The sequence below is a fragment of the Adiantum capillus-veneris genome, chromosome 16, assembly GCF_014529385.1.
Source record: "Adiantum capillus-veneris isolate H3 chromosome 16, ASM1452938v2, whole genome shotgun sequence".
Classification (NCBI taxonomy): Eukaryota; Viridiplantae; Streptophyta; class Polypodiopsida; order Polypodiales; family Pteridaceae; genus Adiantum; species Adiantum capillus-veneris.
This window is the reverse complement of record NC_140946.1, coordinates 43,737,796-43,862,468: the sequence shown is the minus strand read 5'-3', so window position 1 is coordinate 43,862,468 and position 124,673 is coordinate 43,737,796. Positions and strand designations below refer to the sequence as shown.

The window sequence follows — 124,673 nt, the reverse complement described above, 5'->3', positions numbered from 1 at the left end:
AAGTCCAAGAGCTCCCTCTCCTTCTCCAAGAAAGTAGAGAGGTTGAGAGCCTACACCAACACTCTTAACTATGGAATGCAAATCCAACCAAGAGCTATGCTTCAATGCTTAAGCTTGCCATCTTCATTACTATGCTATTATGTATGCTAGCAAGAAGAGTGATGATAATGAGGAACGAATTCTTTCTCCTATGAAATGTTTATTCTTTCTCTTCCCTACACTCATTCCCTGCTAGCTCTCTCGACCTTCGAAGGTGTTTGAGGTCTTGGGACTGAGGCTTGGGATAGTTAATGCTTTCCACAAAGTTTATATTATGCTCGTGATGCATGAAGCTTTCCATCTTCATTGCATCACCTAGGTCATAAGGAACACAAAGATTGTATTATACCAATTTTCTCTTGATGGAAGAAACTATAATACAAATGCCTATTGGAGGGGGGACCAGCTCCACATAAATCTGGTTCTCAAATGTTGTCATGTTCTCTAAACTCTCTCTCTCTTGCAAAAGTATTGTTCATGCCAAGTTTAGTTAAATGCTATGTTTATGTTGCTACCATCAATTAAGTTCACCTGCTATGCTCTCAAAATAATTTCCCAATAGTACTTTCTCTAATTTCCGCTACTCTCAAAGTTAATAGGCCATTTCCATTACAAAATTAGACAAGTCTAATTCTTCTTGATTCCTAACACTTTTCTTTGTTAAAACATTAGCATCATTTAACAAAAATCATGTACGTAGAAACTGAGCTTTTCATTGACTTATCAAAAGCAGGTGAATTTACAAGTAGTATAGTACGTCCGGACTCACTAGTATCTATATATATATGCTCTTTTTCATGTAGGTGAAATAGATTCTCCTTTCAAGGAACTTCATGTTGGCAGCCATGAAATTGAGCCATGGTGCCCCTAGGATAACATCCTCATGTTGGAGAAGAGAGATGAAAAAGTCTTCTTTGGACAGGAAGCCTCAAGTTCCCAATCAAGGGAGTAACGGAGGCTTGCTGTCCCTTGAAAGCTCCATCGGCACTTACAGTATCTCCCATCTTGAAAAGCTTGATTGCCCAACTTAGTGGCCAACTCCGTTGATATGAAGTTGTGAGTAGAGCCAGGGTTAAACAAGATGAAGGCATCATGCTTCCTTACCTTTCCCCAAGCATAGGAGAGAGGTGATCCGTTGCAATGAGAATCCTCTTTTGGAGCTTCGATGGTTGAAGCTCTAGGAGTCTCATTGCGGGCATTTATTTTGGACAAGAACGATAGCCATGTCCTTGCTCCTCACACTTAAAACATTTGTGGTCCTTACAAAAAGCTTCTAGCTCTCAGGAGAGAGTTTATTTTTACCTTTGTAAACTCCCTTCTCCTTGGACCAATTGTTGTTGTTGTTGTTATTGGAATTGCCTTGGAAAGAATTTTGGGCATTGTTTTTCCCCTTTGCATCACTTTTGTCTTTGCTTTCCATGGGTTTGGCATTCCTTCTAGCCCCTTGTTGGAAATTGATACGTGAAGAAACCATAGTGTGGTGGATTACTTCGGTGATAGAACCATGCTTGACGTACATGACCATTTCTTCAGTTAATCTTGCATAGAATTGTTGCTTTTACTTGGCAAAGCCTATCTTTTGAAAGACAGTAGCCTTGAGATGTAAATCCCAAAACTTGTCCACATATTTGTTGATAGACTCATTGGAGAGCAGCTTCAAACTTCGCCATTCAGTAAGCACTTTGTCCTTTGCATCGCTTGCAAGGAATTGCTTCATGATGGAGACTTGTACAGTTTTCCATGTCTTTGGAGCTTCGTTGTTGCCACAAAGGCTAGCCCACCATTGAGGAGCAGATTCTGGAAGTGCATAGCTACATGGTGTAGCTTGGAGGACTCTGTGAAGCGCTCGTCTCCAAAGGCCACATCAAATTGCTGGATGAAGGCCAATACTTTCTTGGTAGCACCAAAGGTGCCAGCATAGGTGAGAAAAGAGATACTCTTTCCTCCCTCTTTGAATTTCTTGAGCTTTTGGGACCTTTACCATGCAGGGTAAGATTTGCGATGTCCTCTCCTCTTGTATTCTCTAGGAGAATAGCTGTTGCTTTTGTCGAAAGAGGAGGAAGGTGAAGAAGAAAGAGAAGAGAGTGACCTCTTTCTTGCCTTTTTCTTCCTTTGTTTCCTCTCTTCCCTTTTGGAGTGACAAAGAAAAGGACTATGGGTTGACCGTTTCCTCTTGGGAGGAGTTGGCGATCGTTTAGACCGCCGTCTTTGTGGAGCCACATCTTCAGAGGAACTTAGGGATTCACTTCTTTCTTGTTCTTTGGATTCCTTCTCTCTTATGGGAGAGAGTCTTCTTTTGGGAGTCTCGTGAAGAGGCTCCTAAGCTCTCTCTCCTCTTGGAGAGGAAGGGAAATCCCATAAGCACAAAGTTGTCGAGTAACTTCGGCTTGTAAAGCAGGGTTGCCCATAGCTTGCTGCAACCTAGTAACAAGGTAATTAACAAACATGGGGCCATCATCATTAGCATCTTCATGTGAAAAATAAAAGATCAATGTTCATTCTACTCTCTTGGTTATTGTCAACCATGCTAATTAAACTTATGTATAGATTACTTTGTGCTTTGGTACCCTCAAAAACCTTAGTCACTACTCTTCTTTACCTTTGAAACTTAGTTCTCAAGTAGCCACACCCGTGGTTTAGAGTCTGTTGATTGCCAAGACTAGTGGAGAGGGTCTAACATTGCTTGATTGATCATGGTTCCTGTTGAGCTTTCTCATAGCTCAGTAATGTTTAAGCCAAAGGCAAGCCTTGAGAGACTCCATTATTAAGACTATAGTTCCCAATAGTGTACCTTGAACTAAGTCCTTCTCAACCAAGATAATAGATCCCCCACCTCAAGTACAACCCTAGCTTGCCTAAGGTCAAAGGACTTTTAACACTAACCTTTGGAGGTCTTTAATGAATCTAACCCTAAGGTCGTTAAGTTCCATTATCAAGCCTTGCTCTTTGACATACCATCTCTCATTTGGAGCCTTTAACCTTGGCCCCATGTTGAGATAGATCCATAAGCACATGTCTATATTCTAACCCTTGTTCTCGTTTATTCTCCCACATTAAATGATCAATTTAATATGAGAAAATCATTTGGGTTGGTTAGATAATAGATTTTATGACACCACCTTTACCCCAACACGGGTCAATCTAAAGCGCATAATGCATGTCGTCTGGTCCACAAATCCACATAATGTTTACATAGGTGAAAACCATGCTAAACAAACTCACTCTCGTATGAGTGGCTCTTTGGACAACTCCATGTGTCCATAACACCAGTATACCTATGAATGTGCTACATGTAAGGTATGGGAAGCTCAATCCATATCCACATATGCCACACATAGCAAAATTGCACAAAACCATGCGCCAGAAACCTCTCTGGAGGATCCACAGAGTCAACTACATGAGCACAAATCCCTGTGCTGCATATTGCATTGTCAAAAGTGCTACAATAATTCTCCCTGTGAGCTAAAATATAGGGAAATTACACACACCACCTATAGTGTTATCGATATGAAGTCAAACATATAAATCTTATATATCACTGCCTATGATGTCGATGTAGTTGCCTCTGCCTTGATTGGAATGATGTATGTCGATTGGTACTCCACTTGTGATACCGATGCAAAAAAATAATCCCATCTCTAAGAAAGTGGGTGAGGATCAATCCATCCTCATAGATTCATGTACTCTCATCGATGCAAAGAGTTTGTGTTTGAAGTGGATGCACACGCGTATGTGATATATCGTGTGAGAGTAAATTGGAGAATATCTATGTGTGTTGATGCCAATTTGAGAGACATGTTGAAAATACTGAAATCTTGTGTCGATGCCAAATTTGACTCCAAAACTCGTTCCGAGTGGGTTCGACCTCCGACTGCCTGTAGCTCTATCTTCACTCTTTGTGAGTGCCTATGAGATGCCTCTCTTGCTTCGTTCGCTCTTGGATATGTCTACCCTCTGTGTGTGCATAAGCCTACGGCCTCCTTTGGCTATGATTTGCTGAGTTGAAGAGTGCGTGCGAGAGAGGACTTTGGGAGCGAGTATGTGCGGGAGGGGGGCGAGGCTAAAGGCTGAAGGCTGCCTCTCTTTCTTGTTGTGCAATTTGCTCAAGATCTCCTTACGTTGGGTTTCTTCAATGCTATGTGTCCTTGCCTTACATTAGCGCTATTGTGTGGCTTACATGATGTTTTTTTCTCAACTTCCCTTGCCTTGCTTAGTGGTTGCCTCAATTGCCCCTCGGGCTCCTCCTGGTTGTGTACAACAACCTATGGTTGCTCGTGGTAGGTCTCCAAGTGCTCCCTTTGAGATGCCTTAGTACCTTGTGACTGCTCTTTTGCTCCTTGTTGGGATGCTCTAGCCCCACCCTAGGGCTTTCACTCACCTTCTTTGCAACCAGCTGCTTCACGGAAGCCCTCTCAGCTTGTTTTCCCCGGGACTGTCCATGCTAAAGGGGAAGGTGTGTGTGTACACGAGCTTCCATGTCACTGAGTTGTGACATTGTCTCGTCTGTTGCTGCTACATTGGGTTTCTCCATCTCAGTGGTGATCATTATCAATGAGTTGTTTGATGCTCATCTTATGTCACTTCCTATATTACTCCGTGGTTGGCCACTCTATTATCTCCCTCGTGTGCCTTGATTGGTGTCACCTTAGCTTTGATTATCATCATAGGGGTGCTGTACTGGTTGTCAATTTGTTGGCTGGGATTTTTCCTCCTAGATTTGTCGGGATTTTTGCATTTGCCTTAACAAACTTCTTAGATTCTGTTGTTCAGATCTGGGGATTGTTCCAAAGACATTAAAATTTCTCTCCTCCTTCTTCTTCTTCTTCCTCTTCTTCTTTCTTGAGATTGAACTGACGATAAGCATTAGGTTGTAGAAGTGCATTGCCCTCTCTATTGAAAGTCGTTTTAAAGGTTGGAGGCATCTGTATAACAGACTTGGACACTCCAAGCCGAGAATATACCACAACACATGAGAGCAAACTGAAAGAACTAAACTGAACAAACCTAAGAGAGAGACGACACGACACGACAAGCATAGTTTCGTGCCTAGAGAGATTGACCTGAAAGACTGGCACTCCTTTCGATATTTGTTTATTATTATTGCTTCACAAAGTACAATGTTCGAGGGTCCTCGTTTCAACAGTGCTCCAAGTGTATCTGCTTGAGGTTGAGGCCTTGGCACTTCATTTATAGGCCCTTGGCCTTCCAAATGCACTGTGCATAAATGTAGTGTGCATGAAAAGATTCAAGTCTAAAAGCATATGGGTTCCAAAAGCTCACTCTGTAAACCGCTCGTGTAGATGCAACATGTATACCACTAGGACTAGAGCTACGATGACACTCTTGATCCAGGTATCGAGTGACGACCTGCATGGATCCACAATGCACAATGCCAGTGTCAGTCATCGTACGACTGACAACTCCCATTGCAAATGCACCAACCGCATAAGCACGATCAAGTCTCAAGACCAAAAGGTCAGACATGAGAGACCCGAAAGCCGACGAAACATGTACTCTGTGTGCCAACCTATCCCTGTCAGCAACCTCAGTGCCATATGCATCCTGATTAGGAACCACTTGACTATGCATCACCATGTCAGCATCATCTGGCAAAGGCATATCTGCTGAGAATGACTGCAAAATTGAAAAAACAGCGCCAGTGCAATCACACACAGATGTTTGAAGGACATTGTTGCCCTCAAACGTATCAGACACATCATAGAACAATGCATCGACGATCTTCGGCTCAACTGATGACTGACAAAGCTGTGCATCCCCAGAGATACCACTGTCTCTTGTGAACGTCACCACAAGACAAAATGTACAACCTGCTCTCCATATAGCACATCCGCAAAAGAGACACGCCTCATCTCTCGCTCCAAACATGGCTGCAAATACACAGAGACTACATCGCCTCGTGTGTCAGAAATATGAAAGGGTAAACCTGACCACTCCTAGCACCTTTGGCTATCACCAGTGATCCCCTATGCATCTGAAATGACCACTCTCTAAGCAATACACAATGTCCACTACTCTGCAATTGACGCACTGAGATGAGACTCTGGTTGAGTCATGGTACATAACATACATCTCGTAGCATAAGCAATGCACCTCTAGGTAAAGACATGCATACATCTCCAGCACCCTCTATGTCATATGCTGAACCATCAGCAATCTGCACACAACCAAGTCTCCCACTAGAGAAAGAGCAAAACAAATCATGACGTGGAGTCACATGAAAGACTGCATGCTCGTCTGGTAGAAAACGCGTAGACAATGTGCTATCCCAAGACACAAAGTAGTTTGAAGGCAAGTTAGACTCAAAAGTGACATGCCCGTCACATGCATACTCTCTAGCATTTGTCCTCATAGTAGCACCATGCATCTGCCTCTTTCGCTGCCTCATACGCCTGAAGCAACGATGCCTAATATGCCCATTGTGGCCGTAGTGCCAACATGTCAGTCGTGATCGTGAGCGAGACCCGCCTCTAACTTGAAGCGTCTCAATATCCATGCCAAAACTATGGCAAACAAAGTGGGCGGTAACTCGACCTCTACACAATGCTCAAAAGCATGATCAATCGCATCAAAATCGATGCTCACATATGCATAAAACAACTCCACAATCTACAAACTCTGCAAGCATAAACTGGGACAAACTGCTCAACTGAGTGTAAAGCACATAACCATATAAGCAAGTAGAGAGCAAACCAGCTCAAAACACATCCCACAAGAGAAACTGCCTGCAAAAATATGCAAAAACTTGTAACAGCTTGTATTGTAGCCACACAAGAATACAAAAATCCTCACTCCTATGAGAGTGGATACAAGGACACCAAACTATGTCCAAACTGACAAAACCTGTCAAAAGTGAGAGTAAACACTCGATCATTGTCAAAGTGGAAATATATCGACCACTGTACAAGATGGCATAACACTGCAAACTTTTGTGGCAAGAAGTCGGGAAAAAATGAACAGAATTTTCTTTACAAATTAAGTCAAAACTCAACGCAAATCACAAGCCAAAAAACTGCAGATAACTATCAGAGTGGGAGTCAACTCAACCACTAAACCATCAGAGAGCAAACTGCAAATACGCATAAAACATGGCGAGAAATCTTGGGAAAAATTCAACAGAGTCTTCCCTGAAAACTGAGCAAAACCTCAAAAAATCTCACCAAATACGGATGACAATAGACACCGTCTCAGTAAGCAAAATCCACAAATGGTCTACATACAATGTCAAAAGCCTAGCAAACTGGCTCACCCCTCACCCCCGACCGAGTAGTTCTATGGACGTGTACCTGTCCAAAAACACTGCAAACCTACTACTTGCGAGCTATGGCTAGCTCAAACTGTATCCGCATATTGTATACATAGCATGAAACTGCACAAAACTGTACTAAAAAGCTCTCTGAAATGCCCCACACAGTCAAACAATGTGCATAAAACCGCATCCAAATGTGTAACGATCCGAAAGTCACATTCCAAAGCATTACTTGCATACGCAAAAACAAGGTGAATTCTCTTTCAAATAGCCCCACAATGTGCCATACATAGCCAAAGATGCAAACCGCATCACTCTCTACTCTGTAGGAATCAAATGGCAAAACCTCGATATGTCGAGATTGTTGACAGGCTGCTGCAAAAAATTTAGCATTCAAAATTTCAAAATTTTGATATAACCAGCGCGTTTGAAATGTGCCAAAACCCGAGGGGAGACTCTTGAATCACATTTTTCCGAGTCCGAGTGTGAGAGATATACCAAAAACCTCCATTTTCGGTCCAAAAACGCAGCATAGACTTGCTGTTGTTGTACCTGTTATAATTTAGAGAAGAATTTCAAAAAACAAACATCACCATCACATCCGGAATGTGCTAAAACCCCAACTTAAACTTCTGGATCATATCCATCCGACTCCGTGTGACGGAGATATGCAAAAAACACCGTTTCGGGAGCGAAAAACATAAAAAACGAGCTACAACACATCTTGTTCCTGCTCTTTTTCTACAAAATTCAGCAATGGCTTGCTACACAAGCTGAATATACATGCCTAAGCTAAGATCTGACACCATTGAGCCGTATCCACCTCCCCCGAGCTCAAGCCGCCATAGCCGAGCTCCGTCGCTTCCGTCTCGTCGGGCCGTTGCATGCGCATCACCAAAGCTTTGATACCGATTGTGAGTGCGCGAATGCGCGAATGCGGTACGTGTGCGGAGAGTGAGAAGGGGGAGAGAAAGAGAGAGAACACAGGATGTAGGTGGAGCTCCCAAATCTCAATGTATGAGCGCTACGTGAGAATGAGTCAGAGCTCCTTATTCTTTGTATGTGGACGACCGGACACTGGCCGATGGACACGGGCAAAGCACGGTGAGGCACACCGCCTTTACCTAACAGTTCGTGTCAATTGTCAGTGGGACGGACCCAAATCTTAGGCATCTGGTATGGGGCACACATAGAGACGCATTTACCCCAACAAGAGAGATATCCTCTACACATGAGAGATGCCGCGAGAGAGAGAGAGAGAGAGAGAGAGAGAGAGAGAGAGAGAGAGAGAGAGAGAGAGAGAGAGAGAGAGAGAGAGAGAGAGCAAGCAGAGAGTAGAGAGAGAGGTAGAGTCACCTTGTATTTTTAGCTAGCCAGAGATCGGGGAGAGGGAGATTCTACCCTTATAACATGTTTAAGTGGCTCTATTTGCTTGGAAAAATAAATTTCATTACCTCTTTAGATTCCCTTAATGTTCCCCCTCAACGCGCATTCCTCTGTCTTTACACCTTGCCCTCTCTCCCAGCAAGACCTATTGTGCAACCCTCGCCCTCACAATTTCTGTGTTCAACCCTCATCCGCATTCGTTCCATGGCTCTCACAACTTCTACTTGCATAGGTTCTGCATGATAACGAGGGCCTCACAGGTTCTGTTATAGCTTCATGCAACATGTTTGAGCTATAATGGCTACAAATTTGCGTAGAAGGCCTTAGCAAGGCATGTGCAGAGAAACCTTTGCCCTTTTAGGGTGCACGTATAGAGAGACACACTCACAAACACACACACACACACACACATAGAGAGAGAGAGAGAGAGAGAGAGAGAGAGAGAGAGAGAGAGAGAGAGAGAGAGAGAGAGAGAGAGAGAGAGAGCTCTTGCCTCCTGGTTGCAAATGTGTGTGTCTGAGAGAGAGCATCTTCTCCTTTTTTTGCATTAAAAATCAGTTAATGCCCCTTCTGGCTCCTACTGGGCCCTCTTTATATTTATTGAATTTATTTCCAAGATTCTTCTTGAATCCCTTTCTTAACTCTCAAGGGAATTTTAGGAATTTCTCTCTTACCCTTATAAAATGGAGAAAACAGAATCGAACTTACACCAATACACTTACATCAACCTTTCATGGCCTCTCATAACCACTCAAGCACTAGCATTGAGACACTCCCTTTCCCTTCAAGCTTGATATGCAGCCACGCTTGCAACTGCCTGTGTGCTACAAGTCTATGTCCATCTCTGCACCTGCACCCACGAGTCTGCCGCCTTGAGTGTATTTGCATATCCCCTTCTTGTCTGACCATCGCCCTCAGCCTCTACGTCCACCCTTCTCATCTGTGCACTGCCTCTTCCACCTGCTCACTCCTTCATGGTATGCATGCTATGTTGCTAAACACCTGACATTCTCCTTCAAATTTCATGCGTTGCACTCATACCTCACGTGATTTCTTCTAATTCTTGGCGATTAAGAATGATTGCCGGCCCCCTCCCCCACCACCATTGAGTACTGAAATAGTATTGCAATCTAGCAATACAATTAGAGGCTAGCATGCTTGCACTAATCACAATACTAAAGAACACGGGGTCTTTAAGACCTCAGGCGGTGGGGTCGACGGCTGTTGGCCCTCCTGCAGGAATCTTGAGGGAGATGGATCGCCCAACAAAAATGTGCGCCCCCTTCCGGAAGCTCGCGAGGCTGATGACGCGACCACCTCACCATGTGACCTTAGTGGAAAACATAAACTTGATAAATAAACTCCAGCATCCACCCCCCTTGTCTTAGTTTACTTTTCGGATATCAGGCGGGGCTACACATCTGGTGATTCCCGCTTTGTAGTTCCCTAGTGTGGATCCCATGGCCAGCGCTGCAAAACACCCGATAGATATTGTCTTGTGTGACTATGTCGATTGGAAATGCCTTCATCAATGAAAAAGGTGCCCGCCCACAAGCAGGCAACTCACATTTGTCCGCTGGACGTGTGTGACAGGCGCCTTAGGTCCCTATCATATTGGGGCGCCCACCCCCTTCACTTTTGTAGGTGATCGTGGCATTTTGTGTCACATCAGGCACTTAAACAAACTCGAGCCGTGAGTAGCCAAGTGGTTGTATCTTCACACTACGGCTTGGTCACCTGGGCTCAACGCCTACTAGCGTTCTTGGCGCGCTAACTTTTGAAGGTTGGTCGCCATGATCAAAAGTTGGCCGAGCAAGCTAGGCCGCTTCTGTGACAAACAAGTGAAAGGGTCACAACGGCTTTCAAAAACAATAAGAAAGTGATAAAATTGTTAGGTTGAATTAAACTGGTATCAGTGTTTGAGAAAGGATTGCCTCAGCTTAGTCTTGAGCTGATTGAAAATCTAGACTAGCTAACTGCAAACCATGGTAAAGGAAAGAAAAACCGATGAAATATGTGAGAAAATCGTCCAAAAATTTTACAAATCTCAAAATTTTTGCTAGTATTTCTGATTTTCTTCTTTGTGAAGAAGAAACTTGATCAGCAGCCGCTTAATAAAAGAGACTTTCTCGAACGTTAACACTGACTGGAATCAAGCTATAAAATGCAAGAAATGTAAAGCCATGTGAAATGAAAAGTGAAGTAAGAAGAACTAATTAATATATATGTGTATAGAATTTATTAGAATTATGCAAAGTGAAGCTTCACTTTAGCATTCTAAAACAATAGAATGCAAAAAAAAACATGTGTGTGTGTAAAATTTACTAAAATTTATGCAAGGTGAAGTTTCACTTTAGCATTCTAAAACAATAGAATTCAACAAAAGTAAAGACATGTCATAATGTGAAATGAAAGGTAAGTCTCCATCAGGATGTGAAATGAAAGGAGTCTTTCAGGCAGTTCACGTGGAACCATGGCTCGCAACCGGCTGTCGGTTGGCAACCAGCAACTACTCAGTTCCCATGAAAAGCAAAAATTCTAGAAATGCATTGAAAAATGCCGTATTTTTCCTATGGGAAGCTGAAAAATTGAGCAAAGTTTTGTCCTTTTCCATGGTTTCCAACCTGCTCCACCTCCTCCCCTAGGAGCAGCATCGCAACCGGTTTGCAACCAATTGCAAACTTTTTCCTCGCAACACCTAATGGGAACCAAACTGGTTCGCAACTGATTGGCAACCAGTTGCAAACCAGAGCTCCATGTGAACTGCACCTTTCTAACCCAAGAGAACACTAAGGGTTTCTTTTAGAAAGCCAAAAAAGGAATCTTCACCCCATCTCACCATGGCAGCAAAAGGCCTGTCCCACTGTGACATGAGAGTCCTGAGGTTGCAATAGTAAGGAGAGAATGAGTGACACGTGGTCATCTTAGCCTACGCTCCGTCTCCATTCATGCACGAGCAATGGAGGTGAGTCTAGCTGTTTGCAGCACACGTCCCGTCTTCCATTCACATCTCTACACGCGCAAAACTTCGGCCTGCTGTTCCTCCTTAGCGCACTTCTCCCCTTCTTCGAGCTCTTCGTTCTCTCTTCTTGTTCGCTGCCAAGCTGGGAATGCATCGCAGCAGGAAAGCCGGACCTCCATTCTTCGACGCCTCGACCTTGAGCTGGCCTCTGGCAATGAAATGCAAGCCCTATCCTTTTTAGATACTGCTCAGCTCTTCGGGTTCGGCAAGGCTGCACAGGTTCACAATTTCCGACGTCCTCCCTTTTGATCATGAGAGAGAGAGAGAGAGAGAGAGAGAGAGAGAGAGAGAGAGAGAGTTCCACGAATGACCATAGAACGGGCTTATGTGACAAATCCTGTGCAGCGGTTTATGTCCTTTGTGCATCAACAATGTTGGCAATAACAACAGTGAAGCTGGATGTGATGCGTACATGAATGATTGACTAATAGATGGCTATCATGGAATTTTTTTGGGGGAGAGGAGGGGTCCCAAGATCGACTATATCATTAGTTGCTAATCTATTAGTATTATTAACATTAGCACAAGTAGTGATTAACTTCACTGATCAATAGTGAGATTGCCAAATGCAATTATAAGGATGATGAGTGCATAGAGGATCCTATGTGGGCTGCACCCGGTCTAGATTGGACGATGGATGTTAGTGAGTTGTGTCTCCCTGCCAAGTTGTTACTACAACATGCTCAATGTTGCCAAGGGTAAGTGGGTACTACAGCATGCCCAATGTAGCCAAGGGTAGATAGTTACTACAACATGCTCAATGTAGTCGTCATAAGGATGATGAGTGGATAGAGTATCATGTGTGGTCTGCATTGGCCGAAAGATGTTAGCGAGTTGTGTATGCTTGCCACATATCCTTGACCTAAGAGAGTGACTGACGGGCATCACGTGCCTACTGAAAAGAATAGAGATGAAACAGACTTGATTACTTCAATACAAAGAAAAACAGAGAGAGAGAGAGAGAGAGAGAGAGAGAGAGAGAGAGAGAGAGAGAGAGAGAGAGAGAGAGAGAGACCGTGGAACAAACCATTTAGACAATGAATTAGTGATTTACAATGGGGGCAAGGTGCTGCTTATATACTAGCGCTTGGGGCCTTAAGTTCCCCGTTGAGTAAATTGCCCTACCAAAGACTTTGGCAAATAAGTAAAATTGTCACGTGCGCACTGCAATTACGCCATGTGGACAAGCATCTGCTACATCTAGCGTCAGGCGTAGTCTAGCTTAGGACCTAGCTTGGCACTTTGTGAGCCTCTAGCATGACGTGCATGCCTAGTTGCATACCCTCTCCTGTGCAATGTAGTTAGTCGGCAAAAAGGCATACGAACAGGCACTTAAGTCATTTTAGTAGCATTATCTTCCCATGGTCGTGGGGTTGGATAAATGGCTGCTTGACCCAACATGAAAGGCCTATATAAGTGTGAGAGTGCACGTGTGCGGAAGCGTGAGAGAGAAGAGAGAGAGAGAGACAGTAGACATAAACGCAAGAGATGGTGAAGAGAGGGCGATCAGCCCTCCATGACTACCATGAGCAGAAGACCCTTAGTACAATCAGTATATGATCTCTATGAGATGAGAAAGTAGGTACCCCTTTGGCCCCATAAATAGGTGCCCAAGGGGAGGTAGAGCAAGGCCTGATAAAAATCCCCACGACCCAACAGAAAAATGATATATGGAAATATATGTGGACGCGCGGACAAAAGTGGATGGCCGGCCTGGACCAGGTACAACCTAGACTATGGGTGACCAGCTTGGGGACATACTAGCCGTACAAGTATGCCCTAGACCTGTGAAGCTGGTGTAAGTCTAACACCCCCTCTTAGCACCTGATGCTGAACAAACCGCATGAAGCCGAAGATGTGAGGCAAATGATGAAGATGTCTGTTGCGATGTTCATTGAAGGACAATACTCCGGCGAACTCTGCGAGTGTAGCAGCAGTCTGGGGTGTGTCGATTGCCAGGAAATCTCCATGGTAAAGTGCCGTCACAAGCAGTGTAGCAAACTGCTGTACTCCGCCTATACAGTGTGAAGATACTGCATGAAGGTTCCGAACTGAGTTTGAAAACAACTCCTTATCGTAAAAGAAGTGCCAATAGACCTGCAAGTGTCGTGCCCAATAGGATCTGTGATGTCTGTACTCAAACCATTTGGCGAAAGTGGAGAAGCCCAGGAATCGTCATGAGAATGCACGGAAGCCTGTCAATGCATGAACCTGCAACCGAGTGTGGCCAGGTGGCTGAGCTGTGTAAAACTCTAGGAAGGCCAGATGTAGTAATATGCGTCGTACACGTCCTTTGAATCAAGGAAAGTCAGACTAAGCAGTCTGCACTGTGGAAGCTCCCGTAAAGCTGTAACAGTCACCGAGAGACCGCACGGACCACCACCGGATGATGTCCTGTCAGTAGGTAGGGTAATCCAAGATGAGGGGAAAGCCAAACTAAACAGTGAGCTGTGAAGGGCCTCTGAGAAGAGGTATGGTCAGACCAAGCTGTTTGCACCGTAATCATCCTGTAGAAGTAGGGAAGCCAGACTGAGAAATCTGCGCTAAGGAAACTCTGGGAATGAGTGGCCAGACCAAGATGTCTGCGCCGACCTGCCTGTAACTCCTGCCTCCAGTCCTGCGGTGTAAACCAAAGCATAAGCCCGCCAACAATGCCACTAGACCTGGCCAGGTTGGTGTGGCTCTCAAGATGAATGAGCTGGGAGTGGCCTACTGCCCAGGTTGGGGGAGGAGTTTGATGTGAGGTTATCAAGGATGAGTATAAGCAACTCTAAAGGTAGTAATCCAAATGATCAGGAGTGTAGAAGAGCAATTGCACTACCATCCAAGCCAAGCTCCGGGTGACTCCGAATGTATTCGCGTAATGCCCGATCTCCCGTATCTCACGGGTAAACTCTCCAAGAGAGTCCAAAGCACTGAAGTCCCACTCCAGTCTGTAGATCCAAGCAATGAACCTATCCAAGAAGAGATCCAAGATCCTCTCCCGAAGTCTATGTAGATGCTCCTGTGTAAGCAAGTGATCTGACATGTCGAGGTCAAGTGGTAAGTGTTCGTCCACCCAAGATGGTGGTGTCTTCTCTAGGAATGTCGGAATCCCATATGCCATGAGCATGGCCATATCTCGTGTGAACTCGTCTGACGAGTGCATAGGTGTGTCCAAACCACAAGTCACCACCCCTTTGGAGTGTGCAACCGCCGAATGATGGCTGGAGTGAATGGATCTTCCAAGGATCTGATGCCCGTGTATGATCAAGCCGATGTCGAAGCTACCATGTGCTGTAGCAGTCACTGATAGACTGCAAGGACCACCACCGTATGGTGTCCGGACAGGAGGCAACTCCATCCTTTGTGAAAAACGCAAGCCAAGTGTCTGCTGTCCATCCAAAAACGCAACTGCGAGGTGATGAAAACGCTGCTGTCCAGCGAATTTCAGCGTGCTCGTGTGCACCCGGCATAGCCCGGAGCGGTGTAGAGAGGGTGGGGAATCAAAGTAGCCGCCCCAAATGGGTTGAAAACAGAGAAAACAGCAAGCAACACAAAGCTGAAATCTGGTCTGAATGATGAGGATTGTGCCGGCGATGCACCGGATGCAAGGCCGGAGGGTAGAGGCAAGACCAAGGGTGTCCTTCGTGCCACAAACAGTCCCATGCCCAAAAAACGCAGCTCCCCCCAAAAACGCAGCCCCCCCCCCCCCAAAAAAAAAAAAAACTCAGGTGGCTGCCTTGAAAAACACAGATGGAGGAAGTGTTGTTCCGGCAAGGAAAAGGGCTCTAGAGGCCGGTGCTGTAACAAACTGCTGACGTGTCAAAGCCTAAAGAATGGAGTCAACGTACAGATGTGGCCGAGGGGCCTAAACCCTAATGTCTGCCAGAAACCCTAACTGCTGAAACCCTAATGCTGGAAACCCTAACCCTAAAACCTGCAAACCCGAATTCTGAAAACCCTAACCCTAAAACCTGCAAACCCTAATTTCTGCCAAAAACCCTAACCCTAACCCTAAGGCAACAGACAAATTCCGAAAATTGCATTGACATGATGGCATGGCAGGCTGTACGGATTTTCGCGTTTTGCGTTGGTTGATGACATGGCAGGCTGTACGGATTTCCGTAAATTGCGCTGGCAGCTTTTTGGCTTTGCTTTTGAACCAGAAGCTTTTGAGTTTTAAAGGCTTTTTACTATAATTGCTTTTCAAGCCAAGGGCCTTTAAATATGAGGCTAGGGCTCATTCTCTGGCCTGCTTCCTGGAGAAGGTGTAGAGTCTGGAGTACCGGCTTGTACTTTGATGATGCAATATAAAGAAATACCGAAAGGGGCGCCAAGGTTTGGGGCCAATACTCTCTGGGGTGGAATTCCGCCACTCCGTGTCGCGTGTCGTCTCTCTCTCCATTTTAGTTCAGTTGTTATTTGAAGTGCTTAAAGTTGTTCAGTCTGTTCTTTTCTATTGGCACGTGGTGCCCGCCCTGTGACAGTGGTATCAGAGCATTAGGCGTGTGCTTTTCTGAAAGCATACCGGTCCTACAAAAAAAGAGTAGACAAAGCTATTGTTTGAGGGATCTTCGCCCTCCAACCCGGACCTATTAGCCACTCCCACCCTCACTTCATCGCGCATCGGGCGCGCTCCCGTCTTCACCGCAGTGTCTTATAGGGCATAAGCCAATTAAGATCACTTGCAAGAGAAGGATCCAGATTTGTTTCAAGTGACTGTTTTTCTCAGAAGCAGTGCTATGCAGATGTTGATGTCTATAGCTACCAAGCAGCATACTCCAAGTACTTGAGTGGGGTATCCTGAAATGCTTGCCATGGAAACCCTAGCAGATTATTACTTGAAGTTTCTCGACATCTCCTAGTAGATGTCTCTTTATGAGCAGATGAACTTGGAGACTGAGTGCGATTGCTATCTTGGGACTACCATCGCCGCCAAAGAAACACTGTTTGTCCAAGAGCTGATGGACCATGCTGTGCTCGGCTACGACCTTATGGAAGAAACCTAACCCTAATTTTTGGTGCAGGTTTCAGGATGGAAAGTCAATCGACTTTTCGAGCTCGGCTGATGTCGAGATTGCTTTTTAAGTTTGAGTTCTGTTTGATCTTGTTTGGTGATTTTGTTTGAAATTTGTTTGAAATGGATGGTATCTATTTTGAACCTGTCTTGGTGCCGGTTTGAATTGTTTGACTCTGGTTTGATACTGGTTTCAATGATTGGTGATTTTACTCCCGGGTGGAGAAGTGAGAAATGATGTTTGAGAATGCTTGTTCATACTCATGACCCGGACCCTTGTGGTTATTTGCGGGGGGAGTATTGAACGTTTGAAAAGTGCTTTTTTTTTTTTACTCATGGCCCGGACCCTTGTGGTTATTTACGGGGGGAGTATTGTTGTTGTTACTCATGGCCCGGACCTGGACGGTTATGCGGGAGGAGTATTAAGAAGTCTGAGTAGTGGTTACTCTCAGCACCTCCAAACGACGCAGGCTGCGGTCTGGGGGGCGTTTGGCTGTAAAAAGCCTCTATATCTCATGGCTCTGACCTTTTTAGGTTATTTGCGGGAGGAGTGATGAGGGAGTCGTTGAACAGCTCATGGCCCGGACTTGGATGGTTATTTGCGAGGGGAGTGTTCATCGGCGGCTTTATGTTTCTATGTCTTCTAACATACATATGTGAGCATTTGTGTTGCATTGTGATGTGCCAACCACTGAATATTCCTAATTGGATGAGATTGCCTGGGTATGTAATTTTAGTGCATTAAGACACCCGAGGAAGATCAGTACGGTCTGGGTGTGATGGCTAATTTTACTACGTCGGAATATCAAGAGTTCTGATCTGGACGAAAGGAGAAGCTAACTCCTTGATCAAAACAGCCGATAGGAGCAGCTAACTCCTTGATCAAAAGAGCAGAAAGGAGAAGCTAACTTCTTAATAAAAAGAGCAAACTAATTGTCCCTCGGAATGACCCTCGGAAATTTTTGAGCTAACTTGAGTTGTTTTGCAGATATGCTGTAATCGCGGACGATTACTCTCTTTCAAGAAGGGGAGATGTAACAAACTGCTGACGTGTCAAAGCCTAAAGAATGGAGTCAACGTATAGATGTGGCCGAGGGGCCTAAACCCTAATGTCTGCCATAAACCCTAACCCTAAAACCTACAAACCCTAATTCTGAAAACCCTAACTTTAAAACCTGCAAACCTTAATTTCTGCCAAAAACCCTAACCCTAACCCTAAGGCAGCAGACAAATTGCGTTGACATGATGACGTGGTAGGCTGTACGGATTTTCGCGTTTTGCGTTGGCTGATGACGTGGCAGGCTGTACGGATTTTCGTAAATTGCGCTAGCAGCTTTTTGGCTTTGCTTTTGAACCAGAAGCTTTTGAGTTTTAAAGGCTTTTTACTATAATTGCTTTTCAGGCCAAGGGCCTTTAAATATGAGGCTAGGGCTCATTCTTTGGCATGCTTCATGGAGAAGGTGCAGAGTCTGGAGTACCACCTTGTACTTTGATGATGCAATATAAAGAAATACCGAAAGGGGCGCCAAGGTTTGGGGCATGGAATTCCGCCACTCCGTGTCGCATGTCGTCTCTCTCTCCATTTCAGTTCAGTTGTTATTTGAAGTGCTTAAAGTTGTTCAGTCTGTTCTTTTCTATTGGCACGTGGTGCCCGCCCTGTGAGACAGGTGCTGGCAGCCAGCAGTAAAAACACAAGCCATGGTAATGAGATCTTGCAAAAAACGCAACTAGCAGGGTTCCATCGCGAGAAACACTGTCCATATGATGGCGCCACCCCCTCTTGCAGAGATCGTTGGCTGTTTTGCAGAAACGTTGGCTGTTGTGATTGCTTGGGAAGAGGAACCTTATGCTGAAAAGCGCCTTGGAACACGGCAAAGCATGAAGTTGCTGATACCCATGTGAGTGCGTGTGTGCGGAAGCGTGAGAGAGGAGAGAGAGAGAGAGACAGTAGACACAAACACCAGAGATGGTGAAGAGGGGGCGATCAGCTCCCCATGACTACCATGAGCAGAAGACCCTTAGTACAATCAATATATGATCTCTATGAGATGAGATATGTGGAAGTGGGTACCCCCCTGGCCCCATAAATAGGTGCCCAAGGGGAGGTTGGGCAAGGCCTGATGAAAATCCCGACGACCCAACAGAAAAATGATGTATGGAAATATATGTGGGCGCTCGGACAAAAGTGGACGGCCGGCCCCAAACTCGGGCGGCCAGACCAGGTACAACCTAGACTATGGGTGGCCAGCCCGGAGACATACTAGCCGTATAAGTATGCCCTAGACCTGTGAAGCAGCAGAGTGGTGTAAGTCTAACAATAAGTGACCTTGGGGGTCATCTCTTCGACAAGAAGTAGTAACAGTATCTGCAGTATCCGCTGTCACAAACTGCTGACGTGTCGTCACTAAAGAATGGAGCTAACCTTCAGATACTGGCTGAGGGGTCTAAACCCTAAGAAGCAGAAGCAGCAGCAGAAGAAGTGGAAAATTGATGACGTGGCACCTGCTGTACGGAGTTCCGGATTTTACGCTGGCCTGTTGACTTGGCTGAACTGTACGGATTTTCGCGTTTTGCATTGACTGCTGACATGGCAGTTGTACGGATTTCTGCAAATCACGCTGGCAGTTTTTGTAGCTTTTTGGACTAGTTGCTTTTGAGTATAAAGCTTTTCATGTAAACTGCTTTTAATGGCCAAGGGCCTTTAAATATGAGACTAGGGCTCATTCTCTGGTACTCTTCTGGGAGAAGGTGCAAAGCGTGGAGTACAGGCTTGTACTGTGTTGATGCAATATAAAGAAATGCCGAAAGATGTGCCAAGGTTTGGGGCCAATACTCTCTGGAGTGGAATTCCGCCACGTCGTGTCGCGTGCTCTCTCTCTCTCTCTCTCTCTCTCTCTCTCTTTGAGTTCAGTTGTTATTGAAGTGCTAAAAGTCTGTTCAGTCTTTTCTTTTCTATTGGCACGTGGTGCCCGTTTTGTGACTGTGGTATTAGAGCATCAGGCGTGTACTTTTCTGAAAGCATACCGGTCCTAAAAAAGTGGATCCAAGATTTGTTTCGAGCTGTTGTTTTTCTCAAAGGTCACTTGTGTCATGCAATGGTAGAAGTCTACAGCTACCAAGCCGCACACTCCAAGGACTTGGCAAGCTTTCAAGAAAAATTTTGCCCGAAGTTAAATGGTTTCTGACATCTTCCTTCGGAGTGCAACTTCTGGCAGAGGGGGGTATCCTGAAATGCTTGCCATGGAAACCCTAGCAGATTATAACTTGAAATTTCTCGACATCCCTCTATAGGTGTCTCTTTTCCAGCTAAAAACCTTGGAGGTCCAGTGTGATTGCCAGGTCTTAGGACTACCATCACGGCCACGGGAACATTGCTTATCGAGGCTTGTTTCGACTATTCAAGAGTTTGTGGATCATGGTGCCGACCTTATGGAAGGAACCTAACCCTAATTTTTGGTGCAGGTTTCAGGATGGAAAGTCCATCAACTTTTCGAGCTCGACTGATGTCGAGATTGGTTTTTAAGTTTGAATTTTGTCTGAGAATCTGTTTGAGAACTTGTTTGGTGATCTTGTTTGGAATAAATGGTATCTATTTTGAACCTGTCTTTGTGCCGATTTGAAATGTTTGACTTTGGTTTTAATACTGGTTTGAATGATTGGTTATTTTACTCTTGGGTGGAGTAGTGAGAAATGTTGTTTTGGTATTGTTTGAACCTCGGAACAACGCAGACAGGATGTCTTGGGAGCGTTTCGTTGTATGCTAGAAAACCTTCGAACAAACGGAGATAGGATGTCTGGGGAGCGTTTGGTTGTATGCTTGAAAAATATTGTTGTTGTTACTCTCGGCCCAAACCTGGATGGTTATGCGGGAGGAGTATTAAGAAGTCTGAGCAGTGGTTACTCTCAACACCTCCAAATGACGCAGGCTGCGGTTTGGGGGACGTTTGGTTGTAAAAGATCTCTATATCTCCCGTCCCGGACCTTTTTAGGCTATGCGGGAGGAGTGATGAGAGAGTCGTTGAATATCTCCCGGTCCGGACCTTGTTAGGTTATGCGGGAGGAGTGTTCATCGGCGACTTTATGTTTATATGTCTTGTAACATGCATATGTGAGCATTTGTGTTGCATTGTGATGTGCCAACCACTGAATATTCCTAATTGGATGAGACTGTCTGGGTATGTAATTGTAGTGCATCAAGATACTTGTGAGATCAGGTCTGGGTGTGATGGCTAATTTTACTACACCGGAATATCAAGAGTTCTGATTTGGATGAAAAGAAAAAGCCAACTCCTTAACAAAATTAGCAAACTGATTGTCCCTCGAAAATTTTTGAGTGTTTTTGCAGATATGCTCTAATCGCGGACGATTACTTTCTTTCAAGAAGGGGGATGTCACAAACTACTTACGTGTCAAGTCACTAAAGAATGGAGCCAACCTTCAGATCCTGGTCGAGGAGCCTACACCCTAAGAAGCAAAAGCACAAGAAGAAGAAGTGGAGAACTGATGACATGGCACCTACTGTACGGAATTCTGGATTTTAGGCTGGCCTGCTGTTGCTAAATGGTTTCTTATTTTCTCGAGTAATTTCTTTTTATTGAAATTAGGATATTTAAATATGTGCACTTGAACTGAAAGGTTAGGAGCTGTAGATCTACTGGAATTATTGAAAGCCATCAGGAACGGAAAACTCTGATGCGTCATATGATGGGTGACATTATGTCTCGCGAAGGGGTTTTACCGCTAGTTCGATAGGAGAGACCGGGAAACGAATATTCCTAATGCGTCACGTGATGGGGTGACGGGAGCATCGGAAAGGGAATATTTTGTTGGTCTGGCAGGAAACCCGAACTGGAAAGAGGAACATGTGTAAAGACGCAAGCACAAGAATAAAGATGGGTTCTGAGAAGCTTTTCCTACAAAGCGGAATATTTTAACGTGTTTTCCGGGGATAGAAGACGCTTTCCCGCGAGGAATCTATGTTTGCATTCCATCTGTGCATGTGGTTGCATCCAGGGACGCCTGGGAAGTGCTGTAAAAGCATTGTTTTTAACTTATAAGCTTTTATTGAGTTTTTAGGCAGATTTAGACCAATTTTAATATATACCGGCCGTCCACTTAATAAGTGGACAGCCACCTGGAAAATAAAGCAACAAAATCAGCCAGCGTTTTCTCTCTCACTTTTTCTTTCAAATTAGCAAAAAAATAAATAAAAAAAATCAGTCGCGATCTCTACATGGGCAGCTTGCGCTAAGCTATTCCTGTCGTGGCCAGGGAGCTATAAAAGCATCACACACCCTCACTCAGAAAAAGGAGTTGCCAACACCAGCAAGAGAAGACTCTGCCACGAGAAGACGCAAGAGATCGCGAGACGATGAAGCACGGAAGTCGCTTTTCTCGTGCAAGAGCGACAAGCATCTATTGTGGATTCGCCATACAAATTGTTGTCCTGTGTTTGTGTGTGTGTTTGCAGGTACTTCGTCGCGAAGGAGAAGCGGGAAGGCTTCGGCCTACGCTTGGGAACTCCAGGAACGAAACTCGAAAATTGTTTGTGGAGTCTCGACTTCGAGTACCGACGGAAAAGGATTGAGAGCTCGTCTCTCGGATTTCCCTCACGGGAAGGAATGACCATTGAGTCTGGAAATTAGAACGGAGGGGTTTTCTTCGGTTCTTGTGCTTGTAAAAAGATTCTCCCTAATAAAGGGTTCTCTTTAAGGGGGGGACCAACCCATCTTCTAGTCCCAAATACTGTGTCGGACTTCTCCTTCAACTCTGTTTAGATGAAAGATTATTTATTTTCATCTTGTTGATTATTCGTGTGGGCTCTCGTTTGTGACAATGGTATCAGAGCTCGGATTCCTCTCTTTCTCTGCAAAGGAGGACGATTCCGCAAAGGAACGGGAAGAACCATGACAAGCTACGGAAGAAGCGGTGAAGACGAACTTCAGCAAGTACAAGCCTAACTCGCGAAATTGCAACAACTTATTTCGTTGCTGGCTGTCCAAAAGGCTTTCGACAGAATCAAGAAGCCGCAAGGAACGGATGCCGATGGGCGTTAGGAAGATCCTGCTAATGGAAGTAACCCGCAGGGGGATGGTGCGGAAAGAGGTGCCGAAATGCGCAAGGGATCTCCGGATCAGGACAAACGGCCTTCCAAGAGCAAGGGCCAGGAAAAAGAACTTTCTCTGCTTAATGAAAGCAAGGATGTCTCTATCTCTTCTCCATCATACTCTCCTGACTATACTATTACATCTACTTCTCATACAGTATCTAAATCTTCCCCCAAGAAGAAAACTCCTACTACTTTCCTACATACTACTAAAGAGAAGCCCCAGTTCAAGAGGGATAACCGCAGATGTCACTGCAAGATGCGGATTTTCAAATCCGGTGACAAGGATGTGAAGTTTGATATCTACACAGGACGGAGAGAGATCTTCAAGACACTGTCTACACTGTCTTTCATCTGGCAATTTGAAGTTGCTTTTGCCAATGGAAACTTCACTGAAAAATCCAAGTTGCGTCATGTTGGGATGCATCTCAAGGAGGCTGCAAAAGCAACTGGTGGCTAGCCAAAATTCTGGAAGGTACTCAAGCCAGAACCTGAGCTCAATTCAAAGCTGAATTCTATGAACAATTTCTTCCACCTGATTTCGAGAAGGACATTCGAAAGAAATGGGATTGGCTCGCCCAGAAGGAACAAGAGAAAGTCACGGCTTATGTTGACAAGTTTTGGTTGGTTCTTCTGAAAGTTACGCCTTTTATGAAGATTTTCGACGAGGAAAAGATGCGAGACTTTGAAGCAGGTCTTCAACCACCGCTTTGGAAGAGCATGACGGTGTACCCACACGATACCCTTCAGCGGATGATGGAGTCAGCAATCATTGCCGAGGATTTACATTCCATTGGTACCTCCAAACGGATAGAACATAGCACATACAGTGCAAGGCAACGAGTGGTTTATGATGACCATGGCAATCAAGGCAAAAAGTGTCCCCAAAGGATCCGGATCAGCCTAAGAAGCCAGAGCGTACTGGAAAACGACTTAAGTATCTTACGCCGAACCAAGTACAGACCTTCAAAGAACAAGGAAGGTGCTTCTGCTGTGGTGAGAAAGGACATATGGAGCCCGATTGCCTTGTTCGGCAGCAACGGCAGGAACAAGCATCTTTGAAAAAGGAACAATCGAAGAAGGAACCCGCTCCACCGAGCTTGAATTCCATTCCTGATGTGCAAGGGAATACAAAAGTCGAGAAAGGGAAGTGCCAGCTCCTTAAAGGCTAGGGATCCGTGAATAACCAGCGGGTGTTGATCCTCTACGACCTTGGATCGACGGACAACTTCATCTCACTGGAAGCTGCAGAACGCTTGGGCCTTACACCGGCTCAGCTTGCAACTCCGGTCACTTTCGGATCGGCATTCGAGGGGTTGACCACCAAGGACAACTCAATCTTCGGATTGGTGAATACAAGGACCGCGAATGCTTTTTGATGACACCCATCGAGGGATGTGATATCATCTTGGGTATGCCATGGCATTACCATATGCAACTGGTCCTAGATTATGTAGAAAAGACCCTCGCTTTTGAGCATGAGGGCAAGAACATTAAATTTTTTGCTGATGCAGGGGATTCGCTATTCCCTATTGTAAGCCATATCTCCATTAAGAAGGAAATAAAGAAGTGCATTTCTGCTTACTTGATTTTCGCACGTGAAATAGATAAAACTAATGAGGGTTCGCTCTCTAGTTTCGAAATTAAACGTTTTCAATTTCTTGAAAAGTATAAAGATTGTTTCACGGATACTCTACTAAACAAGTTACCTCCGGAACGTCCGGAAGATCATCGCATTGATCTGATTTCGTACCAGGTAGCTCTTACCCAAACCTACCCCCTTATCGGGTTAGTCTTGCTCAGCAAGAGGAAATTTTGAAGCAAGTTAACGAGCTTCTGGAAAAAGGTCTAGTACAACCAAGTACTTTGCCTTACTGCTCTCCAGTTCTACTGGTGCATAAGAAAGACGCCACGCTTCGAATGTGCATAGATTATCGATCTCTAAACAAGATCACTATCAAGAATCGCTTTCCGATACCCCGGATTGATGATATTCTCAATTAGTTGCAGGGAGCAAGCATCTTTAATCGCATTGACATAAAAAGTGAGTATCATCAAATATGCATAGCCCCTGAGGATGTCCATAAGACTGCCTTTCGCACAACTTTTGGACTTATATGAATTTTTGGTAATGCCGTTTGGCTTGACCAATGCTCCTGCCACATTCAATCGTATGATGGCGAATTTTCACCCCACACCGAGCTTTCATAGGAGTGTTCTTTGATGACATACTCGTCTATTCAAGGACTGAGGAGGAACATCGGAAGCACTTGGACATAGTGTTTCAGGAATTGCGAAAGCATGAGTTGCATGTGAATGCAAAGAAAAGTGAGTTCTTCCTCATTGAGATACACTATCTCGGCCATATAGTCTCACACAACCAAGTGAAATGGATCCCGCAAAGATCCAAGTTGTGCAAGATTGGCCAACTCCCACTACGGTACATGATGTAAAAAGTTTTTTGTGATTGTGTTCCATTTTCGGAGGTTTATCCGAGCATGACCTAACAAGGAGAAAGATCCCTTTCAGCCTTTCAGGTGGGGATGGAGACAACAAGGTGCCTTTGATAGGCTAAAGTACCTATTAAGCCATGGACCAAAACGCTAGGGTTTCTTTGCGGTTCTTGCTGAGGAGTTGCACTTGACGGTGGTCCTTTGCTTCTTCTGCCAGATTATGCTAGCGCTAGGGTTTCTTATATACTTCGTGACTCAAATTGCCCAACCCAGTTTCCCAACAAAGTCACTTAAAAATAATAAGTGAAAATTGGCTAAAATAGGGAAAATAGGTCTATGCACTATAAAAATGCTCCTGATGGGTTCTGATGGAAATCTGATGATCATGCTGTGTGCAACCAGAGGATATTCATCTACTTTAAGTGTCTGGACATGCACGGTCTGCGAACAGACTCGCAAAAGTGCTAGAACACTTCCTAATCTAGGCTGACTGAATTGAACTGAACCCTTGCCTTGTCCTTGTACACATAGAGTTAGATGTGCACGTGACATCCCCTTTTTTTCAAAGTGAGGTACTGGTACCGAACTGTATTGCGTCGAGGGAGATCGCCAACAACGTCTGGAATCCTGAAAAGGACTCTTCGCCGTCCCACTTTGGTGCGTGGGTCATGCGAAACTTGAACTTCATAGGGTCTGCAACGCTTGCTTCTGTGGGCCGCTCCGAAAGTGACAGAAAGGCATCTGTGGCTCCTTCAATGCTTCAACTTCGTCGATAGTCATGCGTCTACCTTCTTCAAGAATCTCCGAGGATGAAAATTCCTGAAACCACTTTCAACACAAAAACATGAACATAACCATTCCATGTAAAGTGACTGGAAAAATTCTAGTCATTCAAAAAAACTGTGCATGCACTGCAGATGAACAAAGTGACGGAGTGCCAAACTGTTCATCAAACACACGCAAACAATGGGGTCGAAACTTGTCTTTCGGATCTAAATCAATCAACTGTGGCAAATCACAATGAAAATACCGACGCTTGATGCTCAATCCTTCTTGTGCTTTTTCGGATACTGTGTCATGCCAAGGAAGAGACATGGAATGTGAATTCCTTGTGTGCAAGCATTTCATCTTTTCATGAGTAATCCGCATACATCTGTGCTTATTCATGAGTGAATTGTGTTCAACGTACAATATGGCATGCCTAAGAAAAGGGATCATGTAAGGACGGTGACTAAAATACAAGAAAGCATCACGAATGAAACACTCAAACAATGCGTGCTGACTAATCATTCGAACACATAATACTTCCTGTGGGGGTTCTTTGGACCTCGACTTGAGAGCCAAGATCGGTTCTTCATGATCGATTGAATCTGCAATGAGGTTAGCTTCACTAGACAAAGTATCAACTAAACCATCATCCTTGTGAACAATCACATCTTTATCCTGTAAATCATCATGCTCGTGAATAATCACATCTTGATCATGCAAACCATCATGCTCATCATTATCATGCAATCATCATGCTTATCATCTCGCTTATCATTATCATGCAAATCATGTGTGTCGTGCTTTGGAAAAGAAGAGAGTGAGAGAGTCTCCTTCTCCGGATTCTTTTCAATCTTCGCTTGCACATTAGAAATGAGAGATGAAGAATGAACAACTTGCTCTCCACTAATGACAATGGGAGAGTCACTTTTGGCATTGAAAGTGAACGTATTTTCCGCTCAGTCAATGAGAGGGTTATGCTCACGAAACCATCGAATGCCCAAAAGCATATCACATCCTGAAAGAGGAGAGACTACAAATTTTCTGCGGAAGGATGCTTGTTGAAGAGTGAACATCAAGGCACTCTTGCGTGATGAGAGAGTCCATACCGGAAGAGAAGCCTGACACCTCGAAAGGAGATGTCCTGCAAACCTCCAAGCAGGCTCTTTTGACAAGAGAGTCACTAATCAAATCATGCATACTGCCTGGGTCAAACAATATGACAAAACGTTGACCCTTCACATGACCATAACACTTAATGAGAGACTCATCATGAGAGACTTGGGTCACACTCGTGTTCTCATTTATTGCATTGACAGAGGAAGTGGGTTTTGTGGGTTCTTTAGATCCATTAGATTTAAGCTTAGGACATGTTCTTTTTATGTGACCCTTGATGTGACAATGAAAACAACAACCTTCCTTAAAATAAATGCTTTGTTCTTCCGATGCGATGTATCCTCCTAAAATTCCTTGTTCTGCCTTTTCATATGGAGTGGGCTTAGGTTTAGCAATTGTGTTCATTTGGAGAGTTCTTTTCTGAGAGACTATTGGAAGATTGGTTAGAAGAGTTACCATTCTTACCGTTCTTACCGTTCTGAGAAATCTGAGTGGTACTTGTAGAAGTCTTGTTTTCCTTAGGCTTTCCCTTCTTGTGCTTCATCTCCTGTGCAAGAGCAATCGCTACCACCTTGTTGAGATCGATTGGGTCGAGGACTTCGACATCAAACCTGATATAGTCGTCCAACCCGAAAATGAAAGCCTCCTTGCGCTCATCATCCGATTTGCGTAATTGGGTTCCGAGCTGCAAAACACGATTAGAGAAAAACATAGCGGGCATACCATTTTGCTTCAAATTGCGCCAATCATCTTTCAACTGTGCTAGGTACTGTGGTGGCATAAACTGCGCCTTGAGCTTGTCTTGGACTTGGCCCAATTGAAGGAAAGGGGCATGCCTTCCTCGGCTTCCTCTAGGTGCACGGTCAACTGTGCTTCTTGCCATGCATGGTACCGATTAAAGGCATCACCGGCAAGGTACATAGCTGGCGTCAAAACCTTGCTATTTCCTGTCTTCTTAGTTGTTGCAAAATAAGCATTAAATTGATGCAACCAAGAATGAATAATCGTAGCATTCATCTTACCATCATACTTACTGAACGTGATCTTCTCTGTGACGGGGTTGTTGGAGTCCAAATCTCGGCTTGTGCCACTTGATGAACTACCGACATCTTTGGCTTTCTCGGGTTTCGAGCGGAGAACCTATCGGACCAATTCTTGCATGCGTAGGTCTCTCTGTACCTCTCGCTCTGCCTCCAAGGCCGCTCGTCTTTCTTCGGCCGCTTCCTTTCATGCTTCGGCTGCATCCTTTCTTTCTTCGGCCGCCAAGCGCGCTTGCTCACGCTCAATAGCCGCCTTTCTTTCTTTGCGTGCTTCCCGCTCGCGCTCCAAGGAAACACGATTCGTTTCTTGTTGTAACATCATGTCCATCATCGACTTGACCAAAGCCTTCGTAGGATTGGGTGCAATCCTTGGCGGAGATGGGGAAAAGGGAGGGTCAGAAAAACCTCCTGGTGGGGAAAATTCTTCTTCGCCACTGCCATGCTCATCACCTTCATGCGAAGTATCCATTCCGCTTCGGGTCATACACTGAAGTCGTGGTTCTTAAGTTCACGAGGATCTTGGGTTCTTGTGGGTCTTGGGTTCTTGGGGTTCTGGAGTCTTGAGGATCTTGAGGTTGTTGAGGTTCTTCTCTAGCTTGCAATCTGTGTTAGAGAAGGATCTTCTTTTACCCGAGCTCTACTCTTTCCCGCGAGCGCACCCCTTGGCGGCCTTGCACTCACACCAAAGGTTGCTTTTTCCCACCTCACATCGATTGGCCGGCCGCTAAGTGCACGGTCCGCTCTCAATTAGTGAAAAGAGAAACAATGGGAGGCTGGACAAGCCCTTCTTTCTTGGGTTTCCTATCACTCTTCAAAAACACGATTAGGAATTGACACGCCCAAGTGGACTTGGGTTACGTGCGACTGCAACAAACAAAAAGAAATCTTGTGGTTCTTTCCTTGAGTGATACAGAACACTGCCAAAGCTCTGATACCAATGTAAGGTGCAGCGGCAGTGAATGTTGAACTTTGCTCAAGATGAGTGCTCCGAATTGTGCTCAAGGTTCCTTTTACTTATGGAAGGGAGAGCCTTTCGTTCCTTTAGTGAGAGAGTGCAATGAACACAAACAAAGTGGTGAACACTGTGAATGAAGGTGTTGAGACTGAGAGAGAGAGAGAGAGAAGAATACAACACCATAATGTTGTCAAACCCTCCTCCAAAGGCCCCACTCTCTATGGCGAGAGCGGTCTACTATTGATTGCACAAATCTCTACAATGCAAATGGACTTGGTGACGATGTGGACGACGACGAGACGGGTTGAAATCTGAAAACGCTAATGGCTGAAATTTGCAAAACTTGTATCTGCTGAATTCTGACTCTAGGTCGGTGACGATGTCGATAGCGACGATGCGACGACGACGCGCTGAAAACGCAGATGCTGAAATCTGTGTTTTCCAGGCCGAATCTGCAAACGCTCGCTGATCTGACCATGCGGCGAGGATCTGCTGCGGGAAGGTGAGATCTGTGAGGTTCGGGACTCGTTTTGCTGTGTCTTGATGCTGAAAACTGAAAACGTTGGTCTAACTGATGATTCTGTCATGGCGGATCTGCAAAATGCCGAGGCTGATCTGCAAATAAAAAATGCTAGGACTGAATTGGGGTTTGCTGCAAAAACGCTAGGCTTTTGCTGGTCTTGCTACCGTTGGTTTGGATCTGCAAATGCAAAATGCTGGCTGATCTGCTTGCAAATGAAAACACTGGCTAATCTTGCTTGCAAATGAAAACGCTAGGGTTTCCTTGCAGTTCTTGCTGAGAAGTTGTACTTGACGGTGGTCCTCTGCTTCTTCTGCCAGATTATGCTAGCGCTAGGGTTTCTTATATACTTCGTGACTCAAATTGCCCTACCCAGTTTCCCAACAAAGTCACTTAAAAATAATAAGTGAAAATTGGCTAAAATAGGGAAAATAGGTCTATGCACTATAAAAATGCTCCTGATGGGTTTTGATGGAAATCTGATGATCATGCTTTGTGCAACCATAGGATATTCATCTACTCTTAAGTGTCTGGACATGCACGGTCTGCGAACAGATTCACAAAAGTGCGAGAACACTTCCTAATCTAGGCTGACTGAATTGAATTGAACCCTTGCCATGAAGTAGCTTGTCCACGTACACATAGGGTTAGATGTGCACATGACAATAAGTGGGCAGCCACCTGGAAAATAAAGCAACAAAATCAGCCAGCGTTTTCTCTCTCACTTTTTCTGGCAGAAGAGCAAAAAAATTAAAAGAATAATAATAATATAAAAAAAAGATGCCGCGATCTCTACGCGGGCAGCCTGCGCTTAGCTATTCCTGCCATGGCTAGGGAGCTATAAAAGCATCACACGCCCTCTCTCAAAAAAAGGAGTTGCCAACGCCAACAAGAGAAGACTCTACTGCCAGAAGATGAAGAGCGTGAGACTACGAAGCACGGAAGTCGCTTTTCCCGTGCAAGAGCGACAAGTATCTAGTGTGGATTCGCCATACGAATTGTTGTCTTGTATTTGTGTGTGTGTTTGTAGGTACTTCATCGCGAAGGAAAAGCAGGAAAGCTTCGGCCTACGCTTGGGAATACCGAGAACAGAATTCGGAAATTGTCTACGGAGTCTCGACTCCGAGTACCAAGCATTAGCCAGCTGTTTTCAACACCCCTTTACCAGCGTTTTAGCCATTCATCATCAATGTTTTCAGCACCAAAATTCAGTGTTTTTCTACCTGAACACTCCAGCGTTCTCAGCATGCAGTTTTTAGCCCATTCATCGCCAAGCAATGCAGATCCAAGCCGAGTTCACTAGCGTTTTTCGTTTTCAGCCTTGGCTTTTTTGGTTTCAGCCTTAGCCTCGCAAAACCAAGCATCTACTGCGAGTACCCCTCAGCATCCTAGCAGTACCAAGCATTTGACATCTACCGCAAGCATCATCAACATCTCAACATTTAGGATCATTGTATCAACATTTTGTGCAAGTCAATAAAGCTAGTACTTGCTCTTGCAACAGAGCAACGGGGCCCTTGCGGGTTGTTGGGACCCGACATGCCATGTCATCTCTCTCTCTTCTCTTTCTCTCTCTCTCTCTCTCTCTCTCTCTCTCTCTTTCTGCGTCTCTCTCGTTCATTGTCTTCAGTTCACTTTCTCTTTTCAAGTGAAAGTAACCTTGTGTTTGTGCGGAGTACTAGATTCGAGCTAAATCCTTAAACACTTCTGTTGCACCTGAACAAAATAGATACCTAAAGCCAAAATAAATATTGGGATGTTCACTTGAAATTATAATTTATAACCTCCATTATAAAATCCATTACAATGCATTCTCATTGCAAGAGATTAGATAAAGGTTCAAGTAAACCGAGTGTTTTATGCTTATTGAACTTGACCTTTAGAAGTAAGATATGTATACACATATGAAGGACTATCTTGTTGCATACTTGGCTAAAAGGAGTATTGCTCCATCATATGTGCTGTACACATTATTCCTCTATGACTAGCAAAAGGAAAGATGACACTCATTCATAATTGTATGCCTGAACTCACTTGTAATGCATAAATGATTATCCTTCATTGAATACCCATCTTTGATGGAAGAAGAATGACCAGCCATCAAATGGGTACATATAGCTGCAAAATGAGCATCTGTATGAGAGATGCAATAGAGATGGTAGCTATGTATGGTTTTCTTCATGATGCATCGGCCACTACATTTTTCTTTATCAGGGTGTGTTTGCTTTGGAAATGAAGCATAGAGAGGAGGTTTTCCATTCTCATATGATTCCCTGACAACTTAGTTTGAGTAAGGAAATACCTCCAACTTTGAAAGATCAATCTTCACTATTAAATCAGCACCAAGGAGGTAATGTTTACAAATTGTCAATGGTTAAATTGCAGCCAAAAGTTCTCTTTCATAAATGCCACAAGAGAGCTTCATATCACGTAATTCCACACGTTACATATGCTATAGCATGTCCTCTCGACTTGGAACATTCCGTAAACATTTTCCACATGCATCACATTCCATAGTCAAAGTTTTTGGACTCTTCAAGAAGCCTTAAGGAGAAATCTTCTCCTTTATGTCTCCAAACTTTTGACTTTACAATGCTATACACGAAGCTAAATTTGGAGGACCTTAAATTTAGAGTCAAGTCTCTTATTTCAAAAGTTTTTGCGTACAAGCTTGAGAAGGATAGGTACAAGGCATTGCCAGTAGAAAAGTAAGCCTTGAACTTTGACTTCTTATGGCTGAAAAATAAGAATGTAGATGTAGACAAAGGAAGAAAGAGATTCACCAGGATTGTAGATGACATTCACATCATATCTTGGTTAGATTTTCTTTTGGACAATTTATATATAACCATCGTCGACTCTCTTTTCAAGCAAACAATTGGTATCCCTATGGGCACCAATTGTGCTGTTTTTCTTGCTAATTTCTATCTTTTTACTTATGAGTTTGATTTTATGGAGCGTCTTGTCCTTGCTAACACTTGCCCAATATTTTTGCACAAGTTATGCAATGTAAGACGCTTTGTAGATGATCTTTTTGTCCCTGACGTTGCTTCTTTTCAAGATTTTATGTACTTGAATTCGAGTTCTGTAGGCGGAGGAATTTATCCCAAGGAGTTTTGTGAACTTAATTGTACCACAAATAGTGATTGTTGTGCCTTTTTAGACCTTAAGATTTTTTAGACTCCCTTGGGATCAGAAGTAGATATCTATGATAAGCGCCTTGAACCAAAATATGCCAATCTAAAAATCATCCGCATGCCTCACATTTCTTCGAACATTTCTCTTTTAGCTAAGTACGGTGTCATTTGCTCTCAACTATTTAGATTTTCTCGTCTTTGTTCTAGTAAATCTACTTTTGTTGTTCAATATTGCTATCTTATTTCTTTACTAGTTGAAAAAGGATACTCATTCAAAAGAATCATGAAAAAAGTTCGTTCATTTTTGCATCGTAGTAAGTTTATTTTTAGTGTTTCTTCCTTTGGAATGTTCAAGATAATCAGTAGTAAATTCAATAGAAGTGGGGAGCTAAAAAGCCCACTTATTGTTTGACTTAATAACACCTTATGTTGTTGTTTTGATCTTTAGTGCTTCTAGTATTTTCACTATAGCTTGACAATTGCTAGCCTTTATCATGGCTGAGTATGCCCATCACCTTCGGAGGGTGATAGAAACTCAGCTCGTTGGTTTTGTAGAGTACGTTCAAAGCATGAATGACCTCTATATAGACCTGCACCTACTCTTGGGCACTGACGACGTGAGTAGGGATGTCATAGCTGTTGTCCAAGCTATGCATGATAAAGGTGATAATCCTATTCTTCCTGTTTGGACAAGCAGTGAAGTTGAGATTACATATTGTCAAGTTTGGTTCTTTGCTCTTCGTAGGTTTGTAGGAGTATTCATTTTTCGATTTCATATTTAGCTTACCCGAGGACTTAAGAATGTGTTCCGTTATAAGTTGTTGTGTGAAGTTTGATTTCTAGGATTAAGTTTTTAAGATGTCTTATCCTTTTTTTGCTTAAAGTTGAGTACTTGTTTTAAGCCAAGTAAGTTGCGTCAACTTATTTTACACATGCCTTTTCTAAAAACATTTTTAAGTTAATAATGTTTTGTTTTATCTAGTTTTGTTTCGAAGCAAACAAAGTGATTTAGTTTGTTTGTTTGTTTGTTTTTGTTTTTCTTTTCTTTTCGTGTGTCCCTTGCTTTTATTTTTTTACGAGTACTTTACTCCCTCTTATAATTCGTGAGTTCAGACTATTCTGAACTTATGAAGGTATATAATGGTTTTCTGGAACGATTGGCACTTTCCATCTGTGATAGCAAGACAAAAGCATTTTTCTCATCATTAGAATGCCTAGGAGGTGTCAAATTATGAGGTGTCTGCATTTGATTTCCCTTAACGAAAAATCACATATAAACCGCAATAATTATTTGAGCGTTCCAAGCGTGACAGAGTCCCTAATTAGAGAGCCATACATACCCATAGATAGTGAATCTGGGGATCCATATTTGGTACGGGGAGTAAGAGGGGGCTGTGTGCCAGCTTCTTGAGAAGTATTAACCGGATTGACTTTACCTTTGAATTTTGTCTCTCGAACTGTCCCCGGACAGTATGGATCAACTCCAGCCAAAAATCTCGAACAATCTCTGTTGGTGGCACTAGGCGAGCCTCGAAGATGCGGAAGCAGCGGGCCCGTCAAATGAACCAGAGTGTCAGGCAACAGACGAGCTCTCAACACACCTTTCTCTCATTGCACCACTCTTGTGGGGTAAGCTCTGTAGCAGCTTGGAGTGTAGGACGACTCTCCTGTATCACTGTCATTCTGCTGGTGGAGGATAGCTCAAACTGTAGTGCAGGGCCCGTGAGAGTGGACCAAGCAACTGCCCCCCCAAGTGTACTGTCGTGCTGTGGAAAGAGCTGGCATTAGTCAAAGGACCCGAAGCCAAACGTGCTGTACCATAGTACAGTCCCATAGACAGTGACGTTGACTCTCCAAAGGATGGTCACAAAGCTGCTCATGCTGCTGGAAAGCCACTATGTACTAGCCAACTCCCCACTGTTCTCGCTCTGTGTTTGTGCAACTAGCAACTGGAACAAAGTGACTCGCCGCGGTTGTCTGGCGTCCCACAGCCTCGCCCAAAAGGTTGACAAGAACTCAGCTGTGAGACCCTCCTCTTGCCGATGAGGTGTTGCAGTAGGGTCGAACAGTGTACTGAAAGAAAGAGTCCCTCCAAAACCACTCTCCAAGATCCCACTGCACTCGTGCAAGTGGCCAACTCTCCCAAGCCCAAAGCCTCCAATGGTTTGTCTCAAGAGTTGCTAGGTCAAGATCGATGACACAAGTCCTCCCGCAAATGCCCACTACTCGGATCTTCTCAAAACATCTCTCTGCAACCTGTGGAGCCTCTACTGAGGCTCTGTGATGTCGACCCTCACCTTGTATCTCGAAGAACATGGAGGGTACAGTCTCTGAGCAAGCACGAACTGCGATGAGGATCGCCAGTCGCGTGAAGGCCCCCATCCATCTGGGAGCTGCTGACTCTAGATTTGTGAGCCACTTAGCTGGTACGGCCTCTGTGATGTCCTGACACATGCTCTGCACCCCTCTCATGCCCTGTAGTTGGATGCTCTGTAACTCCTGTGGCAAACATGAGAAATGAAGCGAGTTACCTAGAGTGCATGCTGGACCCTCTGCCATTGGACCCCAAGAAACATGAGGCTTGGCCTCTTTGAGTGCTATCCAAGGGGTTCCAAACAAGGGGTTGTCTCAAGCGCTCCTCCTTGCAGGTGGGCTGGTGTTGCTCCAAGCCTCTCCACAGCCGCTCCCAAGAGCAAAGTAGGCTCACAGTAAAACGATCCTCTAGTCTCCTGCTCAGACCAACTCTGCACATCTCCGTGAAGATCCATCTGTGGGAAGGTCTCCAAGGGCCTCCTGCCTGAGGTACTCGAGCTCTAAGCCGCTGAAGCAAAACTCCTTCTAGGGCTCCTCCCCTGGAAGCAGTCCTCTGACAACAAACTTCCGAAGAAGGGCTCTGCTCTGATGTGCTGGGTCTATGATCCCCAACCCCCCTGAGAACTAGGTAGAGTGATGACCTGCCAGGCTACTTTGGCCCAGGCTATCCGAGTGTCGCGCCTTGACCAAAGAAAGTTCTTGATCAGCCTCTCTACCTGGCTGATGTAGGAGCTCGAAAAGATTCAACAAGATGTAATGGACCACATAGTACCCAACAACACGTGGTTGGCCACTACAACTCTGCGTGCCAAAGAAAGTCGTGCCGAACTCCAATGTAACAACTTCCTCTTGATGGACAAGAGGAGGGGAGCAATCTGCTGCTTAAGAGGCAAGTCCAGGCCAACCTGACAGCCCAAGTATGGAATTGCAATCCCTGGGGGATCCATCTGAAACCCTCACCTGGCAGCCAATTAGGCGTAGGAGCACTGCCAACCGAGAAATCCATTGTCTTCCTCCAGTTGGTCTGTGCGCCTGATGCACAACAAAACGTCTCTAGAGCCTGCTCACACCTGTGCAGGTTGGCCTCCTGGCCCTCCATGTACAAAGCTGAGGAGTCTACAAACTCATCAGCTCATCGCCCCGAATAGGGAGCGCTAGGCCACGTAGACCAACCTGCTGTGAAACCAAGAATTTGCTCATCGCCTCATCATAGAACAGAAAGAGGAAGGGGGCAAGAGGGAAGCCCTGCCTGACCGAACGTGTGAGCATATAATGGTCTCCTCTACCCCTTGCCAAAAGCACCTAACTGTGTGCACATCTGTAGAGAGTTGACACACCTCTAATCCAAGCATCTGAGAAGCCCATCCTGCGTAGAGTGCCCTCCAAAAAGTCCCAGTCAATTCTATCGTAGGCCTTCTCAAAATTGAGAAGAAGCATCACCAGACTCTCACCACGGAGGCGCGCGAGGGCAAATGCCTTCCCAAAAGTGAAGATGTTGTCAAGGATACTGCACTCCTTGACAAAACCTGTCTGGGTCCCATGTATAATGCTCTCTAGAGGTGGCTGAATCCTCAAGCTTAGAGCCTTGGCTATAATTTTGTAGGTGAGTTGAGGATGGTGATGGGCCGCCACTGCCGAATCTCATCCAAGGAGCCACCCTCCTTGGGAATGAGGTAGATCAAGCCCTCACTCATGCTGTCAAGCATCTCTCTCATGTGTAAGAGGTACTTGAAAGCATTGCAGAGGTCTGAGCCAAGCAAGTCCTAGTACTCCTAAGAAAAAAATGGGAGTCAAACCATCCTCACCGGGACAGCTACCTCTGGGAAGTTCTCTGAGGGCCGCATGGAGCTCCTCTAGCTGAAGAGGCATCTCAAGCCTTTGGCGCATCTCCTCAGTCACAAGACAAGGCATCTGTGCCCAGACTTGCTCTCTGCATGCATCCTGACGCTCTGACTGAGGCTCTGCTTACAACAAGTCACGGTAGAAGTTAGTAGCAACTGCACGCATGTCCTTTGGCTCTGGGGCAACTAACCTGTGAGGCCTCCTCAATTGGCCGACATTGGCGTGCGCATGCCGAGGTCCCACTGTCTCAAAGAACGCCCAAGTCCACTTGGGTCCACTGAGATGCGTGTTGATGGAAAGCAAATTCATGACTCCTTTCCTCTATGTAGGCAAGCTCCTGGTGAGCCTGTTGCAATTGCTCCTCCAACCAAGGACTGTCTGGGTGCTGCTCCTGCATCCTCTGCAAGGAAGCAATGCCCCGTCAGAGATGTTGCTCCTCCTCCTCCCTCATTGCAGCCAGGCTGGCCATAGACTCTTGAAGAAAGAAACGACTAAGCTGAGCAAGTCCAAAGGCCACTTTGTCAACAGGAGAGTGTTATGTATCCAAGCCCTCTGTCCAAAGAGCCACCACTCGCTCTCTGAGCTCTAAGTCAAACAAGATTCTCTCAGGGATGCGTAGCATCATGCTTCCCCGCCTCTGTCAATCTGTCACAGTGAGGATCACTGGTGCATGGTCCGAAAAAGATGTCCCATCCAAAATGCAAACTGACCCACCCAAGTCACAGATGTGGTCACTAGCGTAGAAGCGATCTATCCGAGATAGATTCACTCCTCCCATTCTGCGGTCCGAATGAGAGAAGGCCAGACTGTCTGTGGGCCTCACAAATCCAGAGTGCTGCCAAACATCTGAAACCCTCAAAGTCATACATAGCCTCTCCCAGGTTGCCAACTTAGCTCCGTGCACAGTAGCATGGCTATCTCCAATCCTGTTAGAGGGGTCCTCCAGTTGAAGTCACCTCCAATGCACCATTGCTCTGCATGCGGCAGAGACTCTACAGTGTGATACCAAAAGTCTCCACGTGTACTTGCCACATTGGGCGCATAGATGTTTAGGAAACCCAACAGACAACCCTGAACCTGCATAGTAATCCACTGAGCCCTACCAGGCACAATAATACCTTTGTCCATATTGGCCTGTTGCCAAGAGTCCGCGATAGTCATACATACCCCTGCATAGATACCACCAGGTCTAAATGTAGCTCACCAAAATGTCTGATATCGCCCACGCAAAAGATGACCACATCGTCTAATGCGGCTCTCACAAAGATCATGCTCCTGCAACATAAGAAGATCAATCTCTGCGCCCACAAGGCATCGCTGAAGCTCTTGACGCAATCAACCCCTCTGGCTCTGAAACTGAGGCCCACCTAATCCCTGCACGTTCCATGAGACGATCCTCATGGAGAACGAGAGAGAACTGATGCTGCAGCAGTAGCTAACCGTGCTATCTTCGAGGTTGGCTTGGATATGAAATAATCCGCATCCGAGCGTCCCCAAGATAGGCGTGACTGCAAAGAGTGTCTAGCCCACGCCCAAGAAGAGCAAGCTGTGCGCAGGGCAACCTCCTCTGTCTAGGAATCCTCATGTATGTGTACATAGCATGGCGGGCTCTGCGTGTCAGCAAAGAAGTGTACCACAATGTGTCTACATCCTACCGAGTTTGGAGGTGTCACTAAGAACTTGGCCAACGGCCACAGAGTCTGCACCAGGTCTGTAACCCCCAAGTCTCCCATGTGGTGAGAGAACTTGAGGACCTGTGTCTGCAGCGACTCCATCACTGAGTCCACTCAGACTTGTCCCTACCACATAGGGGAAAAGAGAAGCCAACCGCAGAGTCCAGGGCCTCTATCCCTCTAGATGCAAGGAACAATACATGAAGTGTGAAACAAGTTGCCTCAAGGTCTCGTGAAGGGTCGCCGAGAAAACATGTGAAGTCGCAGGCAAAGAAGTTTCACTATGACAAATGTTGAAGCTCGTTAGTCCACGAGGAACTGCTGCAAAGGGAGACGTCTGTACGAGCAGGGGGGTTTACAAGAAAGACTATCTCTCTCTCGCCAAGCGACTCGTGGCAAAAGCGCTGCCAAGAGATCTCCTAGCAGCCGAGGAAGGTCCTGTCCCATGGGTCAGTTGCGGGGTAGGAGCGGGAGGAGATGTGGAAGCAGGGTGGCTAGTGGGAGATGGAGGAGTGGGGAGGCGGGGAGCAACAGAGGGAGAAGAGCGAGGTGGGGAGGAGGAAGGAGGCGGAGGGAGGAGGGGAACTCGGGGGGGTGGGTGGGAGGGGCTGTCGAAGGTGAGGCTGAGGTGGAGGGTGAAGCTGGGACCTTGTCCTACTGAGAGGGTCGAAACGATTCCGTGTGGGAACCTACTGCTGTTGGCTGGAAGATTGACGACCACCCTAAGGGCCAGGCTGACGTGGTGGCCCCTGTCGACGCCGACCACAAACCTGCTGCCAGCCCTCCTTTTCTTGAGCCCCAGGCTCGGAGGGTGAATCTGCCTGAGTACCTTGTGACTCTGTTTGCTGTTGCTACCAACCCTTAGAGGCTGGGGTTGGGCCTCAGGTGAAGGTCGGGGCCTCCTCCGTGGACAAGCCTTCGCAAGATTACCCATTTGACAAATGAAACATTGATTCGGGAGGTCCGAATACTCCACGCTCTCTGGCGGAACCAACCACCAGTCAACCGAGGTAGTAGGATGACCTTCGGGAGGGTGTGGGTGTCCCAAATCAAAACACGTTGTCATGCTGTGGCACGTATATAGTGGGAATGGGCATTAAACGATTTATCTTGTGACTTTTTGACGCATAAGTATACTTCATATAATACTCATATGCATAAATAAAAGCTTTCTACCATACCTTAGTATTTACCTTTGAAGTAATATAAAGGTACATTACTCTTAGAAAGTACTACAAGACAAGTATCAATGATTGTGCCTCTTTTTCCTGGGGAAAAGCATTTGTATATTTCTTCTAATATCTCAGCTATACCCTATCATATATAAATTATTTTCTTCTTTTCACATTTATTAAATAATACAACCTTTCAATAATGCATACTTTCTTGGATACATACAAGAGGGAAGGACCTACTAGAAGACTTTATGAAAAGGAAGATCCAAAGCTTTTTGGACCATCCCAATTTGAAAGTCCCGACCTAAGGGCGTGGAGAAAATGCCAAAACCAAGTCAAGCTCTTTTAGTAGGCCAATTTTGCTTTTTGAAGCATGTCAATCCGAGTTACAGGTCAAAAGTTACAGGGAAAAAAGTGAAAAATCCTCTCATAACTACGCTGCAAGAAAAGATGTAAACAGGTGAATCAAGTGAAAAGAGATAATCTTGGTCTTTTTTCTATAAAATAAGATATTTGGAGGATAAAAGACACAAGCATGTGAATGTGACACCTCAAAGATGCCTTGAAGGACAAGACACACAAACTGGGACCCCCTGCTGGAGCCACACAGAAGATGCCTAGGTGGGGCCCACATACATCATGCACCCACATGGAGCCTCAACGACCAAAAATGCTGAATTTTATGATATTTTGAGTCCTAATATTGCCCATTTTAAGAAATATTCAAAGAACATTTGATTTGGGCTAATTCTTTAGCTTAATCAAGTGATTATGTAAAACATGGCTCCCTCAACTATAATGCCTTGCCACGTCTTTCTCTTCTTTGTTGGCTTTAATGGTGGCATCCTTGACTTCAAATACCTTCAACAATTGCTCGTTGACAGCCTTGCATATTGCTACTTGTTGTCCCTCTAGCTTAAAGAGGTGAGCAAGGACTTTGGTTGTGCCGGATTGTCGTTCGAAGCCGCATAGTTTGCACTTCCATGCACATGCACCACCGGCCTTTCCCAACACTCGGGAATGCACTTCATCCCACCATGATGCTTCATCCTTCTTCTTCTTGGTACCCAAGGGGTCACGTTCACTTGATGCGGAAGCTTGCGCCATAAGTGATGAGACTCAAGAGAGGAGGGAAGCTTGAGAGAGAGAGAGAGAGAGAGAGAGAGAGAGAGAGAGAGAGAGAGAGAGAGAGAGGATGGAGCTCCGAACTTGAGCCTCGAGGCTTGAGGCTCAAGGGAGAGGGAGACGAAGAGAGCGCCTTAAAACTTGAAAGTTGAGGGAAAGGGAGAGATGGAGCGGTGGAGAGTGGCCCGAGGGAGAGGGAGAGAGAGGCTAGAGCCTTGGCTTGAGAGAGAGAAGAGAGCTTGGAAATTGGCTTGTCTCTTGCGGCAACTTCAAGCTTGAGCCTTGAGGGAGTATGAAGAAAGAGCAAAGGACTTGGGGCTTATATAGGAGAGGAGAATACCCCCCTCTCTCCTCCCCCCCAAAAAATATTCAAAAGCGCCCAACGGGTATTTTTCTGCAAACGGACAACTTTTTCAAAACGGCCATTTTTTTGAAATTCAGCGTTCTGGCCAGGCGTTCCGTCCGTTCCGGTTATGCAAAAAAAAGAAAACACCGTTCCGGCAGTGTATCCGTTTCGGCCGCCTGGAGTGAGTGGGAACAAGTTTCTGGAATAGGAGGGACCCGTTTCACCCGTAACCTGTTACTTTGTATACAGGTTCTTAAAGTTAACCCTATGATAAACAACAATTCTCCAAAGCCACTATCTTGAATTTCACATCGTGCATAGCCTTGCAAGCATACAACAAATCAAAAATATGATTTTTCTTATCACTCAAATACTTCAAATGATCTTTTCTTTCCTACTATGCATATATTATTATTTATTGGCCTCAGGTTTAAAACTGTTGACTAGCAAGTTAAGCCACCCTGTCCCATAATTTTAGTTAATCAGCAAGCCTTCAGTACACCAAAAGATGTCAACTTGCTAGGCTTATGCCTTTAGGTAGCATACTGCATGTCTTGCAAGAGCCAACCTCCCTTGACCTTGGTTTTGCATAAAGTAGAATTATTTAAGATCATCACACCGCTTCCTTGTATGGCAAGGACTCAGAACCTCTACTTGCTTCATCAAGACGTTGTCGTGCTGTGGCACGTATATAGTGGTAACGGGCATTAAATGATTTATCTTGTGTCTTTTTGATGCATAAGTATACTTCATATAATACTCATATGCATAAATAAAAGCTTTCTACCATATTTTAGTATTTACCTTTGAAATAATATAAATATACATTACTATTAGAAAGTACTGCAAGAGAAGTATCAATGATTGTGCCTCTTTTTTCTGGAGAAAAGCATTTGTATATTTCTTCTAATATCTTAGCTATACCCTACCAGATATAAATTATTTTCTTTTTTTCACATTTATTTAATAATATAACACTTCCATAATGCATACCTTCTTGGATACATACAAGAGGGAAAGACCTAATAGAAGAGTTTATGGAAAGGAAGATCCAAAGCTTCTTGGACCATCCCAATTTGAAAATCCCGACCTAAGGGCGTGGAGAAAAGTCCAAAACTAAGTCAAGCTCTTTTAGTAGGCCAATTTTGCTTTTTGAAGCATGTCAATCCGAGTTAAAGGTCAAAAGTTACAGGGAAAACAACGAAAAATCCTTTCACAACTACACTGCAAGAAGAGATGGTAAACAGGTGAATCAAATGACAAGAGGTAATCTTGGTCTTTTTCCATAATATAAGATATTTGGAGGATAAAAGACACATGCATGTGAATGTGACACCTCAAAGATGCCTTGAAGGGCAAGACACACAAACTGAGACCCCCTGCTAGAGCCACACAGAAGATGCCTAGGTGGGGCCCACATACATTATGCACCCACATGGAGCCTCAACGACCAAAAATGCTGAATTTTATGATATTTTGAGTCCTAATATTGCCCATTTTAAGAAATATCCAAAGAACATTTGATTTGGACTAATTCTTTAGCCTAATCAAGTGATTATGTAAAACATGGCTCCCTCAACTATCAAAAGGAAAACCTTCTCTTCATTGCGGGGATTTAATGAGTGAGTGAGAATAGCTCAATTCCATAGTGACACACTCATCTTAGTGCCACACTTTTCCTTGAAGAAAGGCTTAAGTCTTGCCTCATCTTTTCTCTCCATTAAGGTGGTGGCGATTGCTCTCATGTAAGATATATGTTGCTAGTTTTTCTTTCATTTGCATATCTAGTCCAATTCCTGTCTCTAACTCTATCTCTATCTCTCATTATCTATCTTTAATACCACCACCACACTAGATCTATCTCTAATTCTATCTTTACTCCTTCTTTCATCTCTCTTGTTGTGTCCTAATTGTTTCATTGGAAGGTATTCAAGCAGCAATCTTGTCAATGTAACGGGCACAACCTTCTTGTGGAAAACAATTATATGCACAAGGTTAGTAACCATATCTTCATCTTTCACAAGCATCTCTCTCTCTTAAGGTTCTCATTCTCTTCCACAAACTCTAAAATCTCCTTGCTACAGGTACTTCTCTCCCCGCAGTATCCTTATTGCCTAAGGGCAACAATAGGGCTTGGGAGAGAAACTCTCTTCTTCTCCTCCTTTCACTTCTTTCACACCTTTATCTTTGAACATACTAAGTATATCATCGATAAATAACCCAAATCCACATAGAGGCAATTTCTTTCATTTCCATTCTGTGCAACCTATTAGGGTCGACATTTGGATTAGTCGAAACATTCACTTTCAGCAACGCCATAGTGTTTCTATTTGGTCCTAAAAGGCTCAGAGAAATACTTCTCTCACCAGATCCCATCATAGTACCTCTTATTGACTATAACTTCTCTTTTGATGTGAATGTGGTTATTTTATTATAAATGAAGAGGATTTATACTCATAACTAATCCCAATCGCTAAACAAAACATATACATTATAATAAGCATAAAGCTACAGTTCCAAAGAGCAATCCGTAGCTTCTTTGGACAACAAAGATTAAATATCATTAATTCATCCATTAACCCTTTTATCCTATCCATGATACGATATAATCGTAATCTCGACGTTTTCCTTTTTGTTTTGTTTTGACTATCTTTCACGACTCTCTCCATCACGTGTATATTTGTAAGCGAAAGTGAGCGGCTTCTTTGGCTACATTTCTTCTTTAGCTCTATAAGCTATGTTATCTATATCCTAACTCCTTTTCATAATCCTTGAGCTTCCTCACAAACTCTCACAGCAAGAGGCCCGGTGCCTTCCTGGCAAGACCGCAAGCTTCCTGACATATTTTTGGTGAACCTGACGCAAACCTGTCAGGCTGAGTTTGTGGGTAACCATGGGTGATCATGTTGAGCAACAGGGTATACATTTTGACCCAGCAACAATGCAAATGTTTCAAGCATTTGCAATGTTCATGCAAAAACAACATGCCACTGAAAGAAGGGAGATTTCATCAACAAAGGCCATACAAGCGGTCGTCAAAAGAATACATCAGTTCAATGGCAAAGATGTAACCAAATACTTACGCGAGTATGTGAAGGAGATGGAGCTGCATCGCGTGTCAGAAGGTGAGATGATTCAAAGCTTTGAACTAATTGTTGCTCCAGAAATTAGGGAGCATGTTAGGGCATTTAAAGATAGGCATAGGAGAAATTGGGAAGAACTCAAAGTAGCTTTAAAGGAGGAATATTTCATGGAGGACTCGGGAGAGAGTGACCAAAAGCACATTCTTAGAATGCGTAGTCAAGCCAAAGCAAGGACTATCAATAACAGAGCTACTTAGGGAATTTGAGCGGCGCTATGCACAACTCACTAGGTCAGAAAGGGCCACACTAGATGCAGAGAAGACAGATCTTTTCTTACAAGCCGCAGGTAAAGAGTTTCAAGAAAATTTGGAGCTTCTTCTTGAAGATAAAGATGCTGAGCAAGAACTAAAGACTGAGTGGAATGAAGTTGAAGGTGCTGTTTAGTTGCTTGCCAAACGACAAAGAAGAAGGGACAAAATGGTAGTAAACACTACGAGTCCTTCAACCTCAACTTCTGACAAAATGGTAAAGCCTACTTCTATAGCTCCTAAGTTTGATGAGTCTATGCTAGATGAGCTTGTGAAGGGAATGCGTGACTCGAAGGTGAAGCTAGCAATGCTTGAAGGAAAAGGCACACCATCAAGGCCACTTCTTAGGCAAAGACAACAACCCAAAGAAGGGTTTGTTAATAGATGTATTTGGTGTGATAGTACAGACCATGTAAGAAAAGATTGTGATGATTTTAGTGATGCTTTGTCAAAAGATGTTGTCTTTTTAAAGGATGGTAAAATCCACTTAAGAGAGACAGGTCTACCCTTGAGAACAAACTTTGGAAAGGGGAGAATGCAAACCTTAGTTGAAGATATGGCAACTAACCATGCTAACTCTTCAGTTGAGGCAGCTACTTATGGAGTAAAAATTGAGTATCTTAGTGATGAAGAGGTGAATGACCATCATGGTCAAATTCGGCCAAATGTCATGCAATTAGCTAAAAAGGGAAAGCTTAGAAAAGAGATTCTACATGAAGCAGGTGATTGCATACGTCTAGAAACAGGATGGAATGATCCAGTGGACTCATTGTCAGTGCATGCTTACATTACGAAATGCTTACAAAATGAGGCTATTGTAGAAGAAAGGCGTAGGCGTGAGAATGGTGATGAAGGACCATCAAAAAGAGCTTCTATAAGTGGAGGAAGAAGTGACTCAATGCCTTCCCAAACAACCCCGACACAAGGAGCATCTCCACCTGAAGTACTCATGGAGGAGTCTACAATAGGAAAGAAGAAAGGGCCAACAAAAGGTGAGACAAAAGGCCCAACTTATAAACTACAATCTGATATTGAGGTTGCTACAGATTTAAAGAAAGTCTTGGAGAAAAGGATCTTGAATAGCAAGATTGAGTTCACTCTGGGAGAAGTCCTTGGCATTGGAAAGCGTGAATTCCACGAGGAGATCATTGACATCATCAAGAGAAAGAGGCAAACTCTTGCTGAGGTTGCTCGTACACACGTTGACGGAGAAACCTTGAAGACACAAGGGATGCAGTTGCAAAATAAGGAGGATGATAGAGCTGTGGTAGGATGCTACCAATATAGTGGGAGAGTGAAGCAAGTGCATTTCTCAAATGATGATGAAGAAGTTGAAGCTATTCCTAAGAGCTACTATTTAGGAAGTCACTGGGTAAGGGCTACTACAGAAACTTTGGTCAAGGTAGGTGAGCTTGAAGAGCCATTTGTTGCCTTGATTCATCATGGTTCAGAAATAAATATAATGTCAAAGAGTCTCTACAACAAGTGCAAATGGCCGATGGACACAAATCATGGTTGGATGGTGAAAGTGGCAAACAATTCATGCGGTGAATTGTATGCAGTATGTCCAGGTGTGAAGGTGACAATAGGTGATGTAAAATTGACTAAAACTTCTTTGTATAGGATACATTTTCATATCATCTCATCCTTGGACAACCCTACATTGTGGGAGTTCGAATGGAAACAAAGGTAATGGATGATGGTTCAGCATATGCTAGGATACGTAGCAAAGATGGTAAACGAGCTGTCCAATTTCTCACAGTTTGTGTAAATCATGAAAGAAATCGTGACAACCTTAGAGAACATCCTCTACCAAAGGTGCGCAAAGAGTTTCATGATCATAGAGAAATGATGGGTTTTGGCCAAGTACCATTGTAAAGCGAGATTGCAGTGGTACAGAAAGAAAAAGGGTCTTGCCTGATCCAAAAATAGGTGAAACTTTTTCAACGAGCTCCTTGGTAACAAGGAATGGATCATTATGTTTTACAAAACTGAAGATTTGAAGAGATGTGAGAGGCAATATGTTCATAATGTACAAATAGGCATGAAAAAGAGTCGGTTGTTAGAGCCTACTGAAAATGTTTTGGGTTTGTGTGAACAAGTTTCTTTTGTAGATACTATGGGTGAGCTTGATGCTATAATGGGGTCTAGTTTGCATCTTGAAAATGAATTTGTGGAAGTTTGCTCTATGGAAATGTATCAAGGAATAGAAGCCTTTAAAGAAAACCAAACAGTTGGCACAGAAGTCCATGTTGAAACTAAATACAAGAGTGTAGCAAAGAAGGTGAAACCAGTAGCTTCACCTTTACCACCCAAGAATAGGGAAAAGATTGAGCAGGCTTCTTTACAACCAAGTTTGAGGAATCCTAAGAAGATTGGGCATACCTTCACAAAGGAGTCTTTCGAAGAGTTGCAGATTGGTAGCGAGGAGTTTCTAACACAGGAGGAGACAAAGTGCTTCAAAGAAATGCTTTCAAAGCATGGTAAGGCTTTTGCATTTGAGCCACATGAGATAGGATGTGTCGATCCTTCTATTGTAGCTCCTATCGTAATTTTCACAATACCTCATGTGTCTTTGAATCTGCGGCCTGTTCCGGTTCCAAAGGCTCATTTGCCAAAGTTAGTAGAGCTACTGAATGAGAAAATTAAAATGGGAATCCTGGAGCCTTCTTGTGCTCCATACTCAAACACGTGGTTCACAGTTCCAAAGAAGAATGATTCTCTACGCTTCATCCAAGATATGAGAAATGTAGGTACAGGTCCAATTGTGGATGAGTTTGCATAGGCGTTTGCAAGGAGGGCAATCTACTCAATGGGAGATCTATAGTCAGGGTATGATCAATTTGAGCTTGCAATCGAAAGCAGAGACTTGACAACCATGAGAACATCTTTAGCTTTGGTAAGGATGTGTACCTTGCCACAGGGAGCAACCAACTCGGTTGCACATATGATGAATGGGATCAATAAGGTCGTACATGACTTTATTCCTCAAATCACAATGCCTTTTATTAATGATTTGCCTATCAAAGGATGTGAAAAAAGTGACAAAGATGAAGCTTTGGTCTCAAGGGATGTCGCAGGTTTATGGTAAATCACATAAATGATTGTGATAAAATTTTGTATAGGTTGGAAGAAGTGAATCTTACATTGTCAGGGAAAAATTCTATGTTTGGTGTCAATGAAGTGCTCGTTGTGGGGCACATGTGCGGGCCATATGGTAGGAAACCTTGTCCAGCAAAGGTAGATGCCATCCAAAGAATGAAAGAAACATGCACTAGCATCACTGAGGTTAAAAGGTTTTTGGGAGCATGTGTCTTCTATGTTATTTGGATTCCACATTATGCACATGTAACTGATCCTCTTTATCAGTTGCTTAGAAAGAATCAAAAGTTTAAATGGACAGAAGCACATGTAAAATCCATGAAAAAGCTAAAGGAGTTGCTACAGTCAGCACCAACTTTGAAAAAGATAGACTGAGTGTCAAAGGCCAGTAATTGTGACAGTAGACACCAGTCGTACAGGGATTGGATGGGCAATAGAGCAAGATGTGGAAGAAGGACGCAGGTATGTGGTAAGATTTGGAGCAAAGGTACTAAGTGCTCGCCAAAGAAACTATCCACAAATAAAGAGAGAGCTATGGGGTATGGTTACAACCTTGAAAAATGGGAAAGAGTACCTAATTGGTGCATGTGTGGTTGTAGAAACAGATTGTCTACCACTTCTTGAGATGATTACAAGCTGCTCAACACCATACATTGCTATGTTGTGGTGTATTGTCTACATTAAGTGCTTAAATCCTTAGCTTAAACACATTGTAGGTAAAGACAATACAGTGGTAGATATGCTACCAAGGGCAAGGTATGAAGATGAGTCACAAATGCTTGATGAGGGAGATGATGTAGGCACAAAGTTCTATTCTTTCTCTCATGCCAAAGGTAACAATGTTTGCATGACTAATTCACTTGAATTGTTCTTGAAAGATCTTTATGAAGGTGATTGGGTTCTTATTGGAGGCTAGTACTCTATCAAAACAGGATGATTGGTCTGAACAAGAATTCAAGAGGATACGCAGAAAAACATATGGGTACTTTTGGAGGGATGGTTACTTGTGCAAGCATCCTAAACAAAAGAGTGCTACACCACAACGGGTTATATGTAAGACTCAAGTAAAACTTATGCAAGAGTTTCATGAGAGTCTATGGGCTGGACACATAGGTGTGTGGGCAACCTTCTCCAAGTTGAAAGAAAAATACTGGTGGAAGGGTATGTATAAAGATGTATGTCAGTTTGTAGAGTCGTGTGTAACTTGTCAAATGTATTTAAATGTCCGACATCGTGATGGATTGCACCCTACATATGCACTAGCGTCTCCAAGCGACCTCCTTCATCTGCAAGATCATCTGAATACATCACGTAGGGTGCAATCCATCACGATGTCGGACATTTGAATACATTTGACAAGTTACACACGACTCTACAAACTTAGATACATCTTTATACATACCCTTCCATCAGTATTTTTCTTTCAACTTGGAGAAGGTTGTCCACACACCACTGTGTCCAACCCATAGACTCTGATGAAACTCTTGCATGAGCTTTACTTGAGTCTTTTTTTTTTACATATGACCCGTTGTGGTGTAGCACCCTTTTGTTTAGGATGCTTGCACAAGTAACCATCCCTCAAAAAGTACCCATATACTTTCCTGCGTATCTTCTTGAATTCTTGTTCAGACCAATTATTCTGTTTTGATAGAGTACTCAAGTAGCTTCCAATAAGAAGTCAATCACCTTCATAAAGATCTTTCAAGAACAATTCAAGTGAATTAGTCATGCAGACATTGTTACCTTTGGCATGAGAGATAGAATAGAACTTTGTGCCTACATCATCTCCCTCATCAAGCATTTGTGACTCATCTTCATACCTTACCCTTGATAGCATATCTGCCACTGTATTGTCTTTACCTGCAATGTACTTAAACTAGGGATTTAAGCACTTAATATAGGCAATACACCGCAACATAGCAATGTCTGGTATTGAGCAGCTTGTAATCATTCCAAGAAGTGGTAGACAATCTGTTTCTACAACCACACATGCACCAATTAGGTACTCTTTTCCATTTTTCAAGGCTGTAACCATACCCCATAGCTCTCTCTTTATTTGTGGATAGTTTCTTTGGCGAGCACTTAGTACCTTTGCTCCAAATCTTACCACATACCTGCGTCCTTCTTCCACATCTTGCTCTATTGCCCATCCAATCCCTGTACGACTGGTGTCTACTGTCACAATTACTGGCCTTTGACACTCATGGTCTATCTTTTTCAAAGTTGGTGCTGACTGTAGCAACTCCTTTAGCTTTTTCATGGATTTTACATGTGCTTCTGTCCATTTAAACTTTTGATTCTTTCTAAGCAACTGATAAAGAGGATCAGTTACATGTGCATAATGTGGAATCCAAATAACATAGAAGACACATGCTTCCAGAAACCTTATAACCTCAGTGATGCTAGTGCATGTTTCTTTTATTCTTTGGATGGCATCTACCTTTGCTGGACAAGGTTTCCTACCATATGGCCCGCACATGTGTTCCACAATGAGCACTTCATTGACACCAAACATAGAATTTTTCCCTAACAATGTAAGATTGACTTTTTCCAACCTATACAAAATTTTATCACAATCATTTATGTGATTTACCATAAACCTGCGACATCCCTTGAGACCAAAGCTTCATCTTTGTCACTTTTTTCACATCCTTTGATAGGCAAATCATTAATAAAAGGCATTATGATTTGAGGAATAAAGTCATGTACGACCTTATTGATCCCATTCATCATATGTGCAACCGAGTTGGTTGCTCCCTGTGGCAAGGTACACATCCTTACCAAACCCAAAGATGTTCTCATGGTTGTCAAGTCTCTGCTTTCGATTGCAAGCTCAAATTGACTCATACCCTGACTATAGATCCCCCATTGAGTAGATTGCCCTCCTTGCAAACGCCTCTGCAAGCTCATCCACAATTGGACCTGTATCTACATTTCTAATTGTCACCTTGTTCACTGGTTGCATATCTTGGATGAAGCGTAGAGAACCATTCTTCTTTGGAACTGTGAACCACGTGTTTGAGTATGGAGCACAAGAAGGCTCCAAGATTCCCATTTTAATTTTCTCATTCAGTAGCTCTACTAACTTTGACAAATGAGCCTTTGGAACCGGAACAGGCCGCAGATTCAAAGACACATGAGATATTGTGAAAATTACCATAGGAGCTACAATAGAAGGATCAACACATCCTATCTCATGTGGCTCAAATACAAAAGCCTTACCATGCTTTGAAAGCATTTCTTTGAAGCACTTTGTCTCCTCCTGTGTTAGAAACTCCTCGCTACCAATCTGCAACTCTTGAAAAGACTCCTTTGTGAAGGTATGCCCAATCTTTTTAGGATTCCTTAAACTTGGTTGTAAAGAAGCCTGCTCAATATTTTCTCTATTGTTGGGTGGTAAGGGTTAAGCTACTGGTTTCACCTCCTTTGCTACACTCTTGTATTTAGTCTCAACATGGAGTTCTGGGCCAACTGTTTGGTTTTCTTTAACGGCTTCTATTACTTGATACATTTCCATAGAGCTAGCTTTCACAACTTCATTTTCAAGATGTAAACTAGACCCCATTATACCATCAAGCTCACCCATAGCAGCTAACGAAGCACTCTAGTTACCAAAAATTTGGCATTTCGGCCAGAATCTGGCTAAAATACGCTTTTCGCTCCAGTCTCATAATTGCATCGCCACTGTACCATAGGTTGTCCTATAGTCACTGGTCATCCCCATATTTTTGGTTTTTCATTACGACCGTTTTCACGTGTTTTTTGTATTTTTGAAGTTTTTCTTCCGAAAATTAGCAAAATTAAAAAGAAAATAGCAAATTAAACCCAAAAAATTCCCAAAAATCATAATAAATCAAAAAAATCACCACAAAACATTATATACACTCACATGCAATTTTTATGGCCGGATTTCTCCGTTTTACTAATATTTTACCCGAAAAATGGCTATTTTTACTTATATACACACACCCAAAACATTTTCAGTAGGCTCTAGCAACCCACTCTTTTTCATGCCTATTTGTACATTATGCACATATTGCCTCTCACATCTCTTCAAATCTTCAAGTTTTGTAAAACATACGGATCCATTCCTTGTTACCAAGGAGCTCGTTGAAAAAGTTCCATCTATTTTTGGATCAGACGAGACCCTTTTTCTTTCTCTACCACTGCAATCCCGCTTTACAATAGTACTTGGTCAAAACCCATCATTTTTCTATGATCATAAAACTCTTTGCGTACCTCTGGTAGAGGATGTTCTCTGAGGTTGTCACGATTTCTTTCATGGTTTACACAAACTGTGAGAAATTGGACAGCTCGTTTACCATCTTTGCTACGTATCCTAGCATATGCTGAACCATCATCCATTACCTTTGTTTCCATTCGAAGTCCCACAATGTAGGGTTGTCCAAGGATGAGATGATATGAAGATGTATCCTGTACAAAGAAGTTTTGGTCAATTTTACATCACCTATTGTCACCATTACACCTGGACATGCTGCATACAATTCACCGGATGAATTGTTTGCCACTTTCACCATCCAACCATGATTTGTGTCCATCGGCCATTTGCACTTGTTGTAGAGACTCTTTGACATTATGTTTATTTCTGAACCATGATGAATCAAGGCAACAAATGGCTCTTCAAGCTCACCTACCTTGACCAAAGTTTCTGTAGTAGCCCTTACCCAGTGACTTCCTAAATAGTAGCTCTTAGGAATAACTTCAACTTCTTCATCATCATTTGAGAAATGCACTTGCTTCACTCTCCCACTATATTGGTAGCATCCTACCACAGCTCTATCATCCTCCTTATTTTGCAACTGCATCCCTTGTGTCTTCAAGGTTTCTCCGTCAACGTGTGTACGAGCAACCTCAGCAAGAGTTTGCCTCTTTCTCTTGATGATGTCAATGATCTCCTCGTGGAATTCACGCTTTGCAATGCCAAGGACTTCTCCCAGAGTGAACTCAATCTTGCTATTCAAAATCCTTTGCTCCAAGACTTTTTTTAAATCTGTAGCAACCTCAATATCAGATTGTAGTTTATAAGTTGGGCCTTTTGTCTCACCTTTTGTTGGCTCTTTCTTCTTTCCTGTTGTAGACTCCTCCATGAGTACTTCAGGTGGAGATGCTCCTTGTGTCGGGGTTGTTTGGGAAGGCATTGAGTCACTTCTTCCTCCACTTATAGAAGCTCTTTTTGATGGTCCTTCATCACCATTCTCACGCCTGCGCTTTTCTTCTACAATAGCCTCATTTTGTTGGCATTTTGTAATGTAAGCATGCACTGACAATGAGTCCACTGGATCATTCCATCCTGTTTCTAGACGTATGCAATCACCTGCTTCATATAGAATCTCTTTTCTAAGCTTTCCCTTTTTAGCTAATTGCATGACATTTGGCCGAATTTGACCATGATCGTCATTCACCTCTTCATCACTAAGATACTCAATTTTTACTCCATAAGTAGCTGCCTCAACTGAAGATGCTCAATTTTTACTCCATAAGTAGCTGTCTCAACTGAAGAGTTAGCATGGTTAGTTGCCATATCTTCAACTAAGGTTTGCATTCTCCCCTTTCCAAAGTTCGTTCTCAAGGGTAGACCTGTCTCTTTTAAGTGGATTTTACCATCCTTTAAAAAGACAACATCTTTTGACAAAGCATCACTAAAATCATCACAATCCTTTCTTACATGGTCTGTACTATCACACCAAATACATCTATTAACAAACCCTTTTTTGGGTTGTTGTCTTTGCCTAAGAAGTGGCCTTGATGGTGTGCCTTTTTCTTCAAGCATTGCTAGCTTCACCTTCAAGTCACGCATTCCCTTCACAAGCTCATCTAGCATAGACTCATCAAACTTAGGAGCTATAGAAGTAGGCTTTACCATTTTGTCAGAAGTTGAGGTTGAAGGACTCGTAGTGTTTACTACCATTTTGTCCCTTCTTCTTTGTCGTTTGGTAAGCAACGAAACAGCACGTTCAACTTCATTCCAGTCGGTCTTTAGTCCTTGCTCAGCATCTTTATCTTCAAGAAGAAGCTCCAAATTTTCTTGAAACTCTTTACCTGCGGCTTGTAAGAAAAGATCTGTCTTCTCTGCATCTAGTGTGGCCCTTTCTGACCTAGTGAGTTGTGCATAGCGCCGCTCAAATTCCCTAAGTAGCTCTGTTATTGATAGTCCTTGCTTTGGCTTGACTACGCATTCTAAGAATGTGCCTTTGGTCACTCTCTCCCGAGTCCTCCATGAAATATTCCTCCTTTAAAGCTACTTTGAGTTCTTCCCAATTTCTCCTATGCCTATCTTTAAATGCCCTAACATGCTCCCTAATTTCTGGAGCAACAATTAGTTCAAAGCTTTGAATCATCTCACCTTCTGACACGCGATGCAGCTCCATCTCCTTCACATACTCGCGTAAGTATTTGGTTACATCTTTGCCATTGAACTGATGTATTCTTTTGACGACCGCTTGTATCGCCTTTGTTGCTGAAATCTCCCTTCTTTCAGTCGCATGTTGTTTTTGCATGAACATTGCAAATGCTTGAAACATTTGCATTGTTGCTGGGTCAAAATGCATACCCTCTTGCTCAACATGATCACCCATGGTTACCCACAAACTCAGCCTGACAGATTCGTGTCGGGTTCACCAAAAATATGTCAGGAAGTTTGCGGTCTTGCCAGGAAGGCACCGGGCCTCTTGCTGTGAGAGTTTGTGAGGAAGCTCAAGGGTTATGAAAAGGAGCTAAGATATAGATAACATAGCTTATAGAGCTAAAGAAGAAATGTAGCCAAAGAAGCCGCTCACTTTCGCTTACAAATATACACGTGATGGAGAGAGTCGTGAAAGATAGTCAAAACAAAACAAAAAGGAAAACATTGAGATTACGATTATATCGTATCATGGATAGGATAAAAGGGTTAATGGATGAATTAATGATATTTAATCTTTGTTGTCCAAAGAAGCTACGGATTGCTCTTTGGAACTGTAGCTTTATGCTTATTATAATGTATATGTTTTGTTTAGCGATTGGGATTAGTTGTGAGTATAAATCCTCTTCATTTATAATAAAATAACCACATTCACATCAAAAGAGAAGTTATAGTCAATAAGAGGTACTATGATGGGATCTGGTGAGAGAAGTATTTCTCTGAGCCTTTTAGGACCAAATAGAAACACTATGGCGTTGCTGAAAGTGAATGTTTCGACTAATCCAAATGTTGACCCTAATAGATTGCACAGAATGGAAATGAAAGAAATTGCCTCTATTTGGATTTGGGTTATTTATCGATGATATACTTAGTATGTTCAAAGATAAAGGTGTGAAAGAAGTGAAAGGAGGAGAAGAAGAGAGTTTCTCTCCCAAGCCCTATTGTTGCCCTTAGGCAATAAGGATACTGTAGCAAGGAGATTTTAGAGTTTGTGGAAGAGAATGAGAACCTTAAGAGAGAGAGATGCTTGTGAAAGATGAAGATATGGTTACTAACCTTGTGCATATAATTGTTTTCCACAAGAAGGTTGTGCCCGTTACATTGACAAGATTGCTGCTTGAATACCTTCTAATGAAACAATTAGGACACAACAAGAGAGATGAAAGGAGGAGTAAAGATAGAATTAGAGATAGATCTAGTGTGGTGGTGGTATTAAAGATAGATAATGAGAGATAGAGATAGAGTTAGAGACAGGAATTGGACTAGATATACAAATGAAAGAAAAACTAGCAACATATATCTTACATGAGAGCAATCGCCACCACCTTAATGGAGAGAAAAGATGAGGCAAGACTTAAGCCTTTCTTCAAGGAAAAGTGTGGCACTAAGATGAGTGTGTCACTATGGAATTGAACTATTCTCACTTACTCATTAAATCTCCCCCAATGAAGAGAAGGTTTTCCTTTTTATAGTTGAGGGAGCCATGTTTTTCATAATCACTTGATTAAGCTAAAGAATTAGTCCAAATCAAATGTTCTTTGGATATTTCTTAAAATGGGCAATATTAGGACTCAAAATATCATAAAATTCAGCATTTTTGGTCGTTGAGGCTCCATGTGGGTGCATGATGTATGTGGGCCCCACCTAGGCATCTTCTGTGTGGCTGTAGCAGGGGTCCTCAGTTTGTGTGTTTTGTTCTTCAAGCATCTTTGAGGTGTCACATTCACATGCTTGTGTCTTTTATCCTCCAAATATCTTATTTTATGGAAAAAGATCAAGATTACCTCTTGTCATTTGATTCACCTGTTTACCATCTCTTCTTGCAGTGTAGTTGTGAGAGGATTTTTCACTGTTTTTCCTTTAACTTTTGACTTCTAACTCGGATTGACATGCTTTAAAAAGCAAAATTGGCCTACTAAAAGAGCTTGACTAGGTTTTGGCCTTTTCTCCACGCCCTTAGGTCGGGATTTTCAAATTGGGATGGTCCAAGAAGCTTTGGATCTTTTCTTTTCATAAACTCTTCTATTAGGCCTTTTGCTCTTGTATGTATCCAAGAAGGTATGCATTATTGAAGGTTTATATTATTAAATAAATGTGAAAAAAAGAAAATAATTTATATATGGTAGGGTATAGCTAAGATATTAGAAGAAATATATAAATGCTTTTCTCCAGAAAAAAGAGGCACAATCATTGATACTTCTCTTGCAGCACTTTCTAATAGTAATGTATATTTATATTATTTCAAAGGTAAATACTAAGGTATGGTAGAAAGATTTTATTTATGCATATGAGTATTATATGAAGTATACTTATGCGTCAAAAAGTCACAAGATAAATCGTTTAATGCCCGCTACCACTATATACGTGCCACAGCACGACAACGTCTTGATGAAGCAAGTAGAGGTTCTGAGTCCTTGCCATACAAGGAAGCGGTGTGATGATCTTAAATAATTCTACTTTATGCAAAACCAAGGTCAAGGGGGGTTGGCTCTTGCAAGACATGCAGTATGCTACCTAAAGGCATAAGCCTAGCAAGTTGACATCTTTTGGTGTACTGAAGGCTTGTTGATTAACTAAAATTATGGGACAGGGTGGCGTAACTTGCTAGTCAATAGTTTTAAACCTGAGGCCAATAAATAATAATATATGCATAGTAGGAAAGAAAAGATCATTTGAAGTATTTTAGTGATAAGAAAAATCATATTTTTGATTTGTTGTATGCTTGCAAGGCTATGCACGGTGTGAAATTCAAGATAGTGGCTTTGGAGAATTGTTGTTTATCATAGGGTTAACTTTAAGAACCTGTATACAAAGTAACAGGTTACGGGTGAAACGGGTCCCTCCTATTCCAGAAACTTGTTCTTACTCACTCCAGGCGGCCGGAACAGATACTCTGCCGGAACGGCGTTTTTTTTTTTTTGCATAACCGGAACGGACGGAACGCCTGGCCAAAGCGTTGAATTTCAAAAAAATGGCCGTTTTGAAAAAGTTGTCCGTTTGCAGAAAAATACCTGTTGGGCGCTTTTGAATATTTTTTGGGGGGGAGGAGAGAGGGGGGTATTCTCCTCTCGTATATAAGCCCCAAGTCCTTTGCTCTTTCTTCATACTCCCTCAAGGCTCAAGCTTGAAGTTGTCGCAAGAGACAAGCCAATTTCCAAGCTCTCTTCTCTCCCTCAAGCCAAGGCTCTAGTCTCTCTCTCCCTCTCCCTTGGGCCACTCTCCACCGCTCCATCTCTCCCTTTCCCTCAACTTTCAAGTTTTAAGGCGCTCTCTTCGTCTCCCTCTCCCTTGAGCCTCAAGCCTTAAGGCTCAAGTTCGGAGCTCCATCCTCTCTCTCTCTCTCTCTCTCTCTCTGTCTCTCTCTCTCAAGCTTCCTTCCTCTCTTGAGTCTCATCACTTATGGCGCAAGCTTCCGCATCAAGTGAACGTGACCCCTTGGGTATCAAGAAGAAGAAGGATGAAGCATCATGGTGGGATGAAGTGCATTCCCGAGTGTTGGGAAAGGCCGGTGGTGCATGTGCATGGAAGTGCAAACTATGCGGCTTCGAACGACAATCCGGCACAACCAAAGTCCTTGCTCACCTCTTTAAGCTAGAGGGACAACAAGTAGCAATATGCAAGGCTGTCAACGAGCAATTGTTGAAGGTATTTGAAGTCAAGGATGCCACCATTAAAGCCAACAAAGAAGAGAAAGACGTGGCAAGGCCTAAGCGTCCCGCAATCGACCCCAACAACTTGGTTTTTCCCTCTTCTACACCTTCTTCATTGGTTGGTGGTGATAGTAATGTGGCAACAACGGAGACGGCGGAGACATCATTTTGATTGGCATTTTCAATGCTTGATACTGCAACGGTCTCACTTCCAAATCTCACCAATACACTCTACATACCACTTGGGATCCAAAAAGGAAGGAGGATGTGGATGCAAGTGTTGCCCGCTTTTTCTATCATGATCACATCCCCTTCATAAAGGCTCGGTAAGACTTACTATCATTTTCTCGCAATCAATCATCTCGATGCTTATTCTCTTCTAAATAGTAAATTCTAAATTCTAATACCTCTTGTGTGCACTGTGTAGGTCAGAGTACTTCAAGACCACATGAGGATTGGAGAGTATGGGGCACGTTAGTCAACCCTCAACATGAAGAGGCAATGGACGAAGTATAGCGTGAAACCCTCATTGCGGATGGATGGAGCGACACTAGGAGGAGGTCAATACATGGCATTGTTGCCTATTCCAAAGGGGAGATGTATTTTGCCCACTCCTATGACGCCACGGAGACGGGAAAATCAGCAGATGTCCTTGCAGATGAGTGGGCCTCCGCCGTAGAGACCATTGGGTTGGACCTTGGGATAGGTCTAGTCATCGATGGGGGGGCATCAGACAGGGCAGCCGGAGCTATTTTGGAAGGCGCTTATCCTCACATCACGATGTCCTTTTGGATGACACATTGCCTTGGAAGGATTTCGGCAAACTACCTTGGATAGAGCCTCTCATTGCAACCACGTCCAAGGTGGTTTCTTTCATCAACAACCACAATATACTTTGAGCCGAGTTCTTGAAGCGGTCGGGGGGCAAAGTGCTTCTAAAGTATTGTGAGACCCGCTTCGCCTACAACTATCTATTGGTAAGCCGTTCGGTAGAGTCTGAAAGTGCAGTGCGGCAGCTCTTCTTCAGTACAGAGTTTGCTGAGACTCCCATGCAAGTACAATTGCAGGGATCATTTATAATGGAAGGTAGAGGATCCTGAGTTCTGGGAGTCTCTAAAGACTATTGACAAAATGGTGAAACCAGTAATCCACTTGCTTAGAGTGATGGATGGTATGCAACCTTGCATTGGCAAGGTCTATGAAGCAATGGATCGCGTGGTCGAGCCGCTTGAAGATCTTGAGAAGGACCCAGATAGGCTCGAAGAAATCAAAGACCTTTGCAGTAGTAGGTGGAATGCCTATAGTTCACCTCTACAGGTGCAGCTTGTGTCGGATCCAGAGTTCTAGGGTGCAGGATAGGAGCATGATTTGGAGGTGAACACACATTGGAAGACCATCTTGAAGAAGCTTCACCCTGATCGTGACATGCAACGCAAAATCAAGGATCAACTTGCATTTTACAGGGATATGTGAGGATCATTTGGGACAACCGATGCCCAAATTGACTGCACCAAGATTTCCTCCGTCTTGTGGTGGCAAGAAAATGGTTCAGATGGTCCCGATCTTCAGCGACTTGCCGTCTGTATTCTGAGCCAAGCGGTTAGCTCCTCTTGCTTGGAGCAATTGTGGAGTGAATATAGCCACATTGCATCTAGAAAGAGAAACCGACTTGGAGTGGAGAAAGCAAATGACCTTGTTTCTGTCAGTGCAAACTTAAGAATGCTTTGCAACTGAGCATCCAAAGTGACAGTGATAGATCCTTTTCTATAGTGGGAGATGGAGGCAGAGGCAAAGGTGCTTGTAGAGACAGAAGGATCTACGCATGAGGATGAGCCTATGCAGGAGGATTGGGATGATATTCACGACGTCCAGGACTCCACTACAGATTGGGAGGTGGGATGCTCTTTTGCCCCTACCCAGAGGTGAACTTCAGGCATGATTCATGACTCATTGCTCATTTGTCTTTAATATTTGTTTCCTTTGTGGCCATCGGCTTTGCCCCCTTTTTGTATTGCACTACCACATGAGTGATTGAGACATGTCACCTAGTAACTCTTACAGTTGTTATTTAGCACTCTAGTCTCTAGTCTCTACATGTCTTTTTGTAGCGCCTTGGTTAGCCTTGTAAGCCATCTTTATAATCTATCATCTTTTTGCGCCAAGCTTTTGTGTGGAGTGTGGACTCTATTCATCTTTGAGTTGATGTTCTTTCTATGAAGAATCAAGATGCTTTTGTAAAGGATAATCCCAATTCATGTGTTGTGTGTAGTGTGCAATCGCGTGTAAGCGTTAAGACTGAAGAATCATTGCAAAGCATGTCTAAATAGGATTCTACTTGGACTAATTGGGTGCGTATGGCTCTCTACTAACATATAGATTAAATCCAACCTAATTTAAGCATATTATAAGCTTACCGTTCCGGCCCCCGTTCCCGTTCCGCTTTTTTGGGGGGCCCTCGTTTCGGAAACGTTCCGGAGGCCTCCGTTCCCGTTCCCTGTTTCCGTTCCGGGCAACTTTACCTGTATATCTTCTTTTAGAAAGAGTGTCTACGTGTTTGCATTTGTTAGCTAACTTTAACTAGAAATTGCAACACATTTGTAATGTGATAGTTGAAGCACTTTGTATATGAAGTGATTTTTCTCCCTTGCTCGTTCTTCGCTTGGCTTGTTCACACTTGCTCGTAGTTTGAGGTACTTCTTGTTCCACAAGGGAGTCTTGTTCCTTTTTTGAGTGTTCTTGTTCCATGATTGGTAGCTTCTTCTGATACACAAGCTCAAGGAGATGTGCGGTTCGAGCTTTGTCTTGTCATTGTCATGTGTAACTTGCTGTTAAGCTAGCAGGTTTTAAATTTCTGCATGTGGTGCTACTTGAGGTTACTGTTTGTCTTGTAGTTTATAGAGCTTCAAATCTTTTCGAACTTGTTTCTGTATACTTCACAGGTACCACAGAGGCTGTATTCTTTAGCAGACTTACGTTTAAATGATATTGTGGCAAGCCAATTTCTATCACCAGTAGACTCAACACTGGGGGAAGTACGAAGGAATTTACTAATAGCAGCATTCGTTGGTAGCACAGTGGTATGGCAGACATTGCAGCCAAGTCAGTTTCAAGTCCTTTCAACATTTGTGGCTTTGCTACTCATCTCTGGAATAGACCTGGTGAGTGTCGCACATTCTCAATTAAACTTCGGGATTCCTAGGGTGCTAGGAGAGTCATTACCTCAAAATGAACAACAACCAGGAAAGTACACACTGAAAATTTGGAATGCCATGAAACATTAATAAAATTATTGAATAGAGATCCTTCGTTTACAATTCTAGCCATTGTTTTAGCGGCAATCGTGCCCTCGATGATGATACATAGCTAGACAAGCTTATTTTAGGCTGTCTTGTGCTGCTATTAGAATGCTGCTATGCAGTGGTGAAGGGCTTTATTGACCATACCTCATGCTCCACAGACATGGCAAGGCATCAAAACAATATTACATCCCTCTTTGAACCACAACTTGAGGGTGGTCTTTAGTGAAGCTTTAGAAGATTATAATCAGAGATTTTGGAATGCGTATGTGCCAGTTTTTTTCTTTTAAAACTTAACCTTGGAAAATAATTGTGAGCGATACACTAGTGATTTTCCGGCAGCACTACAAGAGGACTACCTCTCCAAGTGGGAGAACAGCGGAGTCAGACACTTCAACCTCCTCACCTGATTCCAAAACAAAGGGAAACTCTTCAAGAAGAAGGAAGATGATTTGGATGTTTCCTGATAGGTCACACTTTGATCCACTGTCAAGAATGCACAACTGTTGGCTAAGAAAGAACGAAAAAACTTATACCCGACGTCTATGGAGTCTTGACTACTCCAAATTCCTCGAAGGAGTTATGTAGAGGTCAACCCAAGATTTAGGGCAACATAATGTTGATTTTCTTTAATCCAGGAGCTTTTGAGAATTTTATCTCTTCCAATGTTCTCAGAAGTCTGGTGTCCATCCTTGAGGAGCAGTTGAGTAGATGGGCAGAGAGAGAGGGTGTACGGGCATCAGGACAGGCGGGTTTCAGGAGAGGTTTCTCTACTCTTGATCATATTCTGACACTCATAGCCATTATTGAAGAGGGGAGATCACGTGGGAGATGACTCTATTGTTGCTTTGTGGATTTCCGCAAAGCCTTCGACAAAGCTAGATTGATGCTTAGACTGTGGGAGATGGGGGTACCCAAAGAGTTGATTTGGGGGATCATGGCTCTATACAAGTCAGTAGTGGGGCATGTACGCACTCCAGAGGAGATTTCTGATTTGGTTCACTTCACAATTGGGATGAAACAGGGCTGCCCGCTATCTCCTACACTACATGGCATGTATGTGGATGAGGTTGCTGACTACATTGAGAGGGATGGTGATAGAGGAGCACAGTTGGCAGGGACATGGATCCCACTATTGTTATATGCTGATGATATTGTGTTGATTTTTGACTCCCCGGAGAAGATGCAACGTCATTTAGATGCTTTGTACATATTTGCACACGATAGTGGATAGTTTGTTAACCTCGGGAAAACCAAGGTTATGGTGTTTAACACCACACCACAGTGGGTCATGAGGTCAGCACCCACTTTTACATATGTCCAGGAGACAGTGGAGTATACAGATGCATACACCTATCTTGGGGTAGTCTTCAGTGGACCGGTGTTTGCACTGAGGAGAGCAACAGAGACTAGATTGACGAGAGCTTATGTAGCCTTGGGAGGATTGGAGAAGATGTGTTCGCAAGTCCAATTTCAAGAACCTTGAACAAAGCTGTGGCTTTTGGACACTCTAGTGGCTTCAGCTGAGCTTTATGGGGTTCAGATTTGGGGAGCCTCAGTGGACCACCATGGCAGATATGGTAGCACTGATGGATGGAGATGTATGGAGAGGCCTCTAGTCTCTATGATCTCTCGACTGATTCGGGCTAAGGCCTTAGTGCCACATGATATTATTCGAGCCGAGCTAGCTTCCCTCCCCTCTCGTAGTTGAGGCCCTTACTAGATCAGTTTCCTTCATGCATAATTTATGGAACCTCCCAAGAGATAGATATGCTCGGCTAGCCCTTGAGTCATCCGGATAGCTAGCGCTACAAGGGGACACAACATGCTGGTATGGGCAGATGATATCATGGTTTCAGTCGCATGGCTTTAGCATGGATGGACTGCCTCCATGCCAAAACTCCTTGGACGCATCCTCTCTTTCTCTCACATGGACAGAGAGCGCTAGACTTATACGTCAGGATTTGATTCAACTAGATACCGGAAGCACATGGATACAACAGACACAAGAGTTGGGTGCGAAGATGGCTTTCTATAGAGAGCATCTTCTCCAACTAACAGAGAATGGATATGTGATCAGACCGGCCTATATGGACAATCATCTACCCTATTGGATACGATGTGCTATTGGTCAGATGAGCACATATCGCATCAGCTAGAGATTGAGACTGATAGATTTAGGAGAGTACGAGAAAAGGCGTGGTTATGACAATTGTGTCATATGGAGCCAGAGATGAGAGTTACATCACATTTGTCATTGTCTGGTATACTATGAGATACGAGGCCGCTTTCACTATCTATTCAGAGAGGGCTTTGGACTAGAGTCATGAGATATCAGGATTAGAGATGCCTTGGGTTGTTTTGCTAGAGTTCCACAGACATAGGGAGTCTCTCGAGGAGACCAGGAAGTGGGAGACATTCACAGAGGGAGATCACTGACTTCTTTAGAGCAAGGACTCAGCAGCCAGATACCTCACAGCAGATTTCAGAGCCCACTTATACCAGAGGTATATTAGTGGACAGAGCCACTGAGCTCGGGAGAGCTAGATGCTCGCGTCTACGAGGGCGACCTCGACATCGACGGAGGCTGCATCAGAGGCTCAGGACTATTCTAGCACGATTTGGGAGATGCCCAATATGACCATTTACAGAGGCAGACATTGACAAGGCTTTTCAGCGACTGATGCAATACTATCTCGGACAACGCCCGATGCCCGGCAATCCTCGAGCATTGATGAGGACGATGATGATTTTAGTGTGACGATTTTAGCCTTTTAGTTTAGTCTTTTAGTCTTTCACTTTACTTCATTTTTTTTTTGTAACCAAACATTGGATTAGATCCACAAGGATTGTACCAGTTTGGTCTCATAGTTCATTTTGGCCTTTTGAAGACGTTTAATATAACATTTCATCTCTCTCTCTCTCTCTCTCTCTCTCTCTCTCTCTCTCTCTCTCTCTCTCTCTCTAATAAGAAGAGGAAAATGGTATAACCTTTCTATCACCCAAGTGTGGTAGATTGGTTATGCCATTTCCCTCTTGAATAACAAGTCTTGAGCTCAACTCTCCTCGTTAAGGGCTTTTGGAAGAGTTTCCTACTACGTTAAAATTCTCTTCTTCTCTCTCTCTCTCTCTCTCTCTCTCTCTCTCTCTCTCTCTCAGCATCAGAGGCATATCTCCACAGCCAGCCTACACGCAAACGATCTGGGAGCATGCCTTAGAACAATTGGTATGATGAGGAGTGTAGAGAGATGAGGATCAGATCACAGAGAGAGGTGCTCACGGGTACTACTACACATAGACAGTCATGTATTATCTTCCGCCGCCTAGTGTGACGAAAGAAGAGGGCTTACCTATCTCAGTTAGAGCGTGATCTGTATCAGCTGTTTATGAGTCAGGACTGTATCAGCTGTTTTTGAGTCAGGACTCTAGTGAGGCATGGAGGCTTTTCAATGAGCACTCTCCACCGCCAGCTATCACTTCCACAGAGACATGGGGGGAATATGCTACATCTCTCTATACAGCATCGGGGCAGCCACCTTTGCCTGACCCTCCAGAGGCATGCCCAGAAACATGTACTTTCTTTACTGCTGAGAGGGTAAGGAAAGCCATTGACAAGATGAAGACAGGAAGAGCACAGGATCATGATGGTCTGATAGCAAAGCACTTTATCCATGCTAGAGATATGCTTGCAGAGCCTCTTGCTATGATGTTTAATAGAGCCATGTATGAGGGTTTCCGTGAGACTTGGAGTATGTCCACTATTGTGCCTATCTTCAAGTCGGGAAATCCTATGCTTCCCGGGAATTACCGAACCATCATGGTTGGTCACACTCTGGCTAGGCTATATGCATCAATTCTTGAGCATGAGCTAAGTGGATGGGCAGAGAGAGAGAGGGCATAGGGGCAGCAGGACAGGCCGGGTTCAAGAGAGGTTTCTCCACTCTTGACCATATTTTGACACTCAGAGCCATTATTGAGGAGGGTAGACACCATGGCAAGAGGATATATTGTAGCTTTGTGGATTTCCGCAAAGCCTTTGATACAGTGCCACGAGCCAGACTCATACACAGATTGCAAGACATGGGGGTGTCCACAAAGCTGATCTGGGGATCTTAGCTTTATACAAGACAGTGGTAGGACAGGTACGCATTACTCAGGGCATGTCCGACATGGTTCACTCCACCATTGGGGTGAAGCAGGGTTGTCCCCTATCTCCGACTCTCTTTGGGATATATGTAGATGAGTTTTCAGATTATGTACATAAAGAGGGTGATAGAGGTGCTTAGCTTGCAGGGACATGGATTCCGTTGCTATTATATGCTGATGATATTGTGCTGATCTCCGATTCTCCAGAAGGGATGCATCGTGATTTGGATGCATGGGACAATGGATTGTCTGTGAACCTTGGTCAAGGTAATGGTGTTTAACACTACGGCGCAGTGGGTAAGGAGGTCTGCCCCCACTTTTACATATGGTCGAGAGACTGTGGAGTATGCATATACATACACTTATCTTGGGGCGGTTTTTAGTGGTCCAGTATTTTCCCTGAGGCATGCAGTAGATACGCAATTGACCAGAGCCTATGTAGCATTGGGGAGACTTGAGAGGATATGTTTGCAGGTTCAATTCCAGGAACCTCGGACAAATCTTTGGCTCTTTGACACTTTGGTCACTTTGGCCATGCTGTACGGAGTGGAGATATGGGGCCCCTTAGTTGATCATCATAGCAGACCTGGCAGTCTTGATGGATGGAGATGTATGGAGAAGCCCTTGGTGTCTTTCTTGGATAATTAGAGCCTAGGCCTCAGTACCACATGACATTGTTAGGGCAGAGCTCGCTGCTCCTCCATTGGTAGTGGAGGCACTCACTCGATCAGTTTCATTTATGCATAACACTTGGGCTCTCCCTAGAGACAGATATACTCGATTAGCACTAGAGTCTTCGCGACAGCTGGCATTGCAGGGAGATAGATCATGTTGGTATGCAGAGATGGCATCTTGGTTTCAATTACATGGCTTTAGTATGGACCGGCTACCCCCATTTCAGTATTCTCTGGATGCACCCTCCATCCCCCTCACAAGGGCAGAGATTACCAGGCTCATCAGACAAGACTTGATTCAGTTGGATACGAAGAGGACATGGATACAACCTACACATGAGCTAGGTACAAAGATGACTTTCTATAGAGAGCATCTGCTGCAACTCACGGAGGATGGTTTTGTGATCAGACAAGGATACATGGATACTCATCTATCCCACAGGATACGATGTGCTATTGGTCAGATACACACATCCTCACATTAGCTAGAGATCGAGACAGGCAGATTTAGAGGAGTACCCGTTGAGTCCAGATTTGTCAGGTGTGCCAAATAGAGCAAGACAGAGCTACATTACATGTGTCACTACCCAATATACTATGAGATATGAGGCCGCTTTCACTGTCTATTCAGAGAGGGTTTTGGGCCACTTTCTAGAGTCATGAGATATCAGGATCAGAGATGCCTCGGATTATACTTACTAGAGATTCGCAAACACAAAGAGGACCTCTTGAAGAGGGGCACAATGAGAGAGATCCAGAGATAGCGGAAGATCACAGATTTCTTTCAGTCACAGATAGAGGAGTTCGAGCAATCCCCACAGCATAACAACACCAGAGGCATCAGAGGCATATTGCTTGATCGGGCGATAGAGTTGGGGCCCGTCGCCCGCGGATGAGAGGAGTTCGAGCAATCCCCACAACATAACAACACTAGAGGCATCAGAGGCATATTGCTTGATCGGGCGATAGAGTTGGGGCCCGTCGCCCACGGATGAGAGGGCCCTCTCGATATCGACGCAGATTGTGACAGAGGATCCATACCATACTGGCGTGACATAGGAGCCGTCCCGGATACTGATTTATATGTATATGATGCCTCGACTGTGACAGAGCTCCATTGTATCAGCTCACCCTTTGTCTTCCCTTTGTATCAGCTTTCACCCCACCCCTACCCACTATTTTCTTTTCAGTTCTTTGTACTTTTTGTACCCAGACCTGGTATTAGATTCACCACATGTAACCTTTTGGTCTCATAGGTCATTTTGGCCTTTTGAAGACGTTAATATTACATTTCATTTCATTCTCTCTCTCTCTGGTGCTTTCTCCCCTTGGTCTCTACGCTTCTGCATCATCAACTTTGACATGGTATTAGAGCTTTGTGCTTGGTGATAGCAAGGGAGGGGAACCGACACAGAGAAATGTAATCAGAGAAGGGCATGCGTGGGAAAGGAGTGGTGGCGACAAGGAAGGCTCATTGGCTTGCTCTTGGCGTTTTCCGTTGCAATAGCATTTTGTTGCATCTTCTGTTACCATATACATGTGATAGTGATGTGTGTGAACACACTTAGACCACTGGGACATTTTTCCCCTCACTAGGAGGTTTTTTCCCCGTGCATTGTATATACGCCCGTCACTCTAGGGCTATCTTATCTTTCCATTGTGCACTAAGTAATACTACTCTCTGTTGTGTGCCTTGAGCTTCTTTGTCTTTTCCAAGCTGTATGTGTTTCCCTGCAACCCTATTTTCAACAATTGGTATCAGAGTAGGTTGCATCCTCCCGGGCTTGGTCGCCAGCATCACAAGTACACACCCGCTCTCTTTCCCAGATTTCGGTGAGCTTTGGTAAGCAGCGTCAACATTTCCGCCCAGATTTTACATTTGGGCTCATTTCGGCCTCTGTTTCCACTAAGGCAATACTGTGCAAACAAATTCAACCTTTTGTGCAAAATTTTTGTCAGCACTGTTTTGTCTATAATAGGTCCCTTCCAGTCTTCTTCGGGTTCTGATATATAGCACGCGTTAGTCTTGATTTGTTTCTCCTCTTTTTGGGTAGCTTTCACATCAGGTGCAGGTGTTCACCATGGCTGAAAACAACACAGATGTGTTCAAAATGTTTGCTGTTGAGGATAGATTGGATGGGGACAATTGCCCAATGTGGGCCTACATGATGCAACATGTTCTTGTGTCAAAGGGCGTTTGGAATCTTGTGCAGGGCATTGATGTACGTTCTGGTTCTGTGGATACAGGTGATGTTGAGGATGTTGCAGGTTTTGGTGGTAGGATTGTTGCTGCTAGAGGTTTTGCCTACGGCGGAGCAGGCTCGTTGGGATGTTAGTGATGCGCAGGCTCATGCATTAATTACGTTATCTATGAAGCGCACTATTACTCCTCACATTCGTTCAACTAAATCTGCAAAAGAGGCTTGGGATATTCTAACTGGCTTTATGCAAGTCGCAATGAGGCTAAAATTGCATAGCAGTGTACATTGTTGGAGTCGAAGATTATTCATGAGGAAGATGAAATGGACACTTTCCTTGCTGGTATCAAGGATACTAATGAGCAACATATTTTTGCAGGCAAAGTCATTTCTGACAGTTCCCTTGTGCAGACTGTTCTTGATACTTTACTAGATTCTTACTAGACTTTTGCTAGTACTTGGAGACTTATGACCCAAGGAAATCCAAAAGTTGTCAAGCTTGATGCATTATTCACATTGTTGTTGCAAGAGTCGCTTTCAAGAAAGAACAGGGCTAAGCAACATGCAATTGAACAAGCTTTTGTTGCTGCTCAAAGGAAAAGTGGTCATTTAGAATTATTTTTCTGTCAGATAAAGCCAACTTAGCAATGGGGGGGGAGGGGGGGAAAATGAGAGCTGATACAGTCATGCAATGGGTGGGCTGACACAATGACTAATATTAAGGTGGTACAAGAGGAGATCCCTCATTGGTTGCTGGAGAATCTCGTCAATATCCTCCATAGTCAGTACTCTGACTCGGCGCTTCGCATGTCGAGCTAGGGTGATCCGGATCCTCTGCTGCAACCTCCTCCAATAGTGTGAAGCCCCCCATGCTCGTGGCCGTCTGGATCTCCCTGGCTCGATTGCCCGATCGATCAACGTACCTTTTGGTGTGGGTGTGATCTGAAGCTGAGCTCTGCTGTGGTGAGTACTCCTCTGGCTGCTCATTGTCTGGTGTAAAGAAACCTGTGATCTGCCCCTGAGACTGGCTCTCCCCTTATGTCCTCAGCAAGCTCTCCCTGTGTCTTCTCAGCTCGAGTAAAAACAGGCATAGTAATCTCTGGTCTAAGTATCTCATGAATCTAGAAAAGGGTCCGAAACCCTCTCTGTACAAGTAGTGAAAATGGCCACGGATCTCATAGTACACCGGGCAGTGGCATATGTAGTGCAACTCTGTCTTTGGCTCAATATGACATAAATGACATATCCTGGCCTCTGCTGGTACTCCTCGAAATCTACTAGTCTCGATCTGAAGCCGATGCGAGGATGTGCGTATTTGGTCAATAGCACACAGTATCCCATGAGATAAATGTGCATCCATGTATCCAGGCCTAGTCACAAAACCGTCCTTCATGAGTTGGAGAAGATGCTCTCTATAGAATCCATCTTGTGCCCAACTCGTGTATGGGCTGTATCCATGAGAGAGAGCATTGCGAGTACTCACCAAATCTGGATACACTTGGTATGCAAGCCTTCAATTCAAAGGCGTTGCTCCGCTAAAAACAGACACAAAACAGCTTCCAAAAACCTGTAGCTCACATGTGGGTTATTCCTCAAAAAGCATCCACGTTATTCTCAAGTCCACATGGCTGCCCGCATTATCATCTTCCGTAGCCATTGCCACATCATCAAATTGTCGTACCATATGGATTGCCACATCGTCCCTACGTCGCGACATCAGCATGGGTTCATAGAGCGATTGTACTCACTTCTCATCAATAAAGATAAATAAAAACTGCAAGGGGCGCCTGTTTAAAGGGCAGTGCTTATGAGAGGGATTCTGCCCCTTTGGTGTCTCGTGTAAGTGTCTTCTCTACAGTTGTTTCCAGTTCTTGTGTGATTTTGAAGTCAGTGATGTTCTACAATGCTTGTGTTTTCAATAGCAATTGGTTTTACTCTCTACCTCCTCTATGCTTAGTATGTAGAAATTCTTTTTTCTAGAAGTGTGAGCGGCTCTACCCACCTCTATTTGAAGGTGGTGTAAAGATGGTTTGAGCTAGCCAATGGCCACCATAGCACTCATTGGATAAGAATTCCTCCATACAGCTGGGTCTCTGGAGAAATCTGTCCTCCTAGATGCTGATAAACTGTTCTCTGTAGTATAGCAACTTCGGTGGTAGAGGCTGGTTAGATGAGATCTACGTCTCGTGTTTAGAGCCGCCAAAGTTCGTGTCAAACTTTCTTCGTTCGTTGTCTGAGAGTATCCCTGTCATTGAGGGTGGTGGCAGATGGTCCATGTAGATTCCTTGCTGTGTGAACATTTAGTCATATGTGCATACAGTGATCCTCTATCTCTTACCTCAGTGAGCTCTCTAGACATGATAATGTCATGTGGCAAAAAGGTTTTTCTGCGTATCATTCGCGACATCATAATAATTCCGCTCAATGAGCATACATTAGTACCGGAGTGACCAATGTATTGAATAGCCATTCCTTTGTCTGGGGCTTCTGAAAATGCGCTTGATGGTACTGTCTCTCTAGCATAGCTAGAACTACATATCCTCGTGTCAGTCTAGCTCTAGCTACTGATCCCATAGTAAAGGATACCTTTCGGTGAGGGTTAAAATAGCCTTGTTTTTCCCAAGGCTTGATGTAAGGTCCCTCTATATGTAGAAATCAAAGTGCTTCGAGGAGTCCCTTTGAAGACTTAAAGACCAATATGATTTCATCAGCATATAGCATAATATGAATCGGTGTATCTGATAATTTGACCACCCCCACCTTCATGAACGGCAAATCAGCCACCTCGTCGATGTAGAGCCCAAACAATGAAGGAGAGCATGAGTGAAGCGGGGATGTGTGGAACTATGGACTGGGTTTATGCAATGGTGGGGGTTGGGCTTAGGGGGTGGGGGGAGGGGTGAGAAAGGGCTAGGGAAGGCAGCTGTAAGGGAGCCAAGATGATGGAAGCGGGGAGGGGAAGCGGATAGGAGGTGGTATGGAGAGGGAGTTGTTGGGTTGATAGGAGCTCAGTAATATTTCCTTTTATGTCTCTTATTACCTTTTCTTTCTTTTTTTGGGGGTGGGGGGGGGGGGGGGATTTGGTACCAGCCGGGCACATGCATGTGTGGAGTCTAGCAAAATGTAAGGTCAAAGCATAAGAAAGTTAACATGAACATTTGTCCTTGATGTTTAGATCTTTAGTGCTTCTAGTATTTTTGCTCTTGCTTGACAAATGCTAGCCTTTATCATGGCTGAGTATGCCCATCACCTCCGGAGGGTGATATGAACTCAGTTCGTTGGTTTTATAGATAGAGTAAGTTCAAAGAATGAATGACCTATATACAGACCTGCACTCTATACAAACCTGCACCTACTCTTGGGCACTAAAGACTTGAGTAGGGATGACATAGTTGTTGTCCAAGCTATGCATGATAAAGGTGATAATCTTATTCTTTGTGTTTAGACAAGCATCAAAGTTGAGGTCGCGTATTGTCAAGTTTGGATCTTTGTACTCCTTTGGTTATTTTCAGCCTCTTTTTGTAGGTTTGTAGTAGTATTCATTCCTAGTATTTAGCTTTCATTAGGATTCAAGAATTTGTTTCCTTTAGAAGTTGTTGTGTGAAGTCTGATTTCTAGGATTAAGTCTTTGAGATGTCTTATGCTTGTTTTGTTTAAAGTTGAGTACTTGTTTCAAGTTTTAGTCAAGTTGCTTGAACTAATTTTGCTTGTGCCTTTTTTAAAACCATTTTCAAGTAAATAATGGTTTGTTTTATCTAGTTTTCTTTAGTAGCAAATAAAGTGATTTTTTTTCTTCTTGTTTTCTTGTGTCTCTTGCTTTTGTAGTATGGTGAGTGTTTTATCTTGTCTTATAATTCGTGAGTTTAGACTATTCTGAACTTATGAAGGTATATGTCTTGATAAAAGTATGAGCTTCTCACTATTGAGTGCTTGCAGCTGAATTTCAAGATAAAGTGCTTTTGGGAATGTTTTGATGTTTAGGTGAGGAGTCGTGTAAAAAGTTCTTGATAATAATGAAAGTAAAATATTCAAGGAAATGTTTGCAATCAATGGTGGTTTTTTTGTGTACCTAAAGGTGGTGAACAATGGTGGAGTTGAGGCCTTATTGCTTGACACCATTGCCAGAATTGTCAGCAAGAAATACAAAAACAGGGTGGCACAGGTACTTTGTAACTATCTTTTGTAAAAATTGAAACGGAAAAATTGATGCCATTTTGTTCAGCGAATTGATGTACACAAAGGCCTTTTAAGATCTTGTGAAGTGAATGTTTAGGTAGTCATTCCCACTAGCTATGCAGGCCATCGGCACATTGCTCGACTCCATTTGGCGATGCTTTTCTTGCAGTTGTTCCAGGTTCTTACCCCTAGCTGCTGCCAGCTTCCATTGCTTGGCCAATTCTTGGGCTCCCTGAGCTGCTTCTTACACATTTTATGCCAGGATTTGGAGGCAGCGCGAGGGATTGCAAGTTTTGCCAAGCTCAACTCTCTCTCTCTCTCTCTCTCTCTCTCTCTCTCTCTCTCTCTCTCTCAGTAGCTCCAAGGCCACAACCAAGGGTTGAAAGGTTCTCCCCCTCACATAGAGCTTACGTCAGGTAGAATTTTGCCTCCGCTGAGGTCTTTTCCAGCCCCTCAAAATTTTCCCCAACTCCCTTATTCAGAAATATCCTAATGGCAAGCAGGAAGAGTTCTGGCAATTTCCTTCCAACAACCTCCAACCCACCACCAATCATTAAGCAATCAGCATGGGAACCCCATCCTTGAACTAGGTGGCCTCCCATGCCTTCTAGAGTTGTTAAAAAATCTGCTTTTCTTGCTTTTTCTCGGCTTCTTTTGCCTTTTCTCATCCTTTCTAGAGCTAGAGGACGACGAACTGCTGAAACTAGAAGAAGATGAAGAATCTTCTGGGCCATCTTTGAAACGAACACGCTTCTTGGATCTGCTTACCACCTCGAAAGTCAATCTGCGGCCCAAATAACTGGGGAAACCCACCAATTTCCTCCTCTTTCGAGAGTGATTTAAGCCTTTTCTCAAGTGGTTCATCTTCTTTTCAATAGCTTTGTCAAACTCTTTTTGCGAGTACAGTTTCCACTTTTCTGCACTTGGCTTTTCTTTCAGTTTTCTTACCTTCTTGAGAGGAGAATCGACGGCCTCTCACCATCTCAAGTGAATCTCATCAATCGGGTAATCCTTCATATGCTTCACATACTTCTGGTTTGTGGAGTGCTTGATCAATCCTTTTACGCATGTGTCGACTTGCAGTTGACGATTGTACTCCTCTCTGGCAAAATTTCCTGTCGGAAATTTGATTAATCTTCGTTGATTTCTTCAGTTCCCACAGTGGGTTTCAACTTTCTTTTCTTCATTTCTGTGCAGAGGGTGCCGTCGCTGTTGAGAACCCATGTGTGTTGCAGAAGGGATCACATCCACTGTAGAAGAAGAATCTTTTTTGACCTCTGATTTCTGTTACACGCTTGGACACTCCAAGCGAGAAATCGATAGCAATCGATAGCAACACACAAACAAAGACTGCAAAATTACTTAACTTTGAGAGAGAGAGAGAGAAATGAAATGAAATGTTATATTAACGTCCTCAAAAGGCCAAAGTGACCAAAGAGACCAGGAAGTTACAATGCGGTGTATGTGATACCAAGTCAGATTAACAAAATATTAACAAAATAAATCCAACTAGGGATAACAAGATATAAATACTGCGGAATCCTAAACTAAGCGGATAGGTGTGAAAGGCGAAAGGCGTGAGATGTGTGAACTGAGCTATACAATGTGTAGACAATTTGGGAGGGAAGTAGAGATCTATCTTCATAGAGATCCATCTTCATCTGCACTCTAGACGACGAAAAAGTATGGCTCAAATACTTTGCTGTAGCCTCCTTCGAAACTGTGTAGCTCCTCTTCTCCATCGGGGTCGTCTAGATCTCCCTAGCTCCAATGCTCGGTCAATGAGAATGCCAGTAGTGCGGGTAGACCTCTCCACTGTTGGTTGCTCCTCTGTTTGTTCTTCTGGGTGTACAATATCGAGTGTAAAGAAATCTGTGATTTGTCTATGGGGTTGTCTCTCTTCAGCTCTCCTGAGTAAAGTTTCTCTATGCCTGTGCAGCTCAAGTAGATACAGCCCAAGACATCTCTGATCCTCGTATCTCATGACCCTAGATAGAGGCCCAAAACCTTTCCTGAATAGAGAATGAAAACGGCCTCGTATCTCATAGTACACTATGCAGTGACATATGTAATGTACCTCTGTCTCTGGCTCTAGATGGCATAAGCGGCATATCCTGCTATCTGCTGGTGTCCCTCTGAATCTGCCAGTCTCAATCTCGAGCTGATGAGTGGACGTTCGTATCTGGCCAATGGCACATCGCACACCATGAGGAAAGATGCCTGTCCATATAGCTAGGTCTAATCACAAACCCATCCCTCGTGAGGTGGAGAAAATGCTCTCTATAAAAAGCCATCTTTGTGCCGAACTCCTGTATCGGCTCTATCCATGTCCTCCTCGTGTCGAGCTGGATCAGATCCTGACGAATGAGTCTATTAATCTCTACCCGCGTCAAAGACCTCAAGGGTGCGTGTAGAGAGTATTGAAAAGGAGGCAACCTGTCCATGGTGAAACCATGTGTCTGAAACCATGATGCCATATGTGCATACCAGCATGATGTATCCCCATTAAGAGCTAATTGTTTGGAGGACTCTAGAGCCACCCTGACATATCTGTCTCTGGTAGTATCCCACAGACTGTGTACAAAGGAGACTGATCTAGTCAGCGCCTCAATCTCCATAGGGGGGGCAGCTAATTCCGCTCGAATGATACCATGTGGTACGGAAGCCTTGGCTCTAATCAGCCGAGAGATCATGGATACCAGGGGCTTCTCCATACGCCTCCAACCCTCCTGGCCTACAGAAGGTCCCCAAACCTACACCCCATATAACATAGTAGAGGCAACCAGAGTATCAAAGAGCCATAACTTTGTCCTAGGTTCCTGGAACTGAACCTGCGAACACATCCTCTCCATTCCTTCCAGAGCCGCACCAGCTCTAGTTAGTCTAGTCTTTGCTGCTCTTCTCAAGGAAAATCTTGGCCCAGTAAAGACTACCCCCAGGTAAGTGTATGCATCTGTATACTCCACAATCTCCTGACCATATTTGAAAGTGGGTATTGATCTCCTGACCCATTGCGGTGTGGTGTTAAACACCATAACCTCGGTTTTACCTAGGTTTACACACAATCCACTATCCTCTGCAAAATTGCGTAGTGCATCCAACTGTCGTTGCATACCTTCTGGTGAGTCAAATATCAGCACAATATCATCAACATATAGCAACAATGGGATCCACGTCCCTGCCAGCTGTGCACCTCTGTCACCCTCTCTATCGATGTAATCAGACACCTCATCAACATACATACCAAATAGAGTAGGAGACAATGGGAACATAGTAACAGGGGATGCCCGTTTTCGGGCTTCCCGTCCCCACTTTTCCGTCCCCACTTGCCGTCCCGCTCTCTTTTTTACACTAAAAATCCATTTCAGCCCCGTCCCTTGTCCCCCGTTCCCCCGTCCCGGAATGCGTCCCTTGTGACTATGAATGGGAAGCCCTGTTTCACTCCAATGGTAGAGTGAACTAAATCAGATACCCCTTCCGGAGTGCGTACCCGTCCCATCACTGATCTGTACAAAGCCATAATCCCCCAAATCACCTCTATGGGCACCCCCATCTCCTGTAGTCTGCGCATCAATCGAGCTCGTGGTACCATGTCAAATGATTTACGAAAGTCCACAAAGCTACAATATATCCATCTCCCATGTGCTCTGCCCTCCTCAATGATGGCCCTGAGTGTCAGAATATGATCAAGAGTGGAGAAACCCCTCCTGAAGCCGTCTTGACCCTTTGCTCGTACCCCCTCGCCCTCTGCCCAATTACTCAAGTATTGCTCCAGGATAGATCGTTACAACCATGCCAATGTGTGTCCAACCATGATAGTGCGGTAGTTCCCAGGCTCTGTAGGGTCACCAGCCTTGAAGATGGGCACAATATTAGACAATCTCCAAGTCTCAGGTAATCCCTCACACATGGCACGATTGAACAACACTGCGAGAACCTCCATCAGCATATCCCTGGCATGTATAAAGTGCTCCGATACTAGACCGTCATGATCATATGCCTTCCCGGTCTTCATTCTGTCGATGGCCCTTTGTACCATCTCAGGTGTAAAGAAAGTGCTCGTAGCTGGGCAAGGCTTGGTAGGGTCTGGAAGGGGTTCCTGTCCAGGAACTGTATATAATGATGTCGCATATTGGCCCCACACCTCAGGTGAAGTAATCACTGGGGGAGGGGAGTGCTCATGAAAGAGACGCCATGCCTCTCCTGAGTCCCTACTCAAGAACATCTGATACAAGTCTCGCTCCATTTGGGCTAGGTAAGCTCGCTTCTTCCGTCGCACAAGGCGTCGGAAAGCAATCCGAGACTGTCTGTAAGTGATGACTCCTAAAAGAAGATCCCTCTGAAGCTGGTCTCTCATCTCTCTGCACTCTTCATCATACCAACTATTTTGGGGCATGCTCCCAGAATGTCGTCTCTTGCCCGGCTGAGTGTGGGTATGCCACTGATGCAACCCCATGCAATGTCTCAGTCAGTAGCGTGGTGCACTCCTCCACTGAGAGGCCTGTACCATTTGTGCCCGTTGTGCCTTCCAATAGACGGTCCCAGATCTCCTCTGAATAAACGAAATCAGTCTCTGGAGTAAATGTATAGCGGGTGTGTGACCTGCCTCCTGATGTCTGGGTTGTACTATACTGAAATTTAACAGATAGTGTCAAGAGAGCATGATCTACTGCTATGCTCACTGGCCTGGCTCCCACTGTGAAATCCTGAATGCAGGGGATAAAGCTCGGTTGTGTCAAAACATAATCCACTGTACTAGCCCCATGTCTATGTGGAAAGCATGTGAAACTGGCTGCTCCAGGAAATCGCTGTAAGCCATTAAGTATGGCTAATCCATGTGTAGTCGTCATTTCCATGAGGTATCTCCCATACTCCGTTTGCTCTCTGTCATCTGAGCATCTGTCAAGTCCCAACTCACCCACATCCAGCTCTCTAAGCATCTCATCTGAAGTGTCGTAGAAGACCGTCTGCGAGTTGCCCGTTCGGGCATTGAAGTCCCCTAGGAGAATGATATCACCATCCCTAGAAAACTCCCAAATGTCATAATCTAGGATAGAGAAAGGCGCCTGCCCTCTGGATGCGGCATACATTGATGTACTGGGAGGAAAGTAACATATGGCAATATATAGGAATCGACCTGTGTCAGGTCTCAGTCTCACCCACATATATCTAGCATGATCATCTCTTCGTACAATATGCAGTAATGGTTGTAGTTCCTCTCTGAATAGCACTGCTACTCCTCCTGAACCTCTACTCCCGTGCTCAGATCTCGCATTTGTCCTATGAGTTGTTTCCCATCTGTATCCCACCACATGTGGCATTACCTGTCCAGGGGCCTGATGAGTCTCTAAGAAGAACACAATATCCTTGTCTTTGAAACTCTCCTCAAATGCACCCACGTCCAACCTCATAGACCCATTACAGTTCCAGGTAGCCATCTTCAGTGTGGTCCCATAGGTCTCGCACCGTCATGCAGTACGCCGCTCTAAAATCACCACCCGTCCATCTCTGTAGAAGGCTATCTTTCCCTTCTCCCTTGCCGCTGTAATCTCTGGCATTACCTCTCTCATATGTGCGAGCTGTGAGAGAGTCAGGTCATCACCGAGGAAAATACCTGTCTTTTTGAGAGTAGGCCTCTTCCTCAAGAATTCCTTCTTCTCTTCCAACGAGGGGAAGCGTAGTATGAGAGCTCTCCCCTTTGAAGACTCTCCCGTGCCATCACTTTTCTTACCTACCCTCCATGCCTTTGTGTGCAAAGGCTTTTCCATCCCCATCATGGATGTAAGGCTTGTGACCTCTTTCTCCACATTGTTTATGTCCTTTGAGACCTGTCACTCTCACATGCAGTGCTCGCATCCGCCTTCTTTGTTCCTCTTCTAGAGTCATGTTGATAAGCGTCGGTGTACAAGGAGTTACTTGACCTTTCCCTTTCTTGGCGACCTCAATCCATTTTTCAGCCTCGTCCGCCTTTTTCTGTGTCCATGTTATCATCTCCGCCCATGAAGATGTCTTTGCCACACTCAGTTTCTCTCCCTCTGTGATCATGCTTACCTGTTCCTTAATTTCCTTGATTTCATCTATTACCGAGGGTTGAAATTCGCCTTCCTCTAGTCCATTGCTTACTCTATCAGCAAGCTTCTGGTTAAGGGCTGAGACTTCTTTTTTGAGTACCCGTATCTCAGCGTTTGGGTTCTCCTGTTTGAGGGCTGAGACTTCTTCTTTGAGTGTCTGTATTTATGTGTTAAGAAGGCTCTCTTTCTCCTTCTTCCACTGTGCGCCCTCATTGAAGACCATCTGAAGGAGGTTGGCCTTCTCCTTCAACCATCCTTCCATCTCTGTTTTCCACTCCTTCATTTCCCTCTCCATCTGCGCCATCCGCTTATTCGTGAGCATGAAGGTTGCCTTTGCTCGCGGCTTGCAAACAGGTGAGACATTGGCGGCTTCCGTGTCCTGTGCAGGGTCTTCTTCAAGTGGATCCATTATGGTGAGGCCCAAAGAATCAGAGAGAGAGAGAGAGAGAGAGAGAGAGAGAGAGAGAGAGAGAGAGAGAGAGAGAGAGAGAGAGAGAGAGAGAGAGAGAGAGAGAGAGGTGCGAGGTGCGATAGATAGGTTGAGGAGAGGGGTGGGGGGAGGGGCGCGATAGGCTGAAGGGGGGGGGGGGGGGGGGGGCGGGCGATAGACAGATGGGGGGGGGGGGGGGGGGGAAAGGGGGGCGATAGACTGAGGGGGGGCGTGATAGATAGAGGGAGGAGGAATAGTTGAAAAAATTAAAGTTTAAGTTAAATTAAGTTAAATAGGGGGGGGGGGCAGCGCGATAGAGAGGGAGCGGGGCGGGCAGCGCGAGAGAGAGAGAGGGAGCGAGGGAGCAACAGGGGGTGCGGGAGAGTGCGCGAGAGAGAGAGGGTGCGGGAGCAGCAGGGGGGAAGCGCGAGGGGCAGGTGCAGCAGGGGGTGCGGAGCGGGCAGCGCGCGCGCGAGAGAGAGAGAGAGAGAGAGAGAGAGAGAGAGAGAGAGAGAGAGAGAGAGAGAGAGAGAGAGTGAAATGAAATGATATATTAACGTCTTCAAAAGGCCAAAATGACCTATGAGACCATCAGATACAAAGTGGTGAATCTAATACAATGTTTGAAGTACAAGTACAAAAAGTACTGAAAGTAAAAATGAAAACTGAAAATGAAGTGTGAAATGTGAAAATGTAGAATAGGCCCTCAATGACAATCTGGGTGTCGTGCTAGAATGCCTCTGATCCTCTGTTGGAGTCTCCGTCGATGGAGTGTGCTCCTGTGTCTCGGTCGTGGTCGTCTCGATCTCCCGAGCTCAGTCGCCCTGTCAATGAGGGTGCCTCTCGTATGAATGCGGGTACAACCCTGTGCTGGTGGTTGGTCTCTTGGCTCCCTCGAACCAAAGAAGTCTGTGATCTGTCTCTGCGACTGTCGTGCTCCATGTCTCCTCAACAGACTATCTCTATGTTGGTGTAGCTCAAGTAGATATAAGCCAAGGCATCTCTGATCCTGATACCTCATGATTCTATCTAGGGGTCCAAAACCCTCCCTGATAAGCAATGGAAGCGCCCTCGTATCTCATAAGACACAGTGCAGTGGCATATGTAGTGTAGCTCTGTCTCTGGCTCTCTACAGCATAGTTGACATATCCTAGACTCCGGTGGTATCCCTCTGAATCTACCCGTCTCAGTCTCCAGCTGGGGTGAGGATGTGCGCATCTGACCAATAGCACATCGCAGACCATGAGACAAATGAGTGTCCATGTAGCTCGGACGAGTCACAAACCCATCTCCTGAAAGTTGGAGAAGGTGCTCTTTGTAGAAAGCCATCTTCGTGCCCAACTCCTGCATCTCGGCTCTATCCATGTCCTCTTGGTGTCCAACTGTATTAGATCCTGACGAATGAGTCTAGTGATCTCCGTCCGTGTGACTGGCAGGGAGGGTGCATCTAGGGAATACTGAAAAGGAGGCAATCTATCCATGCTGAGACCATGCCTCTGAAACCATAAGGTCATCTGCGCATACCAACATGATGCATCTCCCTGCATCGCTAACTGTCTAGAAGACTCAAGAGACAATCTAGTATATCTGCCTCTATGTGTATCCCATAGACTGTGCATAAAGGACACTGATCTAGTAAGAGCCTCAATCTCAATAGGAGGGGAGGCTACCTCCGCTCGAATAATCGCATGTGGTACGGAGGCCTTGTCTCTAATCATCCGGGATATCATAAATACCAAGGGTCTCTCCATGTTCCTCCAACTGTCATGATTCACAGATGGTCCCCAAACTTGGACCCCATAAAGCATAGCTGAAGCAACCAAAGTATCAAAGAGCCATAGCTTTGTTCGTGGTTCTTGAAACTGAACCTGCGAACACATCCTCTCTAGCCCTCCCAATGCCGCATAGGCTCTGGACAGTCTAGTCTCTGCTGCTCTCCTCAGAGTAAACCTCGGTCCCGTGAATACCACCCCGAGATATGTATATTCATTTGTGTACTCCACAGTGTCCTGACCATATACGAGTGTAGGTGCCGATCTCTTGACCCACTGTGGTGTGGTGTTAAACACCATAACCTTGGTTTTACCAAGGTTCACAGACAGTCCACTATCCTCTGCAAAGTTGTGCAATGCATCTAACTCTCTCTGCATGCCCTCTGGTGACTCTGATATCAACACAATATCATCAGCATATAATAATAAAGGGATCCATGTCCCTGCTAGCTGAGCGCCTCTGTCACCCTCTCTATCAATGTAGTTAGAGACCTCATCTACATACATACCAAAAAGTGTAGGGGACAAAGGACACCCCTACTTCACTCCAATAGTGGAATGAACAATGTCAGAAATCCCCTCAAGATTGCGTACCTGGCCAGTCTCACTGAGCCGTATAAAGCCATGATCCCCCATATGATCTCTGTGGGTACTCCCAACTTTAGTAGCCTGTGCATCAATCTGGCCCTCGACACTGTGTCAAATGCTTTGCGGAAGTCCACAAAGCAACAATACATCCGTCTCCCATGTGCCCGACCCTCAATAATGTTCAGAGTGTAAGAATATGGTCCAAAGTGGAGAAACCCCTCCTCAATCCAGCTTGTCCTGCTGCTCGTATGCCCTCATTTTCTGCCCATTTACTCAGTTGCTGTTCAAGAATGGATGCATACAACAGTGCCAATGTGTGCCCTATCATAATAGTACGGTAGTTCCCTGGCACAGTGGGGTCCCCTGCCTTGAAGAGAGGTACAATAGTAGATAATCTCCAGGACTCGGGTAGTCCCTCACACATGACACGGTTAAACAACCGCGCAAGAACCTCTGACAATAAATCTCTAGCATGTATCAAGTGCTTTGCCACCAAACCATCATGGTCATATGCTCTCCTAGTCCTCATTGTGTCATTGGCGTTCTTCACCATCTCAGTGGTAAAGAAGGTACTAGTGGCTGGACATGGTTCTAGAGGGTCTGGTAATGGTGGTTGCCCAGGTACTGTATATAATGATGCTGCATACTGACCCCAAATCTCGGGAGAGGTAATCACTGGAGGAGGTGAGTGCTCATGGAAGAGACGCCAGGCCTCACCTGAATCTCGACTCAAAAAGAGCTGATTCAAATCACATTCCATCCGGGCTAAAAAGGCCCGCTTCTTCCGTCGCACTAAGCGCCGAAGGGCAATCCGAGACTGTCTATATGTAATGACTCCAAGTATAAGCTCGCTCTGAATCTGAACTCTCATCTCTCTGCATTCCTCATCATACCAACTATTCTGAGGCATGTTCCTAGAATGTCTTCTCTGATTTGGTTGAGTGTGTGGGTATGCCTCTGCTGCAGCCCCATGCAAGATCTCCGTCAATAAAGTGGTGATCTCTTCCACTGTATATACAAGCTCGGCTGCCCACATCCGTCTGTAAATCTCTTTCACATAAACTGAATCTGTTTCTGGTGTAAACGTATACCGTGTGTGTGCAATCCTCCGTGGTGTCTGAGAGGCACTATACTGGAAAGAGACTGAAAAAGTCAGGAGAGCATGGTCCATTGCTACTCCAACAGGCCTAAGACCCACATTGAGATCCTGAATATTAGAGATGAAGCTCGGTGAAGTCATGACATAGTCCACTGTACTGGCCCCATGTCTGTGTGGAAAGCATGTGAATCCCCCAGACGAAGGAAAAATCTCTAGACCATTAAGTATGGCCAGACCATGCGTAGTCGTCATCTCCATGAGGTATCTCCCATACTCTGTGTGCTCTTTATCCTGTGAGTGTCTATCAAGTCCCATCTCCAATATATCCATCTCTCTAAGCATCTCCTCCGAGGTATCATAAAATACCGTTTGGGAGTTGGCCGTCCTGGCATTAAAGTCTCCCAAGAGAATGATATCTCATCCCTAGAGAACTCCCATATTTCATCATCAAGTATAGAGAAAGGGGATTGCCCTCTAGGTGAGGTATAGACTGATGTGCTAGGGGGAAAGTAACATATAGCAATGTATAAGAATCTGCCTGTCTTAGCTCTCAGTCTCACCCACATGTATCTCGCCTGGTCATCTCTCCGGACAATCTGTAATAGCGGCTGCAACTCCTCCTTGAATAAGACTGCTACCCCTCCTGAACCTCGACTTCCATGCTGGGATCTAGCGTCTGGCCGACAAGCTGTCTCCCATAAATAACCAGTCACATTTGGCATGGACTGTCCAGATTTCTGATGTGTCTCTGAGTAAAAGACAATGTCTCTATCTCTGAAGCTATCCTCAAAGGCACCCACATCCAGCCTATATGATCCATTACAATTCCATACCGCCATCCGGAGTGTGGTCCCATATGTCTCGCACTGTCATGCTGTGCGTTTTTCCAAAACCACTACTTTCCCTCCTCTATAAAAGGCAATTTTTCCCTTCTCCCTTGCTGCCTTGATCTCTGGCATCAACTCTTGCATATGTGCTATTTGTGCTAAAGTAAGGTCATCCCCCATAAATATTCCAGTTTTCTTAAGTGCTGGTCTCTTCTTCAGGAATTCCTTCCTTGTTTCCAAACTCGGGAAACGCAAAATAAGTGCTTTCTCTTTGACGTTTCCCTTCTCATCCACTCCCTTCTTTCCTACTCTCCAAGCACCTGTGTGCAGTTCCGGGATGCCCATGCGCTGCAAGAGTTCCTTCACTTCGTCTTCTACATTCTCGGTGCCTTTGATACGAGTAATACGCACATGGAGGGCTCTAGTCCTCCTTTTCTGTTCCTCCTCAATGGTCATATTGATGATGGTAGAAGTCTGTGCGGCTTCTAGCATCCGGGCCTTCCCTTTCTTTGCACCTTCAATCCATTTTTTTGCTTTGTCAACTTTCTCCTGTGTTTTAAAAAGGCGCTCCGCCCATGAGGAAGCCTCTTTCGAGTTTGTTTAGTTCTTCCCCTTCGCGCAGTGTTTTCACCTGCTCCTTAATATCTTCGAGCTCCTTTAACATCAAGGGCTGATTTCCCCCTTCTGTTTTGGGCATAATTTTGCAAGCTGCAAGTTCCCCTTTAAGCTCTTCAATCACTGCATCTTTTTCCTTCATGCACTTTTCCACATTGGTTTTCCAAGATTCAAAGCTTGCAATTGCCTCATCCAACTTTTTCTGCATAATACATTCCATTACATTCACTTTTGCCTGCATTAGAGCCTGCATCTCCCCTTTCACAGATAGATACATCTCATCTTGCTTACCAAGCATCGCTTTATCCAATTCTTTCCTCATATCTGCATACATAGAATTCTTATAACTCTCTGCGTTTGCGTACATCTCTTTCCTGATGTCATCTCTCATAATGCTGAGCTCAGATTTAATCATCACTTGGACCCTCTCCATCATTAAATCATCTTGGATTCTGATGGTTTTCCCTGCCCTCAATGAGCTTGGCGAGAGTATGCTATCTCTGTTCCTCCGCTTGAATGTCGCTTTCATTTTTTGTGGGGTGGTGAAGCCACTTGCATCACCATCCTCGGCTGGTTGGTCCATCCGAGAGAGAAGAACAAAGCGAGCACTAAGTCAAGGCCCTCACCAACAGAGGTCTGGCCTCCGCCCTGGTTGGCCTTGCCCTCGTCACCAAGTCCTCGGCCTCGTCCTGGCTGATTGCTCTCGTCCTCGCCCTGGCCCTGGCAGGCTGGTCTCGTCTTGTCGCCCTTGGCTCTTCTCGCCCTCGCCCTTGGTAGGCAGCTCGCTCTCGCCCTTGGCAGCAGCTCGCCCTCGTCCTTCAAAGGTTAGGGCCCTCGTCCTCGCCCTTGGCAAGCAGCTCGCCCTCTTGACACAGGACCAGCAGCTCGACCAGGTCGAGCAGCTCGTCCCTCGCCTTCGACCAGCAGCCCTTCCCTTGCCTAGGTCTAGCTCGTCCCTCGTCTAGGATCAGCAGCTCGTCTCTAGCCCAGGATCCGCAGCTTGTCCCTCGTCCTTGCCCAGCAGCTCATCCCTTGTCCCTCGTCCAGTAGAGAGAGAGAGCTCGTCCCTCGTCCTTCGTCCAGCAAGTTGGCAGCGCGAGGGGTGGGCAGCCTGCTCGCCTTCACCTCAGTCTCCTCCCCTCAGCCTTCTCGCCCTCGTTAGCCTGCTCGCCACAGACTGCTCGCCTCAGGCTGCTCGCCCTCGTCAGAGTGCTCGCCCTCAGGCTGCTCGCCACAGTCTGCTCGCCCTCGTCAGACTGCTCGCCCAGGTCCAGCAGCTCGACCAGGACCTATGAGACCAAAGTGAGAGATAAAATGAAATGTTATTTTAACGTCTTCAAAAGGCCAAAGTGACCTATGAGACCAGAGAGATACAATGCGGTGTATCTGATATAAAGTCAGATTAACAAAATGAATTAAACTAGGATAACAAAATATAAATACTGTGGGATCCTAAACTAAGCAGTATAATGTGAAGACAATATGAGAGAGAGAGAGAGAGAGAGAGAGAGAGAGAGAGAGAGAGAGAGAGAGAGAGAGAGATGAAATGAAATGAAATGTTATATTAATGTCTTCAAAAGGCCAAAGTGACCTATGAGACCAGAAAGTTACAATGTGGTGGAACTTACAATGTGGTGGAATTGATACAAAGTCAGAGTAACAAGATGACAAAATGACAGAATGACAAAATAAAATACTATGAAATCCTAAACTGCTAGGTGTGAACTAAGCAGCTAAACAGCTAGCTGGGATAGCTAGATCACAGGAGATGAGGCATCGGTCGTTGGCGGATCTTATCAATCTCCTCCATGGTCAGTAGTTTGACAGGCGTCGTGCATGAGAGAGAGAGAGAGAGAGAGAGAGAGAGAGAGAGAGAGAGAGAGAAGAAGAAGAAGAAGAAGAGAGATGTCACGTGACACATCCCAATCCTATGTGTCCGTGGACAAGCTACACCACAGCAGGGTTCAGTCAGTTCAGTCGAAGTCTAGATTAGCAGTGATCTGGCACTTTTGTGAGTCTATTCGTAGACCGTGCATGCCTGGTCACTTAGCATAGATGCATATCCTCCGGTTGCACACAACATGATCATCGGAATTCCCATCAGAATCCATTAGCATTAGTTAGGGAAATTTTCCAGTGCATTTAGCCTATTTTCCTATTTATTGGTTATTTTCACTTATTATTTTTAAGTGACTTTCCAACAAAAGTAGGTAGGGCAATTTTGCTAAGTTAATATATAAGCAAACCCAAGTTCACACTTTCTGGCAGAAGATGCAGCAGGAGCTTCCCGCTCAACAGGCAACTTCTCAGCAGTACCCCCCTCAGCATCAAGATCCCTCGCCATCAACCTCCCACGTCTGGCGTTTTCTCCCACAGTCCCTAGATCCAGCATCGCCAACAATCGACCTTGCGTGGCGTTTTTACCACCTGCAGATCAGCCCCATCATAGCAAGTCACTTCAGCGTTTTTCTCATCAAGTACTAACGCTAGACCTTGCTGCCCATCCCAGCGTTTTTGCCAGCAAGTCATCAGCGATTTCAGCTTTCAAGGCCAGCGTTTTTCAGTTTAAGTGAACCTGCTGTGGCAGCGTTTTTCAGCCAAGGTTGTCCACCTAAAAATGCAGCCTACAGAGCAGCAGCCTCAGCATTTTCATTCTCAGCATGACCCCCGACAAGAACAGTCATTTTCAGCCATAAGCAGCAGAAGAAAACCAATCATTTCAGCCCCGAAACAGTCCATGAAAAATCAGCAGATAGAAGATCCCAATTTTCAGCCATCGAGTCGTCGTCGTCATCACCGTCGTCGTCATCGGCATAGTCCCATTGCATATGCATTGTACACCTTTGTGCAATCAAAGAATAGACCACTCTCGCCGACGAGAGTGGGGATTTCGGAGGAGGGTTTTACAACCTCTCGGGTGTCGTATCTCTTCTCTCTCCTTCTCTCAGTCTCATTCACTTGCACGCACAATATCCACTCACTTTGTTCGTGATCATAGCACTCTCCATAAGACGGAAGACTCTCTTCTTCCCTAAGAACTAAAAGGAACCTTGAGCAATAAAGATCACTAATCTTGAGAAAATACAACATTCATTCCGTTGCACCTAACAAGAGAAGAAGAATGTTTTAACGTCAATATGGCATGACGGAGTTGCAAGCCAATACGCACTGGCCCCAAAGACTGTTGCCTCGCTCGGTATTTCTTTATTATTATGCTCGCAAATTACAACTCCCAAGGGTCAAACTCTTTTCGGGACTCTGAGTTCAGATGCTCTCCAGAGAGCGACCCTAGGGCCACTTATAAATAGTACAAGGGATGTCCAAGAGCAGAGCCCCAAAAGCACTGCAACCTGAAAGCAACCGGTCTCAAAAGGTGATGTAAACTGCCCAAAACAGCAAGCAGTGCAAAACGTGGAAATCTGTACAATTTGCCACGTCATCATCTGCAGTGTGAAATCCGAAAATCCATACAGCGTACTATGTGTAATGTCAGTGTGATTTACGGGACAACTGGGACAACTGCCCAACGTTCAAGCTTTTTGACTTTTAGGGTTTAAGGCCTCTACGTTTCACAAAAATCCGTACACTTTCCATGTCAGCAATGCAAATCGCGGAAGTCCGTACAGTCTGCCACGTGACACTGTAGCACAAAACACGGGTGTACGTACAACTACCACATCATCATGCTCCATTGTGGGTCCCGCTTTATCTAATCTGTTTAGGTCACTTGGGCCCCCATCGGACAGGGTCCCATAGGTTGGTGAAAACTCCTCTTTAAAAATAGGCCGCTTGTTGGGTTAAAGGCCTAAATAACCCCTTTTTGTACATTTTTATACTTTGTCCAGGTTCATATTAAACCTGGACACATTTTTTAAAGGTCACTTATAATAAAAGTGGGAAAACCCAAAACTCACTTATTGAGTTTTCCCCAAAAACGTGAGCCCTCTCTCTTCTGCTAGCGCTTCCTCTCCTGTTGGCCTTCGCCTCTCCTCTCTGCACACACACTGCACTTCCTCGTGTGCTCTTTCACTTGCACACACCGCCGCGCGCTCATCAACTGGTATCAGAGCCCAATTAGGGTTTGCTCCCAAATCTGCAAACGCTGAATTTCAGCCAAGAAGGTCAACTTTCACGCGAGAGTTTGCAATTTCGTCGCGAAAGGACTGGTCTTGGGACACTAGAGAGCTCCCGGCAACCCAAATTGACCCAAAACAGGCTGAAATTAGGTCAAAAATAGGAAATTACAGGTTATAACAGGAAAATACAGGTTATGCAAATGATGTATTAAGGTGTGGGAATACTTTTGCTAAGGCCCCGCTACCCGAAAACACTGAAATTGCCGAAAAACAAGCCCTAAAATTGGTGTTTTAAGCAAATTTCAGATTTGCGCAGGTTTTTGCAAGTGTTTTTATGGTGCGATTACATTGGGGAAAGTGCAAATTGATGTAATCTACGCACATTTGGCAAATTTTGTCGATGTATGACCATTGTGGCTCAATTTCATGCAATTTTGATGCTACAAATTGGGGCTTTTGCGCTTACATGCTTCTAAAGGCTGTGTATTATCCTTATGTATGTCTTCTGAGGTTAAAAACAACTAAATTTGTTGTTTTCGAGCACAAATTCTCTCGCTGAAATTTCTTGCGCATAAATTTCAGAAATTGAATTTTGTGGCCAAATCGATCTATTTTGCCCCAAATTGCTCCTGTGACCATTTGGAGCTGTAGTGCACATCTCTGTGAGGCTATACTCCGATTTTTGCGCATTTTGCCCAAAAATTCAGCGTAGTATCCTCTTATTTCGTGCAACTATGGCCTCATCTTCTTCGGATGTGAAGAACCTCTTCGAGATTAGGAGGTTCGATGGAACAGGTTTTGATCTTTGGAAAGACAGGATTCAGGGAATCCTATTTCTTAAGGATTGCGAAGGGGCACTTGAACAGGAAGGCCATTACATACATTAAAATGGCCATGACCGATGAGACCGTCATTGATGTAAAAGGTCTCACGACTGCTTTTGATGCGTGGGAGAAGTTGAAGGGAATGTATGAAAATACAACGCCTGTCAACCAGGTGCACTTGATGCGAAAACTTGTTGGCATGCAACTAGATGAGTCCAAGAGCGCGGCAGAGCATTTGTCATTATTCACAGGTACCTCGTCGCAGTTACAGGATTCTGGCTTGCCCCCTTTTGATGATAAGCTGAAAGCTATCTTCTTGCTTATGACCTTACCTGAGTCATGGGAAACTTTGGTGGTTTCGTTGTCCAATAATCCCAATTTGACCTTTGATGGTGTTAGGGGTTCTATCTTGAATGAAGAAATCAGGAGGAAAGCAAGTGGAGAGGGAGGCAGCTCTGCCAACATGGTTAGAGGCAGGACAGAAAAGAAGAATGCTTATGCACAAGGAGTAAGAGTAAGAGTAAAGAAAGGGGAAATGCAAGCAAAGGCAAGGGTGATGTGACTTGCTATCAATGTGGCAGGAAAGGTCACAAGAAACCCGATTGTTGCAGGTACTATAAAGCTGAGTTAGAAAGGAAAAAGAATGGTGGAGACAAAAAGAAAGAGAAGAAGGAAGTCAAGGCAGATGCACAGGATAGCTCAAAGGACAAAGAGAAGGCCAATGTGGCTTCTAGTGTCGTGATTGAGGAGCTGTTCGATGTAGAGGACATCTTGTGTGCCACTTTGTCAGATGATGATGCTTATGACTTTGATGCCTCTCTAAATGTTCATTCACAGGACATGCAGATCACCAAGAGTGATCTTATTGATGCTTTGTTGACTGTCAATGATGCATTGTCCCAGACTTGGATTGTGCTTCATTTCATGTGACTCCTATTAAGGAGTGTTTCTCTACTTTTGATGCGGGCAAGCGTGGCCATGTATACCTTGGAAACAATCATGTATGTTCCATTGAGGGTATTGGCACTGTGCATCTCTCCATAGATAACACAAATGAGCTCGTCTTGCATGATGTTCGATATGTGCCGGGAATCAAGAAGAGTCTGCTTTCTATTGGTCAGATGGATATGCATGGTTACAGCATCTTGTTTGAGAGAGGGTCTTGGAAAATGACTAAAGGCTCAAGGTTGGATTGTAAAGGGCACAAAGAAAGGGACACTTTACTGCATGCATGGAAAGGCCGTGTTGGGCAAGTTTATTGCATTGGCTGAAATTAACTCTCACATGGAGTTGTGGCACAAGAGGCTTGACCATATGAGCCAAAAGGGCCTTTCTAAGCTTTGTACTTTGAACAAGCTTGATGCTAAAGGCACAAAGCTTGACTTTTGTAATGAATGTCAATATGGCAAGCAAGTAAATCGTTCTTATTACTCTGGCGTCTCTCGTAAATCTTGTGTGCTTGACCTTGTACATTCCGATGTATGTAGCATGCCTACTAAGTCTATGGGTGGTGCATGTTATTTTGTCTCCTTTGTTGATGATCATTCTAGGAAAATTTGGGTTTATTTGCTTAAGTCTAAGGATGAAGCTTTTGCTGCGTTTAAGAGATTTCATGCATTTGTGACCACCCAAACTGGTAGAAAGCTAAAATGCTTGCGTACAGACAATGGGGGGGAGTACACAAGTCTTGAATTTAACAAGTTTTGTGAAAATTTGGGCATTAAGAGGGAGCTTACTGTGCCATATAGCCCCTCTTCTAATGGTGTGTCTGAAAGATTCAATTGGACACTTTGTGAGAGGGTGAGATGCATGCTGTCCACAGCTAATCTCTCTCATGGATTTTGGGGAGAAGCTTTGAAAACCGCAGTGCATATATGCAATCGATCCCCTCACATGTCTTTGAAAGGTGACATCCCTGAAGAGGTTTGGTCTGGCAAGCCTGCTTCATATGATCACTTACGCATTTTTGGTTGCGAAGCTTTTGTGCATGTTAGACCTGAGTTGAGGAGTAAACTAGATGCGAAGTCCATTAAAGGCCTCTTCATGGGATATGGTGAAGAAGGCGAAATGGGTTACAGGATTTGGTTGCCTCAGCTCAAAAGGGTTGTACGCAGCTGGAATGTTGTTTTTAATGAGGCAAGGTTGCTTCAAAACAATTGTGCCTCAAAGCATGACCATAAAAGGGTGAAATTTCAGCATGACCAGCCACCTGTTAGGCCTATTTTTGACCCTCAGGATGCACCACAAATGGCTGAAAATGTAGACGATCCAGTGGTGTTTGAGCCAGATGATGTTGGACACCAAATTGAGGCTCCTGAAGGGCATTTGCAGCCAAGAAACAATGTTGAAAATGGTGCTGAAAATGATGTACAATAGCCCATTGTTGATGACTTTGTAGTGCCACCTGATGTAAACCCATTGCCGGATAATGTGGATCATTGGGTGAGGCGGTCTACTCGTCAAAGATTGCCTGTGAGTCGATATGACCCCTCTTTGCATTACATTATGTTGACAGATGAGGGAGAGCCTCTTACGTATAAAGAGGCAAAGACATGTGAGCACAGCGACAAGTGGGAGCTTGCTATGCAGGAAGAGATTAAAGCTTTGCATGCTAATCATACTTGGGATTTGGTTGAATTGCCCAAAGGAAGGAAGGCTATTCCTAACGAATGGGTGTATAAAATCAAAAATGTTGATGCAAAACCCAAGTATAAGGCAAGGCTTGTGGCAAAGGGATATGTTCAAACCAAGGGCATAGACTTTCAGGAAGTGTTCTCTCCTGTTGTGAAGATGACCACTTTGCGGTATTGTTTGCCATTGTGGCTGCTCTTGATTTGGAAATGGACCAAATGGATGTACATACCGCTTTCTTGCATGGTGATGTGGAAGAAGAGCTTTACATGAAGCAACCCGAGGGTTTTGTCATCCCTGGCAAGGAACATTTGGTATGTATGCTCAATAGAAGCTTGTATGGGCTGAAACAATCATGTAGACAATGGTACAAGAAGTTTGATCGCTTCATGCTTAAACATGGTTACAAAAGAAGCCATGCAGACCATTGTTTGTATACCAAACGTGATGAGGATGGCAGCCCGATCATTCTTGTGCTCTATGTAGACGATATGTTGATAGCTGCAAAGAAAAGAAGCACTGTAGATGCTCTTAAAGGGCAGCTGAAATCTGTGTTTTCAATGAAAGACCTTAGGGCAGCTGAACATATACTTGGAGTGCGTGTTACACGGCAAAGAGACAAGCGCCTATTGTATTTGTCGCAAGAAAAGTACATTGAAAAGGTGCTGGACAGATTTAACATGGCTGAAGCAGGGCCTCTTGGTGTGCCATTACAGCCATATGTTAAAATCTCCAAGGATGATTGTCCCAAGTCAAAGGAAGAAGCCAATGACATGCAAAGTGTGCCTTATGCTTCAGCTTGTGGTTCACTTATGTATGCTATGAGCTTGTGGTTCACTTATGTATGCTATGGTTGCTACTAGGCCTGACATAGCCCATGCAGTGGGAGTTGTGAGCCGGTTTATGGCTAATCTAGACAGGTTGCATTGGGATGCAGTGAAGTCCATTATGAGGTACTTGAAAGGGACAAAAAACAAATGCCTCTGCTATGGTAAAGGACCAATGGAGTTGAAGGGATTTCGTGACTCTGACATGGCTGGTGATGTGGATACACGGAAATCCACAAGTGGCTATGTATTTACTCTTGCGGGAGGTGCTGTTTCATGGTGTTCTAGATTGCAAAAGATTGTTGCATTGTCTACTACAGAGGTTGAATATATTTCAGCCACTGAGGCTTCCAAAGAAGCTATTTGGTTAGCACGCCTATGTAGTGAGTTTGGCTTGCCTGCCAAGGCACCTATGCTTGGTTGTGATAGCCAGAGAGCTATATGTCTGGCAAAGAACGCCATGTTTCATGCACGCACAAAGCATATTGATGTGCGGTATTACTTCATACGAGAAGTGCTTGAGGATGGCCTTATTACATTGGTTAAGGTCCATACATCACAAAATCCAGCCGATGCTCTCACTAAGTGCTTACCCAAAGCACAACATCATCTATGCATAGAGATGGTGGGAGTCACGTAGCTTAAAGGCGCCATTTATACCTTTAAGTGGGAGGTTGTTGGGTTAAAGGCATAAATAACCCCTTTTTGTACATTTTTATACTTTGTCCAGGTTCAATATGTTCAGGTTCATATTGAACCTGGACACATTTTTTAAAGGTCACTTATAATAAAAGTGGGAAAACCCAAAACTCACTTATTGAGTTTTCCCCAAAAACGTGAGCCCTCTCTCTTCTGCTAGCGCTTCCTCTCTTGCTGGCCTTCGCCTCCCCGCTCTGCGCACACACTGCACTTCCTCGCGTGCTCTTTCACTTGCACACACCGCTGCGCGCTCATCACCGCTCGTCAAGACTATGCAAGTAGGTAAAACTTTTGCTGTTGCTAGTGAGAGGGTTTTCTCACTTAGGACAATAGGAAAAATAATTCTAAATGAATTATTGGAATTTTAAGTGAGAGGGTTTTTTTCACTGGAGACATCCGAGTACAGATATTTCTAGTGCGTCATTCAGAGTAATAAGGGGAGCACTTGAACGGGAATATCTATAAGACCACCAGGAACGGGTACATCGGATGGGTAACAAGGAGGATCGGGAAGAAGTATTCGACCATCCGGGAACGGACATCTCTGATGCGTCATAGGATGGGTGACATAGAGCATCGCGAAGGAGATTGTACCGTAAGTTCGGTAGAAAAGGACTAGGTGATGTGTATTCCTGATCCGTCACATGGTGGGTGACGGGGGCATTGGAAAGGAAATATACCCTAGTCTGGAGGAAATTCTAAACTATGTTAGAATTGTGCACAAGGAAGAGCAAGCACTTTAATGAACGTGGGTTTAGAGGAAACTTTGAGGAAAAAACGGATGCTTTCTGAGAAAGTGGGTTGCTTTCCAGGAAAGCAGATGCTTTCCTGCGAGGAAGTCTATGTCTGCATTGCAACTGTGCATGTGATTGCATCCAGAGACGCCTGGGAAGTGTTGTGTAAGCATTGTTTTCAACTTATAAGGTTTTATCAAGTTTTTGGGCAGGTTCAGAATATTTTTAAAACCTGACCAGCCACCCACTTAATAAGTGGGCGGCCTCTGATTAATAAAGCAGCAGATCAGCCAACGCTTTCTCTCTCCCTCTCTCTCTGGCAGAGTCTCCCTCCCTCTAACTGAGGCACCCCCACCTCCCTTATTCCTGTTGGGAAAAGCAAGATGAACCCTCTCTATTCCTGCCGGCTGCCAGGTGCAATAAAAGCAGACACTCTCTCTCACTCCCAGGGTGGGAAAAGCAGCCAACGCAAGAAGAAAAAGCAGCCAGCACAAGAAGAAAAACAACCAGCACTAGGAGATGGTGCTGCAGATTTCAATTGTGAAGACGCCGTCGCCGATGACGCCCTGGGCTGCCCCAAGTGTTCCAAACGTCGCCAAGGCCTAGTGCGCGAGTTCCATTGCGAAGAAGTGCCTACGGAAAAAGTTTCCATCGCAACAAGTTGCTGTTTTTCTCTGTTTTCAGCCCATAAACGTCGTTGACGGGGCTGATTTACGAGAAGGAACATGAGAACACTCCTCTTCTGTGTGTAGGATTGGAAGAGAAGGTTCTATGCGATGAGATGTCTTCCGGGGAATTGCTTTTTCGAGAACTGAGTTGCATTTTGAGCGCCGAGACTTTGGAGGTAATGTTTTTCATGTTATGATCTCTGAGTGTTTGTTTGCAGGTGTACTACCTCTTCATGAGGAAGTAGGAGCAGAGGAAGGCATGAGCCTCTGCAGGAGAAAAGCGCTCTGAGGAACTAGAGCCAGATCAGCCCAAGGGTTTCGTACCCAAGTTCGGGGAGTAGATCCATGGATCCAAGAGTGGTAGACTCTCAAATTGTAATTCAGAAGTGGAGATTCCCAAGGAAAGGACTTCACGTTCAAGAAAGCTGAGTTGTTCTGCAAGAAGAGGAGTCTGGGAGCAGAGTTGGAGAAAGGGTTGCAGGGATGTCATGTCTTGAGTCTGGAAGGTGAGATCTAGAGGTGAGAACCTTGATTCTCGAGGATTCGGAATAAGGAATGGAAGTTCCTTAGAATAGGGTTTTGCCCTAGGAATAGGAAGTTGAGGCTTCCGGGAACCATCAAGTCTTATTCTAGAATGAACGTGGTAATACATTTCGTTCAAGTGCTTGTATAGACTTCTCCTCAGTAATAAAGATACTATTACGAGGGGGGGGGGGGCAGCCCATCTTCTGGTCCCCAGTATTGTGTCGATCTTCTCACTCTCTACCTCTCTCTATGTATCCTCTGGCTTCAGTATTAAGTGATAAATTCTATTTATCCGAATATATTTTATGTTGCTATGTGCTCCCATTTGTGACAGTGATATCAAAGCATGGCCTCCTCTCTTTCTTTGTAAAGGAGGACGACTCAGGGAAGATACAGGAAGAAGCCATGAGAAGCCAAGAGAGAAGTAAGCAAGCGGAACCCTAAGCCCTACAGGAAAATGTTGCAGAGTCCAAGGAGCAGAATGCTCACGATCCTTCAAAACCTAGAAGATATCCAGGAACATCTGTCCAGAACCATAGCCAAGAAATCCTGTCATTTCGTGAAGAATATGAAGTGGTCTCTATACCTCAGAACACTCCAGTCAAGTTCGATACTTTTGACGGAAGGGAAGATGTCTCGAAAGCTACCGCTTTATTTTGACAATTTGAAGTTGTTGTATCGATCAGCAATTTGTCAAAAGTGTCGAAGGTGATGCATGAGATGAAGCATCTCAAGGGGACTGCAAATGCTTGGTGGTATACCAAATCTCTGCAAGGAATTCAAAACAAGAGTTGGATTCAATTCAAGGATGAATTTTCCGACAATTTTTTTTCCTCTACGCTTTCGAGGAAGGCATCATAGAAGGTTGGGATTGGTTTGCCCGATAGGAACACGAGCGAGTCTTGGATTACGTGAACAAGCATTGGTTCACTCTTTCAAAGGTCGCTCCACTCTTGAACCCTCTCTGGGGAAGAAAAGATGAAGTAATTCAACAAAGGACTTTTGCTCGAATTTCGTAGACGCATCCGCAAGATACTTCGCAGCGGATGATGGAGTTAGCAATACAAGCTGAAAGTGTACACCTCAATGTACATAGAATCTAATCCCCGAAGTGGGATGGGAACCATTAAACATAGAAACAACGAATTTTTATTACCTCTCCTTGAAGGATACGTTGTTATCCGGAGAAAGTTTTATAGTGCAGGAATTATATCTAACTCTTGAGATTTTGAACAGACGACCCTCAAACTTTAAGTGAGAGTGCAGATTTGAAGTTACATTGAAACCGGCCTGTAGGGCGGTAGACGTTAGCTTTCACCCGATTCTTTAACACTTGACTTACGACACAAAGCAATGACTCAAAAGGAACCTGTAACAGAGATTGGAATTACACTTTAAAACAAAAGCATGGCGAGGAAGCTAGAATGCTCCCAAGCAGACAGCGATACCTGTAGGCCCCAAAGGTTGGCGCCCCTTTCGGTATTTCTTTATTATCTTTCAGGAATGAGGAATAGACTACAAAAACCAGAGTCCTTAAGACCTTTATGTGTATCCAGCAAGATGGTACATGTACAGGCACATGTACAGGCTTGCCCTGGACAATCTTCCAAGCTACGACTAGATATCACCTGTGCAGGCAAAATTTCGGCTGCACAACAGCCCCAAAAACTTGCCTTGGACAATTCCCAAGCTTTGACTCGTTTCCAATAGCATAGACCCCCTATTTCCTGTGCAAAAACAGTAATTACAGCACGCTGTAATTACTGGTTTTTCCCCTGTTTTCAGCCCTAAACAGCCCCTGAACTGTCGTCTAACAGCGGGGCACTATTCCCAATGCTCCCAGCATCATGACGGCTGCAAAACAGTCCAATTTCAGCGAATACGCAGCGCTGAAAATGCACCTGTGTGGTGAGGTTATCACCCTCACCGGTGCCTGCTTTGGTGTAGCAGTTAGCTACACCCGTTCCTGTTCAAAGAGGCTCTTGCCTCGGCACAGAAGCATAGATCCACACAACTGTACATTGGTCAAATGAGAAGCCCACTTGCAGGGCATAACATAACTGCTCATAGGGGAGAGTGAGAGCAGTGCGTAGCGTGTAGGGCATCACTCATGGCACCGCACTGTACATAAGAGGGAAAGGAAGCACTCCATAGCTCTTGCACCTTCTGCAATCTGAAAATGGCGCCCCCTTTCTCTTGTAGGCTCGCTCCAAAGTGGCAGAAGTGCTCACAGAGTGACACCTCGCCCAATTTTCGACTTTGGCCAACTTGGCTAAAAATATCTCAACCGGTGCGTCAATTGACTTGGCAGCAGAGCAATAAAATGTTCCCCTTGTCATTCCAGAGCTAATGACGCGAACACATTTTTAGGTCCAAAATAGCAGTTCCCTAAATTTTAGGAGATGCTTCCACGACACTCACACTGGTCATCTAACCAGCAATCACCACTGGAACCACATCGAAAATTGTAATGCCGGCTAGCTATCAGGTGATTTACACTCGTAGCCCCACCATGGCTAACCTTAGTCCATTTGCCCAACTTTAGTGCTCATTGGCCGTCCGGCCTAGACTCTTACTGTCCGCCTCACACCATGCAACTCGGGCATTGGCATTTCCAAAGGGGTGCTTTAAAACAAGTCAAATAAAATTCCCCCAAAAAGAAATCAACAAGTAAGTTGCCACAGACTCGTGACATACCTCCCTCTTGAAATCGTGAACGTCCTCGTTTGCATGAATATCAATCCATTAGTGTGTACAGCACTTCTTAGACACCGCATCACGGCTGTCAACCTTTCCGTGTGTACACACCTGATCGACATGGTACGAGACATACATGCTCGTAGTTAACACTTTCGTGTATTCAACACTTGTTAACTCATCTATGGTCTACATGTGAGACTGTTCCATTGACATAGTGGATAGCTTTCACACTGTGCCACTAGCTTTAATAGAGTCCATAATTTTTAGTACACTTCGAATCCTTTCAAGCATAATAAACCAGCAGTTTAAAAATACGTCAACATGTACTCAATAGAAGCAATTGCTGTACTCTTGACAACTGACAAGACATACTTACCTCTATAGCACTGAACAAACTTTTGGACAAAATTTTTATTTCCCAAGGGAAATTTCCAAGCAGGGTACACTTCTATTGCACTAAATCCATAGATACATGAGAAGTGCTAGCTCCTGAATTACCCCCCTCTAGCGCAGGTCTCTTTCCTTTTGACTTTTGCTCTTCTTGAGTTGGAGAATACGTAGGTGGTAAACCAAAGGCTTCAAGGTAAAGCTGCATTATATTTGGCGACTCTAACAGTTCACTCTCTTCCATCCACTTTGCATCCATAGGTGGTTCTTGAACTTCACCAAATATCGCCTTGTAACCTTGCCTTTGACTTTTCTTTCCTTGTGTGCCATGATCTGTTTTGGGACCAAAATTTCATCAAGCTTGTCAACTTCTGGCTGCTCTTCAACTGGCATATCCTCTGGCACATCACCAATAAATGGTCTGAGAAGACTCACGTCAAAGGCATTGTGAATCTTCCAATTCTCAGACAATTTCAGCCTATAACTGACGTCACTGATCTTCTCTGTTACTTGAAAAGGCCCATAGTAACTCATACTAAGCTTTGTAAAGAGACTTTCTTTACCTTTTCGCTTCTTTAAGCGTGCCTTTTCAAACCACAACAGTACCCAATCACCAAGTGAAAACAGCAATTCACGACGGTGAAGATCAGCAGCTTTCTTTTGCTTTGCCTGTGTCCTTTCAAGGACATGGTTTATCTTCTGGTACATTTCATCGATATTCTGCACATATTGATCTGTCTGAAAAATCTTTTTCTCGGTATGTAAAATGGGAGGAACTTTCACATGAACTTCGACAATTTCTAAAGGTGCTTTGCCTGTTGAAGAATGCACTGTATTATTGTACGCATACTCAACCAACGGCAAATACTGCTCCCACTTCGCCTTGTGCTCTGACACATAGCACTTAAGTAGATCCAAGACAGTGATTGCCCATCTGTCTGTGGATGAAAATAAGAACTTTGAAACCCTTTTTTTCTTACAGAAGCTCATACAACTTGTGCATATTTATATTCTTTTTTTGTTATTACTTGCACTAATTGCAGTGGAAGTTTCATGCTCAACAAAGTTTATCTCGTATGAACATCTAGCAACAAGCTGTTCTTTAAAGCATAGGTTCCTAAACCAGCTACAATTCTATGAAGTTGTTTGTTGGATGCGCTTGTAAAAATGTTGTTTTACTTGTGCTACTTCAGTGTTGCTGATGCTAGCTGTTGGACCACAATATTGTGTTTGCTTGCTTTTCTATATTAGATAAAGCAAATGACGTTTATTTGTTTGGAATAAGTTTGTGGGAGGTTGAAGAGCTTCATAAAATGAAAGCAAACTTGTTCATGCATGTTGTGCTTACGATGATGAGAACTTAAGCATAGTGTCCATATTCTCAAATATGCCTCTCTAGAATAGACTTGTCATCCGTGGGTCACGGTCATTGACAATCGACTGTGGCATACCATGGTACTTAAAGACATTGTACATAAAGAGACGTGCCATCTGATCTGGTTTTATCTTCTTTCTAACAGTTCTAAAATGAGCTTGCTTGCTGAATCTGCAAATAATGGTCCAGATTCCATCATTCCTTGTCTGTGTTCTTGGAAGATCAAAGATAAAATCCATAGCTATGCTTTCCCATGGTTTATCTGGAATTGGCAATGGCTGTAACAGCCCTGGTGCCTTTTGCCTGTCAAACTTGACCTTTTGGCAAATCACGCATCCTCGCACAAAGGCATCTATATCTCTCCTCAAGGTAGGCCAATAAAAGAATGTCTCAACCGCTTTCACTGTAGCATCTATACCATGATGCCCTGCATACGGTGGGGCATGACTCTCTACCATGACCTTATGTCGCAATGGCCTAGTGACAGAGAGTCTGCCATACATCATCGTAAAACCATCTCTGAGGAGGTAGTGCTCATGACCTTGTCCTTCCTGTAACTGTTCAAAGATCCTTGCAAAATCTTCGTCATTTGCATACTGTTCCGTCGTGTCATCAAGCTCATGATGATAAGGAATTGACACAACTGAAATTTGTGGCTTTCTTGATAACGCATCAACCACAACATTCTTCTTGCCTTCCACATGCACAATCTGGAAGTGAAACATGGAAAGAATATTTGCCCATCGCATATGCTGTTCGGATAGCTTTGACTGTGTCAGAAAGTATCGCAAGGTCTGATGATCCGTTTGGACAACAAAATCAGCACCTAGCAAGTAGTGTTTCCAACTTAAGAGCGCATGAATCACAACCAGTAACTCTTTTTCATAGACATGCATGGTCCTCGCTGGCCCTTGCAAGATTCTGCTCTCATAGGCTACTACCTTGCCATCTTGCATTAGCACTGCACCAATGCTACTGCCACAAGCGTCCCACTGGACCACAAATGACTTGTCGAGATCTGGCAAAACAATGATTGGATCTGAAGTCATCTTTTCCTTTTAAGAGATTAAAAGCTGAAATCTCTTTCTGGGTCTATCTGAAAGTGACCTCTTTCTTTTGCAAAGCATGTAAAGGTGAAGCAATCTTTGCAAAGTTGCGAACGAAGCTTCTATAGTAAGAACATAGCCCTAAGAAGCTATGGACATCGTGCACAGTCCTTAAAGGTGGCCATGTCTTGATTGCTTCTACATTCGGACACCATCCTTTGACACAATGTGTCCGAGAAAGTGGATCTCTTCCAAGAAGAACTCGCTTTTCTTGCCATTGATGAGCAATTTGTTCCTGCGCAACTCTTCGAACACAATGGTCAAGTGATGCCTATGCTCCTCTTCATTCTTCGAGTAGACTATCGTGTCATCAAAGCATGTGCCAACAAAGTTCTGATATGGACGGAAGATCCTATCCATCATCCTATTGAATGTAGCAGGAGCATTTGTAAGACCAAATGGCATCACTAAAAATTCGTAGAGACCAAATGTCATTCTAAACGCAGTCTTGTGCACATCTTCAGGCCTAATTCGAATATGATGGTACCCACTTTTAAGGTCGATCTTGCTGAAAATCGCTGCACTCTCTGGACGGTCAAGAATATCATCAATCCTTGGAATAGGAAACCTATTCTTGATGGTATTCTTATTCAACGCACGGTAGTCAATACACATGCGCCACGAGCCATCCTTTTTCTGTACTAAGAGCATTGGAGAGCAATAGGGTGACGAGCTAGGCTAAATCAGCCCTTTCTCTAAGAGCTCCTCCACTTGTCTCATAATCTCTTTTTGTTGCGCCTCACTAACCCTATACGGTGGCCTATTTGGTGGGCTACAACCTGGCACCAAATCAATCGCATGATCCTCGGGCCTCTCCGGGTGGTAGTTGAGACGGTAATGAATCAGAAAAACAGCCATTAAACTTTTGCAAAAATGCTAACCTGTCTTTATCTAACACAGATAAATTTGACTGGCAATTGTCTGAAACATCACGTGCAAAAACCAAGTACGCAGAAAGATGATTCTTTATTACAAAAGTAATAGCAAAAGCAGATACAATAGGGACTGACTCTCCTTTTAGCCTTACATCCAAGATGTGAGTTCGCGCTCTCTAGGTGACTGGCTAGAGTTCATAGGTTTGTCAGAGGAGGTGCAGGGTGTCCAGCTACAGGGTATGCGAGGGGTGCAGAGCATGTGTCAGGACATCTCAGAGTCAGTTCCAGCTGAGTGGCTCACGCCTCTCGAGCCAGTAGCACCCCGGTGGATGGGAGCCTTCACACGACTGGAGGTTCTCATTTCAGTCAGGGCCTGCTGAGAGACTGTCCCAGCCCTGTTCTTCGAGCTTCAAGGTGGGGGACGATTACAGCGAGTTGCAGTAGAGGCCCCGCAGGTAGCAGAGTGCTGTTTCCAGAGGATCCGAGTTGTGGGCATCTGTGGGAGGACTTGCGTCATAGACCCTGACCCAGCAGCTCTTGAGACTGGACACTGGAGGCTATGGGCTTGGGAGTGTTGTCCACTAGCACGAGTACAGTGGGATCCTGGTGAGTGGCTATGGAGGGACCCCTTCTCTTCTGCAGACCGCCCAGGAGTCCCCTTCTTTCAGTACGCTGTTCGGCTTGGACGTCATATACTTGCAGCACAGAGAGAGGCCCGCCCCGCTGCAACACGTCATTGGCAGGAGGAGGGCCTCACAATCGAGTTCTTGGCAGCCTTTTGGCAGAGACTGTGGGACTCCAGACAGCCGAGGCGCGTCACTTTGTTCTAGTGGCTGGTTGCACACAGAGCCACAGCAGTAGGGAGCTGGCTTGTGCATAGTGGTCTTTCGGCCGCATGTGCAGCTTGTGACCAGTTGGTGGAGAGTCAGCGTCACTGTCTTTGAGACTGTCCCTCGGCCCAGCAGGTGTGGCTACGAGTTGTTCGGCTGATGCCCGCCCTCTCCACGGCTCGACAGTACACTTGGGGGGCAGCGGCTTGGTCCACCCTCACCGGCCCGGCACTTCAGTTTGAGCTATCTTCCACCAGCAGGATGATAGTGATGCAGGGGGGGCGACCTACACTCCAGCCTGCTACAGAGCTTACTCCACAGGAGTGGTGCAGTGAGAGAGAGGAGTGTTGGGAGCTCATCAGTGGCCTAGCTCTCTGGTTCATCTGGCGGGCCCGCTGTTTCCGCATCTTTGAGGCTCGCCCTGTGCCACCAGCAGAGACTGTTCGTGACTTTCGGCTAGAGCTGATCCATACTCTCAGAGGACAGCTTGAGGGACCACAGGGCAGCTCCGACCACATGCGGGAGCGCCGCGAGGCTTTCCTTCGACTCTGGCGCCCTGGACCTTTCTACACCATAGTCCAGGGGGTGCTCAGATGGCTCTGTTGTCCACCTGTGTGGCTCTTCCCTCCTCCCATCTCTTGATTTAGCCTCATTGTATATATGCTACTTTTTCACTGGGAGAGTCTCCCCATCATGCTTGTTGTAGCCCTCTCTTGCAAAGGTGGATGTAGCCCTATGGATAGTTTTCATTAACTAATAGAAGGATCTTTTTCTCGGAAAAAAAAAAAGATGTGAGTTTTGCCCCTATGCTATACAGTGATCTTTTTGTTGTAGGCATCCAAGACTCCATGCACTCGGAACATCCACCCAACAAGACATCACATCCTTCTAGCGGCATGATGTAGAACTCTTCTGTGTCCACAGACGACTGAATATGCAGACACAGCTTTCCAATGATGGGAGTAACGTACTCTGAGTGGCCACGACATGCCAATCCTGCCTCTGCGGTGTACCCCATCTCTTCAGCTCTAGCTTCATAGCTAATTCTGGCGTGATAAAGTTCGCTTTGGCACCTGGATCAAAGAAGATGAGTGCCGTCTAGTCTCTAACTTTACCCCACGCTCTGCATAACTCATTGGCATCTGTACTAGGCGTGTTGCCCAACATGTCTGGCACTAAACCTGCCGAGGGTATAGGCTTCTTTCCTTTCCTGTCCTCTTTGTCATCTGAGTCAGCTGGCCTTTTCTTTTGTAGACAATTGGTTGCAAAATGACCAGTCTGCTCGCATATACAGCACTTGTTTTCAGCCATGAAGACCTTCTTTTCCTCGGACATCTTACGCATAAAAGGCTTCCTTTCTTGCTTCTTTGCCTGCGCTTTAGAAGTCTCGGCTGAACCCTTGCCTTTATTGAACTTTACTGGCCCCTGGGACGCTTCAGGAGCCGCTTTCGTAAAGGGCTGCTTTGCTGAATTTTTCTTTTGCTGCCCTCCTTTCTCGTTGCTCGGAAACCCACTGTCTTCTCCTTTCAACAAGGCAAGACGAGTGTTAGCAACTTCCATAAGCTGAATGAGGGTAGCCACTCTGTTCTTGGTACAGTAGTCGCGAAGCCCTTTAGGCAGCCCACAATAGTACTCTATCTGCTCTGTCAATGTCACAAAACCTCCTATTGTACTCCAGCAAGCTCTTGCATGTAGCCGAAGTAAGCTGGTGTCAATCTGTCATGACGTCGGCTTCAAATTCATTCGACAGCCAAGCAGATGCAAACATTTGCTTTAAGTAAACCCAAGTGGCGAGTGCATGTCTTGCATTAACAATGTTGTCCACCATGTATTTGCTTTAAGTCAACCCAAGTGGCGGGTGCATGTCTTGCATTAACAATGTTGTCCACCATGTGAGTCCATTGTCCTTTAAGAAAGTGGCAGCTTTCTTTACTTTAGAGGCCTCCGTAGAATTCCCTCCTGCATAAGCTGTATCAAACTGTTGGAGGAAAGTGAGAGCCTTCGCTTTGTCCTCGAAGCCACTAAAGGTGCTGAACTTCACAGCTGCACCACCTTCTTTGTAAGCTTTCGGCTTTTCCAGTGCCCCCAAGTTGTCATAAGGAATGGTCTGCAACATGGGCAATGTAATAGGCATGATCGACACATCTTGCCCATTAACATTTTGCGTCAGAGGCGCGGTATCTGGCTGCTGTCCAGAAAAACCAGCCATGCCAAAATGACCCTGTGGCACCCCAAACTGGCCCTGCTTGCACTAAAAACCTTGCTGCATGCCGATACTACCATACATGGGGTTTGGCATGATGCCTTGCATACCCCCAAACACTGTTCCAGGCATGTACTGCTGGTTTCCAAGCGCATAACCAGCCATACTTTGGAACACTGATCCACCCCCGAAATACCCAAGATGTACCGTGGGTGGTGGAAAAACTGGGTGCATTGCCTGTTAACGAGTTCCTTGTCCATTCAAGACAGCATGCGGGCTTTGAAAGGTGGCGGGCTGAACTGGCATAACCTGTGGAACAGCCACTTGTTCAAGCACGCGAGGAACCTGTTTTTCGGCCCCTGACTCCACAACATGCGAGTGCTCCCTAATCCTACTGAGTCACATGAGGGACCTGGGCTTGAGCCTCAACGGGCTCTGTATGCTGAGGGCATTCCCTTGCCTGCTGTGACTTCAATGGTGCTTGCAAATAATCCATAAACCTGGGATTCTGCACCAACTGAGTGAAGACATTCACAGCAGCAACTACCTGTGTCCTGAATGCATCCTCTTCAAAGTGCCCAGTCATGAACCCTTGAACCTGTTCTCGTTGTACATTCACATGAACAAAAGGAGTAGACAGTGGCGGTCGTAAACTCTCGCCAACTTCATGCTGTAAAGGAATAGCCTGTCTACCCTGGGAAGAGGACCCCCTCTTCTCTAGCATCATTTGTCCTCTCAGCCATAGTGTAATTCCAAGTTCTTGTGCTTTGTGTCTTCACCGCAAACCAACCAAGGCTCACTTCTTAAGGAAAAAGTGATTTGGTCCTTGCGACGGAACCATGAAACCGGCCCGTAGGGCAGTAGATGTTAGCTTTCAACCGATTCTTTAACACTTGACTTACGACACAAAGCAATGACTCAAAAGGAACCTGTAACAGAGACTGGAATTACACTTCAAAACAAAAGCACGGCGAGGAAGCTAGAATGCTCCCAAGCAGACATCGACACTTCTTTATTATCTTTCAGGAATGAGGAATAGACTACAAAATCCAGAGTCCTTGAGACCTTTATATGTATCCAGCAAGATGGCACCTGTGCATGTAGAATTTTGGCAGCATAACGGCCCCAAAGCTTGCCCTAGACAATCTTCCAAGCTACGACTAGATATCACCTGTGCAGGCAAAATTTCGGCAGCACAACAGTCCCAAAACTTGCTCTGGACAATTTCCCAAGCTCTGACTCGATCCAATAGCATAGACCCCCTATTTCAGCCCTAAACAGCCCCCGAACTGTCGTCTACTAGTGGGGCACTGTTCCCAATGCTCCCAGCATCATGAAGGCTGCAAAACAGTCCAATTTCAGCGAATACGCAGCGCTGAAAATGCACCTGTATGGTGAGGTTATCACCCTCACCGGTGCCTGCTTTGGTGTAGCAGTTAGCTACACCCGTTCCTGTTCAGAGAGGCTCTTGCCTCGGCACAGAAGCATAGATCCACACAGCTGTACATTGGTTAAATGAGAAGCCCACTTGAGGGGCAAAAGAAACTGCTCATAGGGGGGAGAGAGAGTAGTGCGTAGCGTGCAGTGCATCACTTCTGGCACCGCACTGTACATAAGAGGGAAAGGAAGCACTCCATAGCTCTTGCACCTGTTGCAATCCGCCTGCAGCTGAAAATGGCGCCCCCTTTCTCTTGTAGGAAGTGGCAGAAGTGCTCACAAAATGACACCTCGCGCAGTTTCCGACTTTGGCCAACTTGGCTAAAAATACCTCAACTGGTGCATCAGTTGACTTGGCAGCAGAGCAATAAAATGTTCCCCTTGTCATTCCAGAGCTCATGACGCGAACACATTTTCAAGTCCAAAATAGTAGTTCCCTAAATTTTAGGAGATGGTCATCTGACCATCAATCACCACTGGAACCACATCGAAAATTGCAATGTCGGCCAGCTATAAGGTGATTTACACTCGTAGCCCCACCGTGGCTAACCTTAGTCCATTTGCCCAACTTCAGTGCTCATTGGCCGTTCGGCCTAGACTCTTACTGTCCGCCTCACACCATGCAACTCGGGCATTGGCATTTCTAGAGAGGTGCTTTAAAACAAGTCAAATAAAATTCCCCCAAAAAGAAATCAACAAGTAAAGTTGCCACAGACTCGTGACATCCATCTTTGAGAAAATTACAAAGTGCGTTTTCTTTTTCGCACAAGGTATGGATATGTCTAACCAGGATGATCACTCTCGAGTGTTTATGAGAGTAGGATCAAGTTGGAACATTGTTCTATGAGATGAACCGGTTTGCTACACCATCCAAAAGGTCACTAATTGATTTAGCATCGGGTCGTTCTCCAATAGATTACCTGCTATTGTCAGTAAGACATTATGAAGGAACCATTCCGAGCTTTCCAGCAAAGAAAATATTTCACTAAGCTTGAGTACCCTATGAGCCCACATCCCCCTACCCGGTAAGGGAAGATATGGTAGTACCTTTTGCACAAGTGAATGAACACTCTTTTTATGAGGGAAGGAGCAAGAGTCGGCTGTGCTCGTGGAATTCCAGATTTGAAATCCTAATTTATCTGATGAGCGAATTCGCTTTGGAACCAAGTCAAGGAATCATTTGGTTGAGCGTGTTCGCCCTGAGAAGCTTACGAAAGAAAGGAAATCTTCCGAGTTCATAAAAGTTGTGACATAGCATGAGTATTATGTACACTTTTGGGTACATGGATAACACATCAAGATGCAGACCTTCTTGTCAAGGTGAGTCGACTACCAGTCGAATTTTTTTTGCTAATGAGAATGAGATGAGTCAACTTCCTTTTTAGGAAGTGGTTGGCATTTGATGATACCTCTCTTGAGCGCCTTTTTGCGCACCATTCTGACACGAGAATCTCTATTTGAGATGTGTTCGGTTGCTCCGAGTTTCTTTGTTGAGAAGCAGGATTCTGATGGTCGTTGATCATCGAGAACGCTACCACTAAAGTAGCAAGTATGGTAGTACAATCCGCTCGCATGCTGCCAATATGAGCATGAACTCTTATGTTTGTGAGTTCAAAGACAAAAAGAAAGACCTTAACCACATATGGGAGAACACCCCTGAGATCCAAAGTGGGTTTGCTCTATTGTGAACCAAGTTTGAACATACGTTCAAAAAATGCTATGGCTAGAATCCTATTTGCCTAAGATTTTGCATGCCGTCATTGACGCTTGCAAGGTGAAACGTTTTAGATGACCTGCGCAAGGAAGAGACGTCGATGAGCATCAGGAAACAATTGCATGAGGAAAAGATGGGAAGAAATGCCGCTGTGCACAAGGGATCTTCAGATCGGAACAATCGGCCTACAGTGAGCGAAGTCCAAGAACAAGAACTTTCTTTGGTGAGATGGCAGACTCTATGTGTGAAAGGAAGCCATCCTCACATGAGATTAATGCTCTATGATTTGGACATATCCTATGTGGGAAGATACAAGAGTTTTATATACTCAGGACTAATAGCGCAAGATTACGCGCAAGGACAAATACCTAGATTGATTTCTAGGAGAATTATTCTTCTCGAGATTGAGAAGGTAGAATTGAGTAAACAGATTCTCGAATAAGGAAACTTTCGATTTGTTGGAAAGACGTGAATGACGGGTTGCCTACGTGACTCATAAGACTGATGATTGGTGAAAAGATATCCTCGAGGTACTAGAGGAAGGACAAGAACCGGTAAGGTAAGTATTGAAATTATTGAATTTTTGTTTAATTCAATTTTTAAGTTCTCTTTTGAGACAGGACCAGCTCAACTCACCATTGAGCAAGATTTGGAATCTTTCCGGTTCATCCCTGGGCAGTTCAGTTGGACCTCTACAGTTGAGGACAACTGTTTATAAGTGAATGGGATGTTGCTAAATTGGCTTTCTCTGACATAAAAAAAATTCTAAATGAATTATTGGACTTTTAAGTGAGAGGGTTTTCTCGCTTTGGACACCGGGAAAAATGATTCTAAATGAATTATTGGAATTTTAAGTGAGGGTTTTTCTCACTAGAGACATCCGAGTACAGATATTTCTAGTACATCATTCAAAGTAATGATGGGAGCACTGAACGGGAATATCTGTAAGCCCACCAGGAACGGGTACTTCTGAAAGTGTCACATCGCATGGGTGATAGGGAGCATCGCGAAGAAGTATTCAACCATTCGGGAACGGACATCTCTGATGCGTCATAGGATGGGTGACATAGAGCATCGCAAAGGAGATTGTACCGTAAGTTCGGTAGAAAGGGACTAGGTAATGGGCGTTCCTGATCCGTCACATGGTGGGTGACGGGGGCATTGAAAAGGGAATATTCCATAGTCTAGAGGAAATTCCGAACTGTTTTAAAATTGTGCAAAAGGAAGAGCAAGCACTTGAATGAAGATGGGTTCAGAGGAAACTTTGAGGAAAAAACAGATGCTTTCTGAGAAAGCGGGTTTCTTTTTAGTAAGTTCCCGCGAGGAAGTCTATGTTTGCATTGCAATTGTGCATGTGATTGCATCCAAGGACGCCCGGGAAGTGTTGTGTAAGCATTGTTTTCAACTTATAAGGTTTTATTAAGTTTTTGGGCAGGTTCATACCATTTTTAAAAGTGACCAACCACCCACTTAATAAGTGGGCGGCCTCTGACTAATAAAGCAGCAGATCAGCCAGCGCTCTCTCTCCCTTTCTTTCTGGCAGAGCAAAAGAGATCTCTCCCTCCCTCTAACTGAGGTGTCCCCCACCTCCCCTATTCCTGCTGGGAAAGGCAAGATGAACCCTCTCTATTTGTGCCGGCTTCCAGGTGCAATAAAAGCAGACACTCTCTCTCACTCTCGGGGTGGGAAAAGCAGCCAAAACAAGAATAAAAAGTAGCCTGCACAGAAGAAAAACAGCCAGCGCTAACTACAAGGAGATGCTGCTGCAGATTTCAACCGCGAAGAGGCCGTCGCCGATGACGGCCTGGGCTGCCCCGAGTGTTCTAAACGTTGCCAAGACCTAGTGCGCAAGTTCCATCACGAAGAAGTGCTTACGGAAAAAGTTTCCATCACAACAAGTTGCTGTTTTTCTCTGTTTTCAGCCCATAAACGTCATTGACGGGGCTGATTTACGAGAAGGAACATGAGAACACTCCTCTTCTGTGTGTAGGATTGGAAGAGAAGGTTCTCTGCGATGAGATCTCTTCCAGGAAATTGCTTTTTCGAGAATTGAGTTGCATTGTGCACAAGGAAGAGCAAGCACTTGAATGAACGTGGGTTTAGAGGAAACTTTGAGGAAAAAACGGATGCTTTCTGAGAAAGTGGGTTGCTTTTTAGGAAAGCAGATGCTTTCCCGCGAGGAAGTCTATGTCTGCATTGCAACTGTGCATGTGATTGCATCCAGAGACACTTGGGAAGTGTTGTGTAAGCATTGTTTTCAACTTATAAGGTTTTATTAAGTTTTTGGGCAGGTTCGGACGATTTTTAAAAACTGACCAGCCACCCACTTAATAAGTGGGCGGCCTCTGATTAATAAAGCAGCAGATCAGCCAGCGCTTTCTCTCTCCCTCTCTTTCTAGCAGAGCAAAAGTGATCTCTCCCTCCCTCTAACTGAGGCGCCCCCACCTCCCCTATTCCTTTTGGGAAAAGCAAGAAGAAGAAAAACAACCAGCACTAACTACAAGGAGATGGTGCTGCAGATTTCAATCGTGAAGACGCCGTCGCCGTTGACGCCCTGGGCTGCCCCAAGTGTTCCAAACGTCACCAAGATCTAGTGCGCAAGTTCCATTGCGAAGAAGTGCCTACGGAAAAAGTTTCCATCGCAACAAGTTGCTGTTTTTCTCTGTTTTCAGCCCATAAACATCGTTGACGGGGCTGATTTACGAGAAGGAACATGAGAACACTCCTCTTCTGTGTGTAGGATTGGAAGAGAAGGTTCTATGCGATGAGATTTCTTCTGGGGAATTGCTTTTTCGAGAACTGAGTTGCATTTTGAGCGCGGAGACTTTGGCAGTAAGAGTGTTTGTTTGTAGGTGTACTACCTCTTCATGAGGGAGTAGGAGCGGAGGAAGGCATGAGCCTCTGCAGGAGAAAAGCGTTGTGAGGAACTAGAGCCAGATCAGCCCAAGGGTTTTGGTATCCGAGTCCGGGGAGTAGATCCACGAATCCGAGAGTGGTAGACTCGAATTGTGATCCGGAAGTGGAGATTCCCAAGGAAAGGACTTCACGTCCAAGAAAGCAGAGTTGTTCTGCAAGAAGAGGAGTCTGGGAGCAGAGTTGGAGAAAGGGTTGCAGGGATGTCATGTCTTGAGTCTGGAAGGTGAGATCTAGAGGCGAGAACCTTGATTCTCGAGGATTCGGAATAAGGAATGGAAGTTCCTCGGAAGAGGGTTTTGCCCTAGGAATAGGAAGCTGAGGCTTCCGGGAACCATCAAGCCTTATTCTAGAACGAACGTGGTAATACGTTCAGCTCAAGTGCTTGTATAGACTTCTCCTCAGTAATAAAGATACTATTAGTGGGGGGGAACAGCCCATCTTTTGGTCCCAGTACTGTGTCGATCTTCTCACTCTCTATCTCTCTTGCTCTCTCTATTTCTCTCTATATATCCTCTGGCTTCAGTATTAAGTAATAAATTCTATTTATCCGAATATATTTTATATTTCTATGCGCTCCTATTTGTGATAGGCACAAACATCTGAATTCTACACGCTCTAGCAAAGGACGGATTTCTTCCAGAGCAGGAGCAGCAGCAGCTCTCTGCAGAACCCCAGCACATCCCAGTTGTCATCTCATGGGACTCTCCTAGATAGAGCCACAGAAACCGGCCCATAGGGCGGTAGACTTTGGCTTTCACCCGAAATTCTTTACTTTAGACTTTACGACACAAAGGAACTTCACGCATAAGCCTGTGATTGGAGTTCAACACTTCAAAACAAACCACGGCCTGGCAGCTAGAGTGCTACCAAGTAGACAATGACACCCTGTTGGCCCCAAAGACTGGCGCCCCTTTCGGTATTTCTTTATTCCTATAAAACCTGTAAACTTCTACAAGCTGTCACACTTTTATCGGGCTGAAATTCTTCTACTCTAACCCGATTTCGGCAACATAACCACAGTAGAAGTCTCCACGGACAAAATCCCAAGTACACTGTGACTTTCCACGCACTTTAGAGCACTTTACAAAACCTGGCAAGAAATTATAGCTCGTTGAATTCTCTGTTTTGCGCTCCGATCGGCGTGCTGATCACTTCTGTGGATAGCCCTCGAGCTCTCGCACCCGTAGGGTCACTTGCCCCTTGACGAGATTCCTTGCGGGAAATCTCTCTAAATTGTCCTTTCCAGAGGGTTCCCTGGCAAAGAAAAATGATCCGAACGCTTCCACCTTACCCTCACCAAGCTGTCCAAACCTGTCCATGGCTGTAATTGCAATTTTTGGACCCAATTCCCGTTAGCATAACGGCGCAAATATCCCTGTAGGTCAAAAGTACACATCAAGGGCACTTTCCCTTGCGGTATGGAAGCTTTCCAATGAGCTGCAGGTCAATTTCAGCATGCTGTAATTCTCTGTTTTGCCACTCTTAGGTGCCTGCTGCCCTATACACGCATCCCAAGGCCTTCCCGAGGCTCCCTTGGCAATTCCCTGCAGCAACCTGCAGAAAAACACAGCAGGCTGTAATTCTCTGTTTTGGACCGTTTCTAGCGGAGCGAGCACGCCTACGCGTGTCTCAGATGCTCCCGCACGCAATGGGACAGTTCCCCTGTAAATCGGATGAGTTTTCACGCGAGAAAACTCTCTGTTTTCGCATTCCTTCGCGATGGGACTGTGCGTACCCGAATGGGATTAGCAATTAGCTAATCCGGTTCCTATACAGAAGGCTGTTGGCTTGGCAAACGCGCATAAAACCCCCAGAACTGTACATGGTCATCTGAGAAGCCCAACTAGCGGGGCATTACCATATGTGCAAAGGGGAGAGAGAGATGCGCGAGAGTAAATCATCACACTACATAAAGCAAGGGAGAAGGCAAGCTTTCCATTAAAGTTGTGATCACTTGCACCCGCTACTCACACACACAGTAGCACTTAATGAACAAAATCATCCTCCTCTCTCAATTTGGGCGCCCCCTCTTTATGCAAATTTGGCAGAATGATGTGGAGCTGCCATGAGTCCCTTATGCCTCTTTTGAGTTAATTTCGTAGTACCCACCAACTTATAAGTGTCGCGAGGGGCCTAAATGACTTTGAACTGAGCCTGACACCCTTTTACTGCTCGGATTCCAGTGCCGATTGGCTTGACCAACTCGTGGTGACCTGCCCTTCCCAATTGTGGGTGAAACTCTCGGCAGTCGGCCGTTTCACATTGGCCATACAATGTCAGGCTGTTTGCAACTTCAAAAAGAGGGTCCCAAAAATTAAACAAAAATCATTGGAAAGAAACCAACAACTCCACTTAGCAATTGCCACGTCCTCATGACAAAGTTTAGTAGATCGCGACGCCCTAATACCTTGCACAGACCACATAAGCGTCATTCTTAACATTATTGCATTCAGGTCATTATTGAGAGACATAGAGCAGCTCCTCTGAGGTTCTTTACAAAGGAGGAGATTGATGCCATGATGCAGTGGCCCATGAGAGAGTTCCTATAATGGTACTTACAATGCCACAAGCAGACTCTACTGAGTCAAGTATTTGTTTGCATTTTAGCTTTTGTTACCTTATCCTTTTGTATTTTATATAGTGGACATTATGATTATATGACAATGATGTAATTCTCTGGTCTGATAGGTCTTTTAGGCCTCTTATATGTTTCATTTCTGGCTGCTTCTGAGGAGAGTTATCAGGCTATTAAATATCCAGTGAAGAATGCATTCACAAATTTTAGATTGGCCCTTGAGACTAAGCTCATACTCTTTTACTTTGTGGCAAATGCAGGTGCTTGTTGAGCAACTAGAATTTCTTAAGTATTCTATTTTCTTCTAGGTTAATGTGGTGGCTTATGTAAATTGACTATGAAGTGTTTGGGGTTTGAGACAAGATTCTGGATGTGGATGAGTATTTGTGGCCCTGTAAAAGATTTGGAAAAGGTAGCAATGCATGCCTGGGCTATATCTTCTCTTTTTTCCTAGGTGTTTCTTGCTTATTTTCTGATATGTTCATTCAAAGGTCAACCATAGGTATAAGTTCTTGATTTACCCGGGCTTTCAAAAGCTGACAGTTGCCTTATTTCTGCTTGGTGTAAGCATGAAGCAGGCCATTTTTTGATTGCTTATCTTCTTGGTATACTTCCAAGAAGCTACACTCTATCAAGCTTAGATGCTTACCGCAAAGAAGGGTCACTTAGTGTGCAAGCTGGCACAACATTTGTGGATACACAGTTTCAAGAGGAGGTAAAGTCTTTGCATTTTCAAGAAGCTGATTTTTGTCAAAAGTTTGTTTGCTTATCCATTTCCAAAGAAGTTTAAGGCTTGTGATATGTGGGTTACAGGTGAAATCGGGTAAACTTTCAGCAGAGGTAAGTTATGTACTGTTTTTCAAATATGCAGTTGTCTTTGTTGAAGGTCAGCATTACCCACTATTTTTCAAGATTTCTGTCATCTACTCTGTTTGCAAGTCAGTATTAGTTCGTCTGCATTGTATTCAAGAATCTTTGATCATCTTTATTCTCAAAGAGTTAGTCATTTGGTAAGGCTTGAGCCTCAAAACCACTTGATTGTGATCTCAAAATGTACTTGGTTGTTTTACATTGGGTTGATCACGCTTTAGGGCATTTCCAAGAGGCTTGTAATTTTTTTAAATCCTTCATCAATGCCAAAGTCCAGAACTATGTTCCTTAAAACAACAAATTGTCTAAATTATACTAAAGAATTTGAAGGATACATGACCATGAACTGTTTTCAATGGGATGGCATGTCTATCAGAAGATAAATTATTTTAACCACAAAATTTGTATTTTGGATGAAGAATTAGACACAAGATTATTTCCCCCCTCATTCTACCTGCCCAATACCGATATTTTCTTAGCTATGCTCAGAGTAGGCAATAAACAAATGTTTGTTGATAGAAGTTGGTCTTAATTGCTAGGTTGAAGAAACTGGCATATTGAGAGGTGAGGCTTTCCGAGGTTCTCAGGTTGATTATTTCTTTTTCTAGTTTTGTACTTTTACCAGCAGCCATAACTTTTACACTTCTTTATCAACATAAATAAAGTAGTCCTGACTTCTTTTTGTGGCTGTTCATGATCCATTGGTCTGTCAAAATGCTTGTAAAACACTGCCACTGAAAGTTGTTACTCCATAATGTCACCCAATATGGATTGCATCTGCGAGTTTTCAAGGCCCTGAAACATGGGAAGAACAGAGTACAGATCATTCATACTTTTTTCTGCCTTCCAGAGTTTGAACAAGTATTCGTGTATTGCTTTGGCTGGAGTGGCAACAGAGTACCTTCTCTTCGGATTTGCAGAAGGTGGCCTTGCAGACATACAGCAGGTATTATCTGCTCTTTACTATATATTAGTTTACCCAATGTTGGGTTGCTTCTTACATGCAGGTGAATGTAAGGTGGTCTTTGCATACCCCTATTGAGTATAGCCTATAATTCATGCAGAGGTCATGTTTCAAAGGGCTTTCCTGCATTTTCATTTCATTTTCATGTTGCTTAGATGTTATGAAGAGATTTCTCATCGAAGTTTTATGTTAAAGACCAGAGAGGGTTTTCACAGGCGCTCCCAGGAAGTGGACTAGATAAATACGTAAGAATGCCATTGTTTATCTGCATTTTGAACAGCTTGTTTTCAAAAATACTGTACAGATGGGCATGATATGGACTGTCCGGCCTTTCTTGGCATGCATGTTCACTTCATTAGCAAAAGAAACTGGGAGATGAAAAAAAAAAGGCCATCCCAGGTAGGAAACAAGAAGGTTGGCCTCTAAACAACCCTTAAGGCTTTTGCAAAAGAAACCAAGAGGGATTCTCCTCTGTGGGAGACCAAAAAAATAAGACCATCCTAGTCAGGCAACAAGAAGGTTTGTCTCTAGACAACCCATTTATCATCTGGAGGGGGTTGGAGGCTTTATGCTTAGGAAGAACAAACATGCTATGCATGATTATTATCGAGCTCCATGCGGAGCAAATCTGGGTGTAGCATATCGTGTATGGATGGGTATGGGGTGAAGACTCCCCGAGAGTGGCAGCAGGATATGAAAAATCCTGCTTCACCCTCGGTTATCTAAGGTCGGATTTCTTTAATCTCCCTCTTGACCTACCCTCGTGGCCTAGTACCCAACCACTTGGGTATGCCTGCATGACCGGGCAATTATCTGCATGTTTTAGTGTGACTTCTCTGTGGGTAGTAAAACGATTAGCAATAGCGGTCCTCTGGGATATTGCTAAAAGGAGTAGAGGGCTCAGATTTCATCCTTTACTATAGTGGATGACTTGAGGATTGCTCTCTGCATCTCATATCTCAAGTAGGTAACATCTTAAATATCTTTGGTGTCTCAACTCCATCAACTCTAAAAAGTGTGGGCTGTCTTGTGAACAGAGTAGTGTGTCACCAATTGGGCATTGTCAAGAAGACACGGTTCAAATTCTTAAATCTTATGAAGGTACAAGCTTGGAATGGCGGATCATCCACAATTTCTTTGGCCTTAAGGTGATTTTGTAAGGGTTTTTTTTCAAGAAGACAGGCGGAGATGCAACTGAAGGCTTCACAATCACTTGCTAAAGTCAAAATTTTTACCTCATAAACCGTCTTTTGGTGTGCGACTGTGCCTGCTGCGTGTCCATGCTGGACTTCCACCTGGCGTGTCAGCTCCTCAACACACGCGCCCATGCCCAACCTGCAGCCTCATCAGGACCCCACATAAGCCCCGTCATCACTTTGTCCTACACACTGCTTTTTGAACCCCCTGCGCCATATTATTGTCTGCACGGCTTCAGCCCCTAGTCCAGTGTCAGCCTGTCGTCGGATACCCCTTCCACCCCAGCTTTGACACCGATAGCCCCTCCCCCTCCGTCTACCATCCCCACTTCTCCGTCTCTACCATCACCTCCTCCAGCCACCCCCTCTGCCTCTCCCATCCCCCCCGTTAGTCCCCTTGCTCCATCACCTATCCCCTCCCATACCCCCCTGCCGGCCCAGGGGACAGGCGTCACTCTTTGGCAGCTTGGAGGTCTCTTGACAATGCATTTTCCACGAGCCGCATGGTGCGAGAGAAGCACCCTTACCTATGGATACCCCTGTTGGTGTGGACGTGGCCTATTGCGGCAGTCCCTCAAGGGCTAACCAATTTTGACATCTGTCGCCGATGGGACTTCTTCGAGTACGAGTTTACACATTTTCTCGGTGACTCTTCTTCTGACCTGGAGGCGGCTTACTTCAGAGTCCATGTACTGCTTCTAGCAGCCATAGGGGCAAAGGCCCTGGACATAGTGGTTGATTGTTCTTTCCCACTGTGTGGCAAGGATCAGACTGAGTGGACTATGTATACAGTGCTCGACTAGCTCCAGGATCAGGCTCTGGAGGTCTCTCACCACATGGGAGACTTGGGGGTAACAGACTTGATACAGACTCGGCCATTGGCGAAGTTCTCTAAGACACCACCAGATACAGTAGGATGTAGACACATTGTGGTCACTTATTTGTAGACATTCAGAGTGCACTCTACTATGTATATGTGTTCCATGAGGACTCATGGACAGAGGATGTAGCTCTACGGTCTGCACGCCCTGCTTGGGTATGGGTTCGACGGACACTTCAATCATGGCTTTCTCGAGGTCGCTCGGATGCGGATTATTCCCCATCCAACCCTTTTGCTTCAGCTGATCACCCAAGGATCCCTTTTTTCCAGTACACAGCACGACTAGGGCAGGCTGCTCGGAGAGAGGCCCGCCGTGCTGCAGCAGGTCACTGGCAAGAGAAGGGCCTCACAACTGAGTTCCTAACAGACTTTTGGGAGCGCTTGTGGGATAGGAAACAGCCGAGAAGAGCCACCATGTTCCAGTGGCTTGTCGCCTATCGAGCTATCGTAGTGGGGAGTTGGTTGGTCTATAGTGGCCATCGAGTGGGATGTGCTACTTGTCACCACCCACTTGAGTCACAGAGGCATTGTCAATGGGACTTCCCCATGGTGCAGTAGGTTTGGCTTCGGATTCTATGGCTGAAGCGAGCCTTGTCGTTAGCCAGTCAGTACACTTGAGGTGCTGCTGCTTGGTTCACCCTCACAGGCCCAGCACTACGTTTCGAGTTGTCCTCAGCTAGCGGGATGATTGTGATACCAGAGGGTCGGCCCACACTCCAACTTGCCATAGAGCTTACATCCCAGGAGTGGAGCAATGATAGAGAGCTTTGTTGGGAGCTTATATGTAGCCTGACTCTCTAGCTCATATGGAGAGCCAATTGCTTTCGCATCTTCGAGGCCCGCCGCATCCCTGCAGTGGAGATTGTACGAGATATATGGCTGGAGCCAACCCACACACTTCGAGGTCAGTTTGACAGGTTGCAGGGGATCTTCGACTGTAATCAGGTGCCTACGACTTTGGCGTCCACAGGGCCTTTCTACACCGTGCTCCATGGGGCTCCTAGGTGGCATTACATGCCACTTGTGTGGTTGTTTCCTTCTCCCATGTCTTAATTTAGCCATCATTGTACATATCTCATTTTTTCATTGAGAGAGTGTCCCCTCATGTTGATGTAGCCCCCCCTCTTGTTGGGGCAGTTTGCAGACCAATGGGCAGTTTTATTAACTAATTGAAGGATCTTTTTCTTGGGGAAAAAAAACCTACCTATTATATAGATCTTCTAGCAGCTCTCAAGAAAGCTCTAAAAAACATGCTTTTTGACACTTTTCAGTGTTGCAAATACCTCTACAAATCTGTTCAACGGCTGAGAATGCTATGCGACAGAAGTCAAAGCTAAACCTCTCGATGAGCCATACGCATTGATAAGAATGGATCAGCCTCTGCAACATTTGGAACTAGTGATTACGTGAGCAGGGATAGTGTGTAGCTTTTGTCCAAGTTATAGTGGTAAAAGTGATGATCTTCGAAAACTTCTGTAGAAGCAGTGAAATGGAGGTCACGCTATGCTGAGGTCTAAATATCTATTTTATATTGGTTGTCTAATAATAGACATTTTAGGTTATGTTTTAGGTTCTCATTTTAGATTACTACGGTGGATTTCTAAGAAATTTCTCTATCTCAGGTCTTTGTTGTTGTAATGTGGCATCAATTATTTGCTCTCTTGGGATAGTTTCCTACGACGTTAAAAATTCTCTTCTCTTCTTCTTCTTCTTCTTCTTCTTCTTCTTCTTGTCTCATGTTCTTTGTTCACATGGTGCAAATACAGCTGGACCGCCTCATGAGAAGTTTAAATTTTACTCAAATGAAGGCAGACTCGCAAGTCAGGTGGGCAGTGTTAAACACAGTAACAATTTTACGACGACATAAGAATGTCCTTTTGAAACTGGCTTCTGCAATGTTGTCCAATAAGTCTGTTGGGGAGTGCATCAATTTGATTGAGGATGAACTGTGCAATGCTGCTGAAGTGTAAATCTTGGAAGGTCATACGGGGCGGACGATGCTTCAAGACGGAAAAGCAATGTTGTTTACCCATTCTGGTCGACAGCTTGGGATTAAAAAAACAGGAGCTTAGGTTTTACCTCGTCTACCTCACTCTGTGTATATAAAATGTAATGAATTGGTGTGGTGCAAGCTGCAATTCAGGCAACAATCTTGGACGGATCAATTGCACTCATGCCCGGGTCCTGAACCCACCCCCCCCCCCTCCCCCCCCCCCCCCCCTTCTTGTATCACCCAAGTGTGGTAGATTGGTTATCTGAGTTCCCTCTTGCGTAATAACACAGCAAAGCACTCTCATAGGTAGGTAAGTTTGTGTGTGTGTGTGTGTGTGTGTGAGAGAGAGAGAGAGAGAGAGAGAGAGAGAGTTTGTGTGTGTGTGTGTGTGAGAGAGAGAGAGAGAAGAATGTTACTAAAAAAAACAAGTGATAAATATCATGAGGCCTGCCACAAAAATGAGATGCATTGCAACAAGCTTAATGTGTGAATATTTTGATGCATGAGAAATTATGGTAGCACTTCCATGTTGTAATTGATAATTGAATGTTCCAAGCTCTTGAAATTGTGATGTAGCCAAGTGAGGGAAAATAGGGTAAAATTCAGTGTCTATGCCTGCTAGAGCACTTTATTGTGTTCCATTTTGATGCCAAGGGGGTTGACTAGAGAGTATCTATCTATACTATATCTAAAGGGGAAATGGATTCTGTCCCTCTAGACACGTGTCGAAAGCTCCTCAATTTGACTAGTGTAATCTTGCAACGCGGCAACACATGCGACACACACACACACACACACACACATACAGCTAGACTAGTTAACATAGGAGGTGGGTTAACATGAGAAATATCGTGTTCACAAAAAATCCTTTATATATATATATATATATATATAATTTTCTCAACTAGATTCCAAACTGGAAATTTAACAAATATTTGGCATTCTTTAATGGATAAAACCGCCTCAAATTCGTGAAAATTTTCAAAATACTCTTATTATTTGAAAATTTCCCAAGATATCCCTCAAGTTTCGACTAGAATTCTCAATATACTCTTGAAAATTTCCAAAATTTTCAATCTACCCTTGCTATGATGGAAAACATGAAAAAAAACATTAGTCTTTTGTAAATTTCTAAACAAGTCACTCTATTCAATCGAATGAGCACAATAATATGTGAATTCTCAATGATATTATGGACTCCAAATAAAATAGCTTGATCGCAACACGTATATGTTGTCGTTTTTTTGTGGATGATTATCTTTAGCTAATATGTATGTATGCTTTTGTATATTATCTTCGTGAAAATTGGAGGAAGTACTTGTAAGTACTAGCATAAGGGTATTTCAAGAATTTCAAAAAATGCAAGGTATTTTGGAAATTTCCACAAATTTAAGGGGTGTTATTAGCTTTTTTTTAATTTATCAACCGAAGTCGAGACACGCTTTTAAGAATTATGATGATCGATGATTGGAAGAGTGTTGCAAGCGCAAACATTTTTACAAACCTTCCTCAATAACCGTGTCATTTTCACCTTAAACATACAGGTTTTATTCATTTCTGCTCTTAATGCACCAGCATGAGGATGCCCACGGCAATGTGGAGGAACTTATTTTTCAAAGGGAAAGACATGCGAGCTATCTGCCTTGCTTTGTAAGCTAGCGCTCTACTTGAATTTGTAGGCTGCATTAGTAGCACTTACAACATTACAGATATGCTGGATGATCTTGCTAACGGCTTTGTTGAAGTCAGAGTAGTACAGCTTAGCGTCAACAAAAGTCTTCCTGATGGGGATCCATCATGGAGAGAGAGAGAGAGAGAGAGAGAGAGAGAGAGAGATTTTTCTTGCCCCGAGCACACTAGCGGATAAGGTAAGAGGGAATGGTGAAGCCTCCATGGCAAAGGTGTAGTTGGAGCTTTCAATGCCACTAGAGGTGTTGAACATGCAGTTCTTGAGCAAATTGGTGCAGTAAACATTGAGCAATTGACAGATGTAGGGCAAGTTTAGCAAGAGGTCCTGAGAATGATCTTTAATCATGAGGCTTGCATTGATCACGGGGTCGAGGGGTGCTGTGATGAAGAGTGGATAAATGTTGTCTAGGTGTTGCTCGCAAACAACCTCAGAAGGAGGAAAGATTGGAACAAGGAGAAGACCCATTTGATATAGGACAAAGAGTACCTCTCATCGATGACCAACATTGTTGCGGTAGGAAACGGCTTCCATGAATTTGTGAATGGCTTCTTGGCCATCTTGACCTCTTACAATCTTACAAAAGCAACAGAACCCAAGGATGCATTTGTTGCAAATTCTCGAGTTGCTACCAGCTGGAATGTGGCAGGGCATAATCAAGAACACTGAGCGTAGGGTGTAAGCTCGTTTGTGACAAGCTCAATGGTGGACTCCATGGAAAGAGTTATGTGAAAAAGTTACGTGAAAGACTGCTTACTCCAGGTGGATATGAATGGTCACTGTAGAGCTTAATAGCGAGGGGTGTTGTACTTTTTTGAGTCTTCCAATGTATCGTTCCAGAGATTGATAGATTACGGCTATATTTGGTAGGTGTTGTCCAATGTCTTGTGTAACGAAATTGGACCAATAACATTGAGGGTAGCGGAATTAAGTTGATTGTAGTGAGCATTTCTTTAAGAGAATTCATCATAAGTATAAGAAGAGTACTTGATGGTAGATAGCAAAATAACCATGATACCTAGTTAACTTGGCATGAACAATACTTGTAAAAGAGAGAGAGAGAGAGAGAGAGAGAGAGAGAGAGAATTAGAGAAATTGACAGCAATTGAGGACCAGATTTACTTGAAGTCGGTCCCTCCTCCGAAAGGCTTTTGGATTATAGATTCTCCCATGAAAAGAGACTTGGTACAATACATGCTTTGTGTTCTTTGAGACCTTGTTGGTGCAATGAAGATGGTAAGCTTCATGCACCAAGATTATGCTCGTACCTACCTTGCAAAAAAATTAGCTTGTCCCCGGTCTCAATCCCAAGACCTTAAACACCTTCAAAGGTAGAGAGAGCTAGCAGGGAGTGAGGGAAGGCAAGAGGAGGAAGAAGTAGCATACGAGAAAGAAAGTCTTCTCACTTGTCATTACTCTTAGAGCATAGCATAGTAATGGAGATAAAAAAGATGGCAAGCATTGCTTTGAAGCATGACTCTTGGTTGGATTTGCATTCCATAGCCAAGAGGTGTTGGTGTAGGCTCTCAATTTCTCAATCTTGGAGAAGGAGATAAGTTTTTGTTCATCACACAATGAGTGTGTGTGTGTGTGTGTGTGTGTGTGTGTGTGTGTGTGAGAGAGAGAGAGAGAGAGAGAGAGAGAGAGAGAGAGAGAGAGAGTCTATGCCCAAGCATGCCCCCTCCTAGCTTTGATCAACCCTCTTCTTAGCTGAAGCTTGAACTTCATTGGCTCTTTCCAAGCCTATCCAATCACAAAATGAGGTCTTAACTAGCAATAGGAGTAGCATTTGGACAAGTGTCCTCCTTTCCCCTTTGAGAGAGAGAGGTTGAATAATGCTTGAATAATTGATTAATTAAACTTAATTCTTATTGGACCTCTCTCAAGGCCATCCAATAGGCTTTAGGCACACTGTGAGGGTAGCTTGACATGTGTCCTATATGCCTCTTGTGGAAAGGCTTGCCTTGTGTGTGTGTGTGTGTGTGTGTGTGTGTGTGTGTTCTCTCTCATGCCCCTACCTTTAGGGCTTGCCTCCCTCCTTGTAGGGATCATGGTTGACTTGCGCACCTTAAGCACCTTGGCCTTCAAGCATGACAAGCACCTCAAGCACCTTAATCATCAAGCATGACAAGTACCTCAAGCATCTCAAGCACGACAAGCACCTCAAGCATCATAGTCGGCTCAAGCACCTCAAGCACATGCCTAGCTTACCCTATGGTCTAAGGACTTTTAACACTAACCTAAGGAGGTCTTTAATGAAGCTATCCCTAAGGTCTTTTAAGCTCCATTATTTACACATTGTTGTTCAGTAGACCATCTCCTTTTGACCTCCTATCGAGATATAACCATCTCCTTTTTGGCCCCATCCCGAGTTATGAATGAGTACGAGCGGAAGTGCGATGCGAGAGAGAGTGCGAGAAGAAGAGCACGACGATATGGTGAACTCGCTCTACTGTAATGTGTAGAGCATAGTGAGTTCTTATTAGGTTTTTTCAAAAGAATATGTGTACATACCTGGCAGCCCGCCCACTTACCTAGGCGACCACATTGGGCTTTATACCCCAACAACCTCCCACTTAAAGTCCAATGTGGTACTTTAAGTGTGAGAGAAGCTACTAGACAAATTTGACAAGCTGAAGTTGCTTATCCTCGAGCATTTCCCTGATGAAATGATACTTCACATCCACATGCTTTGTCTTTGAGTGATAGACTGGATTGCGAGCCAATTGTATAGCACTTTGACTATCACAATATAACACAGGCATCTCTTCTTTGATTCCCAAATCTGTTACTAGTCGATTAAGCCAAATTGATTCTTTGCATGCCTCTGATGCTGCAACATATTCAGCCTTTGTAGTAGACTGAGTAACACAATCTTGTAATCTAGAGCGCCATGATACTGCTCCACCAGCCAATGTAAAGACATACCCTGACGTAGACCTTCGGTTGTCTAAGTCACCTGCATAATCTGAGTCTGTAAAACCCTTTACACTTAGCTCCTGACTCCCATAGCATATACGCATACTCTTTGTAGCTTTCAGGTATCTCAATATTCCTTCCACTGCCTCCCAATGTTTCTTGCCTGGGTTTGACATGTATCGACTTACTACTCCCACTGCAAATGCAATGTCTGGGCGAGTAGCAATCATTGCATACATCAAACTACCCACTGCAGACGCATATGGAATCTTATCCATTTCAGCCTGTTCTTCCTCAGACACAGGACAATCTTGTTTGCTAAGTTTCACATATGGTGGCAATGGAACACTCAATGCCTTTCCCTTCTCCATATTGAAACGTTGCAAAACCTTGTCAATATACTCTGTTTGAGATAACCAAATCAACTTCTTTGATCTGTCTCTCTCAATGCGCATACCAAGTATATGACTTGCCTCACCCATGTCCTTCATGTCAAACGATTTTGCCATCTTTGACTTCAAAGCTGAAATTTCTTCCAAGTGCTTGCCAGCAATCAACATGTCATCCACATACACAGTAAGGATCAGCCAACTACCATCCTTAGCCTTCTTTGTATATAGACAGTGATCGAACTCACTACGTTTGTAGCCTTGAGAAAGCATAAACTTGTGGAATTTATGGTACCATGCCCTCGGTGATTGTTTTAAGCCATAAAGACTCTTTAACAACTGGCATACCCAATCTTCCTTGCCTTTCTCAACAAACCCTTCTGGCTGCTGCATGTAAATTTCCACATCTAAATCACCATGCAAGAACGCTGTCTTGACATCCATTTGGTGCAACACCAAATCTAATATGGCAACCAATGCAAGAAAGCATCTCAATGTAGTCATCTTGACCACCGGAGAGAAGACTTCATCAAAGTCAATGCCTTGTTCTTGCTTAAAGCCCTTGGCAACAAGCCTTGCTTTGTACTTTGGCTGACTATCATGAGCGGTGATCTTATACCTGTAAATCCATTTACAGGGTAGAGCCTTTTTTCCCCGTGGTAATTTAACTAGCTTCCATGTCTGGTTTTTATGCAGAGCTGTCATCTCTGACTGCATGGCCAATTGCCAATTCCCGGAGTCCTTCATTTGCACTGCTTCCTTGTAACATGAAGGCTCATTGCAATCAGTCAACATGACATAGTTCATAGATGGAACAAACCTATCAGGAGGTCGCGTGATACGTCCAGATCTACGCACAATAGGTGGCTCAGGCTCAGCCACAACCTGTGGTTCCACTCTATCCTGTCCTTGCTCCTCTTGAGCCCTGACATCTTGGC

The 124,673-nt window shown here is 44.4% G+C and overlaps 1 protein-coding gene across 4 annotated transcripts; it reads left to right on the top strand.

Moving 5' to 3' along the window:
- The first annotated feature begins 11,583 nt into the window (after nucleotides 1–11,583).
- LOC147438931 (uncharacterized) lies at nucleotides 11,584–118,912 on the top strand. Of its 4 annotated transcripts, none has more exons than XM_086484889.1 (7): nucleotides 11,584–11,933; nucleotides 60,783–61,001; nucleotides 72,233–72,319; nucleotides 113,406–113,552; nucleotides 113,651–113,723; nucleotides 114,558–114,653; nucleotides 118,019–118,424. In XM_086484889.1, the coding sequence occupies exons 1-7, from the start codon at nucleotides 11,652–11,654 to the stop codon at nucleotides 118,108–118,110; spliced, it is 996 nt and encodes a 331-aa protein (XP_086341015.1). In that variant the 5' UTR covers nucleotides 11,584–11,651; the 3' UTR covers nucleotides 118,111–118,424. The 4 variants fall into 4 exon arrangements, with proteins under 4 accessions (XP_086341015.1, XP_086341014.1, XP_086341017.1 ...); XM_086484888.1 differs by lacking the exon at nucleotides 118,019–118,424 and adding an exon at nucleotides 118,514–118,912 and having other exon boundaries at nucleotides 11,587–11,933; XM_086484891.1 differs by having other exon boundaries at nucleotides 11,587–11,933; nucleotides 113,651–113,677.
- The last annotated feature ends 5,761 nt before the right edge of the window (nucleotides 118,913–124,673 follow it).

Coding starts and splice junctions, on each gene's coding strand:
- LOC147438931 (XM_086484887.1), top strand. CDS start 11,652: ATGGAGGTGAGTCTAGCTGTTTGCAGCACACGTCCCGTCTTCCATTCA. Junction 11,934..60,782: donor GGTTCGGCAAGGCTGCACAG/GTTCACAATTTC, acceptor TATACTTCACAG/GTACCACAGAGGCTGTATTC. Junction 61,002..72,232: donor TCATCTCTGGAATAGACCTG/GTGAGTGTCGCA, acceptor GTGTACCTAAAG/GTGGTGAACAATGGTGGAGT.